This window comes from Bubalus bubalis, chromosome 3 (assembly GCF_019923935.1).
Source record: "Bubalus bubalis isolate 160015118507 breed Murrah chromosome 3, NDDB_SH_1, whole genome shotgun sequence".
Taxonomy (NCBI): Eukaryota; Metazoa; Chordata; class Mammalia; order Artiodactyla; family Bovidae; genus Bubalus; species Bubalus bubalis.
The window spans coordinates 154370567-154514745 of NC_059159.1; positions in this window are offsets into that span (position 1 = coordinate 154370567).

The following is a 144179-nucleotide window of genomic DNA, read 5'->3' on the forward strand; positions in this document are numbered from 1 at the left end:
TCCAATGAGTCAGCTGTTCACATCAGATGACAAAAATACTGGATCTTCAGCTTCAGCATCAGTCCTTCTTGCTAGTTCCAGAACAGGATTTCCTTTTTTGTAAACACTTTCTTTTTTTTTTTTTTTTGTAAACACTTTTACATTCTATTTTTACCTAAAACATTCCTTAAATGTTTGTAATTTTTTGAATCCTTTGTTCTTTTTCACCTGAACCAACAGCCATTTCTTCTCTTATCTGTAATTTGTAAGGCCTTCATTATCACGGCTATGTGTAGAATACTATTTGTATGAACTGAATCAGAAAGTGTAGGAGCTAAATAAATCTATTTGTAAAAATCGAAAGAGAAGGTGAAGAGAGACTAATACAAATATAAGCATAATTGCATTTTAAGAAAAGAATACGGTCTATATAATACTTTTATTTATACTGATTATGTCACTCACTAGCTTAAAAATTTTTAATATTTCCCTTTTGCCACATTTGTTAGAATGTTAAGCAGGTCTTCTATAGTCTGTCTTCTTAAGTTTCCAGCCTCACATCTCATCAGGTCTTCTTGCACTCTATGCTTAGGCCATTCCAAACTTTATGCAGTTCTCCTAATGCCCCAGATAATGTCAAAGCTCTAAGTTCTCGTATTCAAACCCTTTATAAATATTGTTTTCTTCTTATACCTGAAGTGCTTTCTCTATCCACTTACTGGTTATTTTTTTTTTAATTTTATTTTATTTTTAAACTTTACATAACTGTATTAGATTTGCCAAATATCAAAATGAATCCGCCACAGGTTTACATGTGTTCCCCATCCTGAACCCTCCTCCCTCCTCCCTCCCCATTCCATCCCTCTGGGTCCTCCCAGTGCACCAGCCCCAAGCATCCAGTATCGTGCATCGAACCTGGACTGGCAACTCATTTCATACATGATATTTTACATGTTTCAATGCCATTCTCCCAAATCTTCCCACCCTCTCCTCTCCCACAGAGTCCATAAGACTGTTCTATACATCAGTGTCTCTTTCACCCTAATACCAAAACCTGACAAAGATCCCACAAAAAAAGAAAACTACAGGCCAATATCACTGATGAACATAGATGCAAAAATCCTTAACAAAATTCTAGCAATCAGAATCCAACAACACATTAAAAAGATCATACACCATGACCAAGTGGGCTTTATCCCAGGGATGCAAGGATTCTTCAATATCCGCAAATCAATCAATGTAATACACCACATTAACAAATGGAAAAATAAAAACCATATGATTATCTCAATAGATGCAGAGAAAGCCTTTGACAAAATTCAACATCCATTTATGATAAAAACTCTCCAGAAAGCAGAAATAGGAGGAACATACCTCAACATAATCAAAGCTATATATGACAAACCCACAGCAAACATTATCCTCAATGGTGAAAAATTGAAAGCATTTCCTCTAAAGTCAGGAACAAGACAAGGGTGCCCACTTTCACCATTACTATTCAACATAGTTTTGGAAGTTTTGGCCACAGCAATCAGAGCAGAAAAAGAAATAAAAGGAATCCAAATTGGAAAAGAAGAAGTAAAGCTCTCACTGTTTGCAGATGACATGATCCTCTACATAGAAAACCCTAAAGACTCCACCAGAAAATTACTAGAACTAATCAATGACTATAGTAAAGTTGCAGGATATAAAATCAACACACAGAAATCCCTTGCATTCCTATACACTAATAATGAGAAAACAGAAAGAGAAATTAAGGAAACAATTCCATTCACCATTGCAACGGAAAGAATAAAATACTTAGGAATATATCTACCTAAAGAATCTAAAGACCTATATATAGAAAACTATAAAACACTGGTGAAAGAAATCAAAGAGGACACTAACAGATGGAGAAATATACCATGTTCACTTACTGGTTATTTTTTTAGCAGGTTCAACAGTGCCCTTCCTGATAGTTCCCTCTTTACACAGAACTGTCTCCTTCCTCCATTTTGCCCCAAAATATAGTGATACAAATTTCAAATGCAGAATCTTTTATATTCTGTCATGTCTTCTTAACTTCCTTTCCCCTATAACACTTTGAGTACTTTGAAGAAAAAAAATTATGACTGGCTCACCTCAATATCCTGTGCATCTTATATAATTCTGACACCATTAAAAGTATTTATGAAATTAGTGAATAGTGAAGTCGCTCAGTCGTGTCCGACTCTTTGCAACTCCATGGACAGTAGCCAACCAATCTCCTCCATCCATGGGATTTTCCAGGCAAGAATACTGGAGTGAGTTGCCATTTCCTTCTCCAGAGGATCTTCCCGACCAGGGATCGAACACGGGTCTCCCGCATTGTAGGCAGACGCTTTACCGTCTGAGCCACCAGGGTAGGCTTATACTATCTACCAATATGTTCAAGTGAGCTTTGACAAATATACAAAAGCAATTGAATGAAGGGAGTATAGTTGGCACAACTGATATTGGGGCAATTGGATATATATTAGAGAAAAAAAGAACCTTGACCTAACTCTCATAAATTTACATAAAATTTAACTCAAAATGGATTATAGACTTAAGTGAAAAATAAATACCATTAAGGAAATACAAATTAAAACTACAAGATTATTACAACATACTTATCAGAATGTCTATATATATATATATATTTTTTTTTTTTTTAATGTGAGAACATCACATACTTGCAGGAATGCAGATAAACTGAATCACTCATACATTGCTGATGGAGATGTAATATTGTATAGCCACTCAGGAAGATAGTTGGGCAGTTTTTCATAAAAATAAATACGAACCCATCATGATTCAGCGGTCATACTCTTAGGCATTTTCCACAAGGAAGTAAAACTTAGGTACGCAAATGTTCATAGAAACTTTAGCTTTAATAACTCGGCACTGGAAAGAACCAGATGACCTTCAATACATATATACATAACATAGAATATTACCGAGGAGTAAAAAGGAATGTGCTATTGCACATATAACTACTTTAATAAATCTTCAGGGAATTATGTTGAGGGGGAAAATGCCAATATGAAAGATTACTACTGTAGTATTCCATTTATATGATATTAAAAAATGATAACATTTTAGAAATAGATAAGAGATTAGTGATTGCCAGGTGTTAGAATCTGGGTAGGGGAAGAAAGATGATTGCAATTATAAAAGGGTAACATGAGGGATCCTTGTGACAACTGAACTGCTCAGTATCTTTATTTTGATGCAGACATGTGATTAACATTATATAATTATATAAAACTAAACAATACATACCCACATGAGTACAAATAAAACTCAGAAAATCTGAAAAAGATCAGTGGATGTTATCAATGTTAGCATCTTGGTTACATTATAGTTTTATAAAATGTTGCCATTGAGGGAAACTGCTAAAGGGTACATGGCATCTCTATGTATTATTATTATGTAAATCTAAAATTATCCCAATATAATTTTCAATAAAATATGTTAGTTGAACAAATTCATTGTTTTGTTGACACTAAATACTTTGTTTAATAAGACCTATGGAAACAGACAAGTAAAATGAGACATTAACTTTTTCCAGTCAAATATTTAAATGAGCCTAATTAATTTTTTTACCTTAAACATTTTATAGAATTTTTGAGATAACTGTAGGTTTCTGCTGGGACTTTTTTTTTTTTTTTTTTTTGGAAAGAGGGATACTGTCACTCAATGGCATTTCCAGTTTCCAGCTTCTTAAGCTTCAAGGTGGGCTCTAGTCAACAGGGTCACAAACAGTTGGACATGACTGAAGTGACTTAGCATACACTGCAGTACAAGAGACCAAAATGAAGCTCAAAGAACTTGTCATCATGCTATTCCTCATGTCCTCAAGTCCTTAGCCAGTCTGTCTTCTCTCTACCTTTCAGGGTCTACTTACACTTGCTTTGCATATAATGTCCAGGGCATTTCTGGATATACTTAAGAGAAAAAGAAAAAAGTATATCTACTACATTCTTCTATGCAAATGGAAGAATTGAAATCAACTTTTAGTCCTTCTAAATAAAAAAGAATGCTGCTACCAATAAATATCAGGGGATAATACAATTAAACCCTGAAAGATTAAGGTATTATAACACAGCTTAAGCTTGTGTGTAGGTGTGTACAATGTAAGGGAAAAGTCAGATATGAACTGACTTTTAAACAGACTTTTAAACAGTTTTAAACTTTTGAACTGCTTTAAACAGTGTTTAAAGCAAACAATGTGGTTATCTCATTAGATACGACATATACTAAAAAGCAGAGACATCACTTTGCTGTCAAAGGTCAAGATAGTCAAATCTATGGTTTTTCCAGTAGTAATATACAGATATGAGAGTTGGACCATAAAGAAGGCTGACTGCCAAAGAATTGATGCTTTCAAACTGTGGTGGCAGAGAAGACTCTTGAGAGTCCCTTAGACTGCAAGGAGATCGAACCAGTCAAAGCTACAGAACATCAACCCTGCATATTCATTCATCCTGAATATTCAGCAGCAGAAGGACTGATGCTGAAGCCGACGCTCCAATACTTTGGCGGCTTGATGCGAACAACCGGCTTACTGGAAAAGACCTTGATGCTGGGAAAGATTGAAGGCAAATATAGAACGGTGCAGCAGAGGATGAGATGGCATCACTGACTCAAAGGACACACCTTTGAGGAAACTCCAGAAAACAGTGAAGGGCAGGGGAGTCTGGCATGCTGTAGAGCCTCGGAATGCAGAGTTGGACATGACTCAGAGACTGAACAACGACGACAACATCAGATTTAGTCAATGGCTTTCTAAAAAAAAAAAAATGTTAGGGAAAAAAAGCTAGATTTATTTTTTAAGTACAATTAGAATATTAATTACAAAAACTTTGTACATAATTTAATTCTGTTTGTTTTTGTGTAGTAATCAGAATGATTTGGAGTGACTGAATAAAAATATATTAACACATTTCTAAAAAAAAACTAATAAGCATATCAAATTTCCTCCTATGCATTAAAATTAAATTGCATATTAACTTAGTCCAGAAATGTTACATTTGGCTTAACACATAACTTGATACACTGATGTAAAATGAAAATATATTGTTTTAAATATTCTAAGAGCACAAATGAATGTTTTTTAAATCAGTAAATATATTAATGTCACAGATATTGGAAAATGGATAATTTAGGAAAATGGTGAAAAAAAGCTGCTTATCTAGGTTAGTATTTCAGTAGAGAAATGGAATATATAGGTTTCTCCATTCTTAAATTGCATACCTTTTAAAATAATTTAAATATTGATAAATACTGTATTCATTTTCCATGCATATGATTGTAAAAACAATTTCATGAGCCCTATGGATAAGAGTATCACTCCGGAAAAAAAGATACAGTAAATGATAACTACATTTTACAGATGTATAAGCATAAGACACACAGCATTAGTTTGTTTTGTTTTCCTAAGAGGATCCAGACAATTGCAGCCAATAGTACTCCTTCTATTCAATATAATAATTTAAATGATCTACATGATAGGGACTTAATTCAACATTAAATAATAAATATTTTTAATATGTATTTAAATATTTTTACCTTCTTTCAGTTTATTTATAAAGTATCACAATATCTCTCTAGTAAATCTCAATATAATGTATCCTCCAGCAAATCTGTATATTATAAAATATACATCTGACACCTGAAAGACCTAAAGTTTTCTGATAGGTTTTGCTCTGGTTTTCTCTTCCATTTTTGACCCTCAACATTATTATTTTAAACATGTTTTCAAATATTACAATAAAATATCAAGTGTATATTTTAGGGGAGAAATTCATATTTATTTATCCTCACCTAAATACAATAGAAATCTTAGGGCCTTGAGACTAGGAAGATATTCCCCTACAGAATATGGAGAAGCCTATATATTCAAGGTTTGAATAATTATGTTCAAAATGATCAAATATAAAGGCAGGGATGATACTCATAAAGTAGACATACTAGATCATAAAACAGGAAAAAAATATGTGGAGAAGTCCTTTTAGTCGTGCAGTATGAAAATAATTTGAAATCATAGAAATAAAATGCTTTTCTATGTGCAGATGGTGGAGTAGAAGGGAGAATTTCAGTTAATAGAGATTAAAGAAAATACCCTTCTTGGTTCCTAATCCAATATATTTTTTTCCTTTAGAAAAATGACCCATGATTGTCAATAGACTTTAATTTTCTACATCACTTATTTCTTACTTTATCCAGTCAATATTGTCATTTACTTATGCCAAAGTGTATAAATCACATATTCTCTAATACCATGTGTAGAAAATAAACAACTTAAAGTATAAGTATCAAGTCTTTACTTTTAATGTTTTATTTTGAAATAATTATAGACTAAAGGAAGTTGTAAAAATAGTACATAAGGGTTCTTATGTACTTCTTATGACCCCTTCACTAAGTTTCTTCACAACAGTTACATGCTATATACAACTGTAAGACAATATCAGAAACATAAAACTGACATTGATACAATGCTGCTAATTATACTACATCGCTGCAGATACTACATCACTGCAGATGGTGACTGTGGCCATTAAATTAAAAGACACTTACTCCTTGGAAGGAAAGTTATGACCAAGCTAGACAGCATATTAAAAAGCAGAGACATTACTTTGCCAACAAAGGTCCGTCTAGTCAAAGCTATGTTTTTTCCAGTAGTCGTGTAAGGATGTGAGAGTTGGAGGATAAAGAAAGCTGAGTGTTGAAGAATTGATACTTTTGAACTGTGGTGTTAGAAAAGACACCTGAGAGTCCCTTGGACTCCAAGGAGATCCAACCGGTCACTCTTATTTAACTTTTATGCAGAGTACACCATGTGAAATGCCAGGATGGATGAACCACAAGCTAAACTCAAGATTGCCGGAAGAAATATCAATAACCTCAGATATGAAGATGACACTAACCTTATGGCAAAAAGTGAAGAAGAACTAAACTCAACCTTCAGAAAGCTAAGATCATGGCATCTGGTCTCATCTCTTCATGGCTAATAAATGTGGAAATAATGGAAACAGTGTGAAACTTAATTTTCTCAGGCTCCAAAATCACTGCAGATGGTGACTGTAGCCATTAAATTAAAAGACACTTGCTCCTTGGAAGAAAAGCTATGACCAACCTAGACAGCATATTAAAAAGCATATTCAAAATCAAAGACATTACTTTGCCAAAGGTCCATCTAGTCAAGGCTGTCGTTTTTCCAGTGGTCATGTATGGATGTGAGAGTTGGACTGTGAAGAAACCTGAGCGCCAAAGAATTCATGCTTTTGAACTGTGTTGTTAGAGAAGACTCTTGAGAGTCCCTTGGACTGAAAGTAGATCCAACCAGTACATTCTAAAGGAGATCAGTCCTGGGTGTTCATGGAAGGACTGATGCTAAAGCTGAAACTCCAATATTTTGGCCACCTCATGTGAAGAGTTGACTCATTGGAAAAGACTCTGATGCTGGGAGGGATTGGGGGCAGGAGGAGAAGGGGACCACAGAGGACGAGATGGCTGGATGGCATCACTGACTCGATGTACATGAGTTTGGGTAGACTCCGGGAGTTGGTGATGGGCAGGGAGGTCTGGCGTGCTGCGATTCATGGGGTCACAAAGAGTCAGACAGGACTGAATGACTGAACTGGAACTGGAACTGGATATTGGACTGAGTTACTAGAGAACACAATTAGAAAGTAAGGAGAAAAATACTATAAAGTAAAAAGTCAGATAGAGTGAGTGTCAAAAATCTTGTATATATGGAAAATTAAATTGTTGGAAACCACTATAGAGTGTCCTCAAAGAAATCAACAATAGAACTACCATATGAACCAACAAAGCTACATCTGGGCATTTATCCAAAAGAAACACAAATACTACCTTAAAAAAAATCTGTACACCATGTTCATTGCAGCAATAGTCACAATATCCAAGACATAGAAACAACCTAAGTGTTCACTGATAGATGAATGGATAAAGAAAATTTGTGTGTGCATGTGTACACAAACACAAACACACACACACAGCAGAATATTATTCAGCCATAAAAAGTAGGAAATTCTACCATTTGTGACAACACAAATTGACCTTGAGTGCATCATTCTAAGTGAAATAAGTCACATAGAGAAATGCAAATACTGTAAAATCTCATTATATATATATAGAATCAAAAAAGAAAAAGAATGGACTTATAGATATAGAGAACAGATTGATAGGTGCCAGAGGTAGTGGGTAGGAAGTAGGAAAAAAATGATTGAAAGTGATCAAAAAGTACAGATTTCCAGTTACAAAATAAGTAAGACTTGGGATGTAATACACAACTGTGAAACATAAAGTGGCCAAAACCAGTTGACAGTAATAGAAATGTTCTCTTGAAAGAAGAAATACACTCTAAAATGTGTTTCATGTTTTTATGGATCATAAAATGAGGGCTGACTTCAGTCAGCATCACACATGGCCCTCAACAATTACACTGAAGTATGTTGGATTGAGTTACTAGAGAACACAGATTAAGGCAGGCCCACAATTAGAGAGTAAGGAGAAAAAAATCTAGAAAGAGTGAGCATAAAAAATCCTGGATGTAAAATTCAGTGACTATATTTAATAATACTATACTGTGTATTTGTAAGTTGCTAAAGAAGTAGATATTGAAAGTTCTCATCCCAAGAAAAGAAAATGTAACCATATGTAGTAAGTAAGTGATAATCGCTTAGTCCTGCCTGACTCTTTGCAACCCCATGGACTGCAGCCCACCAGGCTCCTGTGACCTTGAGATTTTCCAGGCAGGATACTGGAGTGGGTTGCCATTTCCTTCTCCAGGGGATCTTCCCAACTCAGGGATTGAACTCATGTCTCCTGCACTGCAGGCAGATTCTTTACCAACTGAGCTACAAGGGAAGCCCATTAGCTAGACTTAGTGTGGTGATCATTTCACTTTATATATATGGGTGTTTGTGTGTGTGGGTGGGTGGGTATCAGTTCAGTTCAGTTGCTCAGTCATGTCCACTGCTTTGCAACTCCATGGTCTGCAGCACAACAGGATTCTCTGTCCATCACCAATTTCTGGAGCTTGCTCAAACTCATGTCCATCGAGCTGGTGATGCCATCCAACCATTTCATCCTCTGTAGCCCCTTCTCTTCCTGCCCTCAATCTTTCCCAGCATCAGGGTCTTTTCAAATGAGCCAGTTCTTTCCATCAGGTGACCAAAGTCTTGGAGTTTCAATTTCAGCATCAGTCCTTCCAATGAACACAAAGGACTGATCTCCTTTGGATAGACTGGTTGGATCTCCTTGCAGTCCAAGGGACTCTCAAGAGTCTTCTCCAACACCACAGTTCAAAGGCATCAATTCTTTGATGCTCAGTTTTCTTCACAGTCCAACTCTCACATCCATACATGACCACTGGAAAAACCATAGCCTTGACTAGATGGACCTTTGTTGGCAAAGTAACGTCTCTGCTTTTTAATAAGCTGACAAGGTTGGTCATAGCTTTTCTTCCAAGAAGCAAATGTCTTTTAATTTCATGGCTTCTGTCACCATCTATAGTGATTTTGGAGCCCAAGAAATTAAAGTCTTTCACTGTTTCCATTGTTTCCCCATCTATCTGCCATGAAGTGATGAGACCAGATGTCATGGTCTGAGTTTTTTGAATGTTGAGTTTTGTTTTTGTTTTTGTTTTTTCTTTCTTTCTTTTTCTTTTTGTTTTTTTTTTTTTTAGGTTTTATTATTTTTTTTAATTTTATTTTATTTTTAAACTTTACATAATTGTATTAGTTTTGCCAAATATCGAAATGAATCCACCACAGGTATACATGTGTTCCCCATCCTGAACCCTCCTCCCTCCTCCCTCCCCCCTCCCCATACCCTCCCTCTGGGTCGTCCCAGTGCACCAGCCTGAAGCATCAGTATCGCGCATCAAACCTGGACTGGCAACTCGTTTCATACATGATATTTTACATGTTTCAGTGCCATTCTCCCAAATCTTCCCACCCTCTCCCTCTCCCACAGAGTCCATAAGACTGTTCTATACATCAGTGTCTCTTTTGCTGTCTCGTACACAGGGTTATTGTTATCATCTTTCTAAATTCCATATATATGCGTTAGTATACTGTATTGGTGTTTTTCCTTCTGGCTTACTTCACTCTGTATAATAGGCTCCAGTTTCATCCCCCTCATTAGAACTGATTCAAATGTATTCTTTTTAATGGCTGAGTAATACTCCATTGTGTATATGTACCACAGCTTGATTATCCATTCACCTGCTGATGGACATCTAGGTTGCTTCCATGTCCTGGCTATTATAAACAGTGCTGCGATGAACATTGGGGTACATGTGTCTCTTTCCCTGAATGTTGAGTTTTAAACCAGCTTTTTCACTCTCCTCTTTCACTTTCCTCAAGAGGCACTTTAGCACCTCTTTACTTTCTGCCATAGGGATGGTATCATCTGAGTATATTTCTTCCAGCAATCTTGATTCCAGTTTGTGCTTCCTCCAGCCTGACATTTCGCATTATGTACTCTGAATATAAGTTAAATAAACAGGGTGACAATAAACAGCCTTGACACACTCCTTCCCAATTTGGAACTAGTCTGTTGTTCCATGTATATATATTTGAATATACATATGTATACATATATATATATATGTGTGTATATATATGTGTGTGTGTGTGTGTGTGTGTGTGTATATATAGTACTGTTCACCTGAAACTAATAAAATGGCAAGAGTGAACACTGACATTTTAGGAATCAGTAAGATAAAATGGACTGGAATGGGTAAATTTAATTCAGATGACCATTATATTTACTACTGTGGGCAAGAATCCCTTAGAAGAAATGGAGTAGCCATCACAGTCAACAAGAGTCTGAAATGCAGTATGGAAGCAATCTCAAAAATTACACAATGATCTCTGTTCATTTCCAAGGCAAACCATTCAATATCACAGTAATCCAAGTCTATGCCCCAACCAGTAATGCTGAAGAAGCTGAAGTTTAACTGTTCTATGAAGACCTACAAGACCACTTAGAACTAACCAGCTAAAAAAGATGTCCATTGTATTATAGGGGACTGGAATCCAAAAGTAGGAAATCAAGAATTACCTGGAGTAATGGGCAAATTTGGCTTTGGAATACAGAATCAAGCAGGGCAAAGGCTAATAAGAGTTTTGCCAAGAGAACACACTGGTCATAGCAGACACCCTCTTCCAACAACACAAGAAGACTCTACACATGGACATCACCAGATGGTCAATACCAAAATCAGATTGATTATATTCTTTGCAGCCAAAGATGGTGAAGCTCTATACAGTCAGCAAAATCAAGACCAGGAGCTCAGACCATGAACTCCTTATTGCCAAATTCAGACTTAAGCTGAAGAAAGTGGGAAAAAACACTAGATCATTCAGATACGACCTCAGTCAAATCCCTTACAATTATGCAGTGAAAGTGAGAAGTAGATTCAAGGGATTAGATCTGATAGACATGAGTGCCTGAAGAACTATGGACAGAGGTTCACAACATTGTACAGGAGGCAGGGATCAAGACCGTTCCTCAAAAGAAATGCAAAAAGGCAAAATGGTTGTCTGAGTAGGCCTTACAAATAGCTGTGAAAAGAAGAGAAGGGAAAGGCAAAGGAGAAAAGGAAAGATATACCTATTTGAATGCAGAGTTGCACCGAATAGCAAGGCAAGATAAGAGCCTTCCTCAATGATCAGCACAAAGTAATAGAGGAAAACAATAGAATGGGAAGGAATAGAGATCTCTTCAAGAAAATTAGAGATATCAAGGGAACATTTCATTCAAAGATGGTCACAATAAAGGACAGAAATGGTATGGACCTAATAGAAGTAGAAGATATTAAAAGATGGAAAGAATACACAGAAGAACTGTGCAAAAAAAGATATTCATGACTCAGATAATTACGATGGTGTAATCACTCACCTGGAGCCAGACATCCTGGAATGCGAAACCAAGTTGGCCTTAGGAAGTATCACTATGAACAAAGCTAGTCAAGGTGATGGAATTCCAGTTGAGCTATTTCAAATCCTAAAAGATGATGCTGTAAAAGTGCTGCACTCAATATACCAGAAATTTGGAAAATTCAGCAGTGGCCACAGGACTGGAAAAGGTCAGTTTTCATTCCAATCACAAAGAAAGGCAATGACCAAGAATGCTCAATCTACCTCACAATTGCACTCATCTCACACGCTAGTAAAGTAATGCTCACAATTCCCCAAGCCAGTCTTCTACAGTACATGAATCATGAACTTCCAGATGTTCAAGCTGGATTTAGAAAAGGCAGAGGAACCAGAGATCAAATTGCCAACATCCATTGGATCATCAAAAAAGCCAGAGAGGTCCAGAAATGCATCTTTATTGCTTTATTGGATCTATCCCATCTTTATTACTTCTGCTTTATTTAGTATGCCTGGCCTGCTACAGTCCATCAGGTCGCAAAGAGTCAAACACAACTGAGCAGCTGAACTGAACTGAACTGAAGTCAGTTTCTGCTAAAACAACCTTTGCAACTCTTTGCAACCCCATGGACTGCTGCATACCAGGCTTCCCTGTCCTTCACTATTTCCTGGAGTTTGCTCAAACTCATGTCCATTGAGTCAGTGATGTCATCCAACTGTCACATCCTCTGTTGCCCCCTTATCTTCCTGCCTTCAAACTTTCCTAGTATCAAGGTCTTTTCCAATGAGTCAGCTCTTCACATCAAGTCACCAAAGTATTGGAACTTCAGCTTCAGCATCATTCATTCTTTCCAATGAATGAATGTTCAGGGTTTATTTCCTTTAGGATTGACTGACTGGTTTGATTTTCCTAGCTGCCCAAGGGTCTCAAGAGTCTTCTCCAGTACCACAGTTCAAAAGCATCAATTCTTTGGCACTCAGCATTTTGTATGCTCCAATTCTCTCATCCGTACCTGAATTTTGGTAAAATCAGAGTTTTGACTATACAGACTTTTGTTGGTAAAATGATTTCTCTGCTTTTTAATATGCTCTCTAGGTTTGTCATAATTTGAGAGTTATGCTATATTATAATGGTAACAAGAGAGAAAAAATGATGTGTGCATGAGAGAGAGACAGAGAAAAGGAGAGGGGAAGAGAAGGGAGGGATGGAGAGACAGAATACTAAATTACACTGAAAGTGAAGACTTGAGGAGACCCTGGTAGAGAAAAGAGGAAGATTATAAGAGGACATTATTTATTTTATCCATAACCATGATACAAAACTAGGTATCCATATTTGGGCAGGGATCTGTGATTTGGCAGTGTGGCACACATGGCCCTGGCTCCTACCTCCTTCTCTTCTCATAGCAGGCACTGGTTAATAACTGATCTAATGAGCCAAGCCTCTACAGAAGGAAACTGTAGCAATCAGCGTAGAAACTCGTTTAATCTAACCCAGGAAAATGGCTCAAGGAAGGTACCTAGGAGAGATTCCTGGCCATATTGATAACGCAAAGCATATGCCTGGCTTAGCAACTGAATTCATTGAAATTTAATTACTCAAAATGATTATATACTGACAGCAAACCTGTTATTGGAAGAATTGATTATTTTTAGGCAAACACTTTCATTATTCATTTATTAAAATCTTGGGCTTACATCCCATGCTAGAATTGAATCCTCCACTTATTTTCACTTCATTACTGTTTTAGTTGAAGATGTTTAACATTCTGAGGTGGTTATTTTGAGTCATGTCTTTTTTTTAGCACGATTGCACCATTGAAATTCATTCAGAATTTTAATGGGACTTTTCTGCAGATAAAAAACCAAAAAAAAAAAAAAAAGCAGCACTATGATGATTAAATGCAGGATAGTTTTGTTGGTTTTGTTCTGACAGCTCAGCTCATAGTCTCTTACTTGTTTGCTTATAAACCTTTATATGACCCCCAAACCAATAATTTCATATAATAGATTGGTTGTTAAAATGTTAGTCATTAGGCTTTGCTGTAAACATCTGTTGAGTGAATGGATGGGCAAGGAAAAGTGGATGGGTAAGCTGTCCTCTTTATCTACTGTTTTAAACTTGAGATTATGACACTTACCTTATTACTCATTTTCTAGAGAGAAGAGTGTTTGTCTTCAAGCAAATACAAGTAAATACCTTATTCAAACAAAATTCTATTCAACTTTTTTTTATGAAGATTTCATACTATTCTATGTCCTTCAGATCAGATCAGATCAGTCGCTCAGTCGTGTCCGACTCTTTGCAACCCCATGAATCACAGCACACCAGGCCTCCCTGTCCATCACCAACTCCTGGAGTTCACTCAGACTCACGTCCATCGAGTCAGTGATGCCATCCAGCCATCTCATCCTCTGTCGTCCCCTTCTCCTCCTGCCCCCGATCCCTCCCAGCATCAGAGTCTTTTCCAATGAGTCAACTCTTCACATGAGGTGGCCAAAGTACTGGAGTTTGAGCTTTAGCATCATTCCTTCCAAAGAAATCCCAGGGCTGATCTCCTTCAGAATGGACTGGTTGGATCCCCTTGCAGTCCAAGGGACTCTCAAGAGTCTTCTCCAACACCACAGTTCAAAAGCATCAATTCTTCAGCGCTCAGCCTTCTTCACAGTCCAACTCTCACATCCATACATGACCACAGGAAAAACCATAGCCTTGACTAGACGGACCTTTGTTGGCAAAGTCATGTCTCTGCTTTTGAATATGCTACCTAGGTTGGCCATAACTTTCCTTCCAAGGAGTAAGCATCTTTTAATTTCATGGTTGCAGTCACCATCTGCAGTGATTTTGGAGCCCCCAAAAATAAAGTCTGACACTGTTTCCACTGTTTCCCCATCTATTTCCCATGAAGTGGTGGGACCGGATGCCATGATCTTCGTTTTCTGAATGTTGAGCTTTAAGCCAACTTTTTCACTCTCCACTTTCACTTTTATCAAGAGGCTTTTTAGTTCCTCTTCACTTTCTGCCATAAGGGTGGTGTCATCCGCATATCTGAGGTTATTGATATTTCTCCTGGCAGTCTTGATTCCAGCTTGTGCTTCTTCCAGTCCAGCATTTCTCATGATGTATTCTGCATATAAGTTAAATAAACAGGGTGACAATATACAGCCTTGACATACTCCTTTTGGTATATAAAGAAAGAAAAACCTAATTATAATAAACTTTCCATCTCAGCAGTCTTCATTTTAAATGGCAAATTTACAGTGAAAGTTTCAGGTACTATAGTTCACTAGCAAATTTTTCAAAATAATATTTTAAAAGTTACTTTTTAATTGTTGCCCATATTAGGGTCTGTTGGGTCCATATCTATGGATTCAGGATGATACTTTTTAAGTTTTAAAAAAGTTTTTTTTAACCTTGGCAGTAATCTGTATCATCATTTTTGAAAAATCATCACTTCCTGGATAAGCTTAAATGACTTCTGAATCCATTACAAGAATTAATTCAGATTTCAAAGGCAATGGAAGTCATTATGATAAAGTATTTCATGCCTTTCTACATGTTTATTTTTTTTATGGAAAGTCACAAGAACTTCTTATTTCCTAATCAAGATTCAAAAATAAATAAATAAATGATGAAAATATATACTTTGGAGATAAGAGCTTAATATGCTCTAGATTCATTAGAGATCCCTCTGTGGTCATTTCAGAGTAGGTTGAAAACTGTGAAAGTTATTCAAATAAATCCATAAAAAATGGTTTGGACTGTGAGCTACACAAAATGTACAGTTTCACAGAATTTCCCTTGCTTTTCCAACTACTGCTCCTAATCCAGACAGAATATTAGATATAGGACACATCTCAAGACTGAAACTTAAAATGTAAATATAGTTACAGGATCTATACAAATGTACTATGGGAACTCAATGTACAAAATGAGTGGGACTTCCCTTGTTGTCCAGTGGCTAACACTCTGGGCTTCCAATGCAAGGGGCCTAGGTTCAGTCCCTGGTTGGGAAGCTATATCCTACATGGCACAAATAAAGATTCCGCATGCCCCCACCTAAAAGATTCCACATGCCACAATTAGATCTTATGCTGCCAAGTAAATAAATAAATATATATATATATACATTTTTTTTTTCAATGAGCTCTATGAAGGTATACACACATAGTGGCAAAGCAGATGTAGTTTAAAAGAGAGAGTGAGCAAGTGGGGCAGACATAATAATTGAAGATAGTTTTTGTAACATGAGAAGGGATAGGCTACCCACCTCAATATTCTTTGGCTTCCTTTGTAGCTCAGCCGGTAAAGAATCCGCCTGCAATGTGGGAGATCTGGGCTTGATCCCTGGGTTGGGAAGATCTCCTGGAGAAGGGAAAGGCTACCCACTCCAGTATTCTGGCCTGGAGAATTGCATGAAGTGTATAGTCCAAGGGGTTGCAAAGAGTCAGACACGACGAGTGACTTTCACTTTCACTTTTGTAACATGACAAAATGTAAAGCTATAAATTACAAAATTTTATGAATCCAAGTTTGGAAGGGTGTCAAAACAAGGAAATCCACATTTAATCTCATAAAGTTAAAACCGCTGAAGAGTAAAAGATAAAATCTTTATTTATTTTTTTTGTTCTTTTTTTTTAATTTAATTTAATTTTATTTATTTTTTATTTGTTTTGTTTTGTTTTGTTTTTAATTTTATTTTATTTTTAAACTTTACAATATTGTATTAGTTTTGAGACAATGAAAGGAAAGGCAGATTTATAGACACACATAATAGATAAGTGACTGCCTAGACAGGAGGTGTTAGCGTGTGGGGGGAATGGGAAACAACTGCAAGAAGGCAGAGGATTTCCATTTTCAGGGGACAAAACTACTCTGAAGTTAGATTGTGATAATAGCCATACAACCCTGTAAATATATTATGAACACTGTATAATATACATTCAAATGTTGAATTATATGTTATGTGAACTGCATGTCAATAAAGCTGTTAAACATAGTCTATAACAGGAACTGTTGTTCAGTCGCAAAGTCATGTCCAACTCTTTGCAATCCTATGAACTGTAGTACACCAGGCTTCCCTGTCCTTCACCATCTCCTGGAGTTTGCTCAAACTCATGTCCATTGAGTCAGTGATGCCATCCAACCATCTCATCCCTTGTCGCCTCCTTCTCCTCTTGCCCTCAGGACTAGAAGAATCTTAATTCACAATAACTATGGATGCTATCATAAACTCATTGATATATACACACATAGCTATTTCTTTTTTGATGTTTAATTTGGTAAAAATAGACTTAGGTCCATATCTGATGCTATATATTTGTAGACATCTCCATTTAGCATATCATCTTTAAAACCTCTATATTGCATATGAGGGTTTATATGTGTGAAAGATGATTTGTTAAAAAAGCAGAGGAGCTAGAACTTTAGTGCTAATGACATCCAGTATTGCTGACAATGGTATTGATCTCTGATATTTAAGCAAAGGTGTGAAGATGATTCACTTGGAGCAAAGAAAAACATACATATTCTTATAGCAAAAATGAGATAAGAATGTACAGAATAAGATATTAAGGTTAATAAGGTAAGGGTATTAAAAGAGAGAGAGAAAAAAGCAAGTCAGCTGTTAGTGACATGATACTGATACTCACTATACAGTTGCAATGTCAAGTATAGGTGATACATTTTAAACACCCACATTAAGTTGAGGCCTGTTTAGCAAGTTGAAATGTGAAACTAGAAGGTCCTCTGTGCCTTGTGAGGATGTTTATGGTGTATTAGCACCACATCATTTAGCACAGGTGTTCCAGTAATTGTGGAATACTGGGGAAATGCATAGTCTCCATTTATCTTCATCATATCCCAAGGTGATACACTAGTAGCAATTTAGCACCTGCTAGAGTAATTTGGCATCTGCGGTATTTACCAAAGTGTTTGGTTTTAAAGGTTAGAAGCATTATTTTGTACTTCCAAAACTGCTGGGGAATTATCAAGCTTTTGCCAATACCAAACACAGTGCAAAATCCTCTGAGTGAAAGTTGTAAAAAAGTAAACTTAAAAAAACATAGTGAATAAAAGTATAAATGTGGCAGATTGGATATTTTATACCTCTTCTCCCCCTCAAAAACAGCCTTTTCCCTGATCAACAGAGAAAAATATAATCACTGTACTTGCTTAATCAAACAATTACCAAGAAAATTTAGAAAGTCATTTAAAAAATATTTTCTGCAATGGCAACTTTAGTTGTGTTGCTGACCCTATAGGGAATCAGGTATGGTAAGACAAGTAGTTCCTCCCCATCTTTGATTCAAATTATCCTGACATCTGAAAAAATTAATACTTTACCAATAAAAGATCATTAAATATTTCTCATCTAAAAATATGTTAGATAGGTGTATATAGTCAAATTAAATCTTGTTTTATTCTAAAATTCCTGGCAAATAGGGGAGTTATGTTCTTGAGAAGGAGATCCATTGTGTAATAAGTAATAAATTGAGGTTTCCACAAAATTTTACTCTTTAAAGAATGATCCTTAATTTAATATTTTGCTTACAGATCCTTGTACTCAAAATATTTTCTAGAACAACTTGATGTAGGATGATCTAACTATAAAAAATCAAGAAAAATATTAACAAAATTATTAGGAAGGAAAAGTTAGAGAAAAGCAAAACATTAGGAAATATTGAGAAGAGGAAAATAAAATTGTGAATTAGGCACATTTTGTATCCAGAAGTGCCTGATAGTATTTTTACAAAAAGATTATATTAATGTATTACATACTTTCTTCCTCCTTAACACAATTATATTTTAGAGCATCATGTACATGACAAGTCCACAACTTGGCTGGCAATCCTCACCACCTGCAAAGGATTAAAATACACTATCAAGGGAAGAGACACTCTAGGATGTAGTTAAGATTAGAACATGGCTGTAGTCTGACAAACATAGGCAAAGTAAATCATACTTCTTTGGAAATTATATACATGATGAATGTATAAGAGGGACTTTTGAAATTCAGATGGACATGAAGCCACTCTAAAAATCTTAAAATTGAATAAATCAAACAATATACTAGGCAAATATTAAGCAAAATATGTCAAAAATATACATTAGTCTTGATTTAAAAAAATTAGGATGAAATATGTCAATTTCCCTTAATCAGAATCAATCAAATCTAGTAAATAAATATGTTTGGATAAAGGAAACAATGTATTCAATAAGCCAATCATACATCTAGCTCTGTATAAACCACTCACTTTTTCCTGTACTACAGAGTAAACTAATGATCTTTACTACAGAAAATGTATAAAAATGTTCGATGTAGACATAAGGAAAACATAAAGCAAATTTAATAAGGATAAATATATTCAAGCAACATTCCCAGGTTTTAATCTTGCTGCTGTGTGGACTTTCTCCCAAAGAGGAAATAAAAACTAAACTTTACAAACTAATGGGTTTATGATGAGAAATGTGTAACAGTAAAAGCTATAGTCAGAGGAAAATGTATAGTCATAACACTTTAGTTATTAAAAGGCATATACTGAAAATTAATAATAAATGGTCACACTTCTTCTGTGTGTTTTAGGTGATCTGATAAATACTCCCAATATCTTTAAGCTTTACAAATGTTTAGCATATAAGAAATCAAGACACAAGTAGAAATAAAATTGAACTGTAGAAAATTGGCTGAGATAATGATTCATAAAAGCAAGTGATTATCTGAAAAGATAAAGAGTGATATTGCATAGTAAGAAGAGGTCAACTTATTTTAAAAAGATGTACCATTTCTAAATATAGATGCATTCAGTGAGAGTAAGTAATAAAAGTTTCCAGTAACCTAGGAATCAGTGCTATGAAGGAGCTAGCCCAAGAGCTAACTCAAACTTTCAGCAATTCTGCATTTCAATTAATGTCATATTGGTAACATGGAAACTGGCAAATGCTACATATCATGGCCTTCACTCTACTTCCAGAAAATTGAATGCTAAATATTTTCCATCCCATCACCTCAAAAAAGGAAACTCATTCAACCTGGTAAAAGGCATTTGCAAAATATCTACAATTGTAAAAACAATAAATTATTTTTTAAGTGGTCTTTGTTTCAAGATTGGGGAGAAAGAAACATTAAGAGAGTTTCATATAATGTAAATATAGGTTTATAGATCACATGGAATAGAATATTTACTTCAGAATAGATTTTTGACAAAATATCAAGTTACTTCAACAAAGACCAAATAGTCTCTGGACAATGGTATTTAAACAAATGAATTAAAAAAATTTTTTTAAGCATTAAAAACATTTTAATTAATAAAAATATTAATAAAATAATATTTTAAATCAATACAATTTAATATTTAATAAAATTTAAATATTTTTAAATATTAAAAAAGCATTATCACAAGTTAACTTGAAATGAAATGTAAATGAAATTAAAAACAATAAATACTGCTTCAAAGTGACATAAAGCAGACCCACAATGTTTGTGTCTAGGGATGGGGAGATTTACTTTAAAGGAGCATTGTAAGTGATGAAAAATTTTTATTACTTAAATTGTGAATTGGTTACATAAGTGTTAGTATTGTTAATACACACCAGTGTGTACTCTTAAAATGAAAGAATTTTATAGTGTATGTAATTTAGACTTTAAAGCTATCAAGGAGACATTCAAAATTATTAAGGAGAACAACTTTTTCTGAATTTAAGTAACCTGTGGCAGATAAACTCCTACTCAATACCTAGAAAAATCAGACACAAAGCATATGTATTTTGTAATTCACTCTTGTGAAACTTTGGAAAAGGACAAATCTACAGAGACTGGTTACTAGTTGCTCAAGATCGGATGTGTTGATGAAGAAACTTTCTTGAAAGGAGATCACACAAATGGGAAGATAAGCATGCTAAAATAAATGGTTTACACGTTAGTGTATATTCCATCTTCAATGCAAATATACTGGGAATCATATCCAAAAGATACCAAGAAGTTCATGATATGTTTGAAAATTAAAACTATAATCATAAGTAACCTATAGAGTGACAAAACACACTGGATTTTAGAAAATATTTTAACTAAATAAATATATTACAAATTAAAAAAAAACACAGCTAAAGAAAGCAAACTGTATAGCTTAACATGAATAAATTACAAAAAAAATACTGAAAATTTTCAGGGTAAGTATTCACCACTGTTGCCATTGCTCAGTCATGTCTGACTCTTTGTGACCCCATGAACTGCAGCACACCAGGCTTCCCTGTCCTTCACAATCTCCCAGACCTTGCTCAAACTTATATCCATTGAGTCAGTGATACCATCCAACCATCTCATTCTTTGTCGTCCCCTTCTCCTGCTTTCCATCTTTTCCAGCATCAGGGTCTTTTCCAGTGAATTGGTTCCTCACATCTGGTAACCAAAGAATTGGAACTTCAGCTTCAGTTTCAGTTCTTCCAATGAATATTCAGGACTGATTTCCTTTAGGATTTACTGGTTGGATCTCCTTGTATTCCAAGGGAGTCTCAAGAGTCTTCAACACCACAGTACAAAAGCTTCAATTCTTCAATGCTCAGCCCTCGTTATGGTTCAATTCTCAAATCCATACATGGCTACTGGAAAACACCTGGAAGTTCTCAAGTCACGTACTGGTGAAGCCTAGCCTGAAGAATTTTGAGCATCACTTTGCTAGCGTGTGAAATAAGTGCAACTGTGCAGTAGTTCGAACATATTCACCTTAGGGAATTTTAAAAAACTTTTTAAAGAATAAAAAAAGTCAAATATGTTAGAAAGTATGAAATAAAAGCATAAGAGGAGAAACTCATAGAATAGAAAAAAAAAGTTCAAGCTGATAAAAAGGTGATTCTTTGAAAATTGTTATAAAATACAACAATCTCTGGTAAGACTGAAAAGGGGAGAGCTCAAATCAATAGAAATAAAAATGAAAATGGAGAAGTTACAACAAACAACACAGAAATACAAAGGATCATATGAGACTAGTACTGGCAACTATATATCAATAATATAGACAATCTAGAAGAAATAGAGAAGGCAATGGCACCCCACTACACTACTCTTGCCTGGAAAATCACATGGACAGAGAAGCCTGGTAGGCTGCAGTCCATGCGGTTGCTAAGAGTTGGACATGACTGAGCGACTTCATTTTCACTTTTCGCTTTCACGAACCGGAGAAGGAAATGGCAACCCACTCCAGTGTTCTTGCCTGGAGAATTCCAGGGACTGGGGAGCCTGGTGGGCTGCCGTCTGTGGGGTCTCACAGAGTCGGACACAACTGAAGCAACTTAGCAGCAGCAGCAGCAGAAGAAGAAATAGAGTAATTCTTCAGTTCAGTTCAGTTCAGTTGCTCAGTCATGTTCGACTCTTTGCGATCCCATGAATCGCAACACGCCAGGCCTCCGTGTCCATCACCAACTCCAGGAGTTTACTCAGACTCACATCCATCAAGTCAGTGATGCCATCCAGCCATCTCATCCTCTGTCGTCCCCTTCTCCTCCTGCTCCCAATCCCTCCCAGCATCAGAGTCTTTTCCAATGAGTCAACTCTTCACATGAGGTGGCCAAAATATTGGAGTTTCAGCTTTAGCATCATTCCTTCCAAAGAAATCCCAGGGCTGATCTCCTTCAGAGTGGATTGGTTGGATCTCCTTGCAGTCCAAGGGACTCTCAAGAGTCTTCTCCAACACCACAGTTCAAAAGCATCAATTCTTTGGTGCTCAGCCTTCTTCACAGTCCAACTCTCACATCCATAAATGACCACTGGAAAAACCATAGCCTTGACTAGATGGACCTTTGTTGGCAAAGTAATGTCTCTGCTTTTGAATATGCTATCTAGGTTGGTCATAACTTTCCTTCCAAGGAGTAAGCATCTTTTAATTTCGTGGCTTCAATCACCATCTGCAGTGATTTTGGAGCCCCCCAAAATAAAGCCTGACACTGTTTCCACTGTTTCCCCATCTATTTCCCATGAAGTGATGGGACTGGATGCCATGATCTTCGTTTTCTGAATGTTGAGCTTTAAGCCAACTTTTTCACTCTCCACTTTCACTTTCATCAAGAGGCTTTTTAGTTCCTCTTCACTTTCTGCCATAAAGGTGGTGTCATCTGCATATCTGAGGTTATTGATATAAGTACAATCTTCCAAGACTGAACCAGGAAGAAACAAAAAGTATTAACAGACCAATCACAAAACTGAAATTGAAACTGTAAAAATCTTCCTATAAACCAAAAGTCCAGGACCAGTTAGCATCACAGGAAAATTCCATCAAACATTTAGAAAATAATTACTGCCTATCCTTCTAAAACTATTGAAATAAATTGCAGAGGAAGGCACAATTCCAAACTAATTATATAAGGCCACCATGACCGTGATACCAAAACAATTGTGTCACAGAAAAAGAAAATTACAGGCCAATACACCATAAATATAGACAAAGAATCTTCAACAAAGTATAAGAAAACCAAATCTAACAATACATTAAAAGGATCATACATCCTAAACAAGTGGGATTTACCCCAGTAATGCAAGGATTTTTCAATATTCATAAGTCAATCAGTGTGACACACCACATTAAAAAATTGAAAAATAAAAACCATATGATCATTTCGATAGACACAGAAAAGTTTTTGACAAAAATACAAACTATTTATAATACAAACTCTCCAGAATTTGGGAGTAATGGGAACATAACATAATAAAGACCATTTATGACAAGCCCATAGCTAGTATCATACTCAATGGTAAAAAGCTGAAAGCATTTCCTCTAAGATAAGAAAAAATCTATGCATATCCACTGTTACCACTTTTATTCAAGATAATTTTGGGAATCCCAAGCCATGGGAATAAGAGAAGGAAAGGAAATAAAAGGAAGCCAAATTAAAAAAGAAAAAGTAAAACTGTCATTATTTGCAGATAACATGATACTATACATAGAAAATCCTAAAGATGCTCTCAGAAAACTACTAGAACTCATCAATGAATTCAGTAAAGTGTCAGGATACAAAATTAATACACAAAAACCTCTTGCATTCCTACACACTATACAACAAAAGATCAAAAAGAGAATTTAATGAAACCATCCCATTTATCATCTCATCAAAAAATAATAAAATTCCTAGGAATAAACCTATCTGCATATCAGATATGCAAATAACACTACTGTAATGGTAGAAAGCAAAGAGGAACTAAAGAGCCTCTTGATGAAGGTGAAAGAGGACCTTGAATATGTGGCTTAAAACTCATCTTTCAAAAAACTAATATCATGGCATCCAGTCGTTATCACTTCATGGTAAGTAGACAGAAAAAAAAGAAAATACAAACAGTGACAGTCTTTAATTTGTTGGGCTCCAAAATCACTGCAGATGGTAACTGCAGCCATAATATTGAAAGACACTCACTCCTTGGAAGAAAAATTATAACAAACCTAGACAGTGTATTAAAATGCAGATACACCACTTTGCCAACAAAGGTCCATACAGTCATAACTATGGTTTTTCCAGTAGTCATATATGAATATGAGAGTTGGACTATAAAGAAGGCTAAGTGCTAAAGAATTGATACTTTTGAACTGTGGTGTTGGAGAAGACTCTTGAGAGTCCCTTGGATTGCAAGGAGATCAGATCAGTCAATCCTAAAGGAAATCACTCCTGAATATTCATTGGAAGGACTGATGCTGAAGCTGAAGCCCCAGTACTTTGACTCAATGATGAGAAGAACAGACTCACTAGAAAAGACCCTGCTGCTGGGAAGATTGAAGGCAGGAGGAGAAGGGGACAACAGGATGAGATAGTTGGATGGCATCACCGACTCACTGGAAATAAGTTTGAGCGTCCTCCAAGAAACAGTGAAGGACAAGGAAGCCTGCCGTGCTGCAGTCCATGAGGTCACAAAGAGTTGGGCATGACTGAGAACTGAACAACAACAATAAAAGCTATCTAAAGAGGCAATATATCTGTACTCTGAAAGCCCTACAACACTGATGAAAGAAACTGAACATTATATAAACAGATGGAAAGACCATATTTTTAGATTGGAAGTATCTATATTGTCAAAATTACTATACCACCCAAAGCAATTTATAGCTCCAATCCCTTAAATTATCAGTGGCATTTTTTTCTGGAACTAGAGGAAAAAAATGTTTAAATTTGTATGGAAATCACTTTCCTAAGCATATACCCAGAGAAAGTCATAATTCAAAAAGATACACACACCCCAATGTTTATTGTAACACTGTATACAATAGCCAACACATGGAAGCCACCTAAATGTTCATCAACAGAGGAATGGATGAAGAACATATGGAACCTATATTCAATGGAATATTATTTAGCCATAAAAAATAATGAAAGGTGCCATTTGTAGCAACACTGATAGACCTAAATATTATCATACTAAGTGAAATAAGTCAGACAGAGAAAGACAAATACAATATGATATCTTTAATATGTGGAATATAAATAATGATACAAATGCACTTGTTTACTAACAGAAACAGACTCATAGAATTAAGAAACAAACATACAGTTACCAAAGGGGAAAGGGAGGGTGGAAATTAGGAGTTTGAAATTAACATATACATACTACTATATATAAAATGGTTTCCCTGGTGGCTCAGCGATAAAGAATCTGCCTGCCAATGAATGAGACAGGAATTTGAACCCTGGGTTGAGAAGATTCCATGTAGAAGGAAATGGCAATTCACTCCAATATTCTTCCCTGGGAAATCCCATGGACAGAGGAAGCTGGCAGACAACAGTTCCATGGGGTCACAAAAAGTTTGACATGTCTTAGCAATTGAACAATGAGAGCAAAGATTTTACTGAAAATTTTGAGTAATAGAATTGTTACTGCTGCTGCTGCTAAGTCACTTCAGTTGTGTCCAACTCTGTGCGACCCCATAGATGGCAGCCCACTAGGCTCCTCTGTCCCTGGGATTCTCCAGGCAAGAATACTGGAGTGGGTTGCCAATTCCTTCCCAAATAGAATTGTTACCAGTAAAAAAATATAAGGCATAATGTATTTGAATACATGCTTATATGTTCATATGGACACGAAAATATATATGCAACAAAATATATGCATGTGTGTTAGATTGCTTCAGTTGTGTCTGACTCTTTGCAACTCTATGAACTATAGCCTGCCAGTCTCTTCTGTCCATAGGATTCTCTAGGCAAGACTACTGGAGTGGGTTGCTCTGCTCTCCTTCAGGGGATCTTCCCAATGGATGGATTGAGCTTGTGTCTCCTGCATTGGCAGGCAGGTTCTTTACTGCTAGTGCCACTTGGGAAGCCCCCAAAATGCTAAGCCATTAAAAACTGATTACAAAAGAGACTTGAGTTTGAAAGTTATTTAGATGGAAAATAACTAGACCTATCTTTACATTAATTTATATATGTGTATTGATATATGTATAGAACACAAACATATAGCAATATATGGATACTTAGACACTTGCATAGGGCTTCCCAGGTGACATTAGTATTAGAACCCACCTGCCAATGCTGGAAATGTAAGAGGCACAGTTTCTATCCCTGAGTTGAGAAAATCCCCTGTGGCAGGAAATGGTAATCACTCCAATATTCTTGCCTGGAAATTTCATGGACAGAAGAGCCTGGTAGGCCGCAATCCACAGGGTTGCAAAGAGTCAGACACGACTGAAGTGACTTAGCATGCATGCAGACACTTGCAGATTCCTGAATATTAGTGTAGTACCACAAAAACAATGGTACAGTTAAGTGAAGAAACCTTAATAGTAAATGGAAAATTTCATAATCATTTCATGAACTTTGAAATTGTCAATGCATTAAAAACTATTTTATTGCCATTTATACATGCATAGGAAAATAAAAATAGTAAAAATAATATTTATCTTATTTAGTCATTAAGTCATGTCTGATTCTTATATGACCTTATGGACTGTAGCTCGCCAGGCTCCTCTGTCCATGGGATTTTCCAGGCAAGAATACTGGAGTGGTTTGAAATTTCCTTCTCCCAGCCCAGAGTTTGAACCCACATCTCTGGCATTGTCAGGCAGATTCTTTACTGCTGAACCACCAGTATTTGCCAGGAAAGCCCTAATGTTTATCTTATACATTGTAATTTCAAATATTAGAAACATTTTAATTAAAATTTTATCTCTTTGTAAAAACTTATTAAGAATAGTTTGAGGAGTGCTTGCCTCCTTTTCATTGTATAACTTGTGATAAACGTGAACATCTTTTCTATGTATTGGTGAATTATTATATTGTTCCTTTCGACTAGCTTCCAACATTTTATTCTTTCCTCTTTGAATGTCAAGAAATATCTCCAAGAATTATTTTAATGTGAAGTTTTCTATTGGCATCCCTTCCTCTGTGATATCTTCTCTTTTTTCACACAAGCACTTTCTCATTTATTTCCTTTTTTAAGTTCCTCTATCCTTGTATCTAGAGCCTCTCAAACTATGGTAGGGCCAATATTCTCATGGTCATCTGTTTCATTGATGAATGTCGTTTATGTTCAATTCTAACTTCAATTTCAGCTTTATCACACTTTGTTTCTTGCTGTACTTTCATCTTTGTTGGCCAATCCTTCTTTTGACTACCCACTTTTATTAAAAAAAAAATCACATGGGTTTATCACTATATGATTTGCTGTTTGTGTATGAATGACTAGGTATACAGTGAACAATAACTGACTTTGGAAGAAGAAAACTGGTCACTGGCTATAGTGAAAGTGAAAAAAGTGAAAGTCAATCAGTCATGTCCAACTCTTTGGGACCCCATGGACTATATAAATCTCCAGGCCAGAATACTGGAGTGGGTAGCCTTTCATTTCTCCAGGGGATCTTCCCAACCCAGGGATTGAAACCAGGTCTCCCACATTGCAAGCAGATACTTTACCAGCTGGGCCACAAGGAAAACCCAAGAATACTGGAGTGGGTAGCCTATCCCTACTCCAGTAGTGAGTAGTGAAATATTGTTGTTCAGTCACTCAGTTATGTCTGACTCTTTGCAACCCCATGGACTGCAACACACCAGGCTTCCCTGTCCTTCACTATCTCCCAGAGTTTGTTCAAACTCATATCCAGTCCATGAGGTCTTCCAACCATCTTTCCTCTGTCATCCTCTTCTTCTTAAACTTTATGTCTATTTATTAAAGTATAGTTTTGATGTATCTTTTCACTTGTTACAGCAATTACTGATAGTATTGATTTTTATTCTTGATTTATAAAATTTCAAAATGTGACTGTTTAATAAAAAAGATGCACAGATGTACTTGCAATCATGCACATACAGGAAATACTGAGAGTAGTATCTTTCCCAGATCATCTCATCATTCATCCTTACATAATCATGGGAATTATTAGAAAACCTGAGACTCTCCAACCGAGTGTTGAAGGAGCACACTAAACCAGAGCAGGGGAACCTGGAAGTGCAGGAATTTGAAATTTCTTTTGGAAGCATGTCTCAACATATGACAGAAGGAGAGTTGTCTGGTATAGACAGATCTCCACATGTTCTCTACTTCTGCTAACTTTAGGACATGTTCTTTACTGTTTCCCAGAATTTCAGAGCTGAATTGAGTTTTTTTCCCTAGTGGTAACTGATTTGATAATCACCCTTTATTGATGACTTTCCTGGTCTGTTTTATTTGCACATATCTCTAACAGTGTACTTGGAATCAAATATGAAACTTGCACTCTCGTCTTTCTTTCAAGGATCTCCTTCTTGATTAAACTTATTGTAGTTAATAAACAGAAATTAATTGTAACCAACTGCAGAGCAAATCATAAATATACCACCAAATCATATTGAAGACCAAAAAGGTATGTACTGATAAAAGATTTGTCTTGTAAAAGACATTTGTAAATTCAACTGTTCTTAGTTTAAAATGATACATACAGGTATTTCTTCACCTAACTGTTTATGGTGAGTTGAGCATTGTTACTCATGAAAGGTTTCATTCAACAGTATAAAATATCTTCATTTGGAACATGTTAAGTAGAGGAAGCTATTTTGTGAAAATATGTGAATAGTTAAGGTTTCACAAAGGGTGCATACAAAGAAGATTTGGAGACCACAGCAGAATAAAGCTTTTACACTTTTATCCTAAAGTATCCTCCAAGCAATATTGCATATAAGGTGTACCATAAAACAAAACAAAACATATGTTATAAGAGAAATCCTTGATATTGCTATCTGAATTAGGTCACCTACAGTTTTAACATAACGTTATAATATTTACCTCATTTCATAGCTTAAATATTTTCTGAATACTATTTCTAATGAATTATTGATGGGGAATATGCCTTCAATGTATTTTTAGCACTTGGGTGAATTATTCTGCTTCTTGTGCAAAATCTCCTGCAATTCTGTGTCACAGAACTTATAACAAGCATGGAATCAAACTGTTTCTATGAAAAACATCCTATATTTGGTGTTTTATATATATATATATACACACACACACCACACATATATATATATATGTATATAACTCAAATCAAATATAACTGTCCACAGAAATGTACAATTTGATTTCAGTGTGAGAAAAAGAACTGACCATCTGAGTAATCAGGTAGAATATATTTCCAAAGATTATTTAGGTGTAAAATGTTCTTAAGGGAGATTAGGTTGCAACTTTTAAAACATACAACCTTATATTTTTTCCAGGAAGTACAGTAATATTTTTAAATTAAATTGTGGAATGTGTTTTTATTCAATTAAAAAAAAAACACACAGTACTTGAGCGCAATCTCAAAAACCACAGAACGATCTCTGTTCATTTTGAAGGCAAACTATTCAACATCACAGTAATCCAAGTCTATGCCCCAACCAGTAATGCTGAAGAAGCTGATGTTGAACAGTTTTATAAAGACCTACAAGACCTTCTAGAACTAACACCAAAAAAAGATGTCCTTTTCATCATAGGGGTCTGGAATGCAAAAGTAGGAAGTGAAGAGATACCTGGAGAAACAGACAAGTTTGGCCTTGGTGTAAAAATGAAGCAGGGCAAAGGCTAACAGTTTTGCCAAGAGAATACACCGGTCATAGCAAACACCCTCTTTGAATGATACAAGACACAACCCTACACTTGGACATCACCAGACAGTCAATACTGAAATGAACTGATTATATTCTTTGCAGCCAAAGATGGAGAAGCTCTATATAGTCAGCAAAAACAAGACTGGGAGCTGAGTGTGGCACAGATCATAAACTCCTTATTGCTAATATCAGACTTAAATTAAAGAAAGTAGGGAAAACCACTAAGGCCATTCAGGTATCAGTTCAGTTCAATTCAGTCACTCAGTTGTGTCCGACTCTTTGTGATCCCATGAATTGCAGCATGCCAGGCCTCCCTGTCCATCACCAACTCCCAGAGTTCACTCAGACTCACGTGATGCCATTCAGCCATCTCATCCTCTGTCATCCCCTTCTTGTCCTGCCCCCAATCCCTCCCAGCATCAGAGTCTTTTCCAATGAGTCAACTCTTCTCATGAGGTGGCCAAAGTATTGGAGTTTCTGCTTTAGCATCAGTCCTTCCAAAGAACACCCAGGACTGATCTGCTTTAGAATGGACTGGTTGGATCTCCTTGCAGTCCAAGGGACTCTCAAGAGTCTTCTCCAGCACCACAGTTCAAAAGCATCAATTCTTCAGTGCTCAGCTTTCTTCACAATCCAACTCTCACATCCATACATGACCACTGGAAAAACCATAGCCTTGACTAGATGGACCTTTGTTGGCAAAGTAATGTCTGTGCTTTTCAATATGCTATCTAGGTTGGTCATAACTTTCCTTCCAAGGAGTAAGCATCTTTTAATTTCATGGCTGCAATCACCATCTGCAGTGATTTTGGAGCCCAAAAAGATAAAGTCTGACACTGTTTCCACTGTTTCCCCATCTATTTCCCATGAAGTAATGGGACTGGATGCCATGATCTGCATTTTCTGAATGTTGAGCTTTAAGCCAACTTTTTCACTCTCCTCTTTCACTTTGATCAACAGGCTTTTTAGTTCCTCTTCACTTTCTGCCATAAGGGTGGTGTCATCTGCATATCTGAGGTTATTGATATTTCTCCCAGCAATCTTGATTCCAGCTTGTGCTTCCTCCAGCCCAGCGTTTCTTATGATGTACTCTGCATATAAGTTAAATAAGCAGGGTGACAATATACAGCCTTGACATACTCCTTTTCCTGTTTGTAACCATTCTGTTTTTCCATGTCCAGTTCTAACTGTTGCTTCCTGACCTGCATATAGGTTTCACAAGAGGCAGGTCAGGTGGTCTGGTATAACCTAAATCAAACCCCTTACGAATATATATTGGAAGTGACAAATAGATTCAAGGGATTAGATCTGATAGGCAGAGTGCTGGAAGAACTACGGATGGTTGTTCAGAATATTGTACAGAAGGCAGGGATCAAGACCAACCCTAAGAAAAAGAAATGCAAAAAGGAAAACTGGTTGTCTTAGGTTGCCTTACAAATTGCTGAGAAAAAAAAGAGAAGCTAAAGGCAAAGGAGAAAAGGAGAGATATAGCCATCTGAATGTAGAGTTCCAGAGAATAGCAAGGAGGGATAAGAAAGGCTTCCTAAGTGACCAATGCAAAGAAATAGAGAAAAAAATAGAATGGGAAAGACTAGAGATCTTTTCAAGAAAATTAGAGATACCAAGGGAACATTTATGTAAAGATGGGTACAATAAAGAACAGAAACAGTATGGACCTAACAGGTTCAGAAGATATTAAGATGAGCTGCCAAGAAAACACAGAAGAACTATACAAAAAAGATCTTAATGACCCAGATAACCAAAATGGTGTGATCCCTCACCTCGAATCAGACATCCTGGAGTATGAAGTCAAGTGGGCCTTAGGAAGCATCACTACAAATAAAGCTAATGGAGGTGATGGAATTGCAGCTGAGCTATTTCAATTCCTAAAAGATGACACTGTTAAAGTGGTACACTCAGTATGCAGAAAAATTTGGAAAACTCAGCAGTGGCCACAGGACTGGAAAAGGTCAGTTTTCATTCCAATCACAAAGCAGGGCCATTCCAAAGAATGTTCAAGCTAATGCACAACTGCAGTCTTTTCATATGCTAGTAAAGTAATGCTCAAAATTCTCCAAGCAAGGCTTCAAAAATACATGAACCAAGAACTTCAGATGTTCAAGGTGGATTTAAAAAATGCAGAAGAGTGAGAGATCAAATTGCCAATATCCATTGGATCATAGGAAAAGCAAGATGATTCCAGAAAAATCATCTACTTCTGCTTCATTGACTATGCTAAAACCTTTGACAGCATGGACCACCACAAACTGTAGAAAATTCTTAAAGAGATGGGAATATCAGACCATCTCTCCTGCTTCCTGGGAAACCTGTGTGTAGGTCAAGAAGGAAGAGTTAATATTGGACATGGGCCATTGGACTGGTTCTAAACTGGAAAAGGAGTACATCAAGGCTGTATATTGTCACCCTGCTTATTTAACTTATATGCAGAGTACACAGGAAAAATGCCAGTCTGGATGAAGCACAGGTTGGAATCAAGATTGCTGGGAGAAATATCAATAACCTCAGATACATAGATGACACTGCTTTAGAGAAGAAAGGGAAGATAAACTAAAGAGCCTCTTGATGAAGGTGAAAGAAGAGACTGAAAAAGCTGGATTAAAACTTAACATTCAAAAACACAGATCATGGCATCCGGCCCCTTCACTTCATGGCAAATAGACAGGGAAACAATGGAAAGAGTGACAGGCTTTATTTTCATTGGCTCCACAATCAGAGGATGGTAACTGCAACCATGAAATTAAAATACACTTTCTCTTTGGAAGAAAAACTGAGACAGCATGTTAAAAAACAGAGATGTCACTTTGCCAACAAAGGTCATTATAGTCCAATCTATGTTTGTTTTTTTTTTTTTCCAGTAGTTATGTATGGATGTGAGATTTGGATCATAAAGAAGGCTGAGCACCAAAGAAGTGATGCTTTTATATGTGGTGTTGGAGAAGACTCTTGAGAGTCCCTTGGAATACAAGGAGATCCAACCAGTCAATCCTAAAGGAAATCAACCCTGAATATTCATCGAAAGGACTGATGCTGAAGCTGAAGCTCCAATACTTTGGCCACCTGATGCAAAGAGCTGACTCATTAGAAAAGACCCTGATCCTGAGAAAGATTGAAGGCAGGAGGAGAAGGGGATGACAAAGGATGAGATGATTGGATGGCATCACCGACTCAATGAACATGAGTTTGAGCAAGCTCTGGGAGATGGTGAAAAACAGAGAAGCCTGGCGTGCTGCAGTCCCTTAAGTCACAAAGAGTCATACACGACTGAGTGACTGAACAACAATAAGTGACATAACAATGTAGGGAATTTGGCTTTTCTCCATTACCAATGGCATTTAGAAAAGAGAAACTAGTAGGCAGAAATGAAATGAGCATATTATTGAAAGTTGTGATTTTCCCCAAGTCTAATCCCTGTTCTGCAATATAACAATTAACTGATCTGACCCACAGTTTTCCTCTTCTCTGTTTGCTATAAACTCTGCCTGTTTAATATTACCCAGTAATAAAGCTAAGTTTTTCTTTTGTTAATAGTTTTCTTTTTTTAATACATATATCTCTGGCTATAATCTCTTTTGAGTTTTAAATCAGCAATGCCAATGTCTAGTTAAACTGTTATGTCTCCATGCAACTGATCTCAAAACATTCCTACTAAAATAGTTACTTCTGTGCCACTACTATCCCTCAGTCTACCTCTTTCTGAATCTTTTTTGTGTTGATTAGAAGACAATCTATCAAACTTTTAATACAAGTAAGAAATTATTTAAAATCTAACTACCTCCTTTTCTCTTTAAGTCCAACAATTTACAAATTCTTGTTGAGTTTAGCACTCAAGATTCTCTTGTATCTTCCTTTCTTTTCTGTCTATAATACTGTTTTTCTAGCTGAGACTTTCATTCTCACCTTAGTGTGCTACATCTTTCAATTTACTCCCCACACTACTGAAAGAATAACTTAAAAATGCAAATGTGATTGCTATTCATTATGTTTACTGTCTTCATTGCTTCTGCATCACATACCTTACAAATTAAATCATATTCAAGACACTTTCTACTTATATATCTGCTCAGAAAACTGGGTATCTTAAAAAACTCTCCATGTGGAAACAATACAAAAATTAGTGAAACAATATTTAAGAAAATAGTTTTTATAAAATTATCATAGAGATGCAAAAAAAAATAACAAACCACATGATGCCCTCACATACCAAAAGTAAATATAATAGCACAGATTTTTAGATGCAAACCAATCGCTACTGATCTGATCCTTCATTTATTTTGCCTGGATAATGAACAATAAGCAAAACCTTGGAAATGTCCATGAAACTAAGTTCAATTTGAAAACTTCCCTTCCTTTAAAAAGTCAGCACTTAGAGGCAATACAGCTATTTATTATGTTGTGACAGAGAAATTTCCAAGCTGAAGTGTGGCTGCAACTGAGGATGTATGCAGAGGAAGACTGGACAGCCTTAGAGCCTAGTTGCCATTTTCATGGGGATGCACAAGGGGAGAGACAGGACCCATACTGTAGCGTTTTTTCCCTGTGCTCACACTCACAGAGGGCAGGACATTGCCTGCAGGGATTCACAATAAAGCACAGTAGGTTCCAAACAAGATAAACACAAATAGACCTACACCAAGACATGTTATAATAAAAATGGCAAACTTAAAGACAAACAGAAGATTCTAAAGGTAGCAAAAGAAAAACAAAGAGTTAGGCACAAAGGAATCCCCAGAAGTCTACCTGCTTATTTCCTTACAGAAATGTTGCAGGTCAGATGACAGTATAAAGATATATTCAAAATCATAAAATTGAAATATCTGCAACCTAGGACACTCTACCTAGCAAGATTATCATTTAGAATGGAAGGAGAGGGAAATAATTTCTCAGACAAGCAAAAACTAAAACAAAGCAGCAGCACTAAGCCTATCCTATCGTAAAGGAAATACTGAAAGATCTTCTCTAAATAGAAGAATCTACAGGAAAGAGAAAATTACAATTGGAAAGTAAATCTTTTCAATAATTCTGTACACAGATTAAAAAAAAAAACTTCTGTGAAAGTGACAATAACCACAATGGACAGCAAAAGGATGAACATGAAGATGTAAAAGAGGACATTAAAATGATAAGATGTTGGGGGGGAGAGTAAGAATATGTAGATTTTATTTTTTGCCCCTAGAATGTGTTTGAGCCTATATGACTACCAGTCAAAAATCATGTCAATAAAAGTCATACACTTTTCACAAAAAAAAAAAATTCCAAACTCAACCTCTTAAAACAGAAGGCAAACAAACCCATTTCTGCCCAAAAGCAAAACACAAAATGAAACGACATCTTCAAAGTTTAGAAGAAAATGATTATCTAAAGATAAATATAGACAAGATGGGAATTTAACAGTAATAGAAACTTATAAAAGGTATGTTAGTTTTCTCTTGATTCATGACAAATTACCACAGGTAGATGTTTAAAACAATACCTATTAATTATCTCATAAAGTAAAGTGAAGTCGCTCAGTCATGTCTGACTTTGCGACCCATGGACTGTATGTAGCCCACCAAGCTCCTCCATCCATGGGATTCCCCAAGCAAGAATACTGGAGTGGGTTGCCATTTCCTTCTCCTGGGATCTTCCTGGGATCTTCCCGACCCAGGGATCGAACCCAGGTCTCCCACATTGCAGGCAGATGCTTTAACCTCTGAACTCTATTATCTCATAGCATGGCAGGTCAGATGTACAGGCAGACTTGACTAGTTTCTCTGCCTCTGTCTATCAAACTGAAATCAAGGTGTCAACAAGGCTATGCTCTATGCAAGAATTTACTTCCATGCTTATTTCTATTATTGGCAGAATTCAATTATTTGGTATTTTAGCATTAAAGTCTCTATTTTCTCTTAATCAGGGACTGTTCTCAGCTTCTAGGTCCTTACTTTACAGAATCCTCCTGATCAAAGCCACCGATGGAGAGCCTCCTTCACATAAATCCCTCTCACATTTTGAATCTGGGTTCCCTTTCTATAACTAGCTAAAAAAATCTCTATGCTTTTAAGGGGCTTAAGAGATTATGTTAGACATACTTGGACCACAGTAAGTCACAGACTTAACACATTGTTTTATTTAATATAAAATCTTCACCGTGAGTATATTTATGGTGCTAGTGATAAAAAGGAAAAGTTTAGAGAAAAGATAAATGAACTTGGTCAAGGTCACAAGGGAAAGAAATGCATTGGAGGTGTCTGAACCTAGTTAACTCCTGAACCCAGGCATACTTTCTAGATCCACATCACTTTGCCCCTCTTCAACCTACTTGCTTAAGCCTACTTATTAGAGTTTAGCTAAATTATTTCATAATATTGTTGCCTCAGTACACCCATTTAGTGTGGATAAGAGGCCTGGCAGGGGCCTTGAAGTGACACTAGTCTCCACCTCAAGCACATCCTCCAGATAACAGCCCATAGTCACAAGTAATGTAAGTTCCTAATAGGACTCACACAGTAGTCCTTGTGATAAGCAGTCTCCTCCATTTCCCAGGGTCTTCCTCTTGCATGTCTCATGGTAGCTTAGCAAAACCTGCTCTTTGGTTTGTACTGACCAATCCCGCCTTAGCCTAGGAACCCCAAAGCACTCTACTCACAGACCTTAATAAAATCCACAGGTCCTGCTGCACTCTCTCTACTTGTGACCCTTCAGACTGTGCTGCGTGTACCTCCTCCAAGGACCTGTAATAAACTTCTGTTTCAATTCCTTATGGTCTTTTGTTGAACTGCAGAGACTTTGAGGCTCTACTGAATAAATGTTAATTTAACAACCTCACAATACTACAAAAATTGCATTTTCACTCTGTGTACTGAATTTTTTTTTTCAACAAAATATCTTCCTATCTTTCTCCCAAAATTTTGTGATGCTTCTTTTCTGTCATTATCATTTTCAAGACTTGGTGAACACTTCATTTGAGCATTTTATGCTTCCCAAACACGTGGGACAATGCCAAGACAACAATCTGTCTCAAGTTTGGAATGATACATTTTAATCAAAATGAACTGCCATCTAAGAATCTTGACAACATTCTCAGAGCACAGGTGTAGCATTTCTTCAGGTTTATTTACCAAAAATATGTAGTCTCATAAAAATGCTGTATTCAGATGCAAAACGGTTTGCCTGCACAGCTGTCTCCACCTCTAAGTCGATTAATCAGCTGAGGATTGTATAAGCACCTTTCATGTCTACTTATTGTTCTCATTCAGGTATGGGCAATTTTCAAAATGCAGGAACAGTGCAACATTCTGAGTTTCCTTAAAACAACTACATTCAGCTGCTAATTAAAATGGAATGTTGATTTTTCTCTCATAACTCCACAGGTTTAAGACATGCACCAAGCAGGAATGAGGAAGAATGGCTCCACCATCACTGGATATTGATTGCTGAACATTTTGAAGTACATAAACAAAGCTATTTTTAACACTGTTGGCATAGAAGCCTTGTACCTATATAAGTGGTACTGTGCTGCTTTTTCAAGGATTTTCTTAAACATTAAAACATAATTGTTCTGAGTTCTATTCTTGTCCCTGAGACATTCTATGCTTTTTTTTAATATTCATATATTTATTGAAAAATAAGTGAGAAACTATTATAAGACATGCACGATTATAGATATGGGAAAACAAAGTCTTTGCACTCAAACAGTTTATGCTTTGGGTGATGGAGAAAATTTCCTTGTGCATGTGCTCATGCATGCTCAGTCAGTCATGTCTGAATCTTTGCAACCCCATGGATTGTAGCCAGCCAGGCTCCTCTGTCCATGGAATTTTCCAGGCAAGAAAAATTCCATACTCTTCAGATTTACCATAGAGTAGAAAAGGAATACTAACTGCCAATCTTTTGTTATATTTAACTTACATTTAATAGACTTCTTTTTGGTTTTCCTATCCAATTCCTTGACAGTCCCTTGCCATATTTTGGGAATTCATACTCACATTCATATTTCTGGACAACCTATCTAATCTAGATTCTCTTCATCTAGCATTTACATTATTTCAAGAGCTTCCTTGATGTCTTCCTCCCACTGATTTCCCCCTACAATTCCACCCTCATAAAATTCTCACAAAAATGTTACCAAACTATTTAATTGTTGTGCTTCTCTACTATATACAAATTAAAAATCATGTTCCTTCAAGCCATCACAAATTTAACAAATTATTTTGAGCATGTACATTTGCAAAGTATATGCTATATATTACAATCCCAGAGATGAATAAGATGTTCAAACATATCTCTCTATAGTTAACTTACATATTATATAGCCTGATTACTTTGAAAAATAAGTTGGAACAATATGCAAATACATAAAACTATATTTCTCTTTTAAAAGTTGAAATATGTCCAGAAGACTCATGCATAACAATCAAAGATAATTGTTTATCATCCAATCCCTGTTTGAAACTGGTAAGTTTCTCATAGAAAAAAGTGTGTCATAACTTTAGTATGACTTATAAAAGTTGCATTTATGAAACTTATACAATGTAGTTCCAAAGTATATATAATAAATGTCTGCCTAGAAAAGCCTTCAAAAAGTTTGATTCACATTTTTCCTACCACTTCAATAATAATTCTGACAACAAGAATAACTTGTCAAACATGAAAGATTTATTATACATCAGTGTAAATTCAGATACTGTTCCATAATATTAGGAATTTAAATCACAGAGGAATAGAACATACTAATTCCACATACTCGTAATAACTTGCAATAATGTATCATGCTACTTAATTTGTTCAAGAAAGAGAAAGTTTGAAAATTTACATAAAGTTTAAAAAAAATCAAGTTAACTTGATAAACACCAGAATCATTATTATAGATGTGAGCATATAATCATACACTCTGTTTTACATTAGCTCAAGGACATTTCGCTGGAGTTGGTCAATGGAAGAAAAACAAGTTAGTTACACTAAAGTAAGTGTTATGTCAAGGCTAGAGAATATAATTTTAAGGCAAGTGTGGAGAAAGAGTGAGCCGGGCAGTCAGGCGAGAAAAGGAAATTTATTAGAGGGAAAACGAGAGGGTGACTAGCCCTTGAAAAGAACCAGCGACCTCCCTTTCTGACAGTGTCTTTCTTATATTCTGCCAATGAAAAATTAAATGAAGAGATGGTGAATTTTTAGCCTGTAGCTGAGTCCTGCAGTCATGTAGCAGGAGGTCTGAAATCTGCTGGTCTTGTAGCCTTGAGAACGTAGGCACCAGCAGGAAAACAGAATGTCGTTTGGGCAATTTGGAAAGTCTCAAGGGTCACTGTGATTTTATCCTTTGTTTGTAAGGTTAACATAATGAGCCATTTTAACAATGAGCCCCATGTAGGCCCTATCAATAGTTAAACAATAATTCCCAGATTCTACGGTAGATACCAAGCCTATGATTTGAAGAACAATGGAAGAATCAGGCCTGCCATATTAGCACCAATTCTTGTAGATTAAATGTAATCTCTTATTTTTTAGCACTTTCAGAATCTGCTGTTAGTTTCTGAAAAGCAAAGTGTGGCACTCAAACTTACAAGTGATAGCTAAAGCCAGCCTTGAGGCAGTTTGAGGATATCAATAAATTTTCTGTCTCCTCTGTGTTCCCTACTTCATGTTTTTTCAGATTGTTTATTTTTACTCAAGTTCCTTGTCTACTGAGAAAATAAGATTGATGATATTTTTGGATAGGTATAAATTCCTTGAAGAAAATCATAAGTATTATTAAATAAACTACAATCATGTGGTTACAAAAATTTTAAATATACTTAGTGTTTCTTAATAACTTTTTTATTTAAGTATCAAAATATATAACCTGAAAGTTAATCATTACAACATGACCATTATCCAGCCCTTAACTATTTGCTTTGACATCCATCAAGAAAATAATTGTCTGAAAAGGGGGTTGATTAGGAAGAAACTAAAAATTGCTAAGTGCCTTCTTATTGGCACTTTGCAAAGTGGTTTTTAATTATTTCCCTATTTATATGGCCATGGACTCTGACAGTTGTGAAAATGTTTTCTCATCTCCTTTGGGTATGCAGTGTTACAGAGATGAGACAGTGTGCTAACGCTATACGTAGCTGGGCAGCCTACTGCCAATTTCACTCTGATAGCACTTAGCTTCCCTGTCTGAATGTTTACAGGTTTACCAAATATGTTCTAGTTGTAAGTTTTCTATCACAGATAAAAATATTTTTAACCAAGAGAGAAGGATGTTTGATTTTGGTTTTTATCTTGGATGACTAAGAAGCTAGGAATTACATATATACTATATATACTCCAACACATCTCCAAACATACCTTCCAATATATGATATCTGACTGCTTTGTGACTTTTGAAGAATTTTTTTTAATTTAAAATTGGAGTGTGTAAAATACAGTTAGAGCTGGTATTGCAAGTTCACTTAGAAAAATCAACAGAGAAGAGAAAAACTGAAGAATTTCAAGTTTTTTTATCCCCCAACAAGACCCAGAAGTATCAAAAACCTAAGCAATTAGTTGGTTTTTTATATGTTTTTCCAACTCCAAAATCAATAAATTATCTTTTCATGAAATTTTACAAGAAAATTTCTATTATTTCTGTATATAAACTATTTCTATTAATATTTCAGTTCATATAAAAGGAAACAATTCAATACAACTGTGTAATATCATTCACTTATTTCTTAACTTTCAATAATTATCTTTTGGTCATTGTAGACATATTTGTCTCACCACCTCAAATCAGACTAGGCAACCCACTGAATCTAAGCATGTTAGTTAGCAGGGGAAAATATACTAATGATTCCCTCAGTAATGTGGAGTGAACAAAGAGTCAGAACTAAATTCCTGCCTGGCGATGCAGGTCCGGAAATGTAGCATAGGGACCATCTACTGCCTGGAACTAGTGCTGATAGGAAACCCAACTTCTTCTGATGGAAGGTCTGAAGCCAATAGAGACCCCTGGCTTTCATCATCTTGGGAGCCCTGCTGCTTGGAAATGCAGCCCACCTGAAGAGCAGATGGTAAACTCCATCAGTGGACTAGAGAAAGAGAATTATTCACTCTTTGGAGCTGTTTATTAAGTATTTGGTATGTCAAAGATATCAGTGATTTCTGGCAAAGTAAAATATTAACAATAATATGTAGTCCTTCAATTTTCCCATTGTGAATGAAAAACAGAAGTGCTAAGTTTTAAATTCAAGGATATTATAAGTACTGAGTGAGTGAGTGAAAGTCGCTCAGTTGTGTCTGACTAATTGCGACCCCATGGAGCATACAGTTTGGGGAATTCTCCAGGCCAGAATACTGGAGTGGGTAGCTTTTCCTTTCTCCAGGGGATCTTCCCAATCCAGGGCTCAAACCCATGTCTCTGGTATTGCAGGCAGATTCTTTACAAGCTGAGCCACAGGGAAGCCCAAGAATAGTGGAGTGGATAGCCTATTCCTTCTCCAGCAGATCTTCCTGACTCAGGAATCAAACCGGGGTGTCCTGCATTGCAGGTGGATTTTTTACCAACTGAGCTATCAGGGAAGAGCCCATTATAAGTACTAGACTTAGAAATATGTACCTAATGCCACTATGTCTAAGCAGGAGGGGGTGCTTGACTCATGACAAAAAAGACGATCTTATAGCTAGGTTGATTAGAATGAGAAAGATGAAAATGAGAAAGAATGTAGACAAATAAGAACTGAAATCAATTTCAGATATAGGGATCAGCAAGAGCAAAATCACAGCAGCATCAGAAAGAGGCATGCTTGACAAATCACAAGAAACTTAATAGGTCTAGAGTTCAGTAAGTATGGGTAAGTATTAAGAAAGGAGCAGGAAACATTTTGATGTTATCAGATTATTTATATCTTCCATGTAGAGAAGAGATTTAACTTTAATCCTGTAGATTTTGTGGAGCCTTTTACACTTTATCAGCAGAAGAGTAGCATGATCAGATTTTAATTCAGATTTACTAATTTTGTAACAAGGTGCAAAAATATATAAGTAGGAATCTTTGGAATTAGACCAGAAAGAATGACTCTGAATTAGTCAAGTCATGATATATGAATGAAGCCTTTCTCACTGCTTAAGAAGTGTTTCAGAAGTGCTGAAATACCAGTAGGTCTATAAGGATAGTGACCATATAATTTATTGTCTAAACTGAGACACTTTGGAAAATAAAAAGTGGTGCTATTAATAATTACATCAGGTTGACAAGCATATATCAGAATCTTACTAGGCAAGTTAAGACATATGGTTACTTCATCTTTAATAACTTTGATATATCATTCAAGATAGAGCTAAACATGTATCTACTTTCTGTTCATAAATAAAATATCTACATAGTAAGGCACTGAAGATATCTAAGTGGGAAGGGGTTAAGTGAGTAGCCTTTGAATAGATTAATTCATATAATGCACTGGGCTGACTTCTAGGCATAAAAAAGAATCTGAAAGTAGTAGCATTAGAGGGATTGCTTCAGCTACTGTAATCAGATGGCTGTAGAGCCTGCACATTCTGATGAATCCCCATGTGAGAATCCTTCTCATTCTTGATAGAACTATCTAAGGTAGAAGCTATTCAATTTATTTATTTATTTATTACCTGGGAAGTGGGAATAAATAATGTAATCCTTCTAATCCCACTTCCCTTAAAGAACTGTCAAAAGATATACAAAATGTCACTTAAGGGAAATGTCTATGCCTGATTTTCTTTTGATTCACAGATAAACTTGTGTTCCAATAAATAGAAAAGAAAGATAGAAATAATGTACTTTGTTTTTCTTTATTGTTTTCTACATTTATGTTTTTCCCTAAGTAGTAGTAGAAATTTTAAGACACATTTTGTTCAACTTTGAAAATATCACAACACCAACACAGTGTGATATGTGTGTGTGTTTGTGTGTGTGTGTGTATATATATATATATGGAGATCAATTAAGTTTTACAGAATTGAGCTGGGTTGACTAAAACAGCACTCAGATTGTATTATTTCATGCTGTTAAAAACTGTGAATTTCATAGTCTTTATTTTTGTAAAAGTTTTCTTCCCAATACTTGTTATTCACATACTTATAAAAGGCTCATCTTTAATGTAATTTTTTTCTGCATCAGATTTCTTCCCCAAATGGGGAGTCATTTAACATAGGTGATTCATTTTTCTGAACATTTCTTCTTTTGTCACTCTAAACACATTATTTTTTGCAAACTTTTTTTTTGAGCAAACATTTATTGAATAATCAGCTATGTTGTAGGCGTTAAGTTGAACACTGGAAATAAAAAGACTGACATTAAGAAGTCACAGTAGTGCAGTGGAGATCTTTTAACAATTTAATATTGGGAAAGTACCATAGTAGAGAACACAAAAGATGATTGTCATTATTAAGACCTGCTATTGGCTAGACACTGCACATATTTCATTGCAGTCAAAGAACTTAAGTATAAAGCTTTTTGGAAATAGAAAGGAGAAAATGATTAATTCAACAATGAAGTTTGGAAAAGCTTGAAAGAAGATTTTATTTGAGCAGAGTCTTAAAGTAAATCTTGAAATTCATCACAAATAAAGTGAATAGAGAAAACTCAAGAAGAAAGTAAATATGTAAAGATTCTGACACCTTGTGTGAGAGCTTACAAAGTAATATATTTGATTTCATAAACAGTATTAAGAACCTAGGTGAAAAGATGTTCTGTATAAAAGAATGTCATATTGCATCACTAAACATATTTATGTGTTAAGTACTGGTGATTATGTATATTCTCTTCTATAATCTGATGTTATTATAGAATTATTTTTTTCCCTCCCAATTCAAAGTTATGCAGATAACCACCTAAAACTACAGAATTAAAGATACGGACTATTTTAAAATAAGTCTTCCCAATGCCCTTGCACAAATTATTATTTTCATAGCTAATTTAAATAAATATGTACATATATATGTATGTTTATATGTGTGTATATATGTATATTATTTTTAAGAATGAGAAAAAGTTCAGTAAATAAAAATAAATAAGCTAAGATTCTCTTCATTCTCATATACAGATAGAAATATAGACTTTTTAAAAAATAATGGCCATAGTGTTCATGTCAACTTTTATGAATAGAAGTGCTATTAAATATAATTGAATTTTATACATAAAAGTAACATTTAACTGAAATAGAGAAATTTGTTCCATTTTATATAAATGGTTACATTACAATTAGGGGTATTAGAATAGAAAAGATCTTCTAAAGTTAAGAAATTTGACTACAATGAATTTACAGATATTATAGTCTGTTTTGAATTTCCTTTATTCAATCTTTCATTTTTAGACAGTTTGATATCCTGTTACTTTAGTTGCACAAATTAGCAGTAAAACCTTATTACATCTCACCTTCTGTAATTGTTCAGTTATATCATATTTTTAGATAATATTTAAATAAAAACATGAACAAATAAAACAAGTACCTTTTGTTTAGCCAGTTCAAGGTGCTATAACATCAACAACAAAAATACAGGCTGAGTGGTATAAATGAACATTTATTTCTTACAGTTTTGGAGACTGAAAGTCTGGATTCAGGGTTCCAACACAGTAGGTTTCTTAGTGAAGGCCCTCTTCCTTGTTTACAGGAATAAACTTAGGGATAAACTTAACCAAGAAAGCAAGACACATACAATGAAAATTACCAAACAGTGCTGAACTAAACTAGAAGACAAAAATAAATGGAAAGACATTTGTGTTCATGGATGAGAAGACTTAATATTGTTAAAATGTCCATAGTACCAAAGTCATCTATAGATTCAATGCTATCCTCATCAAAATCCCAATGAGATTTTTTTTTCTTTTTGCAGAAATAGAAAAAAAAAATCCTAAAATTCAAATGGAACCACCAAAGGCCCAGAATAACCAAAATAATCGAGAACAAAGCTGAAGACATCACACTAGAGAAAAGCCTGTGCAACAATGAAGACACAGCACAGTCAAATAAATAAAAATACATTTTAAAAGACAACCTATTTATGGGAGAAAATATTTGCAAATCATATATCTGGTAAGGGATTACTTTACGAAATAAACTAGGAACTCATACCACTCAATTAAAAAAAGCAAATAAACTAATTTTTTTTTAAATGGGCAAATACTGAATAGGCATTTATTCAAAAAGACATACAAATGTCCAATAGGTATGTTTAATACCACTAACCATTAAAGAAAAACAATTTTAAAAAAATGAAATTATGTATCATCACATATCTCTTAGAATGTTCATTATTTAAAATATAATGTTAAAAGGAGTGTCTGAAAACAACCCTTGTTGTGTATTGTTTGTAGAAATGTAAAATGGTATAGCTGCTATGTAAAACTGTATTGGGATTATTCAAAAAAATTAAAAATAGAACTACCATGTGATCTAGAAATCCCACTTTGGACTATTTATCCAGAAGAATTGAAAACAGAATTTCAGAGATATTGGCACTCCCATGTTCATTTCAGCATTATTCACAATAGTCAAGAGGTTGAAAAAAACTTTTGTGTACACCCATTTACAGGAGATCAGTCCTGGGTGTTCACTGGAAGGACTGATGTTGAAGCTGAAACTCCAATACTTTGGCCACCTGATGTGAAGAGTTGACTCATTTGAAAAGACCCTGATGCTGGGAAAGATTAAGAGCAGGAGGAGAAGGGGACGACAGAGGATGAGATGGTTGGATGGCATCACCGACTCAATGGACATGGGTTTTGGTGGGCTCCCACAGTTGCTGACGGATAAGGAGTTCTGGCCTGCTGCGATTCATGGGGTCGCAAAGAGTCAGACATGACTGAGTGACTGAACTGAACTGAATAAAGAAAATGTGGCATGTACACACAACAGAATATTATTCACCCTTTAAAAGGAAGATCCTGTAACATACTACAAAATGCATAAATCTTGAGGCTACATGCTAATTTAAATAAGCTGATTACAGAGTGCAAATGTTACATGATTCCACTTATATAAGATATGAAAAGTAGTCAAATTTCATGTAAGTAGAAAGTAGAATGACGGTTGCCAATGCCTGTGGAGAAGAGAAACTGGGAGTTGCCTTGCAATGGGCACAGAGTTTCAGTCATGCAAGATGGAAAAGTTCTAGAGAACTGCTATACAATATTGTGCAACAATACTGTACACTTGGAATTTATGAATAGGGTAGATTTCATTCTCTGTGTTTTATACCATAATGGAATTAAAAAAAAGACTTCCTTTATTATCCTTGCTAATACTTGGTATTCATCCTTTAAGTCATTCTCATAGATGTGTACTGCTATATCTATTTTAGGTAAAATTTTTGAACAACTTTGCTTCATCTCTTCACTAATTGGATAATAAATAAATAATTGTGTAGTTTTTAAAAAGTGCTCAATTTTTATCTTTAATTCCATCTTAATTATTGCATATATATATATATATTACAGTTCATATCATTATGGGTGGTATGTAGTTCATACATATAATACGATTTTAATAGTAGTAGTAGTAGTAATAATAATACAATTTCATAACAAACAGCCTTAAGAAATGGAGCTCAAACATAACTTTAAAATCACTGTTTCCTCTGAGCCCATCTTCCTTTCATTCCTCACATCAGTTACTATCATGATAAATATAGGCTTATAATTCTTTTGTATTTATGATTTGATTACATACACATACCTCCTGAATATTGTATTTTAGTTGTTTTATGCATTTATTTACTTCATACATTTTTTTTTGTTTTAGATTGCTTAATTTTTTTTAACTTTACAATATTGTATTGGTTTTATCATATATCAACATGAATTTATTTAGTTAGTTTAGTTTAGTTTAGTTTGGCTGGGCCATGTGAAATCTTAGTTCCCTGACCAGGAATTGAACCTGTACCTTCCTGCAGTGGAAGCATTAAGTCTTAACCACTGGAAGGTCACAGAATTCTCTTCCATTTTCTTTAATGTCTGCTTTATTTAAATAGACACCTTTTTAAATGTATACAAATTCTATTAGAAAATGTATATTTTTCACATACCCAATACAAAAAATGAACATATGAACCATATGAACATTTCCATCCTCATACAAAGTTCCATCTAGTTCTTTTGAGGTTGATTCTCTCTTCTTTCTTGCAGTCTCTAGCTGATTTCCATCCCAATATTATATTAACCTTTTGTTAGTTTGATGGATTGCAAATATGCACTTTCAATTTATGTCATTTCATTTACTTTATGGCTTCTTTTAATAAATGGAAGTTAATTTTGAAGTAGTCAAATTTTATCAATATTTTTACTTTAAAGTTTACTATTACATATGTTACAGGAATAAGTATATGTGTATCTTTGCTTGAAAACATTTTCCTACTCCAGTTTCATAGACACTACTAATAGCTAACATTGCTTTAAAGTTTTTTTCTTTTATACTAAAGCCCCTTATTTATATGGAATTGATACCAGCTTGTTATTATACAGACATCCACTTTCACTTTTCCCTGTGGAAAAAAGAATATTTTTCTACACCATTACACCATTTTCTGGAGAAGGCAATGGCACCCCACTCCAGGACTCCTGCCTGGAAAATCCCATGGACTAAGGAGCCTGGTAGGCTGCAGTCCATGGGGTCTCTAAGAGTCGGATACGATTGAGCGTCTTCACTTTCACTTTTCACTTTCCTGCATTTGGAGAAGGAAATGGCAACCCACTCCAGTGTTCTTGCCTGGAGAATCCCAGGGATGGGGGAGCCTGGTGGGCTGCCGTCTATGGGGTCCCACAGAGTCGGACACAACTGAAGCGACTAAGCAGCAGACCATTTTCAGTTCAGTTCAGTCTCTCAGTTGTGTCCAACTCTTTGTGACCCCATGAACCGCAGCACGCCAAGCCTCCCTGTCCATCACCAAGTCCCGGAATCCACCCAAACCCACTTCCATCGAGCCGGTGATGCCATCCAACCATCTCATCCTCTGTCGTCCCCTTCTCCTCCTGCCCTTAATCTTTCCCAGCATCAGGGTCTTTTCAAATGAGTCAGCTCTTCGCATTAGGTGGGCAAAATATTGGAGTTTCAGCTTCAACATCAGTCCCTCCAATGAACACCCAAGACTGATCTCCTTTAGGATGGACTGGTTGGATCTCCTTGAAGTCCAAGGGGCTCTCAAGAGTATTCTCCAACATCTCAGTTCAAAAGTATCAATTCTTCAGCGCTCAGCTTTCTTTATAGTCCAACTCTCACATCCATACATGACCACTGGAAAAACCATAGTCTTGACCATGCAGACCTTTGTTGGCAAAGTAATGTCTCTGCTTTTTAATATGCTATCTAGGTTTGTCATAACTTTCCTTCCAAGGAGTAAGCATGGATTACTCCTTGACAGCCTTTAATGTCATGGTTGCAATCACCATCTGTAGTGATTTTGTATCCCAGAAAAATAAAGTCAGCCACTGTTTCCTCATCTATTTGCCATGAAGTGATGGGATCAGATGCCATGATCTTAGTTTTCCGAAAGTTGAGCTTTAAGCCAACTTTCTCACTCTCCTCTTTCACTTTCAGCCTAAATTCAGCTTTTTCTCCTTCTTCTGTGCAGTGACACCTCTCACATTTACAAAGTTCCCTCTAAATGTGGAATATACAGCTGAGTAGTCTAATTTCTCTTTTCCCTAATACCACACTCTCTTAATTTACTGTTGCTTTATAATAAGCTTCACAATTTAAAGGAAAAAAATCTCACTTACTTAGTTTTATGAATATTATGACTATCCTTACTCCTTTACTTTCAAATAAAAATTTCATATGTAAACAAATTAGCTTGCTATTCATGTTGTGCATATGTTTAGAATTGTTGTCAATCTAGAAGAAAAATAGATTTTCTCTTTGCTTAGTAACAGCTTAGCCAATGAGAGACTGTCACAATTCAGCCAATAAAAAGGCCCATACCTTGAATTCTCAGTTTCCTCCAATGGACATTTTGTTTATAACAGTCCATCCCAACTTTCCCTTCTCTATGAAAGAGTTTCCTCTACTTTGCTTTACCAGACATGCTGTGCTTCACCAATGGTTGCAGAGGATGAACTGCAGTTCTCTGATCCTCCCAAATAAATCCATTTTGCTAGAAAAAATATTTGGCCGTTTTATTGTTTTAGGCTAACAAAACACATCCTTGGGCCCTTTCTGATAATAATTTAAATATGCTATTCACATAACTGCATGTGACCTGCAACATCAATGGTATGCATTAGAGACATTATTTATACATCTTACAGATTTTAAATATATAGTTGTTTTGTAGCTGGTATTCCACAGATGATGCAATAGCTATATATATATATATATATATATATATATATATAGTGCTTAGTAGTTCAGCTTTGTCCTATTTTTTGCGACCCCATGGACTGTAGAACCACTAGGCTCCTCTGTTCATGGAATTCTCCAGCAAAAACAGTGGCGTCAGTAGCCATTTCCTTCTCCTGGGGAAAACCATTTCCTTCTTCTTCCTTCTTCCTGACCCAGGGGTTGAGCTCAGTCTCCTATATGAAAGCAGGTTCTGTACCGTCTTAAACACCAGGGAAGCCCAAATGATATATGTATGTATGTATACACACATGTTTCAGTGTGTTTGCCCTCTGATGCCCTCTTGCAACACCTACTGTCTTACTCGGGTTTCTTAACTTGGGCGTGGGGTATCTCTTCGCGGCTGCTCCAGCAAAGACCAGCCATTGCTCCTTACCTTGGATGAGGGGTCCTGTGGTCAGGTATGGATCTGAGAGTTGGACTGTGAAGAAGGCTGAGCTCCGAAGAATTGATGCTTTTGAACTGTGGTATTGGAGAAGACTCTTGAGAGTCCCTTGGGCTGCAAGGAGATCCAACCAGTCCATTCTGAAGGAGATCAGCCCTGGGATTTCTTTGGAAGGAATGATGCTGAAGCTGAAACTCCAGTACTTTGGCCACCTCATGTGAAGAGTTGACTCATTGGAAAAGACTCTGATGCTGGGAGGGATTGGGGGCAAGAGGAGAAGGGGACGACAGAGGATGAGATGGCTGGATGGCATCACTGACTCGATGGACATGAGTCTGAGTGAACTCCGAGAGTTGGTGATGGACAGGGAGGCCTGGTGTGCTGCGGTTCATGGGGTTGCAAAGAGTTGGACACAACTGAGTGACTGATCTGATCTGATACATACAAGTATGTGTATGTGTGTATGTACCACATACATAATTTTAATTTTTCAGGAAGCCACATTTAAAGAAGTAAATAAAAATAGGCAAAACATTTTAATATAATGTTTTATTTACCAAAATATTATGGAATCAACAGAGAATCATTTGAGCTATTTTTAACCATTTTTTAAAAATAAAGATCTTTGAAATCCAGTGTGCTATTTTTAAACTAATATCACATCTCAATTTGTATCTAGATGTTTAGTCTTCAATGGTCAGATATAGCTAGTGGTAAGTGTATTTTACAGCACAATTAAACTTAGAAAAAGCATGCATTTTATATTACCATAAAGCAATAATTTCCTTCCTTGCTACTATCCCACTTTAGGGTAGAATCTTAATAGATTTGATAAAACATACCACGTAGGAAAACACAGACACACAAAACAAAAACAATACAGGAAAAATATACTTGATCTTCCAATAGAACTATTAGTCTTTTCATTTCACCTGCTGGGCTTCTCTGGTGGCTCAGATGGTAAAGAATCAGCCTGCAATGCAGGAGACCAAGGTACATCCCTAGGATGGGAAGATGCCCTGGAAAAAGGAATGGCTGCCCAATCCAATATTTTTGCCTGGAGAATTCCATGGACAGAGAAGCCTGGGGGGCTACACTCCAAGGGGTAACAAAGAGTTGTGCAAGACTGAACAACTAACACTTTCACTTTTCACTACTTTGAAAAATACATCCTTATTTGGATCAGTTCACTTCAGTCCCTCAGTCATGTCTGACTCTGCCACCACATGGACTGCAGCACAATAGGCCTCTCTGTCCTTCGCCAACTCCAGGAGTTTACTCAAATTCATATCCATTGAGTCGGTGATGCCATCCAACCATCTGATTCTCTGTCATCCCCTTCTCCTTCTGCCTTCAATCTTTCCCAGCATCAGGGTCTTTTCCAATGAGTCAGTTCTTCACATCAGGTGGGCAAAATATTGAAGTTTCAGCTTCAACAGTCCTTCCAATGAATATTCAGGACTGATTTCCTTTAGGATGGACTGGTTGGATCTCGCAGCAGTTCAAGTGACTCTCAAGAGTTTTCTCCAACACCACACTTCAAAACCATCAATTCTTCAGTGCTCAGCTTTCTTTATACTCCAACTCTCACATCCATACACGATTTCTGGAAAACCCATAATTTGACTAGATGGACTTTTGTTGGCAAAGTAATGTCCCTGCTTTTTAATATGCTGTATAGGTTGGCCATAACTTTTCTTCCAAGGAGCAAGTGTCTTTTAATTTCATGGCTATAGTCGCCTTCTGCAGTGATTTTGGAGCACGAAAGTCTGACACTGCTTCCCCATCTTTCAGTGTTTCCCCATCTATTTCCCATGAAGTGATGGGACCAGATGCCATGATCATAGTTTTCTGAATGTTGAATTTTAAGTCAACATTTTCATTCTCCTCTTTCACTGTCCTCAAGAAGCTCTTTAGTTCTTGTTCACTTTCTGCTATAAATGTGGTGTCATCTGCATATCTGAGGTTATTGATATTTCTCCTGGCAATTTTGAACCCAGCTTGTGCTTCATCCAACCCAGCACTTCACATGATGCTCTAGGCGTATAAGTTAAATAAGCAGAGTGACAATATACAACCTTGACGTACTCCTTCCCCTATTTGGAACCAGTCTGTTGTTCCATGTCCAGTTCTAACTGTTGCTTCCTGACCTGCATACATTTTTCTCAAGAGGCAGGTCAGATGGTCTGGTATTCCCATCTCTTGAAGAATTTTCCAGAGTTTATTGTGATCCGCACAGTCAAAGGCTTTGGCATAGTCAATAAAGCAGAAGTAGATGTTTTTCTGGAATTCTCTTGCTTATTCAATGATCAAAAGGATGTTGGCAGTTTGATCTGTGGTTCTTCTGCCTTTTCTAAATATAGCTTGAACATCTGGGAGTTCACAGTTCACATACTGTTGAAGCCAGGCTTGGAGAATTTTAAACATTACTTTACTAGAGTGTGAGATGAGTGCAGTTTGTGCAGTAGTTTGAACATTCTTTGGCACTGCCTTTCTTTGGGATTGGAATGAAAACTGACCTTTTCCAGTCCCATGGCCACTGCTGAGTTTTCCAAATTTGCTCACATATTGAGTGCAGCACTTTCACAGCATCATCTTTCAGGATTTGAAATAACTTAACTGGATTTCCATCACCTCCACTAGCTTTGTTCATAGTGATGCTTCCTAAGGCCCACTTGACTTCACATTCCAGGATGTCTGGCTCTAGGTGAGTGATCACCTAGAGTGGTCACCTAGAGTGAACACCATCATGATTATCTGGGTCGTGATGATCTTTTTTTGTACAGTTCTGTGTATTCTTGCCACTCCTCTTAATATCTTCTGCTTCCGTTAGGTCCATACCATTTCTGTCCCTTATTGTGCCCATTTTTCTATAAATGTTCCCTTTGTAGCTCTAATTTTCTTGAAGAGATCTCTAGACTTTCCCATTCTATTGTTTTCCACTATTTCTTTTTCACTGATTGCTGAGGAATGCTTTCTTATCTCTCCTTGCTATTCTTTGGAACTCTGCATTCAAGTGGGTATATCTTTCCTTTTTTCCTTGCCTTTCATTTCTCTTCTATTCAGAGTTGTTTGTAAGTCCTCCTCAGACAACCATTTTGCCTTTTTGCATTTCTTTTCCTTGGGGGTGGTCTTGATCCCTGCCTCCTGTACAGTGTCAGGAACCTCTGTCCATAGTTCTTCAGGACCTTTGTCTATCAAATCTAATCCCTTGAATCTATTTCTCACTTCCACTGTATAATTGTAAGGGATTTGATTTAGGTCATACCTAACTGATCTAGTGGTTTTCCTACTTTCTTCAATTTAAGCCTGAATTTGGCAATAAGGAGTTAATGGTCTGTGCCATAATCAGCTCCTGGTCTTGTTTTTGCTGACTCTATAGAACTTCTCCATTTTTTTGCTGCAAATAATATAATCAGTCTCACTTCGGTATTGACCATTTGGTGATGTCCATGTGTAGAATCTTTCTTGTGTTGTTGGAAGAGGGTTTTTGCTATGACCAGTGAATTTGCTTGGTAAAACTTAATTAACCTTTGCCCTGCTTCATTCTGTACTCCAAGGCCAAATTTGCCTGTTACTCCAGGTATTTCTTGACTTCCTATTTTTGCATTCCAGTCCCCTGTAATGAAAAGGACATCTTTTTTAGGTGTTAGTTCTCGATAGTCTTGTAGGTTTTCATAGAACTGTTCAAATGCAACTTCTTTAGCATTACTGGTTGGGACATATACTTGGATTACTGTGATATTGATTGGTTTGCCTGGAAACGAACAGAGATCATTCTGTCAGTTTTGAGATTGCATCCAAGTACTGCATTTCAGACTCATTTGTTGACTACGATGGCTACTTCATTTCCTCTAAGGGATTCTTGCCCACAGGAGTAGATATAGTGGTCATCTGAAATAACTTCACCCATTCCCGTCCATTTTAGTTCACTGATTCCTAAAATGTTGATGCTCACTCTTGCCATCTCCTTTTTGACCACTTCCAACTTGCCCTGATTCATGGACCTGTCATTGGTTCCTATGCAACACTGCTCTTTACAGCATCAGACTTTAATTCCATCACCAGTCACATCCACAACTGGATGTTATTTTTGCTTAGGCTCTGTCTCTTCATTCTTTCTGGAGTTATTTCTCCACTGATTTCCAGTAGCATATTGGGCACTTACTGACCTCGAGAGTTCATCTTTCAGTGTCCTATCTTTTTGCCTTTTGATAATGTCCTTATTAGGCTAGGGCCAGAGTGGGGATGGTGATAATCTGTATTCTGCCTCAGAAGTTAGAGTGGGTAGCTTTCACATGGCTACACACATATAACTTCATGCTCCAGCCAGAGAAAAATTGTATACTGGAACTATGAATGCAGACCTAAAGCTATACAATATCATCACAACAAATTTGATAAAAATCCTTATTAATTTCTGATTATTTTATCTGAAGACTATAGTAACCATGTTCCTAATATAAGTTCACATTTTTTTTTTTACTTTTTATGAGGATTACACTTTATACTATTATTTCAAAGGGCTTCCTGATTATCAAATAAACTTAGAACACTTCATAAAACTGCCTTCATCATCCTGAATAATCCAGCATAGAGTTAGATGTACTTTGTTTTTCATTCAAAGGAAAGGATTTGGTTACTGATTTAGAAACATTTTAAACCATGCTCTTATCTAAAGCAGTTCTACATATGGATCATTGAAAATACCAATGAAGTAAAGATGTCACTGTAAACATTTTAGATGCAGTAGTAGAGTTGAAATCACATGTATTCTTATTGTCTGCTGAGTAAAATAGAAGTTTTATTATAAAAGCAAAGGTCTCTCTCTGTGGAACACTTTGATTTCCTTAGCCATGAACAGATAACATTGCTGCTGCTGCTGCTGCTGCTGCTGCTGCTGCTATTAACCTGTCAATGCTTTCAGGGGAAAAAATGTGAATTTGAGGAAATAGTTATGCTTTACACAGAATAAATAACATTGTACTATTGCAGACTGGGCAATTTTATCCCCTAATAAGTTAATAAAATAAGACTAAAACATGCAGTTGTCTAAAATGGAATCACTTGTTTGACTAAATTCCTGGATATATTATGAAGGATGAGAGACAAAAGTAGGAAAAAATAGCATCTGTGATTATTACAGTTCAAAACTCTTCCAGACACATTAAGTGTATTTTCACTAAACTTTGCTAAAATATATAAAGAAATTATCCATCTTCAATGCATATATAGGGAAATATTCTGTAATTAATTAATTCTCCAAGGTCACATAGCAAAATGTGGGAGAGCTACATTTCCAAGCAGGTAACTTTGCCCCTGATTCCCAGGCCCTTCTATTACCACTTAATATTTGTTCTTCTACAATTAACAGTATACTTCAGCAAAACACTAGAAAAAAATTTGCAAATGGAAAGCACAGTTGGTATTTTGGAACTGATAGCAATTTGCAGGCTAATAAATCTAAGGATCCAACTGTTTGCTCTTATTGACAGTAATGGAACATCCACTCTAGGTTCTGCATTTTTGGTTAATTAGAACACCTCTCAGGTGGTAAAATTGATAGCCTTCAGCTTGGTATGTTTTAATGCCACCTGAGGCATGCTGTTATCATTCAAAAATTCAATGCCTGCCAAGTACTACTGCTTAATCCACATAATTAGCTTAGCACATAATCACTGGACTCTTTTCCAAATATGATATGGAAGAAAAAATGTATACAAGTATATATACATTATATATGTGCACATCTTAAGTTATTTTTACATCTAATATTAGAGATCCACATATCTTTTTACCTCTTTGGAGACACAGAATTCACACACTTTAAACTGAGAGTTAATAAATGCAGATATAACAATAAAAATCAGGTAGAAATGACTGACCGCTTAAGTTCTAGTCACTCTGATTATATCTTGACAGCAGTTATCTGGTTTACTCCTTTTATTTAAATATTTATTTGTTTATTTGGCTGCATTGGGTCTTAGTTGTGGCACCTGGCATCTTTTACTGTGGCACACAGACTCTCTAATTATGGTGTAAGGGCTCCAGAATGCATGAGCTTCAATAGTTGTGGTGCATTGGCTTAGTTGCTCCATGGCATGTGGGATCTTAGTTCCCAACCAGGGATTGAACCAGCATCCCTTGCATCGCAAGGTGAATTCTTAACCACTGGATCACCAGGGAAGTCTTTGATTTATCACTTGAATTATGCTATTTTGTGGTTGCCATGGCTATTCTAGTTTTCTAGATGAGTAATCTGAACTTAAAGGTGAAAAACAACTTGCCCCAAATTATACAAATACTACATGTTTGGCTGAGATTCCAAACCAGACAATCTTACTCTAGAACTTGCACTCTTAATAACTGTATATCTTTAAGATGTTAAAGGTTTTAAATATCATAATTTATCTACATATCTACCAATATATTCATTACTGATTCAAGATAAAGTAAATCTTTAAAATATTATATGTATATATATATATGTGTATATATATATATATATATATATATATATATATATATATATATAATGAATGTTAAGAGCTTCTTGTGGCTCAGAGGTAAAGAATCTGCCTGCAGTAAATGAGACCTGGGTTCGATCCCTGGGTTGGGAAGATCTCTTGGAGAAAGGAATGGCTACCCACTACAGTATTCTTGCCTGTAGAAATCCATGGACAAAAGAGCCTGGCAGACTACAGTCCATGGAGTCACAAAGAGTCCGACATGATTGAGCAAATAAGCTCAATATTCTAAGTCGCTTCAGTTGTGTCTAACCCTTTGCAATCCCATGGACTGTAGTCTACCAAGCTCCTCTGTCCATGGGATTTTCCAGGCAAGAATACTAGAGTATGTTGCCATGCCTTCCTCCAAGGGATCTTCCTGACCCAGGAATCGCACCCACATCTTCTGTGTCTCCTGCGTTGTCAGGCAGGATCTTTATCACAGCGCCACCAGTGAAGCAAAATCAAGCATGGTGTATAAGTGTTAAAATGAACACATAATAACTTGCAAAAAGATGTAACATTTTAGATCATCTTAGTAACATATTTTAATCCATTTTTGATGGCATCTCATATTACATGAGGTATTTTATTTTGAAAAGCATCTTCTGTGATGTGTCCCAATGTGCATATTTGATCCACCTTGGGAATGATAACAAAATTGAGAGATTTTTATGTGAAGTAATGCATTAAATATCTAAAACATACTTTACGGAATTTATAAGACTTTGAATACAGTTACTCAGTTCAGTTCAGTTCAGTCGCTCATTTGCATCCGACTCTTTGTGACCCCATGAACCGCAGCATGCCAGGACTCCCTGTCCATCACCAACTCCCAGAGTCCACCCAAACCCATGTCCATCGTGTCAGTGATGCCATCTATCCATCCCATCCTCCATCATCCCCTTCTCCTCCTGCCCTCAACCTTTCCCAGCATCAGGGTCTTTTCAAATGAATCAGCTCTTTGCATCAGGTGGCCAAAGTATTAGAGTTTCAGCTTCAACATCAGTCCCTCCAATGAACACCCAGGACTGATCTTCTTTAGGATGGACTGATTGGATCTCTGTGCAGTCCAAGGGACTTTCAAGAGTCTTCTCCAACACTACAGTTCAAAAGCATCAATTCTTCAGTGCTCAGCTTACTTTATAGTCCAACTCTCACATCCAAACATGACCACTGGAAAAACCATAGTCTTGACTAGATGGACATTACTACTTTTACTTATTTGTGTTCTGGGATTAATAAAAACTGTAATCCTACTGGAGTTCCTTTGGCCTGAGAAGTATAGATATGATTTCAACACTTGTTCGCTAAAGTGGTGGCAGAAGGGTAAATTTTCAGGGCATACAGAAAGTCTTAAGAAGATGGATAAAGATACAGGTGTGAATGTTAAAAGTTATTTTTATTGATCAAAACTAAAATGCTACAATGGTTTGCAAGACTAAGAGTGAATCCTAACGTACACTATGGACTTTGGGTGATAATGATGTATCAATATAGGTTTATTGATTATAACAAATGTACCAGTACTATGTAGGATGCTAATCCTGTGTGTGTGTGTTGGGGGAGGGGGGGTTCATAGTGTATATAAGGCAACTCTTTGTACTTTTCACTTAATTCTGCAGTCAACCTAAAACTCCTATAAAGTTTATTAGTTTAAGAAAAAAACTAAAATAGAATCACAATAAAAATCACATATATTTTGTTATGCTTCCTTTAATTCATACATAAAGATTAACTTCAATTGTAAATTAGTATTATTGTATGTCAGAACTTAACCAGGTTTAAATATAATATATCCTTTAATGAATATTGTTAAATATGATAATTAATTTTGTTTTGTATTGCACACTAGAAATTTCTCAAAATATTTCAGTACAGTTCAGTTCAGTTGCTCAGTCATGTCTGACTCTTCGCGACCCCATGAATCGCAGCACGCCAGGCCTCCCTGTCCATCACCAACTCCCGGAGTTCACTCAAACTCACGTCCATCGAGTCGGTGATGCCATCCAACCATCTCATCCTCTGTCATCCCCTTCTCCTCCTGCCCCCAATCCCTCCCAGCATCAGAGTCTTTTCCAATGAGTCAACTCTTCGCATGAGGTGGCCAAAGTACTGGAGTTTCAGCTTCAGCATCATTCCCTCCAAAGAAATCCCAGGGCTGATCTCCTTCAGAATGGACTGGTTGGATCTCCTTGCAGTCCAAGGGACTCTCAAGAGTCTTCTCCAACACCACAGTTCAAAAGCATGAGTTCTTCGGCACTCAGCCTTCTTCACAGTCCAACTCTCACATCCATAAATGACCACTGGAAAAACCATAGCCTTGACTAGACAGACCTTTGTTGGCAAAATAATGTCTCTGGTTTTGAATATGCTATCTAGGTTGGTCATAACTTTCCTTCCAAGGATTAAGTGTCTTTTAATTTCATGGCTGCAGTCACCATCTGCAGTGATTTTGGAGCCCCCAAAAATAAAGTCTGACACTGTTTCCACTGTTTCCCCATCTATTTCCCATGAAGTGATGAGACCAGATGCCATGATCTTTGTTTTCTGAATGTTGAGCTTTAAGCCAACTTTTTCACTCTCCACTTTCACTTTCATCAAGAGGCTTTTTAGTTCCTCTTCACTTTCTGCCATAAGGGTGGTGTCATCTGCATATCTGAGGTTATTGATATTTCTCCCAGCAATCTTGATTCTGGCTTGTGTTTCTTCCAGCCCAGCGTTTCTCATGATGTACTCTGCATATAAGTTAAATAAGCAGGGTGACAATATACAGCCTTGACATACTCCTTTTCCTATTTGGAACCAGTCTGTTGTTCCATGTCCAATTCTAACTGCTGCTTATACCTGAATACACAAAGATAACCTGAGGGAAACATTTCATTAGTGAACAGCTCTATATATGTCAATGAACTACAGCTGTGAAAAGAAAACTGTAAATTATAAAATCACTTGAAAAAATAGTTAATTAGTTCAGTACTTATTTTGATTGATAATATTTAGAAGAGGTGAGAAAGGAGAAGGATATACAGGGAATGTGTGCATGTACATGTGCAAATGCACTGGCATATACATGTCAGAGAGAACAAGACTGTGTTAAGTGTAATAGTTTGTGCTTAATTGTATCTGTAGCCAGTGCTGTTAATTTTAAATTGCCCACCCGGAGTTCTACAGCTCTGAAAATACTAAAAAGACTCTATCTTCACAGTCAGAGAATTTTAGTTAAGGTAAATTATTAAGCATGATCTAAATTTTGTTTTGTATTGCTTTCCACATGAAATGATCCCTTCACTATTTGCAAATGGTAAAGTGAAAGTGAAAGTCACTCAATCCTATCTGACTCTTTACAATCCCAAGGACTATATAGTCCATGGAATTCTCCAGGCCAGAATACTGGAGTGGGTAGCCTTTCCCTTCCCCAGGGGATCTTCCCAACCCAGGGACTGAATCAGAGTCTCCCACATTGCAGGCAGATTCTTTACCAGCTGAGCCACAGGGGAAACACAAGAATACTGGAGAGGGTAGCCTATCCCTTCTCTAGCAAATCTTGCCAACCCTGGAATCAAACCTGGGTCTCCTGCATTGCAGGTGGATTCTTTACCAACTGAACTATCAGGGAAGCCCAAAAGGTAAAGGTGGGATATAAAACTTCAAAGCATTGTATGATATTTATTAATATGACAGCAGCAATTGTAAGGTATAAATTTTTAAATAAAATTTAAGGAAAATCTTAGTAAGCCATGGAGTTTAATCAGCATTCACTTTTACGGCTTCTTAAATTTTTTTATAGGACATTGACATAACTGTGAAAAATATTTAGTTTAACTTCATGAGTATTTTTTTCCTTTTGATTGCCAAAATGACAACGATATCAAACATTTGTTGTATGCATATTATGTGCCAAGCACTCTTCTAATCAATTTACAATAATATTCCATTTAATCCTCATAACAACCATTTGAAGCAGATACACAACTTTACAGATTAGAAAACAGAGTCATAGAGAGAAGAAATAATTCAATTAGGGTCATGCAACTACTCAGTATTGGAGTTGGAATTTAAACAAAGTAAATTTAATACCAGAACTTAAAGCTTTAAATGTAGGGGCAGAAAGAAAAATTATCACTTGACAAGCTGGAAACACATATTATATATGTTTTACCTCTAATGATTCAATTAAAAAAACACAGATATTTTGACGAGCATTAACAAATAACTTTTGTCACAAATGACAGAAAATTTAACACAACCCCTGCTAGGCTTGTCTCTAAAAGGCACTTCCTACTCTAGAAATATTCATCAGTTGAAAATATAATATAAAACCATATGTAAATATAATTTAATAAAATAAGCAATGATAGTTATGTCAATGTGGAATCCATGAATTCAAAGAAATCAAGAGGGAATTTTAAAAAGCAGATAGACAAACTTAAAGAGCCTCTATCTTCATGTTAAAAGAATCAGATATATGTCCCTTGGGAATTGCATGTTGTTTAGTTGCTAAATAACATCATGCCTGACTCTTTTGTGACCCCATAGATTGTAGCCCACCAAGCTTCTCTATCCATGGGATTTTCCCAGTAAGAATACTGGAATGGGTTGCCATTTCTTTCTCCAGGGGATCTTCACAAGCCTGAGATGGAACCCACTTCTCCTGCATTGGCAGGCAAATTTTTTACCACTGAGCCACCTGGTAAGTCCCTGAATGTTGCATATAAGGAATCAAATTTTAACCTCAGGAATGCATTTTTATTTCTAAGATTGCTACAGTACAAATCATGCTGGAAACTGTAGTATGGACACATGAATCTACTTTTTCTCATGAAAGAATTTCTATGTTGTGATGCATGCATGTGCGAGCTAAGCAGCTTCAGTCATATCCAGCTCTGTGTGACCCTATGGATGGTATCCCACCAGGCTCCTCTATCCGTGGGATTCTCCAGGCAAGAATATGGAGTGCGTTGCTATTCCCTTCTCCAGGGGATCTTCCCCACCCAAGAATCTAACCTGCGTCTCCCGCATTGCAGGAAATTCTTTACTACCGAGCCACCAGGGAAGATATGTCTTTCCAAATTTGTACTTCTAAACTTATCTGGCTTCTGTTTTCACCCTCATCTTAGCTACTGTCCTATTACATTGCCACCTTTAGACTCTCCAGTACTATATAATACCTGGACTTATTGATACTTTACCTTTTTTAAAAAATTATTTCTATGCTAGCTATTTCCAAGCTTGAAGCCTTGGAATTTTCCACCTAAGTAAAAACAAAACTTTAACTATTGCTTACACTAATACTTTTGTGGGATTTAAGTTGTTCCTACTGGCTCTGGTTGACACGGAATCATTCTTTCTATAGAATGTAATAATTTGACACAATCATAGAAAATATTATTCTCTCACTCTCACTCACACAGTCAAATACACACCATATCCTGATTCATCACATCATTTTCTCTCAACCAAGTAACCTAACATCTTGCTCTGCAGTCTAATATATTTCATGCTCAAACGTATGTTTGCATTCTATCTCAGGCCCATAATTATACAAGATTCTTCCCAAAGAATAAACCATACTTAATCTGAGTTCAAAATAGTCCTCTGTATCCATTTTTTTTTTTAAATCCTAGCCTCTTGGATGCTAAAAGCCTTAGTCTTCAATGACCTTTAGCAAATCTCTTCAAGATATTTTCTCTTACTGTGGAATACAGTTCTTGACTTCATAAGGACACTACAGATGACAATATGATTCATAAGAGATTGAGAGTTTCAAGATGAAGATTAACAGCAGTGTTTCATTTTTATAGCTCCCTGTATACATTACATCATATCCTCTCTGATGTAATTTGTTGTTCAGTTGCTAAGTCATGTCCTGCTCTTTTCTGATCCCATGGACTGTAGCCTGCAGGCTCCTCTGTCCATGGGATTTCTCAGGCAAGAATACTGGAGTGGGTTGTCATTTTCTTCTTCAAAGGGATCTTCCAGACCCAGGGATTGGACCTGCGTCTCCTATGTTGGTAGGCAGATTCTTTACCACTGAGCCACCAAGGAAGCGCTCTGATGTCATTACAGAACTAATTAAAGACTGTGGCTTGAAACCAGGTGTATACTAGAACATATCAACATATTAAAAAATAAAAACCATTTTCAAGTTTATTTACATATAATATTTTAATTCTTTAGTGAAAGAAATAAGAAAGCTACAACATAATGACAAAACAACTTATACTCTTATTCTGCAGTTGTACAGAGAAATTAAGTAACATGTCCTAGGCCACACAGGTATCTAGATGGCCAAGCTAAGATTTATACCAGAGCTATCTAGAACAAACACACAGAGACACAGCTTGAAAGTGCATTCTTCAAAGATCCCTGAATGACCAAGTCAACTTTTATCTTTTTCCAGTAACAATTGCTTACCTTGGTCTCTTTCTATACTTATTACAATTAAAATCTGTAGCAATTTATTTAACATAGGTAGCACCCTCATTGTTCTGTATGCCCTATCTTCCTCTTCTATACAGTGACAGGAACAGTGTGATACTATTTAAGCAAAATCATTATTTTCTTTAATCCACATGCCTGTATTCTCTAAAGGCACAGCTCACAACTAAATCAGGTGTGCCCACATTTAGAGCCTAAATGTTAATCTCTATATATTGCTGTGTAAACCCTGATTTGCTGGCTACTAAACCTGATCACAATTCAACTATAGATATTAATCCATATATTACTCTAAGATTTTGTTTTTCATTCTTTGAATCTTCACTACTAATAATAGATTTCCAGGTATCCAAATCCATCTAAAAATGACCACTTACAAAAACTGTCTTCTTGAACCTTCTATGTTATTATTACATTGCTTTATGTTGTCTCTTAAGATTGTAATTTTGATTCTTTATCCTGGGTCTCTGATTCTCAGTTTATTCTGCTCTTTCTGTCCCTGTCCTTGAGGGTTTATTATTACATCAAATAAGCTTTAATTTCATTATGTTGGAAACAATTATTTTATTTTGTGATCATTTGAGTCCTAATAATATTCTCACTGAGCATATAAAAATAGATTTACTAACATATATTGGCTAGTTTATTTTAGCTTATATCCAAGTACAGGACTGATCAAAAAGTAAGATGTTGCAGAAAAATCCAAATGAACTTTATGACCAACCCAATATATTGGAAGTTCTCAGCTACTTCTCCAATCCTTGCCTTTCTTATTTCATGCCTAAATATTTTAAAAGTTCTTTCTATTGATTTATATACACACTTGAATTTATATTTTACAAAAACTGATTCTTCCTTTTGACAAACTAAAATGATATAATAACATGAAACTTCAAGATAATATTTTGGAATACTCTCCTAGAGTGTAGGAGAAAGTATATTATGCCTGAAACATCTATAGGTTTATAACTTGAATTCATGTAGAATAAATGGCATTCTAAGTTTATAAATTTTGCAAAGTATGGAAGACTGAGTTTAATAAAACATTTTTAAACTTCTAAAAATTAGTTAAAACAACCTATCCCTGTAGAGCCACTTGGGAGATAACTCCAGGTGCATGCAAAAGTTTTCTGCAACACTACCTTTAATATGAAAAGTTTGATGTATGTAAATTAATTCATTTAATGAAACTAACTGCAAATTTACTGACTAAGGTACACTGACAGAATTAAATGGGCTTTGGAAATGCATTTCTTATTATCTAGCTACTTTTGAGATTCCCCAGATTCTAATCAGATTTTCTGAAGGTATTTTCAATTACCATTTAATTCATTTTACAGTGTATTTTCTATGTGCCTCTCATTTAACCAGCAGTCATTGATTTTTGTCTATTCAAACACTTCAGATGAGATTTCTTCAGCTTAATTCTTTCAACTCTTTAGAACTCTGACATCCTCAGAATATACTTTGGATATGAAGAGGAAAACAGTCTCTCCCTTGCCTATCTAATTCTTGTATCTCTTTTTCAAAAGAGACACAAAAACATTAATGCTTGATAAGAGTACTGTGCTTACAATGATGAAGGGTCTGGATAAATGAATCCAAGGGAAGATATTTGAAAAATGTGTGTGTGGTTAGCCTGCAGAAGAGATAAAGTATTGGGTACTTGAGCTTGGAATATCATAACAGAGAGCTTCAAATACTGAAGGGCTGCTTTTATATAAGAACATAAGTTCCTTGTATAAAGTTTTAGAGGGCAGAATGAAGATTAATTTGCAGAAGATTCAGAGAGGTAGGCTTAACATAATTACATTGATGAATAAATAATGAAATAATCCACATGACAAGAAGCTTTTATTCACTATATTCAACTTAATTCAACAAATATTTATCCAGTTCCAACCACTGACACAGTGTAGAGTCAAATCAGATCTTGTCTGCGCCACTACCTGTGAATCGCAAGAGCTAATTTATCTATAGGCTACTAACCATGCAGCCTCTCAGTATCTTCTGCAGTTTGGAGTACTTAACACTTAAAGTGTTAAAGTTCGTGTTTCTTATCACAGTGACCTCTCAGGGCACTTATTTCTATTTTGTCACTCTGCCCCAAAGCAGATTCACATGCATGACTTAATTTGCTTCTGTAAACAGACTAGATTGAAATAGTTCAATAGCTCTTTACTAAAGATTCAAGGATAATAAATGGATAGTATTAAATAGATTATACAAATAATTAAAATTAGCAAACAGATATGACAGAAATTAAAATATGTAGCTCTGACACATCTTGTTCAATTCATTAACCACAAGGCTTCTTAAACTGGAATGTTCATTATAAATCATCTGGGAAACTTATCTAGATAGAGACTGTGTAGTAAGTCTGAGGTAGGCCACATGTTCCTGGTGATGCTGCGGATCTCCTTACCATGCTTTGAGCAAGAAGACTTTCCTAGATGCCTTTCTAACAAGTCAAAAAGTTTCCTTTCTTCCTGCCACTCTTTCTGTGTCAAAATTCAGATTCACCTCAGGGTGCTCTTGAGCATATATTATATGCTCAGAATCCAGTTCAGAGAATGAAGCATTAGAAGGGAAAAGACTTACTTCTCAACTCAAAAGACTGACCAACTTCCCAGATCATATATCCTATCTCAAAAATATTTGAAAGAATGATTTTTTTTTCTGTAACGATCTAGTTTCTAAATTAGCAAGAAGATCCAAGGGGATAAACTACATATAATTATGTTGTGTTTTTTTTTTTTTTTTGAAGGACAAGATAATAGTATCTATCTAAAACTCTTTCCAAATTATTGACTGGAAACCCCAGGTACATGTCCCATTCTTTAAAAACCCATGTAAAATAAAATTCAGAAAACTATCTGTTAAATCCAAGACAGAACTTATTAAGTTCCGTCCAGATACTTCAATAAATCTTTCCAACTTGATTCTCTCAGAAATAAGACCTGCTGCACTATTCTGCAGTCTTTTGAACGTGTTCATAAACAAAATGACACAAAGCAAATACTTCTCCAGAAAAATAAATATGACTTCACAGGCACATCAGATCAGATCTGAAAGAGATGGGAATACCAGACCACCTGATCTGCCTCTTGAGAAATTTGTATGCAGGTCAGGAAGCAACAGTTAGAACTGGACATGGAACAACAGACTGGTTCCAAATAGGAAAAGGAGTACGTCAAGGCTGTATATTGTCACAGGCAGAGAACAACCTAAAGTCTATGCTATTGAAGAAGTATTTTTTCTGAGGAAATGTATATAGTATGTAAAGAACACCAACACACCATATTCAAGCAATTTCATTATTACACAAAACATTTAAATCCTTACAAGCATACTCCTTCATCCCCTTTTAATAATAGTTTCTGTTTTATTTGCTTAACAGACCTTCACTTATCCCTCAAGTATCAAGAACCAGTCCCCTCCACAGGAGTTCTAAAGCTTTATCTCATGTTATATAGAAAATGCTAGAAAGGTAATGCTCAAAATTCTTCAAGCTAGGTGTCTTCATGAACAGAGAACTTCCAGATGCACAAGGTGGATTTAGAAAAAGGAGAGGAATAAGAGATCAAATTGCCAACATCTGTTGGATCATAGAAAAAGCAAGGGGATTCAAGAAATCGATCTAATTCTGCTTCATTGACCATGTCAAAGCCTTTAAGTGTGTGAATCGCAACAAACTATGGAAAATACTTCACAAGATGGGAATACAGACCACCTTATCTACCTACTGAGAAACCTGTATGTAAGTCAAGAAGCAACAATTAGAACTGGACATGGAACAATGGACTGGTTCCAAATTGGGAAAGGAGTACATCAAATCTGTATATTGTCACCCTGCTTATTTAACTTATATGCAGAGTATATCATGAAAAATACTGGGCTGGATGAATCACAAGTTGGAATCAAGGAGAGATATTCACAATCTCAGATATGCAGATGATACCACTCTAATGGCAGAAGTAGAAGAGGAACTAGAAAGCTTCTTGATGAAGGTGAAAAAGGAGAGTGAAAAAGCTGGCTTAAGATTCAACATTCAAAAAACTAAGATCATGGCATCTGGTCCCATCACTTCATGGCAAGTAGGTGGTGAAAAAGTAGAAACAGTTACAGATTTTCATTTCCTTGTGCTCCAAAATCATTGCAGATAGTGATTGCAGCCATGAAGTTAAAAGATGCTTACTCTTTGAAAGAAAAGCTTTGACAAATCTAGACAATGTATTAAAAGCAGAGATATCACTTAGCCAACAAAGGTCCATATAACCAAAGCTATGGTTTTCCCAGTAGTCATGTACAGATGGGAGAATTGTACCATAAAAAGGCTGAGTACTGAAGAAGTGATGCTTTGGAATTGTGGTGCTGGAGATGACTCTTGAGAGTCATTTGGACAGCAAGGAGATTAAACCAGACAATTCTAAAGGAAGTCAACCCTGAATATTTATTGGAAGGACTGATGCTGAAGCTGAAGCTCCAAAACTTTTGCCACCTGAATTGAAGATTCGACTCATTGGAAGAGACTCTGAAGCTGGGAAGGATTCATGGCAGGCGGAGAAGGGGGTGATAGAAGATGAGATGGTTGAATGGCATCACCAACTCAATGGACATAAATCTGAGAAAATTCCAGGAGATAGTGAAGGAGAGGGAGGCCTGGCGTGCTTCAATCCAGGATGGCACAAACAGTGGGGCACAACTGTGCAACTGAATAACAACAACATTACAGAAAATGGCTTACAGTTTCTTCTAACTCCATGACCTATCAAGATGTTATAGACATCCTTCCCCTTTTCTCCTACTATCCTCACTGTAAACACACACACACACACACACACACATTTAAATCACAAATTAAAGGTAAAACATTTAACTCACAATTAGATTTGGAGGAGAAAAAAAGGAAAGGACATCTCAAGTTACCATAAATGAAGAGAGCTGAAAGTCAGTGTTAACTTATTTGACTCTATGGTGTCCCAGGAAGCTCAAACAATGACACTAGAAGATAGACCATAATTCCCATTAGAACATAGAAATGATGGAATTAAACTCAAGTAAAGCATATTGATGGAACTAAAGATCCTTAGCTGGCACCTTTTAAAAAGGCTGACTTGACTTTGTAAAGAAATAATTTTAAATAAATAAACAAAAAATAAAAATCTCTACCAGCTTAGAAAGTGTCTGGGAAACCTGTCATAGCTCAGAAATCCTTTGTGTCTTCAGAGTGGAATGTAAACCTGAGATTCACACGTCATGGGATCTAAATTTATATTTCTGAAGAAGCAAGAGACTCAGACAAAGGAAACTGAATTATTCTGAGGTCAACTAAAACTGGAACCATGAGAAAATCACTGCAATAGAAAAAACATTATGTGGCTACATCTTCCTCCCCTCATGTTAAAGGTAGGGAGATGAACACAACTCTGCAATTCTGAATAAACTGAAGATGGATTAAGGACCTAAATGTAGGACTGGAAACCATAAAACTCTTAGAAGAACTGACAGAACCCTCTTTGACAAAATCCATAGCATTATTTTCTTTGATTTGTCTCCCAAAGCAAAAGAATAAAAGCAAAAACAAACAAACAGGTCCTAATTAAACTTAAAAGCTTTTGCACAGTAAAGGAAATCATCAACAAAATGAAAGACAGTCTGCTTAGTAAGAGAAAATATTTGCAAATGATATGAAGTGATATGACCAATAATGTGTTAACATCCATATATAAACATCTCATGCAACCCAACATCAAAAAAACAAACAACCTAATAAAAATGAGAAGACCTGAATAGACAGTTCTCAAAATAGGACATACAGACTGCCAACAAGCAAGTGAAACAAACAAACAAAAATGCTCAACATCGTTAATAACCAGAGAAATGCAAATTAAAACCGCAATTCCACTATTGGGTGTATGTCTGAAGAAATGAAAACACTAATTTGAAAAGATATATTCACCCCGATGCTCACAGAAGCATTATTCACAAGTGCCAATATATAGGAGCAACCTAAGTGTTCATTAAGAGATGAATGCTTAAAGAGATACATAAATACACTCAATGAAATGCCACACAGCCATAAAAAGAGAATGAAATTTTGCCATTTGCAACAACACTGATGCATTTGGAGGGTATTATGCTTAGTGAAACAACTCAGACAGAGGAGGACAAATACTGTGTGATATTTCATACATGTGGAATGTAAAAACTAAAAGTAGTGACTATAAGAAAAAAGAGGCTCACAGATAAAGAGAACAAACTAGTGGCTATCAGTGGGGAGAGGGAAGCAGGGAAGGGCAAGTTAGGAGTAGGAGGTTAAAAGGTACAAGCTACTATACATAAAATAAATGAGCTACAGGATAAATTATACAACACAGGGGAATATTGCCAATATTTTATAGTTATAAAATATATTATACTCCATAGCCAATATAATCTCTAAAAATTTGAATTACTATGTTATACATTTGAAACTTACATTGCACATCAACTATACCTCAATAATTTTTTTAAAGAAACAAGCATGGAATGTCACCTTTTATATTTGTGCATGACAGGCTTGTGAATTTGAGTCTGAGACCATGGTGAGTCTTCACATGGGCTTCCCTTGTGTCTCAGCTGGTAAAGCATCCACCCGCAATGTGGGAGACCTGGGTTCGATCCCTGGATTGGGAAGATCCCCTGGAGAAAGGAAAGGTTACCCACTCCAGAATACTGGAGAATCCCTGTATAGTCCACGAGGTTTTAAAGAGACAGACACAACTGAGCAACTTTCACTTTCACCTTTCACTTTCTCATAATCATATTCAATACATAAAAGAGCTTCTCTGTTCCCTGGAAATTCTGAGACATAAAACATAGTAAGAATCTGAAAGGACTTTCTGGAACAAAGTCTGCTACTGCTACTAACTAAAATATTTCATCAATATAAAAGTGTTCTGCAGGAAGGAAGTCTGTCACTAACTGAGAGAACTGCCGATCACCAGAAAAAAAAAAAAAAAAAAGGCAGACAAAATAACATCAGGCTTTATGTTTCTCATGTGAAGTCAGCACCTCAGGAAGACTAGACTGTGTTTCCTACTAACGTCTTAAAATCTAAGTTTCCTAGAGTAATTAATATTGGTGAAAGAAAAAAAGTGATAGTCGCTCAGTCATGTCCAACTCTTTGCGACCTCATGGACATGGGTTTTTCCAGGAAAGAATACTGGATTTCACTGCCATTCCCTTCTCCAGGGGATCTTTCTGACCCAGGGTTTGAACCCAGATCTCCTGTATTGCAGACAGATTTTTTACTGTCTGAGTCACCAGGGAAGCCCAACATTCAGTTCAGTTCATTTGCTCAGTCATGTCTGACTGAGACCGACTGGGACCAGATGCCATGATCTTAGTTTTTTGAATGTTGAGTTTTAAACCAGCTTTTTCACAGTCCTTCATTTTCATCAAGAGGTGCTTTAATTCCTCTTCACTTTCTGCCTTAAGGGTGGTGTCATCTGCGTATCTGAGGTCATTGATATTTCTCTCAGCAATGTTGATTCCAGCTTGTATTTCCTACAGCCTGGAATTTCTCATGATGTACTCAGCATGTAAGTTAAATAAGCAGGGTGACCAGTCCCATCACTTCATGGCAAACAAATGGAAACAGTGACAGACTTTCTTTTCTTGGGCTCCGAAATCACTACAGATGGTGACTGTAGCCATGAAGTTAAAAGATGCTTGCTCCTTGAAAGAAAAGCTATGACCAACCTAGACAGCATATTAAAAGCAAAGACATTATTGTACGAACAAAGGTCTGTCTAGTCAAAGCTATAGCTTTTCCAGTAGTTATGTATGGATGTGAGTGTTGGACTATAAAGAAAGCTGAGCACCAAAGAACTGATGCTTTTGAACTACAGTGTTGGACAAGACTCTTGAGAGTCCCTTGGACTGCAAGGAGATCTGACCAGTCCATCCTAAAGGAAATCAGTCCTGAATTTTCACTGGAACAACTGATGCTGAAGCTGAAACTCCAATTATTTGTCCACCCAATGCAAAGAACTGAGTCAATGGAAAAGACCCTGATGCTGGGAAAAATTGAAGGTGGGAGGAGAAGGGAACGACGGAGGATGAGATGGTTGGATAGCATCACCAACTCGACATGAGTTTGAGTAAACTCTGGGAGTTGGTGATGGACAGGGAAGCCTGGCTTGCTGCAGTCTGTGGGGTCATGAAGAGTTGGACACGACTGAGCAACTGAACTGAACTGAACTGAACTGATAATTCTGATAGTTGCTTTTCTTTACTGTGGACCTACTGGATATTTAGATGGCTCAGATTTAGCCAGGGAAAGGTAGAAACAACAATGGAGATAGCTTCAAAATTGTAATGTTACTATTTTACATTAATGCAGGAAGGATATTTTAAGGGCAAATACAACTTAAATATAAGACAATTCCCTTGAAAACAAGGGAAGAGACTCACCCTCCATCCCTATTTATCCCATTTGCCTTAGAGTATTTATTTCAGAAAAGTTAAATTCTTCCTATTTTTGAAATCTTATAAACCTTTTAAGAAGCCGAATTAGTCTCTTGACAGCTATGAAACCCAGGATTATTTTCTTTAAGCATCTAGCAACCATCTTGAAATGCAAATATTAAGGATAGTGTCCCATCTCCAGTTTGTGCAGGAGTGTATGTACCAGCCTAACTTCAGTGGGCCTCAGTTCAAGTTGTGAAAAGCTTTCTTTCTTGGATAAAGAAAATTAGCTAATACAGATGATCACCTCAACTACCAAATACATTTAGGATGAATTATATGTGACACATGGTGCTATTAAAGTCCTCAAAGGAAATGGCATCCCACTCCAATATTCTTGCCTGGAGAAACCCATAGGCAGAGGAACCTGGCAGGCCACAGTCCATGGGGTTGCAAGACTTGGACACAACTTAGCGACTTAACCACCACTACCATTCGTACTTGTGAGCTAGTTATTGTTGATCTTGAGAACATGTGTGCAAGGAGTTATATCTACTTGACTGTATAAATGGGTGACATTTCTGTCTGCACTCCTTTAGTAGGTTGCCTGTGATGCATACTACTTTCTGATTCAGTATTTAACAATAAAATCGTATTCTTTTACTTTCCTGAAGAGGCTTTATGGGTTGGGAGGATTTTTGGTTTAATTGTATTTCTGCAACAGACTTATGCACAAAATATTAAGATAAAAAATATGAATCAAAATATATCAGTGACCAAAGAAAATATCAGAGTGAATTTACTTGGGGTTTGATGTAATTGCAATAAAATTATGCATAATTTGGAGGAAAATTTTTTTTACAATATTTATTCTTCCAATTCATGTACATTGCTTTATTCATGTCTAAATTATAATTATGTCCATGTTCACTCTTGCTGTCTCCTATTTGACCACTACCAATTTACCTTGATTCATGGACCCAACATTCCAGGTTCCTATGCAATATTGTTCCTTACAGAATTGGACTTTACATCCACCACGAAACACATCCACAACTGGGTGTCATTTCCACTTTGACTCAGCCTCTTCATTCCTTCTGTCCTATTGGGAGTACCTTACTTTTGCTTGTGTGTGTTTCAGTGCTGTATCTTTCAAGGAAGTGGTATATTTCAACTAAGATACCAAGTTGTGGGCATAGAGATGGTCATAGTATTCTTTTCTTACCTTTTAATATCTATCAGATCAGTAGTGATGACACCCCTTTCATTTCTGATATTACTAACTTATATATTTCCTCCCTACCCCCGGCCCCCCATGCCTTGGTTAGTTTGGTTGGAGGTTTATTACTTTTACTGTTCTTTTCAAAGAACCACTGTTTAGTTTCATTGATTTTCTCTAGTGATTTCCTGTTATCAATTTTCTTGATTTCATCTTTTTCATTTTTCTTTTCTTCTGCTTATGTTTGTTTCATTTGCTCTTCTTTTATAAGGTGGAAGCACATATTATTTTAGTTTTTTTTCTAATAAAGTAATTGACTATTGCACTGATTGTTTACTCCTACATATCTTGATAAATTAACTTTTCATTTTTATTTAGTTAAATATGTTTTAAATTTCTCTTATATCTTCTTCCCCATCCTATGTATTATTTAAATGGGTTTTACTTATTTTTTAATTATATTTTATATCTTTCTATTCTTGATTTTTACTTTAATCCCATTGTAGCCTGAGTGTGTACTTTGCAATACTTTGTATTCCTTTAAATAGGCATTTTGTGTTTTGTGTTCTAGACTGTGGTTTATATTGGCAAATGTTTTTCTGTGAGTTTAAGAAAGGTGTATTCTGCTTCTCTTGGATAACATATTCTGTAAATGTCAATAATATCCAATTATTTCATGGTGTCGTTTAGCTCATGTATTTTCTGTATTATTTCTGCCTGATGGACCTGTACATTGCTGATTGTTGAAGTCACAAACAATAATAGTGAATTCTTCTGTTTCTCCTTACTTCTTTTCTCAGATTTTGCCTTATGTATTTTGACACTTCCTTGTTAGACACATTCACATTAGGGATTGCTATGTTTTCAAGTAAAGTATCCTTTATCACTATTTAATGCCATCTTCATCCCTGACAATTTGTCATGTTCTGAAATCAGTTTTATCTGAAATTAATAGTTAGTCCAGATTATTTTTATTTTTCATGGTATATCTGTCTCTATCATTTTCTCTATCCCTTTCCTGTTAACCTTTGCATCTTTATATTTTAAATGAGCTTTGTGAGACATATTTGCATTTGTTTTTATCTATCCTATTAGACAGTAACTTGAAATTTTTATATTTAGACCTTTCACATTTAAAGTGCTTAGTTGAACTAATCCTGGTTATATTTGTAACTGTTTTCTATTAACTATCCTTGTTCTTTGTTTCCTTTTGTTTTGGATCTTTATATGCCTTCTCTGATTTTGACTGATCATTTTACATAATTCCATATTTTGTCCTCTGTTCAGTTCACTTCAGTCACTCAATAATGTCCAACTCTTTGTTACCCCATGGACTGCAGCACATCAGGCTTCCCTGTCAATCACCAACTCCTGGAGCCTACTCCAACTCATGTCAATCATGTCAGTGATGCCATCCAACCATCTCATCCTCTGCTGTCCCCTTCTCCTCCCACCTTCACTATTTCCCAGCATCAGGGTCTTTTCCATGGAGTCAGTTCTTTGTATTAGGTGGACAAAGAAATGGACTTTCAGCTTCAGCATCAGCCCTTCCAATGAGTATTCAGGACTAATTTCCTCTAGGATGAACTGGTTGGATCTCTTTGCAGTTTCCATGGCTACAGTCACCATCCGCAGTGATTTTTAAGCCCCCAAAAATAAGGTCTCTCATTATTTCCATTGTTTCCCCATCTATTTTCCATGAAGTGATGGGACCAAATGCCATGATCTTAGTCTTCTGAATGTTGAGTTTTAAGCCAACTTTTTGACTCTCCTCTTTCACTTTCATCAAAAGGCTCTTTAATTCTTCACTTTCTGCCATAAAAGTGGTGTCATCTGTGTATCTGAAGTTATTAGTATTTCTCCTGGCAATCTTGATTCCAACTTGTGCTTCATTCTGCCCAGCATTTCACATGATGTACTCTGCATATAAGTTAAATAAGCAGGGTGACAATATACAGTCTTGATGGACTCCCTTCCTGATTTGGAACCAGTCTATTGTTCCATGTCCAGTTCTAACTATTGCTTCTTGATCTGCATACAGATTTCTCAGGAGGCAAGTCAGGTGGTCTGGTATTCCCATCTCTTTAGGAATTTTGCACAGTTTGTTGTGATCCACACAGTCAAAGGCTTTGGCGTAGTCAATAAAGCAAAAGTAGATGTTTTTTCTGACACTCTCTTGCTTTTTCAATGAACAGATTCTCCTCTGTTAGCACATATTTTTTCTCTTTTTCTCTTAGTGGTGCCATAGAATTTGTAATATACACTTAAAATAAATCTGAGTCTATTTCAAATAATAGTATATCACTTCACATTAATGCAGGCACCTTAGAGAAAAGCATTTTTGATTTGTTTCTCTTGATACTTTATAACAGTATTGTCACACATTTCACTTTTTATAGGTTATAAAAACCCAAATACATCATTGCTATTATTAACTTGAACAAATTTAATTGCATATCAATTAAGAATAAGAAAATATTTTATTTTACCTTTATATATTCCTTCTCTAACACTTTTCTTCATGTAGCTTTGAGTTTCTGACCTATGTAATTTTCTTTTTCAGTAAGCTTTTAGTATTTCCTGCAAGGCAAGTCTAATGAAAACTAATTCTCTTAATTTTTATTTTTCTGATGTAGTCTTTATTTCTTCTTCACTTTTGAACTAGAATTTCATTGAGAATTCTAGGTTAATTTTTCATTCAATATTTAAATATTTCACTCCACTCATTTCTTGCTTGTATGGTTTGTCATGAGAAATTTGGCCTAATTCTTTTCTCTGTTTCTCTATAGGGTAAGGTGTTTCTTTTTACTGCTTTTTTTTTTTCAACTTTTCTATCTTTGATTACCTACAGTTAGAATATGATATGCCTTCTTTTAGGTTTTTGTTTTTGTTTTACATTTACCTTAGTCTGTGATCTGTCAGCTTCTTGCATCTGGGGCTTGTTGTCTGTCATATATTTGGAAGAAAATTAAAAATTATGTCAGCTACTACAAGTTCAAATATTTCTTCTGTTTCTTCTTGTGTTTTCTCTATGCACATGGAACATTTTGTAACTATCTCACAGCTCCTGAATATTCTATTGCTTTTCTTGTACTTTTTCACTTCTCTTTTCAGTATGGAAGTTTCTGTTGACCTGTCTTCAAGCTCTCTGAGTCTCAGTTGTGTCCAGTCTACTGATAAAACCATCAAAGGCATTTTTCATTTATGTCACAGGTTTTTTCATTTCTAGAATTACAATTTGATTCTTTCCTTAGAGTTTTCTTCTCTCTGCTTACATTGCCTATGTGTTCTTGTAAATCTACATTTTCCATGATAGTTCTTTACATTTTAATCATTTGCTTACTCACTAAGTCATGTCAAATTATGTGACCCCATGGACTGCAGCATGCCAGGCTTTCCTGTCCTTCACTGTCTCCTGGAGTTTGCTTAAACTCATGTCCATTACAGAGAAGGCAATGGCAACCCACTCCAGCACTCTTGCCTTGCAAATCCCATAGACGGAGGAGCCTGGTAGGCTGCAGTCCATGGGGTCCTGAACAGTCGGACACGACTGAGCGACTTCACTTTCACTTTTCACTTTCATGCAATGAAGAAGGAAATGGCAACCCACTCCAGTGTTCTTGCCTGGAGAATTCCAGGGACGGCAGAGCCTGGTGGGCTGCCGTCTATGGGGTCGCACAGAGTTGGACACGACTGAAGCGACTTAGCAGCAGCAGCAGCATGTCCATTGAGTCAGTGATGCCATCCAACCACCTCATCCTCTGTATCACAGTTGCTTTAAATCCTTTTGTGATAATTCCAAAATCTCTGTATATATATATATATATATATATATATATATATATTCAGTGCTGTATCTTGTTTTTTCAGATTGTGTTTTTGTCTTTCATTATGTCTTGTGATTTTCCACTGTAAATTCAACATGATACACTGGTTTAAAAAAAAAAAAAAAAACTGAAGTAAGCAGGTCTTTATGGGCTTCCCAGTTGGCCCAATGGAAAGGAATCTGCCTGCCACTGCAGGAGAAGTAAGAGATGCTGCTTTGAGCCCTGGGTTGGGAAGATCCCCTGGAGTAGGAAACGGCAACCCACTCTAGTATTCTTGCCTGGAAAATTCCATGAACAGAGGAGACTGGTGGGCTACAGTCCATGGAGTCACAAAAATTCAGACACAACTGAGCATGCACTCAATGCATATACACAGGTCTTCAGTGTGATATTTTATGCTTGTTAGCCTAGAAGTTAGACTGTGGCTCATGTTTGTTTTAGATATAGTATCAAATTCTAAAATTTTCTAGTTTTTGTCTTCCCTATGGTCTTTGGTTTCTCAAGAGACTCTTTGTTAAATAAGGTCTGAGCTTTGCAGTTATTTCCTTTCTAACCCCTGACATTATAAAGAAACAGTATTAATGTGATGGTAAGGAATGGAATAGGTGAAGCATTCTAAAATTCTATAATTAAATCTTAGTATCTAGTAAGTCTGTGCCACCAGGCTATGGACCTTCACAAATGCTTTTCAGTTTTGTTTTGTTTTTTCCCTCCCTTTAGTTGAAATAGGAAAGCTTGGTAAAATTGGAGCTGGGTTTTCTCCTTCTCTATATTTAAAGTGAGAGGAGGCTGTAGTCAGATATTTCCTTTCTCCCAAGATAGCTGGGCCCTGGTAACACAATTTCTTCTAATGGCAGCCTTTGGGTGTTTAGGAGACAGAAGTATCTGAGCATATTTCAAAAAGTTACTTTTCCCAGTGCACCAGCCCCAAGCTTCCTGTATCCTGCTGGGGAGGGAGGTGGGAGGTGGGGTTCAGGATTGGGAACACATGTACACCCATGGTGGATTCATGTTGATGTATGACAAAACCAATACACTGTTGTAAAGTAATTAGCCTCTAATTACAATAAATAAATTTAATTTTAAAAAAAGTTACTTTTCTCCTCCTTTTCTTGGAGGGTAGAGAGGATTTTTCTCCAACCTTCACTCTGAGAACATGGTGGGGCTTCCAGAATTAAAACTCATGAATAATATTGACTTCCTCCTAAAGTTGGGCTTTCAGGTGTTTCCTCTCTCAAACTTGACAGGCCTCACTTTCCAGCAATTAGAAATTATCTTTAAGTGCTCCTATAAGTTTTTGGCTCCAGCAGCTGCTCAACTTAAGACATGATTCTCTGTATTCATCTATCTTTTTAGTTTAGGGGATAGTGATTTTCTTTGTGACTTTAATTATGTGATGGATCAAAAAAGAGTTTTTGATTTTCAGTTTGTTCAGGTTTTTCTTGTGAGGAAGGGAGTAATGAAGTCTATGTTATTTATGTGTCAGGCTGAAACTGGAAGTCTTGCTACATTTTAAATGCAAACTACTCAAATTATTTATCAAGTCTATTGCTAATAATAGGTGTTCTCAGGTTATAAACATGATTTTAAGACTAAAACCTGGATGTACACTACACCTTTGACTGTCTAATAACCTTCTTTGCACCTCTCTTTCCTCTCACTGGAGTGCAAAGAGGTGTTTTGATCCCCTAAACACCAAAAAGCAACACTGATAATCCAGCTTTCCTCCTCTGCTGTTGCTCTTTTATGACTCTTCACTAGTATTATGTAGACAAGAGACTTCCTTGTGCAGTGATTTTCTTCTTAGGGTTCCAAACAGGAACAGATGAAAATCTGTTCTACTTTCAGTTTTCTCCTCATGATTCTAATATATTTCTCATGTATGACTTTGGCTTAAAGAGGTGGGTATATTGGTAGCTTGATAGGGATTGCATTGAATCTATAGATTGCTTTGGGTAGTATACTCATTTTCACTATATTGATTCTTCCAATCCATGAACATGGTATATTTCTCCATCTGTTAGTGTCCTCTTTGATTTCTTTCACCAGTGTTTTATAGTTTCCTATATATAGGTCTTTAGATTCTTTAGGTAGATATATTCCTAAGTATTTTATTCTTTCCATTGCAATGGTGAATGGAATTGTTTCCTTAATTTCTCTTTCTGTTTTCTCATTATTAGTGTATAGGAATGCAAGGGATTTCTGTGTGTTGATTTTATATCCTGCAACTTTACTATAGTCATTGAGTAGTTCTAGTAATTTTCGGGTGGAGTCTTTAGGGTTTTCTATGTAGAGGATCATGTCATCTGCAAACAGTGAGAGCTTTACTTCTTCTTTTCCAATTTGGATTCCTTTTATTTCTTTTTCTGTTCTGATTGCTGTGGCCAAAACTTCCAAAACTATGTTGAATAGTAATGGTGAAAGTGGGCACCCTTGTCTTGTTCCTGACTTTAGAGGAAATGCTTTCAGTTTTTCACCATTGAGGATAATGTTTGCTGTGGGTTTGTCATATATAGCTTTGATTATGTTGAGGTATGTTCCTTCTATTCCTGCTTTCTGGAGAGTTTTGATCATAAATGGATGTTGAATTTTGTCAAAGGCTTTCTCTGCATCTATTGAGATAATCATATGGTTTTTATTTTTCAATTTGTTAATGTGGTGTATTACATTGATTGATTTGCGGATATTGAAGAATCCTTGCATCCCTGGGATAAAGCCCACTTGGTCATGGTGTATGATCTTTTTAATGTGTTGTTGGATTCTGATTGCTACAATTTTGTTAAGGATTTTTGCATCTATGTTCATCAGTGATATTGGCCTGTAGTTTTCTTTTTTTGTGGGATATTTGTCAGGTTTTGGTATTAGGGTGATGGTGGCCTCATAGAATGAGTTTGGAAGTTTACCATCCTCTGCAATTTTCTGGAAGAGTTTGAGCAGGATAGGTGTTAGCTCTTCTCTAAATTTTTGGTAGAATTCAGCTGTGAAGCCGTCTGGACCTGGGCTTTTGTTTGCTGGAAGATTTTTGATTACAGTTTCAATTTCCGTGCTTGTGATGGGTCTGTTAAGATTTTCTATTTCTTCCTGGTCGAGTTTTGGAAAGTTGTACTTTTCTAAGAATTTGTCCATTTCTTCCTCGTTGTCCATTTTATTGGCATATAATTGTTGATAGTAGTCTCTTATGATCCTTTGTATTTCTGTGTTGTCTGTTGTGATCTCTCCATTTTCATTTCTAATTTTATTGATTTGATTTTTCTCCCTTTGTTTCTTGATGAGTCTGGCTAATGGTTTGTCAATTTTATTTATCCTTTCAAAGAACCAGCTTTTGGTTTTGTTGATTTTTGCTATGGTCTCTTTTGTTTCTTTTGCATTTATTTCTGCTCTAATTTTTAAGATTTCTTTCCTTCTACTAACCCTGGGGTTCTTCATTTCTTCCTTTTCTATTTGCTTTAGGTGTAGAGTTAGGTTATTTATTTGACTTTTTTCTTGTTTCTTGAGGTGTGCCTGTATTGCTATGAACTTTCCCCTTAGGATTGCTTTTACCGTGTCCCACAGGTTTTGGGTTGTTGTGTTTTCATTTTCATTCGTTTCTATGCAAATTTTGATTTCTTTAGAAAGAAGAATGGAACTGGAGGAATCAACCTACCTGACTTCAGGCTCTACTACAAAGCCACAGTTATCAAGACAGTATGGTACTGGCACAAAGACAGAAATATAGATCAATGGAACAAAATAGAAAGCCCAGAGATAAATCCACGCACATATGGACACCTTATCTTTGACAAAGGAGGCAAGAATATACAATGGATTAAAGACAATCTCTTTAACAAGTGGTGCTGGGAACTCTGGTCAACCACTTGTAAAAGAATGAAACTAGAACACTTTCTAACACCATACACAAAAATAAACTCAAAATGGATTAAAGATCTAAATGTAAGACCAGAAACTCTAAAACTCCTAGAGGAGAACATAGGCAAAACACTCTCTGACATACATCACAGCAGGATCCTCTATGACCCACCTCCCAGAATATTGGAAATAAAAGTAAAAATAAACAAATGGGACCTAATTAACCTTAAAAGCTTCTGCACATCAAAGGAAACTATTAGCAAGGTGAAAAGACAGCCTTCAGAATGGGAGAAGATAATAGCAAATGAAGCAACTGACAAACAACTAATCTCGAGAATATACAGGCAACTCCTACAGCTCAACTCCAGAAAAATAAATGACCCAATCAAAAAATGGGCCAAAGAACTAAATAGACATTTCTCCAAAGAAGACATACAGATGGCTAACAAACACATGAAAAGATGCTCAACATCACTCATTATCAGAGAAATGCAAATCAAAACCACTATGAGGTACCATTTCACGCCAGTCAGAATGGCTGCGATCCAAAAGTCTACAAGTAATAAATGCTGGAGAGGGTGTGGAGAAAAGGGAACCCTCTTACACTGTTGGTGGGAATGCAAACTAGTACAGCCACTATGGAGAACAGTGTGGACATTCCTTAAAAAACTGGAAATAGACCTGCCTTATGATCCAGCAATCCCACTGCTGGGCATACACACTGAGGAAACCAGAAGGGAAAGAGACACGAGTACCCCAATGTTCATCGCAGCACTGTTTATAATAGCCAGGACATGGAAGCAACCTAGATGCCCATCAGCAGATGAATGGATAAGCAAGCTGTGGTACATATACACAATGGAGTATTATTCAGCCATTAAAAGGAATACATTTGAATCAGTTCTAATGAGGTGGATGAAACTGGAGCCTATTATACAGAGTAAAGTAAGCCAGAAAGAAAAACACCAATACAGTATACTAACGCATATACATGGAATTTAGAAAGATGGTAACAATAACCCTGTGTATGAGACAGCAAAAGAGACACTGATGTATAGAACAGTCTTATGGACTCTGTGGGAGAGGGAGAGGGTGGGAAGATTTGGGAGAATGGCATTGAAACATGTAAAAATCATGTATGAAATGAGTTGCCAGTCCAGGTTCAATGCACGATACTGGATGCTTGGGGCTGGTGCACTGGGACGACCCAGAGGGATGGAATGGGGAGGGAGGAGGGAGGAGGGTTCAGGATGGGGAACACATGTATACCTGTGGCAGATTCATTTTGATATTTGGCAAAACTAATACAGTTATGTAAAGTTTAAAAATAAAATAAAATTTAAAATAAAATAAAATAAAGAGGTGGGTATATCCATGCTCTATTTCTTTGCCCCTGTTCTATTTCCTTTCATTCTGGCCCATTCTTTCTGGATCAGAAAAAAATGGAATTTCTCCTTCCTCTTCTGGTTTTAATGGGACATTTTACACCATGTATGATTTTCCCTATCCTATAGTTTATAACAACAGTGATTTTTCAAGTTTGCAAGAATGAGGAGATGGACTCTTATGCTCAAGTGAGCTAAAGTAATTTTGAACCTCTTATCTGAAAAAAATGGACATTAATTTTTGCTGGGAACTAAAAAATAATTTTAAATGGCAGTCAAAGCTAAATGGCTTATAGTAACCCTTCTCCAGAAGGTTTAACCATTTTTTGAACAAGTGAAAAGACAAAAAATAAATTACAGGGCATCTACTTAAAAATTTGAATAGATTTCATTATATATATATATATATATATATATATATATATATATATATCTCCTTAGTGAATATTCACATTTAATAGCATGTTCTTCACAAATTTTCTTAATTTCTTTTTAATTTGTTTTCTCTTATGAATGAAATTATAACAAGGCTCAAAAATGTCAGAAATAATAAAGTTAAAAAGTCCTCATTTTAGAAGTTAAAGCTTATTTAGAGACAAGTACAGAAATAGAATAAACCAGGCTTTAACTTCATTTTAGCATTCACTCTGAGCCATATTTTAAGAGATTAAAAAAAAATCTTTTTAAAAATGAGTAACAGTAATCTAACACAATCAATGGCAACAATAAAATATAATTGACTGATTTGCAAAGTGAAAAAACTTTGATTGCATATATGCAAGATCAGATGCAGCAACTATATATGTCTACAAACCAAGCAACAATTTCAACAAAGATGTCTCAGTTCAAAATAAGTGAGATGTGGCTAAGTGAGACATCAATGAAAAAGCTATTAGCAGTAAGTTTTGGTATGACTCCTTCTGGAGGCAATGTTTGAAACAAAATCTTATTCGTATTCAATGAGGAAATTTATACACCAGGCATTGTCCTATTGGCCAGGCATTGTCCATAAATCATGCTCTCAATAATTTACATTTTCAGATAAAATAGAAATAAAAATAAGATACATAAATATACATTTTCAAGTGTTGCTGCTGCTAAGTCGTTTCAGTCGTGCCCACACTGTGCGACCCCATAGACGGCAGCCCACCAGGCTCCCTCGTCCCTGGCATTCTCCAGGCAAGAATACTGGAGTGGGTTGCCATTTCCTTCTCCAATGCATGAAAGTGAAAAGTGAAAGTGAAGTCGCTCAGTCGTGTTAGCGACCTCATGGACTGCAGGCTACCAGGCTCCTCTGTCCATGGGATTTTCCAGGCAAGAGTACTGGAGTGGGGTGCCATTGCCTTCTCCGTTTCAAGTGTTAAAGGCACTATAAAATGTAACGAGAGGGTATGATATAGTTTGATCTGGTCAGGAAATACACGGATTATTTTTTTGAAAAAAAGGATAATTTACTTGAAATCTGAACAGAAGCAAAGAGTTAACTAGAAAAATAGTAACTGGATAAATATGCCAGTCAGAAGAAAAAACATGGTACAATTCCAATGCCAGTAAAATGTGAGTATAAAGGAACAAAACAAAGTCAGTTTGAAGTAAAGGGGTGGGGCATCCTGGGAGAAAATGTAACCAACAAGCCCGATTATAAAAGGCTTTCAAAAATTTTGTCTCTTTTATTAAAAGGAAGAAAAACACCATTATACGTGTGTAAGTATAAAGGAGTGTTGGAAGAAAATGAAGGTATTTTGATCAAATTCATATCTCCAAAGGATAGCACTGGGAACAATGTTATGAAAGTACTTGATGAGACAGTTAACACAGGTAGAGTCATTAGGAAATCATTTTAGTATTTAAGAGATAATAGTAATTGATTAGAGGAAAGAAATGCAGAAATTAAATCAGTTCAAGAGATATTGAAGAGGTACAATTAAGACTGATAATTGCCAGGGTCCAGCCCTGGCTGATCCAGGGTATTCGAAAGAGAGACGTCATAGGCGATCTATTTATTTAAATATTTTATCAAAGATATAAAGAGTAATAGGATGAGGATAGCTCAGTAGGAAAATTCAGTGGAGAAAAGAGGCTGAGTAGCTTGGTTTACATGGGAGACCAATAAAACTTCAAGACAAGAAGTTTGCACCACTTACGTAGGCCGCAGGCATCCTTCCATTCTCCCGAAGGAGAGGAGACACTGAGGCCTCCCCGGTCGGATCTTAGAAGCCCAGGCATAATTAGCAAGCATGGCGGGTGCCGCACTCCAGATGGAGACTCAGCCACAATTTGAGAGAGAGAGCGACATGGGGAGACCAAGTTTCAGTGAACAAGGCCCGCACTTTATTTTCCAAAGTAGTTCTTATACCTTAAATTATGCATAGAGGATAATGGGGGAAGGGGTGGAGTCATGCAAGGACAGCAGTTCCTGATTCTAATAGAAGCCAGGCTTTCAAACTTATCATATGCTAAAGTTCAGGTGATTTACATCATCTTCTGGCCAGGAGGCCTGTTAACATTTTAAGAAACTTATTTTTCTCTAAAGGTGATTATTCCAAAGTCAGGCACCAGCCTCCAAAAAAGCACTGGACAAAGCTGCATTCCTATAGGGCAAAGGTGAGGTGGGCTCAATCAAGAAAAGAATTAACTCAAGGGTCCAAGGTTACAAACATTGAGGCTACTACTTACATTTCTGTACACCCATTATATCAATCAATACACTGCCAAGGACACAGTAGGTAAGGGGTATGGAGACTTAGCAGCAAACATTGGCCCAATAAGTGAAAAACCCTTCACCAATACAATTTCTAATCAATCTTTTAACTACTCAAAGGAATCTGTGTTTAGACAGTTTAGAATATCTCCTGCCTCTCACAGTTGGGAGGCTCTGAGCAATCACATGTGGCCATAAAAACCTATTCAGGCAGGCTAGAGGATTTCCAAAGGAGTTTGTAGGTTGAAACACTATCACACCCAGGAATTATTAACTGGAGCTGTAAGCTAACTCTTTTTTCAGAGAGAGGTAGTGGGGGACAGCCCCTGGTAAAGTCAGAGGTGTAGGTGAAAGCACAAAGCAGAAAGTAGGCAGACTCTGGTTTTGGGGGTAGATGTTCGAGAATTTTCAGGGGGACTCCTGAGGCTCGATCCCGCCTTTGCGTATGCCGAGCCTCCCTCCTCATGACCTTTGTCATGGGCGGAGTTCCTCACGCTGGCTCCCGGCAGTGATAGAATTCCAGTTGAACTATTCCAGATCCTGAAAGATGATGCTGTGGAAAGTGCTGCACTCAATATGCAATATGCTGGCTCCCGGCAGATAATCATCAGGTTCTATGGAATATTATTTTTAAAAAAAGCTTGACAATCTTTCTGGCTTACAACAAACATTTTCATGCTCATAGATTATAGATTTGCAGGCTAGCAAATTAACCAGCATTTATTTTATCTCAACTGGATTTGTCTGAGACAAGGGACTGCAGGTCTACTGGCTGGGTTCATATCTGTTTTATGTGCCTTTCCTCCGAGGCTAGAGATAAAGAGGTACAGCTGCCTGGAACATGCTATTTTAATTGTGTTCACAAAAGTACAAGAGGGAAAAATTAATCATATCTGTAGAGTGGGGAAATTGGAGGCAAATGTTAGAAATAAAATGAGAAATAGCATGACCAAATTACCCTATTCTACTGGACTGAAGAATTGGAACTATAATCCAATCTACCAAAGTTTTATATATAATACACTGGTTATGGGAGAGGTAGGTAGGTGGATAGAATAATGCCTGTATTTGCATAACTTATATGCATTATAGTTGGATGACAGTGCCATTAGTTAACTTTAAGAACAATACAAATAACTCTATTAATTGGATGGGAAACTCAAAAATTCAATTTTAGACATGTTGAATTTTACCTGCTTTTTAAGGATCCAAAAGGAGAATTCAAGTAAACAATTAAATATAAGACTCAAGCTCAGAGAAGTGATAGATCGAGGGCATGGAAGTTATGATGGCTTCTTTTTATAAGTGGCAATTTCATCTTGGATATGAATAAGGTTTCCAAGGGATATCACGTAAGGAAAGAGGGATAGAACAGAAGACTAGTATTGAGGAACTCAAGTATTTCACATCTGAATAAAGAATTACACACTTCTAGAAAGACAAGAGGAAAAGTAGGAGATTGGTTTCTTATTTAAGTCATGGAAGAAAAAGTTTCAAGTATCAAGGCTGTATAAGGATAAATAATAAAGCATGTCTACTGTATTTAGTTACATAAGAGCTTATTGCTGACTTGAGATGAACAATTTGTGTAGATGATACATTTTTGAATTAGAATTATAGTAGTTTTAAGACGGACTAAATAACAAATAAGTGGAGGTAATATTTCAAATACTTGTTAAAATTTTGCTAGAATGGAAAAGATATTAAAAAAAAAAGGATATCATCTTGAGATGGTAGTACAATAGAAGAAATAAAATTTTATTATTTTAAAATTTTCTTTTCAAAGGGCAGAGTGCTAAGGGTACTGAAAACCCAAAGGGAAATATTCATTTCAGAAACAATAGTTGAATATTCAGAAGACTGAGGAGGTAATCTCTATGCAAGAAGCAATATGTTCCAAGCATATGATATGATTCAGTTCAGTTCAGTCACTCAGTTGTGTCTGACTCTTTGTCACCCCCATGAACCGCAGCATGCCAGGCCTCCCTGTCCATCACCAACTCCAGGAGTCTACCCAAACTCATGTCCATTGAGTCAGTGATGCCATCCAACCATCTCATCCTCTGTTGTCCCCTTCTCTTTCTGCCTTCAATCTTTCCCAAAATCAGGGTCTTTTCCAATGAGTCAGCTCTTTGCATCAGGTAGCCAAAATATTGGAGTTTCAGCTTTAGCATCAGTCCTTCCAATGAACACCCAGGACTGATCTCCTTTAGGATGGACTGGTTGGATCTCCTTGCAGTCCAAGGGACTCTCAAGAGTCTTCTCTAACACCACAGTTCAAAAGCATCAAATCTTTAGTGCTCAGCTTTGTTTATAGTCCAACTCTCATATCCATACATGACCACTGGAAAAACCATAGCCTTGACTAGACGGACCTTTGTTGACAAAGTAATGTCTCTGTTTTGAATATGCTATCTAGGTTTGTCATAACTTTCATTCCAATGAGTAAGCATCTTTTAGTTTCTTGGCTGCAATCACCATCTGCAGTGATTTTGGATCCCAGAAAAAATAAAGTCAGCCACAGTTTCCACTGTTTTCTCATCTATCTGCCATGAAGTGATGAAACCAGATGGCATGATTTTAGTTTTCTGAATATTGAGCTTTAAGCCAACTTTTTCACTCTCCTCTTTCACTCTCATCAAGAGACTCATTTTCTGCCATAAGGGTGGTATTATTTGCATATCTGAGGTTATTGATATTTCTCCTGGCAATCTTGATTCCAGCTTGTGCTTCTTCTAGCCCAGCGTTTCTCCCGATGTACTCTGCATAGAAGTTAAATAAGCAGGGTGACAATATACAGCCTTGACGTACTCCTTTTCCTATTTGGAACCAATCTATTGTTCCATGTCCAGTTCTAACTGTTGCTTCCTGACCTGCATATAGGTTTCTCAAGAGGCAGGTGAGGTGGGCTGGTATTCCCATCTCTTTCAGAATTTTCCACAGTTTATTGGGATCCACACAGTCAAAGGCTTTGGCATAATCAAGAAAGCAGAAATAGATGTTTTTCTGGAATTCTCTTGCTTTTTTGATGATCCAGCGGATGTTGGCAATTTGATCTATGGTTCCTCTGCCTTTTCTAATATGATATAATTAGCCTTAGATAATGATCCCCTGCAGAAGAAAATGGCAACTCATTCCAGTATTCTTGCCTGGAAAATCCCATGGACAGAGCCTGGCGGGCTACAGATCATGGGAGTTGCAAAGAGTAGGATATGACTTAGCAACTAAACAACAACAAACAGAAACAAAGAGAAGTTAAGTTAGAAATATAAGATAGGAGTTAGATGAGACAGAAGAATTAGGACATTAGGAATCCCAATTCAAACAACATGAAGAAGATGAATAATTTAGAGTGACAGTAAAGAGAATTTAGTCTTGACAAGCTCATGATAAATTTGATGGGTCATGAAATATAATTTGGATATCAATTAACAATAATAGCAGTTATTATCATTATTTACATAAAATGTGGAGGTAGAAAATCCAAGTTAATCTATAAAATAACCTGGCAAAACTAATAATTGAATTATGTTACAGGGCCATTTTTCTCATTCTTTTAAAAGCCACCTTAGTAGCACGTTTATATAATTTCCTAGGGTTCTGTTAGTATATTAAATCTTGTATTCCAGAAGATACCCATAGGCTAATAAGCTTTAATTCAACTTTAGTTTCAACATCCCTTGATCAAACACACTCAGAAATATATCCTCTGCACATTCTCCCAGCTTCTGCTAGTATGCACTAGCTAAGTCTAACTTTTTGAAGTTATAGTTCCTTTCATTTTTAATGACACCCTGCTTATCCTTAAATAAACCAGTTGTAATTCAACTCTTTTTACTGGTATTTAGTCAAGGTGCAAAACCGAGTACATATCTTGAAAGATGCATATTTTCTTAGGGAGAAGTTTCTTTGACCTCTTCAACCAAGTCTCAGTGATAGAATTTAACAGGAAATACTGGGACATTTGGGGCTTCCCTTGTGACTCAGTGGTAAAGAATCTGCCTGCCAATACAGGAGATGTGGATTCAATCCCTAGGATGAGAAGATCCCCTGAATAAGGGAATGGCAACCCACTCCAGTATTCTTGCCTAGGAAATCCCATGAACAGTGGAGCCTGGCAGGCCACAGTCCCCGGGGTCACAGACTCAGACACAACTTACTGAGAGCATGCATGCACTGGGCCATTTATACAAGGTCAGAGGGTCTGAAGAACATGGACTTCTCAGACTTTTCAGTGCACCAATTCAAATTTCCTATCTCATGGATCGAGGTCCCTCTCTACCCCAAACAGGACCCTGGCCTTGGCATATCAGACCTATCTCATTGGAAGCTCAGCTAATCTGGTGGTTTATCCCTGACCCAAGTCTTCAGTTTTCTCTGCTCTCCCTTGAAAGGGATGATGGACATACAAAATTAAACTACAGAGACTCTGACTTTTACATGTAAATTTTATTTGCCTAAAAATTTCTCTCATCATTTGATCACTTGCAACATTAACAGTGCTTAGTAATAACTACCTAATACCACTGACCTTACAGTTACTATTTTTCTTATATTTTCAAATGCTGCATACTTCATAATAACTAGCACATTTCTTCTCAGCAGAATACCATTGCAGTTTGCCAAAAATGAAAACTTTAACAGCTGCACTTTTTATCTTGTGCCAGGATCTGTGTCCACTAATAGGAATCATCAGTGAAAGGTCCTTATTGCCGGTCTGGAAGCAAGCAATCCAGCCATAACACATCACCCTATCACCTAGTTTTTTTGATCCACTTCTGATATCAATTATCTTAGGTTGAGTTTCCTGGGAAGAAGACACTGATAGGAAAGTTAACTTTTATGAGGATTATTATTGTTGTTGTTGTTGTTCAGTCCTTCCATCTTTGCAACCCCATGGACTGCAGCATGCCAGGCTTCCAAGTCCTTCACCATCTCCCAGAGTTTGCTCAAACTGATATCCATTGAGTTGGTGATGCCATCCAACCATCTCATCCTCTGTTGTCCCCTTCTCCTCCTGCCTTCAATCTTTCCCAGCATCAAGGTTTTTTCTAATGAGTTGGCTCTTCGCATCAGGTGGCTAAAGTATTGGCGCTTCAGCATCAATTCTTCCAATGAATATTTAGAGTTGATTTCTTTCAGGATTGACTCTCTTTGCAGTCCAAGGGAACTTCCAGTCTTCTCCAACATCACATGGCAGGTGACTAACTCCTATTCTTCCTTGTTAAAGAAAAACTAAATGAAGTAACATTAAAGAAAATTCTCAGGACCAAATTGGTCAATACTGTCAATGTAAATCAACTCTGTGCTCTGTGCTCAGATAGTTGTGCCTGACTTTTTGTGGACCCATGGACTGTAGCCCACCAGGCTTCTCTGCTTATCAAATTTCCCAGGCAAGAATACTGGAAAAAGTGAAAGTGGCTCAGTCATGTCCGACTCTTTGCAACCCCAGGGACTATAAAATCCTTGGAATTTTACAGGCCAGAAAACTGGAGTGGGAAGCCATTATCTTCCCCAGGGGACCTTCCCAATCCAGGGATCAAACCCAGGTCTCCTGCATTGTAGGCAGATTCTTTACCAGCTGAGCCACCAAGGAAGCCCAAGAAATACTGGTGTGGGGAGTGTATCCCTTCTCCAGTGGATCTTCCTGACCCAGGAATTGAACCAGGGTCTCCTGCATTGCAGGCGGCTGAGCTACCTGCTCAATCACTGGTAACTCAGTAACTGAGCTACCAGGAAAGAATACTGGAGTGGGGTGCCAGTTCCTATTCCAGGAGATCTTCTGAACTTATGAGTTGAACCTGTGTCTCTTGTGTTTCCTGCATTCCTTTATTTACCACTGCACCACTTGGGAATCATCACTACCATCATGCTAAAATTAGTAGGGTGACAATGTGTATACCAACTTTGAAACTCTGCGTATATAAAAGGCTTGAGTGATCTGCTCATATCTTTACAGGAAAATAAATTGCTTTTTAAGTGTCATGAATAAAAGAATTGTTCTTTGAGGAGTGTTTCATACTCTTAAAGCTGATTGTAACTATGATTTTAAATCTATTAAGTATTTTTGCTGGCAAAGTTTTGCAAGTTGAGGGTTATAATGTCTACATAGCAAAACTGAGATTCCTGATATACTTTTAAGATCTTTAGCACCATTCCTTTCAGCACTATAGTTTACTCTTTAAACCTGGAAAATTCATAGAAGTGAATTTTTTGTTTTGAATGCATTTTCTCAGTAGTTTTATTGATTTATATTAGTAATATCGTTTTTCATCTTTTGTTTTATCAAGAGTATTTTATTTCTAGTTTTTTTTTCAAGAATCTTTTTATTTCTAAAGTAAGGGCAAATATTGATAACTTCAGATTCAAGAGAAAGCCAAAAAAAGAAATCTCTGCTATTTAATCATTGGGTTTGCCAAAAAATTTGTTTGGATTTTTCTGTAAGATGGTATGTAACAACTCTAACGACTTTTTCTCCAGGCAATCATGATTCCAGCTTATAATTCATCCAGCTTGGCATTTTGCATGATGTACTCTGCATATAAGTTAAATAAGCAGAGTGACAATATACAGCCTTGACGTACTCCTTTCCCAGTTTTGATCCAGTCCATTGAGTCATGTCTGGTTCTAACTGTTGCTTCTTGACCTGATACAGGTTTCTCAGGAAACAAGTAAGGTGGCCTAGTATTCCCATCTCTTGAAGAATTTTCCAGTTTGTGTGATCCATACAGACAAAGGCTTTAGCATAGTCAATGAAGCAATGAAGTCAATTTCTTTGCTTTCTCCATGATCCAACAAATGTTGACAATTTGATTTGTGGTTCCTCTGCCTTTTCTAAACCCAGCTTGTACATTTGGAAGTTCTTGGTTCATGTATTGTTGAAGTCTAGCTTGAAGGATTTCAAGCCTAACCTTGCTAGCCTGTGAAATGAGCGCAATTGTATGGTAGTTTGAACATTCTTTGAGATTGCTCTTCTGGAATGAAAACTGACCTTTTCCAGTCCTGTGGCTACTGCTGTTTTCCAAATTTGCTGACATACTGAGCACAGCATTTTAATAGCTTCACCTTTTAGGATTTTAAATAGCTCAGCTGGAATTTTGTAACCTCCACTAGTTTTGTTTCATAAGAAGCTTCTTTACCTGAGCCATTTGGCAAACACCTTCCTAAAGCCTGTTTTGAGGCCTCTTTATTAGGGAAAGAAAGGAAATGTTAAAGACACTGCTCTGACTCAGTATTTATCCACTTCTAGCCCTTTTCTCTATCCCTCTTCTAGGATTCAGGTTCATCAAATTGCAAGCACTATTTGTTCAGGGTCCCTACCCTATAGTGAGATGGCCAAAATATCTTTGCTGACTCAACTTTCAGCAGCTGAGCCATTCCATATGAGGACATGGAACAGGGAACTGCTTTCTCCAGTTTAACTTCTTTCTACACTATTGCAGTAAGAGATTAAGGACTTCAATGTTACTTTCATTCCAGCTTGTTATCTGTATTGCCCACTCTGACTCTTGGCAGCTCAGCTCTAACAGGTTCAGCTAAGTTCTTGACAGTTCAGATTTGCTAAGATGGTGATAGCAAACATGTAAAAAAAAAAATATATATATATATATGAATATATATGAAGTGAAGTGAAGTCGTTCAATCATGTCCAACTTTTTGTGACCCCATGGACTGTATTGCCCACCATACTCCTCGGTCCATGGGATTTTCCAGGCATGAATACTGGAGTGGGTTGCCATTTCCTTCTCCATATATCTATCTATACCTATATATCTATATATCTCCCTGGGTCTAAGAAGTTGAGATTTTCATAGTTTCTAACCTTTCCCCAGTGGTAGGAGATGTCTAATGATATGAACACAGCTGGTTTCCTTCCCTTCTCTATTGACTATAGAGGTTATTTTTAATTCTCTCTCTAGGGACAATTTGTCTTCATCTTTGTACTGTGTTTTACAGGACTTACTGCCCTTTCCCCAATGGTTTCATTAAAAGAAAAAATATATAGCATAATTATTCTTTGCAACAGAGATTCTTATGTATCAAAACCCTCATTAATTGGTACATTCCTATTTCAGTAAATTCTGGACTTCATCTTTTTGTTGGTCATAACCATATTCCAAATCTATCATATAGGTTTTACAAGTACTGGCTTCCAAATGCAATATTGTAATAGGGAAAAAGTGCCATTGTTTGATCTACCTAATTCCAATCAACTCATCATAGAGAAGAAAATTTCAGTGCTATTTTGTGAACAATGGCATCAGAGAATAGTATTTGCCACAATTTCCACTGACAACATGCCTTAATTTAGACTTGCAACATATCCCACTAATACAACTTCCTGTTCCCCTCTAGCACTCTCAACCATTGACTTTTAAAAATACTATATTCTAATAAATATTAGAATATCCACATGTCCTTTCTATATGAAAGTACAAGATTTCTTCCAACATTGCTATTGATTTTCCATGAGAATTATTATTCAATTTATCCATTTGCTTATATCTTTATTAAATCTTCCAGTCATGGTCATTCTCCTGAAATAGAGATCCCTCTAGTTCTCACTAGTGTTCTTATTTGTTTTAGCAAGTCTTTGGCACCTAATGACAAATCTTAGTAGTGTCATTTTGGCCACACTTAGTATTACAAGATTAACTCCTTAAATGTTTCACAGATTATCTTAGGCTGGATGGTCAGGTCTATCAATCTAAAATATATATTACTGCTATCTATATTTTATTGTTTTTGTTCACTACATTTTGTTTATTGTTTTTGGTAACTACATTCCCTAAAACATTGTGCCTTGTGAAACTCTTAGATATATTGACCCCCTAGTGTATCCCCAACTTCTGTGATATAAGGTATCATGTAAATATCCCTTATATAACTCCAGAGGGTATTGTTGGTATAATTAGGAGACCAAAGCACATGCAAACTCTCTTGAGGCTCTTCAGGTTCCATTTATACCTTCTTTAAATGCATTCCACTGACATTGACATTCCATATATTCAAAGTAGCAAACAAACTTCTGACATGTTGAGAAGGCAGAGCAATCTGCTTTCTGTCACACCCAGGCAGCTGTCTCAGCAATGTATCACTTTGATTAACAGCCACACAAAATGACAGAAGCTCTGCTGTTCAGTATTCTCCACCCTCTTTGATTCATTGGTAGTATTTTCCCTGGGTAATCAGAAAAATAACCAGAATGGCAAATATAGACTATAAACCATGAATCAAATGGTAGTAGGTGGCTAGTGATAAGCTGAGTTATCAAGGGTACTATGTCACTTCTTTTCACCAAATTATCTAGGTGGAGTTTTGGGGCAAAGTCAATAAATCATCAAGAGCCTGATTCTTCTTTTCTGGGGAAAACGGATCCAGAGGTTTCTTCCAGTATCTGCCACTAGTGAGTGCCAGATTGGACAGAGATAGTTAGCAATCTTCTCTTGCTCTGAGGTACTCCTGTGTAAATAATTTGATTGTATTCTTATTTAAGTTCATGATTCACTAATGAACATCCTTTGTTTTCCACAATTTATCCCTTCTCTGGATCCACATACTTCCCACCATGGTAGGGCTTTTCTAGCTCAGATATATGGGTCACCCACAGGGTGACCAATAACAGCATACTTGCTAATGCTTCTTCCTTTTCATAACTCAGAAGGGTTTCAAAGTTTGACAGGTAAGATACATGCAGACAGGTACATACTGCTAAAAGCATTTCATAGAAAAGCTCATTCCTTCTACTAAGCCCTAATGGTATACTTATCAGAACTTCTGTAATCAGAATGATTAAGTTGGATTTTAGAACTCATTTCTCTCTCTTTCCTGGGTCTTCCAAATAGAGAATAAAGAGATTGTAGGCCTAGTGCTAATTCCTTCCTTTCCAATAATGAACGGTCATGAGCATAAACAAAGAATACACAGTGAATAAAGAATTATTTTAATGGAATTTTTACTATTAATGTGATTGGGTTCATATCTTTGTATGTGCTACTAATGAAGAGAAATATGAGCCACATATATGAAATATATATGCTATTTCAAGACCAATATAATGTCCAATGACCAATTTAAAGGAAGAGTTATAACTGGTTTTGAATGCTGCTGTTTAGTCAGATTTATGAAACACCTATATAATAAACAATACATTATTTACTCTGTTGAATTATGTGTAAAATATATACATGCATAATATATATGACAAATATATGATCATGTGTGTGTGTGTGAGCATTGATTGCTAAAACATGCTTTGTGTATTTTCCCTGTCTGATTATTTCTGGGAAATTGAAGCAATACTTGTTGATATATTTGAAAATCCATTTATTTGGAGAGGTGGCAAACTTCTTAAATAAATTGATCAACTGGAAATATATGGAAAACTGGAACTAAAAACAGTAGAAGTACTGCAGGAAAGTTTTCAATCTCACTCATGTCTAAAAAAATATAAATCACTAAAATGTTTGCAAAGCCCTGAGCAGATAGAGAACAAGAACCAAAACATTTTTTACCTATGAGTACATATCCAGGGAAATAATGTGTAATAAAGGCAAATACTATTGAAAAATATTTTCTTGACTATAAAAATTGTACTTTCTTAGACTATCTTAATATCCTCCTTTTAAAACATATTTCAGGCCACCTTTATTACAGTTGGAATATTCTACCTGGCCATGAATTAAAGAAATAACTACCCAAATCTTTTTAAAGGGAAAATACAGAACTTTTTATTTTTGTTCATTCTGATCAATATTATGTTCTCAGTATCACCAAAAGTTTTCTTAAAGATTTGCAAACCTCTTACTACAATGTCAATGTCAGAGATCAGACTACAATAAGACAGTTTTCACTTTATTAAAAGCATTAAACGTTGGAAAAAGAATACTAAGAACTAGATATAAACTTAGAAAATCTGATTATCCTTATCCACAGATTACTGGAATGCTGTTATCTGCCTTACTTAGGTCTCACTTTAATTCATAAGAGGAACATAAAAATTAAGCAGAGTTCTATATGTCATAGTTAAAACTTTGCCAAAATTCTGAATAACATCACTAAAATATTTGATCTGGTTACTAGAAAAGGAATCAAAATTGGGAAGATCATAGATCAAAAGCTATGAATACAAGATGTTTTCTTGAACTCAAGAGAAGGTACATGTGCAACTCTCAGAGAATATCAATTGTACCTATCTCCCTAAAGATCTATCTGTAATATTTAGAGAAAATAATCTGAAAAATAAATTAACTGTTAAGACAGCCCATAGTTAGAATTAAGATTTTTTTTTTTCTTTTCTGGAAAGTCAGGGTTAAGAACTCTTCATGCACATTTTGTTTTTTGTATTATTTAAGATTTCCTACTGAATTCTGCTCAACTTCACTGTAATTATTTTCTTTACTGTACCTCTTCACTCACTTAGGATCTTCTACACTGCTCCTTAAGCTGGGAATTTCTTGAACAGTTGCAGACCATATCTCTGAATTCCTTTCCACAAAACTACTGAAGTTGCAAAGGTTTATACCTAATCCAACTATTGCCACAGGACTTAATTTACTGGGAATTTTTATTATCATTGTCATGTGCCCAAGAAGATAAACTTTCAAGGCCACTTTGTAGCTACAGCTGAAAAAGAGGCCACAGCTGATTATGACTACATTCTAACTGAACACTGAAGTCTATAATCCTCTTTATTCATTTTCAAAGACAACAGAGGATGAGATGGTTGGATGGCATGACTGACTCAATGGACATGGGTTTGAGTGAGCTCCAGGAGTTGGTGATGGACAGGGAAGCCCGGTGTGCTACAGTCCATAGGGTCGCAAAGAGTCGGACATGACTGAGTGACTAAACTGAACTGTGCTAATCTTTTAATTATTTTATAGATTTAAGATCAACTATACCACTTTCTCGGAGAAGGCAATGGCACCCCACTCCAGTACTCTTGCCTGGAAAATCCATGGACGGAGGAGCCCAGTAGGCTGCAGTCCGTGGGGTCGCTAAGAGTCGGACACGACTAAGCGACTTCACTTTCACTTTTCACTTTCATGCATTGGAGAAGGAAATGGCAACCCACTCCAGTGTTCTTGCCTGGAGAATCCCAGGGACAGCGGAGCCTGGTGGGCTGCCATCTTTGGGGTCGCACAGAGTCGGACACGACTGAAATGACTTAGCTTAGCATACCACTTTCTGCATCTCTAGCTACAACACTATATCACAGTAAGAATGAGGATCAGTGTTTGAAGCACGATACTGAGTTACCATTTTCCTATTAATATCCTGATTAATAACTGTTCATCTCAGGTGACATTTGAAGGCAACCAATATTAACATACATAGGAAAATCTCCAATAATTACTGTGTAATAGTCCTCACATAGCTTCTTTAATAGCTATATTTTAAATCTAGACTTTGTTGTATTATTCAGTTATCAATAAACATACAATTTATGTTTCCTACTTTTGATTTACTGACAGAAAGTTGAGACCTAGATTTACTCCTTAATTATAATTTTTCTTATTCTTTTCCTAGAACCAATTTTGTTCACTACTTACATAACTTTGACATTTATTCTTTGTCTTAAAAGATCATGTAAACACACTGGCAAATTTTATTCCTCATCCAACTATTGATGCCATATTTTAAAAAGGATTAATGATGATGATGCTATTAATAAGTAACATTTATATAGCATTTACAGTGTGCCAGGGCCTATGCTAAGTACTTTAAATATATTGGCTCATATAATCTACCAAGAAACTATCTGCGGTTAGTAAAATTATTATTTCCATTTTCGGGGGGATGAGAAAACAGACTCTGAGCTGTTAAGCAATGTTTAAGGTCACATGGCAAGTAAATAGCAAAATAAAAAATGGTGAACATTTTAAAAAATAATTTCACATTATAAAAGTGACCATTTGATGTATTTCCAACTGGTTTGCAGAATGTGTACAAATACAACCATAAACTGATTTCTTAAACAGAGTGCTGAAAAATGTATCTTCTAAAATGAAAACAAATCCCTGCTAATAGACAAAGTATGTTTTGCTAGGAAAGACATACGTATTATTTTGTGTTACAAGACCTATGTTTTATGTATAGCCTACCAACTGAAGCTGAAACTCCAATACTTTGGCCACCTCATGCGAAGAGTTGACTCATTGGAAAAGACTCTGATGCTGGGAGGGACTGGGGGCAGGAGGAGAAGGGGATGACAGGATGAGATGGCTGGATGGCATCACCAACTCGATGGACATGAGTTTGAGTGAACTCTGCGAGTTGGTGATGGACAGGGAGGCCTGGCGTGCTGTGATTCATGGTTTCACAAAGAGTTGGACATGTTTGAGTGACTGAACTGAACTGAATATTTTAGATTTATGCTAGTGGGCTACTAAGATATTATTTGCTCACATTAAAAGTAGAAATAATATTACTAGCCTATCTTGAACATAGGGTGCCTATGAGTATGAAATAGAGAACAGATAAAATGTTATAATCATTCAATTCATATACAGTGAGTCTTGCCAATAAAATAGGTTAAATGACAAAGCAGCAATTAAAGCTTCATCTTTGAAAATAATATTGACCTTATTTCAGAGGATTTTTAAGGAATTGTTTCTCAGTACATAGTTAGAAATTAATTTCTATTCTAAGATAATATTAACAATGAAATTGTTTCCCCTAAGCAGTAGATATCCTAAAGCTACACTCTTATTAAATTATGGAGAATTTATATGGGATGAATGAACCCAAGAATTTACTAGCCAAAATGTAGAAATAAACTCAGTTTCAGGATAATATCTTACTGTTAGTTAAGTATTTACTGATTCTTAATTACTCATTTAAATTATTTGGGAGTAAAATAAAACAGAAATGTTTTCTTTAATCACAATATTAGTTTAAAAAAATATAAAGCTAGTGCTCATTGCTTACCTGAATTCTGGATATTCTTCAAATAATTATGGAACCAACTGTGGCACTGATGAACAGTAATGGCAAATATTTAACCACTGGAGAAAACATAAATCAGTTGAAAGACTATAAATAGAGGCCTCTTTTCACCATTGCCTTTTTCCTGATTTATGTATCCTAGGGTTTCTACCAAACATGGATTTGAGCAGAATTTCTTTCCTTATGTGTTTGCTATTGTTCAGTCACTAAGTCTTCGTGACCCCATGGACTGCAGCACACCAGCCTTTCCTGTCCTTCACCATCTCCCAGAGTTTGCTCAAATTCACATTCATTGAGTCAGTGATTTAATCTAGCCATCTCATCTTCTGCTGTCCTCTTCTACTTTTGCCTTCAATCTTTCCCAGCTTCAGAGTCTTTTCAAATAAGTTGGCTCTTCACATCAGGTGGCCAAACTATTGGAGCTTCAGTTTCAGCAACAATCCTCCCAATGAATATTCAGGGTTGATTTCCTTTAGGATTGACTAGTGTGAATTCCTTACTGTCCAAGAGACTCTTAAGAGTCTGCTCCAGTATCATCAGTTCTTCAGTGCTCAGCCTTCTTTACTGTCCAACTGTCATATCTGTATATGACTACTGGAAAAGCTATAGCTTTGACTATAGGGACCTTTGCCAGCAAAGTGATGTCTCTGCTTTGTAATATGCTATCTCCTTATGTGTCTGTGATGTGCTGTGCTTAGTTGCTCAGTTGTGTCTGACTCTTTGTGACCCCATGGACTGCAGCCTGCCAGACTCCTCTGTTCATGGGGAGTCTCCAGGCAAGAATACTGGAGTGGGTTGCCATGCCCTCCTCCAGGGTATCTTCCCAACGCAGGGATCGAACCTAGTCTTCCACATTGCAGGCAGATTCTTTACCATCTGAGCCACTAGGGAAGCCCAAGAATACTGGAGTGGGTAACCTATCCCTTCTCTCCAGGGGAACTTTTCACCACAGGAAACATACCGGGGTCTCCTGAATTGCAGGAGGATTCTTTACCAGCCGAGTTACCAGGGAAGCACCCTTATCTGTTTACTGCAATCCAAATCATTCACCTCACGACATTCCTCTCATTCTGTTTCCATGCAAAGCTGCCATTTCAAGAAGACAAAAGGAATAATACTGAAGTATCAACTGAAAAGAAATGTAATCCTAATAGGAGAAATGCAATAAGAAGAAAATATAAGAAGACACGTAACAGTGTATGCTGGGGAAAAAAAAAAAAGATGAATTAAAACAACTAGGGAAAAAAGAAGGGAAAAGTATATCATAGACTATTATATTTTGCTACCAGTGAACTTGGAATGCTGTCCTGCACTTCAGATTGGAGAAGGAAATGGCAACCCACTCCAGTGTTCTTGCCTGGAGAATCCCAGGGACAGAGGAGTCTGGTGCACTGTTGTCTATGGGGTCGCACAGGGTCGGACACAACTGAAGCGACTTAGCAGCAGCAGCAGCCTGCACTTCAGAACACCATCCCATTTTCCCCTTCTATTTCACTTACTAAACATTTTAGGCATTTCTATCACTGAATTCAAATAATTTTGAAATTTAATGAGATTATTAGTCTTATTAATTAGTTAACAACTTACATACACAAGGTTTCTTTAAATAATGAAAATATTTTTGTCAAGAAAACTTCAAGCAGGCTTTCACTTTGTACTCTGCAACTGCAAGCGATAAATCGTGGGAAATTTATATAATAGCAGTCCTGCTTACCATGCATATGTCACAATATAATTCTCAACAAGACAAATACATGTGATTACATTCACTAAGTAACACTGAAGAGTTTCAAATCATTCACTGTGAAAGCTGTAACTGCTTAAGTAAAATTAGTTTGGCTTTTCATTTAGTTTCCATTTTCTTTCATTCCGAGATTTAGCTTTCAATACTTGGAAAGAAAAGAAAGAAATTTTTGCCTTATTCAAATTTAGAGAGCAGAGGGATCAGGGAAGGCTTGGATGCTGAGCTAAAAAAACAAACAAACAAAAAAAACCTGATCTCTGATGTTTTTTATCTGAAATTAGGAACAATAATATAGGGAAGGTAAAAGAGAAATGACTAACTTAACAAAATTAGAGTAATGTCAAACTGAAGGAAGTAAAATCATTGCAACATTGAGTTTATTTATTCATTTATGTCTTAACTAGTTCTTGAATATAGGGTTTCTTACATAAAAACAAATATAAGAATATAAATTAATAAGTTGCTAAAATATACATAATTATCACTGTTGTTGTTCACTTGCCCAGTCAAGTCCAACTCTGAGACCACATGGACTGCAGCATGCCAGGCTCCCCTGTCCCTCACCATCTCCAGGAGTTTGCCCAAGTTCATGTTCATTACATCAGTGATGCCATAATTATTATGGCACCATTTGCCAAGTTGTGTGTGACTCATGGACTGTACAGTTCATGGAATTCTTCAGGCTAGAATATTGGAGTGGGTAGCCTTTCCCTTCTCTAGGGGATCTTCCAAGCCCAGGGATTGAACCCAGGTTTCCTGCATTGTAGGCAGAGCCTTTACCAACTGAGCTACCAGGGAAGCTCCAGTGTTGAAGTCTGATTATCATTGTTGTTGTTCAGTCCCTCAGTCATGTCTGACTCTTTGCAACTCCGTGAACTGCAGTACGCCAGGCTTCCCTGTTATTCACCATCTCTGGGAGATTGCTCAAACTCATTTCCATTGAGTTGGTGAAGCCATACAACCATCTCATCCTCTGTTGTCCCCTTCTCCTCCTGCCTTTAATCTTTCCCAACATCAGGGTCTTTTCCAAGGAGTCGGCTCTATCCATCAGGTGACCAAAGTATTGGAGCTTCAGCTTCAGCATCAACCCTTCCAATGAATATTCAGGATTGATTTAATTTAGGATTGACTGGTTGGATCTCCCTGCAGTCCAAGGGACTCTCAAGAGTCTTCCCCAGCACGATGGTTCAAAAGCATCAGTTCTTTAGCCCTCAGCTTTCTTTATGGTCCAACTCTCACATCTATACATGACTACTGGAAAAACCATAGCTTTGACTAGATGGACCTTTGTCTACAAAACAATGTCTCTGCTTTTAAAAATGCTGTCTAGGTTTGTTTCAGCTTTTCTTCCAAGGGGCATTTTTAAATTTCATGTCTGTAGTCACAATCTGCAGTGATTTTGGAGTACAAGAAAATAAAGTCTGCCATTGTTTCCATTGTTTACCCATCTATTTGCCATGAAGTGATGGGGCAGGATGCCGTTATCTTCATTTTTTGAATGATGAGTTTTAAGCCAGCTTTTTCACTCTCATCTTTCACTTTCATCAAGAGGCTCCTCAGTTCCTCTTCGCTTTCTGCCATAAGGGTGATGTTGTCTGCATATCTGATGTTATTGGCAATCTTGATTCCAGCTTGTGCTTTATCCAGCCCAGCATTTCACATAATGTACTCTGCATAAGAGTTAAATAAGCAGGGTGATAATATCCAGTCTTGATATACTCCTTTCTCAATTTTGAACCACTCCATTGTTACATGTCCGGTTCTACCTGTTGCTTCTCGACCTCCATACAGATTTCTCAGGAGGCAGGTAAGGTGGTCTGGTATTCCAGTCTCAAAGAATTTTCCACATTATGTTGTGATCCTCATAGTCAAAGGCTTTGATGTAGTCGATAAAGCAGAAGTAGATGTTTTTCTGGAATTATCTTGCATTTTTTTATGATCCAATTGATGTTGGCAATTTGATCTCTGGTTTCTCTCCCTTTTCTATATCCAGCTTGAACATCTGGAAGTTTTTGGTTCACATACTTTTGAAGACAAGCTTGGAGAATTTTGAGCATTACTTTGCTAGTATGTGAAATGAGTGCAATTGTGTGGCAGTTTGAACGTTCTTTGGTATTGCCTTTCTATGGTATTGGAATGAAAACTGATCTTTTCCATTCCTGTGGCCACTGCTGAGTTTTCCAAATTTGCTGACATACTGAGTGCAGCACTTTCACAGCATCATCTTTTAGGACTTGAAATAGCTCAGTTGGAATTCCATCACCCCCACTAGTTTTGTTCATAGTGATGCTTCCTAAGGCCCACTTGACTTCAGATTCCAGGATGTCTGGCTCTGGGTGAGTGATCACACCATCATCGTTGTCTGGGTTATTAAGATCTTTTTTGTATAATTCTTCTGTGTATTCTTGCCACCTCTTCTTAATATCTTCTGCTTCTGTTAGGTCCATACCGTTTCTGTCCTTTATTGTGCCCATCTTTGCATGAAATGTTCCCTTGGTATCTAATTTTCTTGAAGAGATCGCTTTTCTTTCCCATTCTATTGTTTTCCTCTATTTCTTTGCATTAATCGCTGAGGAAGGCTTTCTTATCTCTCCTTGCTATTCTTTGTAACTTTGCATTCAGACGGGTATATCTTTCCTTTTCTGCGTTGCCTTTAGCTTCTCTTATTTTCTCAGCTATTTGTAAGGCCTCCTCATACAACCATTTTACCTTTTTTTCATTTCTTTTTCTTGGGGATGGTTTTGATCACCACCTCCTATACTGTGTTAGAAACCTGCTTCCATAGTTCTTCAGGTGCTCTATCAGATCTAATCCCTTGAATTTATTTTTCACTTCCACTGTATAATGGTATTGTCATATCTTACTATAAATGGCTAAGTTCCCAAGCTCTCCAATGGAAGCTTGCCCTGCCAGTGCTATTACGTCTCCACTCTCTTGCCCTAATTCATTTAATTTTGACCAAAAGCCAGAGCAAGGAGACAGATATTAGCTCTGCCCTCTCCATGTCTTTGTCAGTTGACCTCAAAATAAAGCTTTTTAATATCTTAAAAGCTGGTACCATAGCATTGGCTTCTATTCCAGTTGAGTAGTGAGCCTTTGCTTGTCTGCAATAGTGATTATCTAATTTTAGCATAATTTTGGCACTTTAGCATGTACTCTGTATACATCATATATTTTGATCCTCACACACCTCTTCAAGTAGATACCTTTAACTCTATTCTACCACATAGAAAATCAGACCTAGGGATTTAAGGTAACTTAAGTTCATGCAGCTTAAGCTAACTGGAGCAGAGTTTAAGTGGCTTAAATATCTCACCACCATGACAGAGGATTAGCAGATGAAGCCAGGATTAAAGCATCAAGCATAAACAAAAACCTAATATCCTTCATATCTACCATAAGTGGATGACAGATTGGCTCATATTTTCCATAAAAGAAGCATGGAAAATCAGTTGCACCATTTACAGTAGATTTTTCTTTTGTTGATAGAGTTCCAGCTAAACAAATACAAGTTAAATGACTCCACAAAAACTTTTAAAATGTTCCTGAAGGTAACAAATAATTAGTATCAATAATCTATGAATACTTTCTTTTTTTAAAGTCTAAAAGAACTTCCATTTTTCACAGTGGATTTGGCCTTGCTCTATAATTGAAGCATTCAGAATACTACTAATTCATTCTCCTAATCACTCTATTTTTAATAGTTTTAATCAATACAACAGCATATTCAGGAAGCTAGTCTTCAGAAGTAAGAAAGCTGAAGGTCACAGAAGTAAATTATGACCTTAAAATCATAGTTTGTCTGGCTCCTAACACATGCTTTTACTACTACACATCTGTAGCCAGAATGCTGAAATAGTACTGTAATATTCTGATTTGTAGTAAAAAATTATATATATATATAATTTAATATATATATATATGTATATATATTTGACCTTCAGTTCCATTTTGGGCACAGAGCTCCCAAAACTCCTATAACTTTCCAAGTGACAAGACCAGAAAAGTATCTTTAGTATTTCATGAGGTGGGGCTGGTTACTTGGACAGCAGACCATGTTATCATGACAAGAGGGTTTGGACTTTCAGTCTCCCCATCATCACCTCCATCTCCTGGGAGTGGAGAAGGGCTGGAGGTTGAATCAATCACCAAAGGCCTGTGATTTAATCCGAAATATCAATGTAATACAACTCTCCATCAGATCAGATCAGATCAGTCGCTCAGTCATGTCCAACTCTCTGTGACCCCATGAATCGCAGCATGCCAGGCCTCCCTGTCCATCACCAACTCCCAGAGTTCACTGAGACTCACGTCCATCGAGTCAGTGATGCCATCCAGCCATCTCATCCTCTGTCGTCCCCTTCTCCTCTTGCCCTCAATCCCTCCCAGCATCAGGGTCTTTTCCAATGAGTCAACTCTTTGCAAGAGCTGGCCAAAGTATTGGAGTTTCAGCTTTAGCATCATTCCTTCCAAAGATAGCCCAGGGCTGATCTCCTTCAGAATGGACTGGTTGGATCTCCTTGCAGTCCAAGGGACTCTCAAGAGTCTTCCCCAACACCACAGTTCAAAAGCATCAATTCTTCGGCACTCAGCCTTCTTCACAGTCCAACTCTCACATCCATACATGACCACAGGAAAAACCATAGCCTTGACTAGACGAACCTTTGTTGGCAAAGTAATGTCTCTGCTTTTGAATATGCTATCTAGGTTGGTCATAACCTTCCTTCCAAGGAGTAAGCGTCTTTTAATTTCATGGCTGCAGTCACCAGCTGCAGTGATTTTGGAGCCCAGAAAAATAAAGTCTGACACTGTTTCCACTGGTTCCCCATCTATCTGCCATGAAGTGATGAGACCAGATGCCATGATCTTCGTTTTTTGAATGTTGAGCTTTAAGTCAACTTTTTCACTCTCCACTTTCACTTTCATCAAGAGGCTTTTTAGTTCCTCTTCACTTTCTGCCATATGGGTGGTGTCATCCGCATATCTGAGGTTATTGATATTTCTCCTGGCAATCTTGATTCCAGCTTGTGTTTCTTCCAACTTAAAAGGACTAGGTTCTGCATATATTAGGGTTGGTGAATATGTGCAGATTTAGGGAGAAAGATGCTGAGAGGCATTGAAGCTTTGAGTTCTTTCCCACATACTTTTCCCTATACATCTCTTTCATCTACCTGTTTCTGAATTGTATTATTTTATAATACACTTAAGACCTAGTAAGTAAAATACTTCTGAGTTCTGTGTGCTACTTTAATCGATCCAAAGAAGAAGTTATAGGAACTTCTGATTTATAGTCCATTGGTTAAGACAGGTTGCAACCTAAGGGGCAGTCTTTAACCTGTGGGATCTTATGCTATCTCTGGGATGCAATGCCAGAATTGAGCTGCACTGTAGGACACCACGGGCGCTTCTCACATGGCTTAGTGGTAAAGAATCTGCCTGTCAATTCAGCAGATGTAGCAGATGTGGGTTTGATCCCTGGGTCTGGAGACTTCCTGGAGGAGGAAATAGCAACCAACTCCAGTTCTGGTCTGGGAAATCTCATGGACAGAGAAGCTTGGCAGGGTACAGTCCATGAGGTCTCATAAAGTCAGACATGGTGAATGAATTCACAGGACACCCAGATGCTATCAGAGCTTAGCTTATTGTGGGAAAACATTCCCTGGAAACTGGGGTACAGAATATACATTCGGTACTATATACCACTTTTCTATACTTTGTTTTTCATTGAACTACAATGAGGATAAACATTTTATCTTAACCATTTGGCTTCATGTATTCAGTTCAGTTCAGCTGCTCAGTTATGTCCGAATCTTTGTGACCCCATGAACTGCAGCATGCCAGGCCTCCCTGTCCATCACCAACTCCTGGAGTTCACCCAAACTCATGTCCATTGAGTCCGTGATGCCATCCAGCCATCTCATCCTCAGTCGTCCCCTTCTCCTCCTGCCTTCAATCTTTCCCAGCATCAGGGTCTTTTCCAATGAGTCAGCTCTTCGCATCAGGTGGTCAAAGTATTGGAGTTTCAGCTTTAGCATCAGTCCTTCCAACGAACACCCCGGACTGATCTCCTTTAGGATGTACTGATTGGATCTCCGGGCAGTCCAAGGGACTCTCAAGAGTCTTCTCCAACACCGCAGTTCAAAAGCATCAAGTCTTCAACACTCAGCTTTCTTTATAGTCCAACTCTCACATCCATACATGACTACTGGAAAAACCATTGCGTTGACTAGATGGACCTTTGTTGACCAAGTAATGTCTCTGCTTTTTAATATGCTGTCTAGGTTGGTCATAACTTTCCTTCCAAGCAGTAGGCATCTTTTAATTTCATGGCTGCAATCACCATCTGCAGTGATTTTGGAGCCCCCAAAAATAAAGTCTGACACTGTATCCACTGTTTGCCCATCTATTTGCCATGAAGTGATGGGACCGGATACCATGATCTTTGTTTTCTGTATGTTGAGCTTTAAGTCAACTTTTTCACTCTCTTCTTTCACTTTCATCAAGAGGCTCTTTAGTTCTTCACTTTCTGCCATAAGGGGGATGTCATCTGCATATCTGAGGTTATTGATATTTCTCCCAGCAATCTTGATTTCAGCTTGTTCTTCTTTCTGCCCAGTGTTTCTCATGATGTACTCTGTGTATAAGTTAAATAAGCAGGGTGACAATATATAGCCCTGTATATTAGAAGCAAAATATACTCCTTTTCCTATTTGGAACCAGACTTAATGTATTAGGGACAAAGAAAACATCTAGATTTATATTCATCATATACTTTAATGTAATTTCTTAATAAATTGATGATAATAATTAAAGAACTGAGGAAAATTTTTAAAGTAATAAATATATGAATTCATATTAAATTCTGAGTTAGTTCTACCAATAAGATGATACTTGTGCCTACATATAAGCAATAGCGTCTTGTGAGACCAGGCTAGTATGACTAGATTGAGGACCTAAACTAAGAAGAAAAGAAGAAAATATTTCCTCCTTTCCTTCTCTTTTCTCTATAGGAGGATTTATTTTGAAGGAGGAAACTTTAATATACATCCCTTCTCTATGGCATTATTTAAAATTTCCATTTAAAAAAGTTAAAATAACACATATATAATCTTTATTTTCAACCAAAAATACAGATCATTCAAATTATAGTAATTAACCTAAATCTTTAATTGACATACAAATAAAAATTATTAGTTCTAGAATAGTAATATGTAAGTTTTATAATAGGTAAATGGATTATATGGATTTCCTATGAAGGACCTTTTGTTTTGGGAATATTAAAACAGTTATGGAAGACATGCAACTAATTACTCATTTTAAGTAAATAGCAATCTCTCCTTTGGGCATCCATAATTCTTTATTTGTACCTTTGTTAATAACTTACTGTTAAACCTATGCCCGCTTTATATTCCTCTCTCACTTTGAATCACAAAAGAGTCAGCTAATCTCTTTCAATAGCACAACTCCTGAAGTATTTAAGAATATTTTTACATTTTCAATTATTTTAAATTAGATTATGTATGCATACATAGATACACAAATACATTAATTAAGAACAATGCTCTTGAGATATTTTAAATGGTTTGGTATAATTCCTGATTATCAACAACTTTTTATTTGGGACAAAGTGTAAGGAATCTATGTGTTAACTGCAAACAATTTAATTTCAGAGAGGTTTGTTTTACTTAATTAATTAATTTATTTATTTTGTATGTAATGTATTCACTTACACTTGAGTACCAACTGAAACTTGTCCTGAAATTTATGAAGGTTTAATGCAAGCACTATAATCTTAAGGAGAAATGAGGGCAAAATCAGAAAAATAAAAACAAGACAAAAAGAAAAGGAACAAAGCAAGGTAAACAACCAATCAACTAACAATATCACTAAATATGTCCTAAAAACAAGTCACATGCAAAAAAGCAACAGCTGTTAAACTGGCTTCAGACTTTGCCTCTACAACATTAAAGTCAAAAATAAAATGAAATACATGTTAATATACCTTGATATGAATATATTACAAACCAGTAATATAAATCCAACTATATTTTTCCAGCATGAAATAAAAATTCTCTCAAATACTCAAAAGATTAGCAATAACAGTACCTGCTTTTTGCAGATGACGAAATTATAAATACTGAAGCCCTCTGATAAGATATATATATAAAAAATTAAGAATTCAAGCCTGGAAGGGACATATACTTTATCTCCTAATCAAGGACCACCCAACCTAACACTGCAAATACATTATAAAGAAGTGAAAAGCAGACAAAGTCAGAAGCATTCAATATGAATTCTAGATAAGTGTGTAACCTGGGAGAAATCAATCTCTCTTACAGTGAATAAATATACACACCTGCATAAATATAAAATATGAAAAAATATTATTTTTCATGGATGAATTTTAAATTATCTAGCAGCAGTAATAGAAGTTTGTACTTATTCAAACAGGAAACATTGAAACATATAAGTAAGCTTCTTCCTTCTACATGAATAAAATTTTTGTATATGCTATAGTATATTTAACTAATTGGAAAATTTTTATTCCTTATGACAAAAAAAAATCCTAAATTTACCCAGAAAGAGAAACAATCATTCATTGCTAAAGGAAACAAGTTTCTAACCTGAATGCAATACCCAGAATCTCACCCTTTTTTCCAGCCAAGCTCCTTTCCTCTATCTTCCATCATGAGCCAGTTTAGGCTTACTGCCTTGCATTTCAAAATCTCTTTCTTGGGCTAACAGCTCAGCATATGTCCAGTTTTATGTTTTATTCTTGTTATTTTCATTGCTCCAACACCGTGACATTTTCTGTCCTCCATTAATTTCAATTTGCCTATTCTGTATAGTACTGCTGATGACTTTGGCTATTATTGCAGTTCCATAACTCACCATTTAACTTATTCTGTGAGAGGCAAATTATACTTTATTATAGTCATGTTTTTTGAAATGCATACTATGCTTATTAGTAATATACATATTTTAAGCTTTATATACCTTTTAATATATTTTTACATAAGAATTAATGTCACTGAATTAAAGAGCAAGAGGTAGAATGATGAATTTAAACAGCAACAATAAATATTATCTCAACTACTTTGGACATGTTCACTATTATAAAAGTTATTTGAAAGTTCAGGCTTGCTGTTCAATGCCCAGAAAAAAATCTGTCCCTTATGTGCCTAACCTAACAAATATAAACTAATATATGTATATAATATCAGAGTAGGCAACATAAATTCAATTTATTAATTTACACAAAGCTAAGGCAACCCAATCCAGTATTCTTGCCTGGAAAATTCCATGGGCAGAGGAGCCTGGCGGGCTACTGTCCACGGGGTTGCAAAGAGTCGGACACGACTGAGCAACAACAATTGAAAAACAGTGCATTGCCATTAGCATTGAAAGATAAAGCATGTGAAGCCTGAAATATAATGAGCACTAAATACACATATCAGTTATTACCTGTTTTACTGTTTTTTCCAGCTACATAAGAATACAAATGATAATAGCTTCTTTGACTTTCTGATTTCACACTGACCATGCTCAATATGTACTGAATATTGCAATTTCAATGAAACTGAAAACAATTATTTTCAACATTTATTAGAATATTTCAATATTCAGTAAATAGACTCCTTTAAGTTGTTTTATCTTCTCTGGCTATTGATTTTCCCTCTGTGACTATTAATGTCATTTTCTATGACCTAAATTTGTCTTGCTTCTACAGAGCAATTTGGCCTTAAGCTATACTCTGACAGCTTGACTAGCAGAAATCCATAAACTTTTCCTAAATCTTTAAGAATTTACTAAATTCCCCTATTAAATGTTTGTTCACTATTTAACTATTCAGAGGTCCATGAAAATTAATTCCCTCATTTTCAAATTTTATGGAGTTGCCTCACTGTATCTAAGAGTTGAAAATGAGGATGTATCTTTGAATATTTAATAACTCAATAAGCATTTGAAGTCTGAACCAATTATTTTTGATAGCTGCGATTTTTTTTCCTAATGACATACCAATGGCTGTATATTTAGAAAAATTTATTTGGTTGACCTATTCATCTTTGATTGATTCATTGCAAGTCATTAATTAATACAGATACGAGCTTTAATTTGTGCTCGTCAATCAATCACCGTAGGAACTGACACCGAGATGCTATTTTCCCTTACAAATAAGTTTAAGGTGTCTACTTGATCTTACATTAGTAAGCATATGACATTTCTGAAGAATAAAATAGCAATATAAAGATTATATGTAGATTTTACTTCCCCTGGAATACTTATGAAAACAATTTTGAGTTTTCTGCTGATGATTCTACAGATCTAAATTAATCCAAGCTATTTTTCTGGACATAACCAGAATATGCTGCCACTGAAGATATTTCCATATTTTTAGAGCTTAGTGAAGATTTAAAATTATATTATTATAATTATTATTCCATTATATTGTTATAATGGAATAATATCATGATTAACTTAATTATTATAGTGGAATAAAATATGAGATAATAAAATAATTGATTTGAAGCCTTGTTATTTTGTGAACATTTAAATACATTCAAATTACAACACTTCTATTACTCTCACTTAGAACAGGAGATAATATTAATATATATTGAGGATAAAAAGTTATAAAGAGATGTTGTAAGATATAATTCAGAACTCCTTTCCTATATACATACATACATACACACAGATACACACACACATACACGTATAATGCAACTGTTGAAATCTGGGCAAATATATCGGCATTGCCCAAAATTGAGGACACATATCATTCACTGTAGGAAACTCATGCCAGCCCCAGTTCTTGAAACTTCTGGCTCCTCTTTTCCTGTTTCCCTGCATGGAGGTATGAAATAAGAAATAATAATAAAAAAAAGAATAAGAAATAATAAAAAAAATTAAGACAAGGACTATCACTGCCAACATCATTAAGTAGCTCCTACTGAACCCAATCCTCCTGTGTATAACAACTATAAAATCCAGACAAACTACAAAAAAAAAAAAAAAAAACAAAAACAAAATAAAGAATGTCTAGAAGGCAATGGAGAGTAATCAAATGCAGGTACATTCAGGAACTGAACTGACACTTGTCAAAAAAGAATGGTACTGTGTGAATATGTGGCTTTTTTCTCCTGGCTTTTATTATACTTTAAAGTTAGACAAACATTTTCAATGTGTGAACTGACTATAATTCTTAGAGAAATTCTGCAGACTTCCTCACCTGAAAAACCAGAAAACATATTTCAAAGCAACTGTGTTTTGAAAAACTTGAGAGGAGACCTCTGGAAAGGAGAATGTCACAGAGGAGGAAACCCAAGTTATGAGTATAAGCTCTACTCAAGACTGCCTGGCTCCTAACCCATAAATGTATGGTGCAGACTCAAAGTAGCTGTGATGATTCTAAAATAACTGAACTTGGAGTTGAGATGTAATATTTAAAATTTAAACGTAATCAAACCAATTGCCTAGTAAAACAAAACAAGTATCACCATTCTTAAGAATATAACCAAATGCAAATATATCACATGTATAATATCACATTCACAATTAGTGGGATATAGTCAAAATTACCCATGTATGAGGAATTAAAAGTGTTACTCATTCTTGGGATTTACCCTGGTGGCCCAGTGGCTAAGACTCCATGCTTTCAGTGTAGGGGCTGGGGTTCAATTCCTGGTCAGGGAACTAGATCCCACGTGACACAATTAAAGATCACACATGTCTTAACTAAAACCTGGTGCAGCCAAATAAATATTTTTTTAAGTGGTACTCATTCTTACAGGAAAAAATGATCAACATATCTGAACCCCTAGATTATCCAGATATTGGAATTATCATAGAAGGACTTTTAAAGCAGCTAGCATGTGTATGTTTGTGTGTGTGTGTGTGTGTGTTGAGGGAGGTATATGTGTGTGATATATGAAGAAGAAGTACTCATAAAAATCTAGAAAATCTAAGATTATTAAAAAAAAAATAAAAATTCCAGAAAAATATATATCTACATAAAACAATCTTTGGGTATGCAGAATACAGATGATAGAGTAGAGAATCAATAATCTTAAAGGTCGATCTGATTTGAACCTCCATCCATAGTTCTTCAAGCACACCATCAGATCTAATCCCTTCAATCTATTTCTCACTTCCACTGTATAATACAATCTTCAGAATGCCAAGACATGTTTGGAAAAAAATGAAGAGCTTCAGGAACCTGTGGGACATGTCAAAAGTATAAATTATATGTAATTTGAGCAAAAGAAGCTTTAGTTAAGTGACATCAAGACAGGGAAAAAAAAAAAGGAAAAATAATGGATAAAAACTTACCAAATGTATGGAAGACATACTTTTATACAAACCAGAGGCTGAGTAAATCCACAGTAGAATAATATAAATAAAACTAAATATTAGTAAAGACAAATCAACTTGCTAAAAATCAAACAGAAAGATAAAATTTTGAAATTAACTCAAAAATGTCATATTATACACAGGGAAAGAATAATTCATATCACCACAGACTCCATATCAGAAGTTACGGAGGCAAGAAGGCAGAAAACAGATAAGTACAGAATTTTCTATGAAGTATAAATATCAATCAGCATGATTAGTAAATATAATAGCCAAGACATGTAAGCAACTTATACATTAATCAACAGAGGAATAAATTTAAAAAATGCAGTACATATATAAACTGGAATGCTACTCAGCCATTTCTGTCCTTTATTGTGCCATGTTTGAATGAAAATTTCCCATGGTATCTCTAAATTTCTTGAAGAGATCTCTTCTTTCCCATTTTCTTGTTTTCCTCTATTTCTTTGCATTTATCATGAGGAAGACCTTCTTATCTCTCCTTGATATTCTTTGGAACTCTGCATTTAAATGGGTATATCTTTTGTTTTCTCCTTTGCCTTTCACTTCTCTTCTCTTCTCAGCTATTTGTAAGGCCTCCTAAAACAACAATTTTGCCTTTTGCATTTCTTTTTCTTGGGGATGGTCTTGATTCCTGTCTCCTGTACAATGTCATGAACCCCCATCCATAGTTCTTCAAGCACTCTATCAGATCCAGTACCTTTAATCTATTTCTCACTTCCACTGTATAATTGTAAAGGATTTGATTTAGGTCATACATGAGTGGTCTAGTGTTTTTCCCTATTTTCCTCAATTTAAGTCTGAATTTGGTAATAAGGAGTTCATAATCTGAGCCACAGTCAACTCCCAGTCTTGTTTTTTCTGACTGTATAGAGCTTCTCCATCTTTGGCAGCAAAAAATATAATCAATCTGATTTTGGTATTGACCATCTGGTGATGCCCATGAGTAGAGTCTTCTCTTTTATTATAGGAAGAGGGTGTTTGCTATGTACAGTGTGTTCTCTTGGCAAAACTGTTATAGCCTTTGCCCTGCTTCATTCTGTACCCCAAGGCAAAATTTGTCTGTTACTCCAGATATTTCTTGACTTCCTACTTCTGCATTCCAATCCCCTATAATGAAAAGGACATCTTTTTTGAGTATTGTTCTAGAAGGTCTTGTAGGTCTTTATAGAACCATTCAACTTCAGCTTCTTCAGCATTACTGGTCTGGGGCATAGACTTGGATTACTGTGATATTGAATGGGTTGCCTTGGAAACAAACAGAGATCATTCTGTCGTTTTTGCAATTGCATCCAAGAACTGCATTTCGGACTCTTTTGTTGACTATGATAGCTACCCCATTTCTTCAAAGGGATTCTTGCCCACAGAAGTAGATACAATGGTCATCTGGGTTAAATTCAGCCATTCCAGTCCACTTTAGTTCTCTGATTCCTAAAATGTCGATGTTCACTCTGGCCGTCTTCTGTTTTCCTAAAGAAAATTAGAGATACCAAGGGAATTTTTCATGCAAAAATGGCATAATAAAGGACTGAAATGATATGGACCTAACAGAAGCAGAAGATACTAAGAAGAGGTGGCAAGAATACACAGACGTACTATACAAAAAAAGATCTGCATGACCCAGATAATCACAGTGGTGTGATCACTCACCTAAAGCCAGACATCCTGGAATGTGAAGATAAGTAGGCCTTAAGAAGCATCACTAAAAACAAAGCTAGTGGAGGTGATGGAAGTCCACTGAGCTATTTCAAATGCTAACAGATGATGCTGTGAAATTGCTGCACTCAATATGTGAGCAAATTGGGAAAACTCAGCAGTGGCCACGGGACTGGAAAAGGTCAATTTTCATTCCAATCCCCAAAGAAAGGAAATGCTAAAGAATGTTCAAACTACTGCACAATTGCAGTCATCTCAAAGGCTACCAAAGTAATGCTGAAAATTCTCCAAGCCAGACTTCAACAGTATGTCAACTGTGAACTTCCAGATGTTGAAGCTGGTTTAGAAAAGGCAGAGGAAACAGAGATCAAATTGCCAATATCTGTTGGATTATAGAAAATGCAAGAGAGTTCCAGAAAAACATCTATTTCTGCTTTATTGACTGTGCCAAAGCCTTTGACTGTGTGGATCACAACAAACTGTGGACAATTCTTCAAGAGATGGGAATACCAGACCATCTGATTCGCCTCCTGAGAAATCTGTATGCAGGTCAAGAAGCAACAGTTAGAACTGGACATGGAAAAACAGACTGGTTCCAAATTGTGAAAGGAGTATGTCAAGGTTGTATACTGTCATCCTGCTTATTCAACTTTTATGCAGAGTACATCATGAGAAATGCTGGACTGAATGAATCACAAGCTGGAATCAAGATTTATGGGAGAAATTTCCATAACCTCAGATATGCAGATGACACCACCCTTATGGCAGAATGCAAAGAAGAACTAAAGAGCCTGTTGATGAAAGTGAAAGAAGAGAGTGAAAAAGTTGGCTTAAAACTCAACATTCAGAAAACTAAGATCCTGGCATCCAGTCCCATCACTTCAGGGCAAATAGATGGGGAAACAGTGACAGACTTTATTTTTGGGGGCTCCAAAATCACTGCAGATGGTGACTGCAGCCATGAAATTAAAAGATGCTTGCTCCTTACAAGAAAAGTTATGACCAACCTAGACAGAATATTAATAAGCAGAGACATTTCTTTGCTAATAAAGGTCCATCTACTCAAAGCTATGGCTTTTCCAGTCGTCATGTATGGATGTGAGAGTTGGACTACAAAGCAAGCTGAATGCCAAAGAATTGATGCTTTTGAACTGTGGTGTTGGAGAAGACTCTTGAGAGTCCCTTGGACAGCATGGAGATCCAACCAGTACATACTAAAGGAAATCAGTCCTGAATATTCATTGGAAGGACTGTTGTTGATGTTGAAACTCCAATATTTTGGCCACCTGATGCAAAGAACTAACTCCTTTGAAAAGACCCTGATGCTGGGAAAGATTGAAGGTGGGAGGAAAAGGGGATGACAGAGGATGAGATGGTTGGATAGCATCACCGACTCAACGGACATGAGTTTGAGTAAATTCCAGGAGTTGGTGTTACATAGGGAGGCCTGGAGTGCTGTAGTCCATGGGGTTGCAAAGAGTTGGACATGACTGAACGACTGAACTGACTGAATGAATGACTCAGCCATTAAAAAGAATGAATTAATGCCATTTTCAGCAATATGAAAGCACCTAGATATTTTCATATTGAGAGAAGAAAGTAGGACAAAGAAAGAGAAATATTGTATGCTATCCTTTATATGAAGAATCTAAATAGAAATGAACTTATTAACAAAACAGATTCACAGACTTAGGGAACAAACTTGTGGTTATCTGGGAGAAAGGGATAATTAGCAAGTTTAGAATGACAAGTACACACTTCAATATTTAAAATGGGTAACCAACAAGGACCTACACTATAGTACAGGAAACTATTCAGTGTTATGTGTCAGGTTGAATGGGAGGGGAGTTTGGAGAAGAATGGATACATGTATATGTATGACTGAGTCCATTTGCTATCCGCCTGAAACTACCACAACACTGTTAACTAGCTGTACACCAATGTAATTAAAAAGTTTAAAACATACAAATTGTGAAATTATTTGTTCTAGCTCTGTGAAAAATTCCATTGGTAGCTTGATAAGGATTGCATTGAATCTATAGATTCCTTTGGGTAGTATACTCATTTTCACTATATTGAGTCTTCCAATCCATGAATGACCCAATCATAAAATGGGCCAAAGAACTAAATAGACATTTCTCCAAAGAAGATATACAGATGGCTAACAAACACATGAAAAATGCTCAACATCACTCATTATCAGAGAAATGCAAATCAAAACCACAATGAGGTACCATTTCACGCCAGTCAGAATGACTGCTATCCAAAAGTCTACAAGCAACAAATGCTGGAGAGGGTGTGGAGAAAAGGGAACCCTCTTACACTGTTGGTGGGAATGCAAACTAGTACCGCCATTATGGAGAACAGTGTGCAGATTCCTTAAAAAAAAACAAACAAACTGGAAATAGAACTGCCTTATGACCCAGCAATCCCACTGCTGGGCATACACACCAAGGAAACCAGAAGGGAAAGAGACACGTGTACCCCAATGTTCATCGCAGCACTGTTTATAATAGCCAGGACATGGAAGCAACCTAGATGTCCATCAGCAGATGAAGATAAGAAAGCTGTGGTACATATACACAATGGAGTATTACTCAGTCATTCAAAAGAATACATTTGAATCAGTTCTAATGAGGTGGATGAAACTGGAGCCTATTATACAGAGTGAAGTAAGCCAGAAAGAAAAACACCAATACAGTATACTAACGCATATATATGGAATTTAGAAAGATGGTAACAATAACCCTGTATGCGAGACAGCAAAAGAGACACAGAAGTATAGAACAGTCTTTTGGACTCTGTGCGCGAGGGTGGGATGATTTGGGAGAATGGCATTGAAACTTGTATAATATTATATATGAAACGAATCGCCAGTCCTAGTTTGATGCATGATACTGGCTGCTTGGGGCTGGCGCACTGGGATGACCCAGAGGGATGGTATGGGGAGGGAGGTGGGAGGGGAGTTCGGGATAGGAAACACGTGTATACCTGTGGCAGATTCGTGTTGATGCATGGCAAAACCAATACAATATTTTAAAATAATTAACCTCCAATTAAAATAAATAAATATATATTTTTTAAAAATAAAAAGTTTAAAACAAAGAATGGATGGTAAATAAAGACATTTTCAAATAAAATAATAAGAAACTTTTACACCAATACTGCACCTAAAAGAAATACTTAAATAATTTCTTGCAGTTGAAAAAAAAAATCCTAGAGGGAAAATAAACTAGGGACTCTCTGGGAAGAACAACATAAGTAATAAATATATTGATAAAATGTGATTTTCTCTTAGTTTAGCTAACACACACATGACTATTTAAAGCAAAAAATATTACAGTGTCTTTTCTGTGTATAACATTTTTTAGCATTAATTATAATTAACATACATAGAATGATGAATTTATGCTAAATGGATCCACATGGTTGTAGGTTTTCTATGTATCATTTGAGGTAGTAAAATATTAAATCTATATACACTGTAAAGACTTAATCCTAGATCAATTACTAATAAAAAATCCAAATTGATAATTTCTAGCATCTGCTGGATCATCAAAAAAGCAAGAGAGTTCCAGAAAAATACCTATTTCTGCTTTATTGACTATGCCAAAGACTTTGACTGTGTGGATCACAATAAACTGTGGAAAATTCTGAAAGAGATGGGAATACCAGACCACCTGACCTGCCTCTTGAGAAACCTATATGCAGGTCAGGAAGCAACAGTTAGACTGGACATGGAACAACAGACTGGTTCCAAATAGGAAAAGGAGTACATCAAGGCTGTATATTGTCACCCTGCTTATTTAACTTTTATGCAGAGTACATCATGAGAAATGCTGGACTAGAAGAAACACAAGCTGGAATCAAGATTGCCGGGAGAAATATCAATAACCTCAGATATGCAGATGACACCACCCTTATGGCAGAAAGTGAAGAGGAACTAAAAAGCCTCTTGATGAAAGTGAAAGTGGAGAGTGAAAAAGTTGGCTTAAAGCTCAATATTCAGAAAACTAAGATCATGGCATCTGGTCCCATCACTTCATGGGAAATAGATGGGGAAACAGTGGAAACAGTGTCAGACTTAATTTTGGGGGGCTCCAAAACCACTGCAGCTGGTGACTGCAGCCCTGAAATTAAAAGACGCTTACTCCTTGGAAGAAAAGTTATGACCAACCTAGACAGCATATTAAAAAGCAGAGAAATTACTTTGTCAACAAAGGTCCATCTAGTCAAGGCTACGGTTTTTCCTGTGGTCATGTATGGATGTGAGAGTTGGACTGTGAAGAAAGCTGAGCACTGAAGAATTGATGCTTTTGAACTGTGGTGTTCTAGAAGACTCTTGAGAGTTCCTTGGACTGCAAGGAGATCCAACCAGTCCATTCTGAAGGAGATCAGCCCTGGGATTTCTTTGAAAGGAATGATGCTAAAGCTGAAACTCCAGTACTTTGGCCACCTCATGTGAAGAGTTGACTCATTGGAAAAGACTCTGATGCTGGGAGGTATTGGGGGCAAGAGGAGAAGGGGATGACAGAGGATGAGATGGCTGGATGGCATCACTGACTGGATGGACGTGAGTCTGAGTGAACTCCGGGAATTGGTGATGGACAGGGAGGCCTGGCGTGCTGTGATTCATGGGGTTGCAAAGAGTCGGACACGACGGAACGACTGAGCTGAACTGAAGTGGAATTCTAAAATTCACTTAAAGAAACAGAAAATCACAAAAGAGTAATAAAATAGAAAATATATTCAGAAATTACCTAATAAAATGGTGAACCTAACCAAATGACTTCAGTAATGACACACAATGTTTATTGATGAACCCCTAATTAAAAGGCACAGATTTACAGGTTAGTTACTAAAAGCAAAACTTATGTTAAATATGAGATGAAATTTAAATATGAAGCTCAGATAGAGTGAGTGTAAATGTGTAGAAATTATGTATAGTACAAACCATAAGCATAAGAAGACTGGATTACATATTTTAATATGAGATAAGATAATGTTCATGGTGCAAAACCTACAGTATTAAAGAAAAAACTAGATAAAATCTGCTACTATAACTTTGGAATTAACAGTCCCCTTGAACAGCTGACTGAACTTGGCCAAAAAACAAACAAACAAACAAACTTTAATGTAATCAACATCCACAACCTTGTTTCTAAAAGTTATTATACAATATTACATATGACAATGTCAGAATACACATTCTTTAAGCCCTCATATTCACCAAGATGGTCCATAAACTGGGCCCTAAGTCTAAATCAACTTAATAGAATTGAAATCACATGGGAAAAAAACTCTTATCACAATATAATTAAATTAGATATTATTAACCATATGTGGGAAAACTAAATATTTACAATTAAATCCATTTTAAAAAACCCATCAGATAAACCAACAATAACCAGAGGAGATATTATAGAATAATTTCATCTTAATGGTATATAAAATACAGCATACAAAACTTAAGGAGACAAGGGAATTAATTTCTTGGTGGTCCAGTGGTCGGGCCTCTGCACTGCCATTGCTTAGAGTGCAGGCTTGATCCTTGTAGGGGATCTAAGATCCCCCAGGCCAAGCGTTGCAGGCAAAAAATAAACAGTGGTTTTATAACACAAAATTCTGCATTTAAAAAAATAAGAAAATAAAAACTAAAAGTAAACTAAAAGTAGAAATGAAAAATAAAATGAAGATAAAAGTACATATGAATGGTACCTTATAGTGGTTTTGATTTGCATCCAGTCAGAATGGCTGTGATCCAAAAGTCTACAAGTAATAAATGCTGGAGAAGGTGTGGAGAAAAGGGAACCCTCTTACACTGTTGGTGGGAATGCAAACTAGTACAGCCACTATGGAGAACAGTGTGGACATTCCTTAAAAAACTGGAAATAGAACTGCCTTATGATCCAGCAATCCCACTGCTGGGCATACACACTGAGGAAACCAGAAGGGAAAGAGACACGTGTACCCCAGTGTTCATTGCAGCACTGTTTATAATAGCCAGGACATGGAAGCAACCTAGATGCCCATCAGCAGATGAATGGATAAGAAAGCTGTGGTACATATACACAATGGAGTATTACTCAGCCATTAAGAAGAATACATTTGAATCAGTTCTAATGAGGTGGATGAAACTGAAGCCTATTATACAGAGTGAAGTAAGCCAGAAAGAAAAACACCAATACAGTATACTAACACATATATATGGAATTTAGAAAGATGGTAACAATAACCCTGTGTACAAGACAGCAAAAGAGACACTGATGTATAGAACAGTCTTATGGACTCTGTGGGAGAGGGAGAAGGTGGGAAGATTTGGGAGAATGGCATTGAAACGTAAAATATCATGTATGAAACTAGTTGCCAGTCCAGGTTTGATGCACGATACTGGATGCTTGGGGCTGGTGCACTGGGACGACCCAGAGGGATGGAATGGGGAGGGAGGAGGGAGGAGGGTTCAGGATGGGGAACACATGTATACCTGTGGCAGATTCATTTTGATATTTGGCAAAACTAATACAATTATGTAAAGTTTAAAAATAAAATAAAATTTAAAAAAAAGTACATATGAATAAAACAGAAAGGGAAGATTCTATACAAAATTAAAAAAGGAGAAAAGCTGTCTTTTTTACTCAGAAAATCTGAGGTAGGAGGACAGAGCTACCGAAGACACTACGTGCCCTCCCCAACCCCACCCGAGCAGTTGACAGCTGCTGACTGGAGTGCAAAGACCTGAGGGCACAGAGCTGCTATGAGCTGGCTGCACTGGATCTCGGCTCCAGGCCTCCTCCAGTACCTCCACAGGGCTTGCTTCAGGATGTGAGGCCTGTCAGTCGGGGACCCCCCATTTCCAGTTGAAGCTGCGCTTGAATCATGTGGAAGTTCACCCATGTTTTGTTTGAGACCGTGAGGCAGAGCTGAGCCTTTGAATCTGCTGAGGTTCATGCCACAGCCGGTGGGCACAGATGGCAGGTACCGAACGTCTGACTGGCCTCTCCAGGGAACATGGGCCAGCCTCCAAGAGGCTCGCACCCCGGACAGAGGTGGGCTCCCTACAGAACAGGGGAGGGATGTGTCTTCCCAGAGCCTGGGCCCCCTCGGGCCTCTTGGTCACTATGTGGCCTGGGGATGAGGCTTGCAGCCTCACAGAAGCCTCAAGGCAGCTATCCTGCCAAGGCTGGCTGCCAGAGTTGCAATTGCTTCCTTAGCTTGGCCTCCATGAAGGTAATGTTGTGCCGGGAGCCACCACGGGAGATCCCACCCATGACAAACGTCATGCAGAAAGAACATGACAGGCAAAGGCGGATTGGGCCTCGAGGGATTCCCTGGATCTGCTTGAGCATCTACCCCAAAACCAGAATCTGTCTGTCTTACTATTTTGTGCCTTTCACCAACTCTTCTGACATTAACAGGGGGCTATCCCCGACCAACTTTTTCTGGTAAAAATCAACTTAGGGCTTTAATTAATAAGTCTCCTGGGCATGATAGGAGTGCTTCAATTAAAACCCCTCTGATGGCTTTCTAGACTCTGATGGGTTTATCTAGATTCTTGCAGCTACATATGTGATTGTTCACAGCCTCCCAACCATGAGAGACATGGGAAGCCTAAAACATTCTAAAGATATAGAGCCTTTCGAAGAGTTAAAAACTATTAGAGTAGTGCTGGTGTAGGATTTCACTGTTGAGCCAATGCTTGCTGCCAAGTGCCCATATCCCTTATCCATTGTGCACCTGGGACTGCAGTAGTTAACATAGTTGGAATGTAAGAAAAACAAGTAGTAGCCTTGGAATTAACCACATCAGACCTTTGAGCTAATTGGTTCTTTCTTTCTTGTAACTCACTGCACCTTTGCTCTGTGAGAATGTAACTCTGTTTAGTACTTTCTGAGGCTGACATAGATTAGAAATATAAAGAAAAAACACTTCAAAGGAAAATAAGTTTTCTGGTTGAGCAGCCTTTATCAAAAAAGGGTCATAAAATGTCCACAGGCCTCCAAGGCCAGAAGATAATGTACACAACATCGTTTGTGGGAAAGTATGCAGAAAAAATCCTGGTTTCGATAAAGACAAAACAGATGTAATGTTTGGGCTGACTCTGTATGACTTTGCATCTTTCATTTCCCTCTATGTACAAGTCAAAGTATAAAAGTTCCTTTTGAAAATAAAGTTATGGGCCTCGCTCACCGAAGCTTGGTCTCCCCGTGTCATTCTCTCTCTCTCTCTCTCTCTCTCTTTTTCTCTCTTATGTCCGACGCCGTCATCCTGAGGGTATCCTTGGATCCTACTGGGGCTGGACCCCAGCAATATTGAGGGCTCGAGGCAAAGGATGAAGACTGGCACCTTTCAGGAACCTAAGTGGGTAGATGGCAGAGCTGTTGCTGCAGCAGGCATGGAGGCCTGGCGACCGGTGGTGATCCTTGAGGTTCTTCAGAGGCAGGCTGGCTGGGGTTGGCTACAGTATTTTCATGGTCTCTCCAACTGAGCAATATCTTATAGTGGTTTTCTTCCTGCACACCTCATTAGCCACTGTTGGTTGCTGAGGTTTGGGGGCCTGATTTGTTTTGTGGCCCTTCTGAAACTACTGGGAGACTGGTTTTTATGATGGTGGGCTCGGGAAACTTTCAGAATTCATTTTTCTCATCCCAGCAAGACTTGTGGCTAATGAGTCTCCAGGTTGCTGTACTTAACAATCCCAGAGAATCAGTGGTTGCACATGCTCCAGGAGCTGCTGAAAGAGCCAAGTCATGTTCTTGCCAACAGATGGTTAACAAGCAATCAATCTTCGCTAGCTCAAATTCTGACTTTTGCAGATCTTTGACCTCCTCTCCAGAGAAGGCAATGGCACCCCACTCCAGTACTCTTGCCTGGAAAATCCCATGGACAGGGGAGCCTGGAAGGCTGCAGTCCACGGGGTCACTGAGGTTTGGACATGACTGAACGACTTCACTTCTACTTTTCACTTTCATGCATTGGAGAAGGCAATGGCAACCCACTCCAGTGTTCTTGCCTGGAGAATCCCAGGAACGGGGGAGCCTGGTAGGTTGCCGTCTTTGGGGTCACACAGAGTTGGACACGACTGAAGTGACTTAGAAGCAGCAGACCTCCTCTCTCTCCTTCCCTCCCTCTCTCTTTCCCCCATATATATGTATGTAAAAAAAAGGGAATTATAAAAAAAAAAATTCTCACAAAGAAAACTTGATAGATGTTTTCACTGAGAGTTCCAACAAACATTCAATCCTGATTTTTTTCTTTTCTTTTTTCTGATAAAGCAGAAGAGAATGGAACCCTCCCTCTCTGGAACAATAGACTGGTTCCAAATAGGAAAAGGAGTACGTCAAGGCTGTATATTGTCACCCTGCTTATTTAACTCATATGCAGAATACATCATGAGAAACACTGGGCTGGAAGACGCACAAGCTGGAATCAAGATTGCCGGGAGAAATATCAATAACCTCAGACATGCAGATGACACCACCCTTATGGCAGAAAGTGAAGAGGAACTAAAAAGCCTCTTGATGAAGGTGAAAGAGGAGAGTGAAAAAGTTGGCTTAAAACTCAACATTCAGAAAACAAAGATCATGGCATCCGGTCCCATCACTTCATGGGAAATAGATGGGGAAACAGTGGAAACAGTGTCAGACTTTATTTTTCTGGGCTCCAAAATCACTGCAGCTGTTGACTGCAGCCATGAAATTAAAAGACGCTTACTCCTTGGAAGAAAAGTTATGACCAACCTAGACAGCATATTGAAAAGCAGAGACATTACTTTGCCAACAAAGGTCCCTCTAGTCAAGGCTACAGTTTTTCCAGTGGTCATGTATAGATGTGAGAGTTCGACTGTGAAGAAGGCTGAGTGCCGAAGAATTGATGCTTTTGAACTGTGGTGTTGGAGAAGACTCTTGAGAGTCCCTTGGACTGCAAGGAGATCCAAACCAGTCCATTCTAAAGAAAATCCTGGGTGTTATTTGGAAGCACTGATGCTAAAGCTGAAACTCCAATACTTTGGCCACCTCATACAAAGAGTTGACTCATTGAAAAGACCTTGATGCTGGGAGGGATTGGGGGCAGAAGTAGAAGGGGACGACAGAGGATGAGCTGGCTGGATGGCATCACTGACTCAATGGACGTGAGTCTGAGTGAACTCCTGAGTTGGTGATGGACAGGGAGGCCTGGTGTGCTGCGATTCATAGGGTCGCGACTGAGCGACTGAACTGAACTGAACTCTGGCTTCCCAGGTGGCACTAGTGGTAAAGAACCCGCCTGTCAATGCAGGAGACTGAGAGTCCAGGATTAGATCCCTGGGTGGGGAAGATCCCCTGGAGAAGGGATGGCAAACCACTCCAGTAATCTTGCTTGGAGGGAAGAAGAATGGGACACGACTGAAGCGACTTACCATGTTCACAACTCTGAATATACATCCTGATAATAAAATTATACCAAAAATAAATAAATAAATAAATAAATCAGACAAATATCCACCATGAATATAAACAAAAAAATCGTTAATAGTATTGTCAAATTGAATCCAACAATAATTAAAAGGATAGTACTTTTTGAGCAAATAGGAATAGAAGGACATTTGAATGTACTTAATCCATATAATTCATCATTAGCAAAGGAGATAACACCTATTTCAATAAATGCAGAAAAAATAATTTGGCAGAATTCAACACTGCTTATTAATTCTTAAAAAAAAAGCACTCAGCAAACAAAAAGAAACTCTCAATTTGGTAAAAGTCACTCTGGAGAAGGAAATGGCTACCCATTCCAGTACTCTTGCCTGGAAAATCCCATGGACGGAGGAACCTGGTAGGCTGCAGTCCATGGGGTCACTGAGAGTCGGACACGACTGAGCGACTTCACTTTCACTTTTCACTCTCACGCATTAGAGAAGGAAATGGCAACCTACTCCAGTATTCTTGCCTGAAGAATCCCAGGGACAGAGAGCCTGGTGAACTGCGGTCTATGGGGTCGCACAGGGTCGGAAACGACTGAAGCGACTTAGCAGCAGCAGCAGCACTTAAGAGAAATATAAAGCTCATAATTACTTGATGTTGAAATATTTAATGTTTTTTCCTGTAAGATTAAAAACAAGACAATGATGCCTGTTCTACCACTTATTTAACACTATACTCAAGTATTTAAGCTTGATATATGTGCATAAAAATATGCAAATTTACTACCCTTGTGGATTCTTTTAATTACCAGTATAATCAAGATATAAAGTCATCTCACATTTGTCTTTTTTTTAATTAATTTTAATTTGATTTGATTATGGTTAGAGAACACTTTTGTATGTTTTCAATGTATTGAAGTTTTTTTTTTTTTTTTTTTTTAATGGACTGGGATAGGGCTAAGGTTGTTGAATGTTCCAAGAGCACTTGAAAAAAATGTGCAGTCTTATGCAGTTAAGGGTGATATGCTATATATGTATAATATATTAATTTGGTTGCTGGCATTGTTAAGGTCCTTTATGTGTTTGCTGATTTTCTAAGAGTTCCTTTAGTTTTTGAAGATGGGGGTAGGTGGATTAAAGTCCCCAAGTATAATTTCAGATTTGTCTGTTTCTTTTTTCAACTCTATCAGCTTTTCTTCATGCCATTTGAGTTTCCATTGTTTGGTGTGTATACATTTAGAATCATTATACCATGCTTTTCTTTGGAGTCTTAAAATTATGTATTTGAGTAGAGGAGGCTGTGTTTTCAGTGGGAGCTTAATTTTGAAAGCCTTTGAAATCTTATTTTGGTCTGTTCCGTTCATCTGGTACTGCTTATGTACCAGATAAACTGGTCTCTGCTGATGTTGCATGAGTAGGCAAAACAGGTTTTCCAGAATCACCAGGAGTATCTCTTGGTGGAGAAGGCATGTATGGAGATAAGTGCTTCTTGGCTGCCCTCATATCCCCAGCTGGGAGAAAAAGTTTTAACCTGTGGAAATAAATGGGCCTCCCAGACTAAGGCACAGTTTCTTTTTCTGCCTATGTCCCCGGGCAGGGGAGGAGAATACCAAGATTGTGAATTGCTGCAAAGTCTGGTGTGGCTGATTCTCTTGCCAAGTCCAGGCTCCCACCTTTTTATCTCTTGACAATAAAGAGTGTTTAAGGCTCAGTGGGATCAAGAATGCTTCCCCTGGGCACTTCTATTTGGATCTCTCAATTGGCACCCCTTGACAGTTATGTGAAGCTTGCCTGATGTTGCCATAGGGAATTGTCTTTGGTGGTGGAAAGGATGAGCTTACCTGGGCTGCCTCTGTTGCTAAGTTGGGTGTGGGAGACACCTGTTAATATACTGCTTCCCTCTGTTGGGAAACACCAGACACACTGAAATAATGCTATTCTTCCATTCCTGTGGTCAGCCAACTCCTTACCTTTCTGTTACTATCTTCAGAATTCTCGTATGTTTATTTCTTGTGTCATTTCTAGGATTTTATAGTTATATTTGATAAGCAGAGGGGGTGAAAAATGGTTCTACATGAACTTGTCCAGACTAGAAGTCTCTCAAAGGTATTTTTAGAAAAAGAAAAAGTTGTAGAGCTTATATTACCTGACTTCAATTCTTATTCTAAAACTTCATTGTTTAAGAGAAGGTGGTTTGGCAAGATGATAGATGCTAAATCAAAAGAAAAATAGAGTGTATAGAAATAGAATTGGGATGGATCTTTCATTGATTTTCCCTAAAGATTTCAATGTGATTAAATGGAGAATGGAAAGATTTGGAAATAATTGGTGCCTGAAGAACTGAAAAGCCATATGAATAAAAAAGAACCTTAAGCTTTACCTCATTACTCTACACAAAAATAGAGAATGGAGAATGGAGAATCCCAGGGACGGGGGAGACTGGTGGGCTGCCGTCTCTGGGGTCACACAGAGTCGGACACGACTGAAGTGACGCAGCAGCAGCAGCTACACAAAAATAAACATAGAATGAGCCATGGTTCTAAATATAAAGGCTAAAATTACAAACTTTCTATAAAAATGTTTATGACTTTGATTATTTAGTCACTAAATCACATCTGATTTTTGCAACCCCATGAACTGTAGCCTGCCAGGCTCCTCTGTGGGATTTTCCAGGCAAGAATACTGGAGTGGGTTGCTATTTCCTTCTCCAGGGGTCTTTCCGACCCAGGAATCGAACCCGGGTCTCCTGCATTGCAGGCAGATTATTTATCAACTGAGCTATGAGGGAAGCCCTTATGACTAACATTGTCAAATATTTATTAGGTAGTAGTATAAAGGAAGAAGCATAAAATTAAAACAATAAGTTATAAATCAGAATTTATCATAGTTGAAACCTTTGACTGTGAAAGAATTTCATGAAGAAAATAAATAGCATGACACAGTTTTGAAGAAAATATTATTAATAAATCTTACAAAAGACTGGACATGTATCCTTAATATTCAGGAACTTTTATATAATAAGAATCAGTCCAGTAGAAACATTGACAAATGATATGAACAGATATTTAATAAAAGAGTGTATACAAATGTCTGATAAGCACACATTCTCAGCATCATTAGTCATGAGGGAGTTACAATCTAAGAACACAATGTGATACTAATGTACAACTCTTAGAATGGCTGAAATTAAAAGAATTAAGTACCAAAATTGGTGAAGATAGAGAACAACTTGCTGGAGAATACCCTGCTGGTAGGAATATGAAATAGTACAACCACTTTGGAAATCTGGTTCAGTGGTTTCTTTAAAAGTTAAATATTCACCTGTCACAAATTCAGCCATTCAACTTATAGATATACTCCAGAGAAATGAAAACATTTTTTAACAAAGAACTGCATAAGAATATTCATAGCAACTATTATCCATGGTAGTGAAAAACTGAAAACAGCACATGTTCATCAACTGGTGTATGGCTAAGCAAAACGTGAAATGTCTATGCAAAAGAATGCTACTTAGCACTAAGGATGAACATGTTACTGATGCAAAAACCCAACATGATGAATCTTAAAATCATTATGCTGGGTGAAGAAAGCCAGAAATAAAAGTCAATGATCACTGATTTATATATATATATATATATATATATATATATATATATATATATAAACTTATATAAAATCAACTTATAATGACAACTTAAAATCAACTTTAAGAAAATCAACTTATAATGACAGTAAACAGCATGCAAAGATTGCAAAATCGTACAAAGAAACACTTGGTGATGAAAATATTCTGTACCTTCATGTCAGCAGTGATTTTACAAATGTATATACATGTCAAAATGCATCAAATTGCATGCTTTGGCTAGGAGTTTCTTTTCCTTTCAACCTTTCTTTTGGGACCTAGATGAATACGAAGAAACTGATTATATAACAAATATGTAAAGATAGTACTAAATTGTTTCTCCACCTCTCAGGATATAGATTATTTGCTATTCTTTCCCCCACAACTATTTTATGTGAGAGGATGAAACTGTTTTTTAAAAAAAAGTGTATTTAAATTGAAAGAAGCATTACATTAGGATTGAGTATAGAAATGCAAGTGTTATGGTAAATATTTTCAATTTCTACTCTATGTACCCTGTGTTGTTTAAATTGTTTATATAGAGTATATATTCAACTTATAATTTTAAATTGCTATAATAAAAATAGAAAACAACACCATTTTCTCATCAATCAAGGATATTCACTGTCAATATTTTAGTACATATTTTCTCACAATTCCCTTTCTATTTTTCACAAGGGAACTGCTTTAATTATAAAGTAATATATGGTTTATCATAAATAATTTGAACTTTACTATCATTTAGAAGAAAATAAAAATCATCTAAAATTTCATTGTACTGATAACTGTTAGCAACAGTTTGTTGATAATTCATTCAGCATCTCTTTTATTCATGTGCATGCATATACATTCCCTTCTATGTTTTTATAATTGAACTATAGTAAGTTTAATAGCTGCCTCTTTTATTAATAAAAATGCAGTTTATAGTTTATACAGTGAAAATCACTAAAACACTTTACAGTAAAACTGTCTATGCTATTACAGTGTTCAGTGAACATTATTAGCCTTACACAGATTGAAAGTAGCTGTCAATAAAATTCATATAAAATAAAAAAATTTCTCAATTTTGCAATAGAGAAAAGTAGAAAATAGAACTAGCATTACATCAGATCAAATCAGATCAGATCAGTCGCTCAATCATGTCCGACTCTTTGTGACCCCATGAATCGCAGCACACCAGGCCTCCCTGTCCATCACCAACTCCCGGAGTTCACTCAGACTCACGTCCATCCAGTCAGTGATGCCATCCAGCCATCTCATCCTCTGTCGTCCCCTTTTCCTCCTGCCCCCAATCCCTCCCAGCATCAGAGTCTTTTCCAATGAGTCAACTCTTTGCATGAGGTGGCCAAAGTACTGGAGTTTCAGCTTTAGCATCATTCCTTTCAAAGAAATCCCAGGGCTGATCTCCTTCAGAATGGACTGGTTGGATCTCCTTGCAGTCCAAGGGACTCTCAAGAGTCTTCTCCAACACCACAATTCAAAAGCATCAATTCTTCGGCACTCAGCCTTCTTCACAGTCCACCTCTCACATCCATACATGACCACAGGAAAAACCATAGCCTTGACTAGACGAACCTTTGTTGGCAAAGAAATGGCTCTGCTTTTGAATATGCTATCTAGGTTGGTCATAACTTTCCTTCCAAGGAGTAAGCATCTTTTAATTTCATGGCTGCAGTCACCATCTGCAGTGATTTTGGAGCCCAGAAAAATAAAGTCTGACACTGTTTCCACTGTTTCCCCATCTATTTCCCAGGAAGTGATGGGACCGGATGCCATGATCTTCGTTTTCTAAATGTTGAGCTTTAAGCCAACTTTTTCACTCTCCACTTTCACTTTCATCAAGAGGCTTTTGAGTTCCTCTTCACTTTCTGCCATAAGGGTGGTGTCATCTGCATAACTGAGGTTATTGATATTTCTCCCGGCAATCTTGATTCCAGCTTGTGTTTCTTCCAGTCCAGCATTTCTCATGATGTACTCTGCATATAAGTTAAATAAACAGAGTGACAATATACAGCCTTGATGAACTCCTTTTTCTATTTGGAACCAGTCTGTTGTTCCATGTCCAGTTCTAACTGTTGCTTCCCGACCTGCATACAGATTTCTCAAGAGGCAGATCAGGTGATCTGGTATTCCCATCTCTTTCAGAATTTTCCACAGTTTATTGTGATGCACACAGTCAAAGGTTTTTGCATAGTCAATAAAGCAGAAATAGATGTTTTTCTGGAACTCTTTTGCTTTTTCCATGACCCAGATAATCATGATGATGTGATCACTGACCTAGAGCCAGACATCCTGGAATGTGAAGTCAAGAGGCCTTAGAAAGCATCACTACGAACAAAGCTAATGGAGGTGATAGAATTCCAGTTGAGCTATTTCAAATCCTGAAAGATGATGCTTTGAAAGTGCTGCACTCAATATGCCAGCAAATTTGCAAAACTCGGCAGTGGCCACAGGAATGGAAAAGGTCAGTTTTCATTCCAATCCCAAAGAAAGGCAATGTCAAAGAATGCTCAAACTACCGCACAATTGCACTCATCTCATACGCTAGTAAAGTAATGCTCAAAATTCTCCAAGCCAGGCTTCAGCAATACGTGAACCGTGAACTTCCTGGTGTTCAAGCTGCTTTTAGAAAAGGCAGAGGAACCAGAGATCAAATTGCCAACATCTGCTGCATCATGGAAAAAGCATTACATAATATATAATTATGTATGTCAGATTGTTAAGTTACAAGAAGATTGTGGAAGATCAGAGATTTGAAATTATCAGGAAAGGCTTTTGAGTGGAGGAAAATTGAACAGTGGGTATAAAATGGACAGTTTTTATAAAAATAGTAGACAATCAGTACCAAAAAACAGTTGAACTTAACAGGGCTTCAAGAAAGCAACAAATATAGAATATATTGACTTTTTATTTGCTGAATATCAAATTACCACCAAGTTAGAAGCTTAAAAGAACAAAAACTTATAACCATATAATTTCTATGGCTCAGAAGTCTGGTCACAGTTTATCTGGATCCTTCATTCAGAGTCCCACAAGGCTGACATCAAAGTCTTCTCATCTGCAGGCATCACTGGGGAAACATCTGTTGGCAAGCTGATCTGGGTTGTTAGCAGAATTCATTCCCTTGCAGTTGAAAATCTAAAGTCAACATTTTCTTGCATGTTATTAGCTGGACCTCACTCTCAGAGCCTAGATACTACCCTTGGAGTCCAGTTGCCTGGTTTTCTTGAAACTTGAAAGGTTATTGATTCAAATTCAGGAGGAGAATGTCTCATTTCAGCTCTCCCTGATTCTTTCCATTGCTAACCTCTAGATTATCTTTTAAAGTACTCACCTGATTAGATCAGGCCCACTCAGGAAATGACCCTTTTGATTAACCTAAAGTCAATATATTTGTTACTTTTGGTTGCTAAGTCATGTCCAGTTCTTTGCAACCTCAGGGATGTAGCACAGCAGGCCTCCCTGTCCTTCACTCTATCCCTGAGTTTGCTCAAACTCATGTCCATTGCGTTGATGATGCCATCCCACTATCTCATCCTCTGATGCCCTCTTCTCCTCCTGCCCTCAGTTTCCCAGCATCAGGGTCTTTTACAATAAATAGGCTCTTTGCTTCAGGTGGCCAAAGTATTGGAGCTTCAGATTCAGCATCTGTCCTTCCAGTGAATATTCATTGTTGATTTCTTTAGGATTTACTGTTTAGATATCTTTGATATCCAGAAAGTCAATATATTAGTGCCTTTTATTATATGTGCAATATTGATACATCTTTGCTATAATAAGGTTACTGAATCACAAGCACAGTATCCCATAATATGTGCAGTTTCTTCCTGAACTCAAAGGGGAGAAATTATCAGAATTTGTACATCAGAAGATGTGAGTTTCCATGTTCATTTGAGAATTCTATCTATGACATAGGGGAGACATAGAAAAAAGAAGAAGCCTACATATTCTATATTACAGAGAGAAGGAAATTAGAGATGTTTTGGGATCAGATTCTGAACAGTAAAAAAAAAAAAAAAAAAAAAGATCTGAGAAAAAGATCAAAGGTTAAAATTTGAGAAAAAGACAAAGTTTAGTTTTTCATAAATATGCAATATAGTTGTTTTATTAGTTTAATCTAACAGAGTAGTTTATAGAGAAACTTATACTATGCCAACTACATTTATAAAGAAGTAAATAAGTGTATAAAATCTAGGTTAAAAAGCTGAAAAAATACCAAAGTATAAAGAATACTTTATAATTTGCAAATTTCTAAGTAAGTATTAAGAATATCTTTCTATAATGACTCAAAACACAGAATATAGGTCCAGGATGCCTAAGCCTGAAAACTGGCTCTGCCAATTAAATGCTCGCTGACTTCATATTTCTGTACCAGAGTTTTTGTTACCTGCAAAGTAGTCAGTAAAAATACTACATGCCTTACAGTGCTGTTCTAGTACTAAATAAGTTAATTATATGAATTACTTATAACAATCATTGCTACTTATTGACATTTTAAATATATTTATCTTTATAGCATTTTAACTCTCTTTCACATTGAAATAGGACTTAGAAAAAAGGTGATACAGTCATTCCTCAGTATCAGGGGTTATAAAACAGTCATTTCTCAGCATCAGGGGTTATAGGTTTCAGGACTCCTGCAGATGCCAAAATTGGTGGAGGCTAAAGTCTCATATAAAATGGAGTAGTGAAACTGACCCTCTGTTTGCACCCAGGTTCACCATCCATGAATTCAGTTCAATCCAAAATAGCTTGAACCTGTGAGTGCAGAACCTGTTGATACAGAGGCTGATTGTACTGATCTACTGCTTGCATAAATCATTGTGAAGATAAGTAATTTGTTTAAAATTATAGAGTTGAAATCAACTCCTCATCTTGTGTTATTCATGATATACTGTTCTACATGGCAGTGTTAATGATGGTTTAAGAGAATACCAGATATTTTTTATTATAACTCTCACAGACTAGATTTTCGTTTTCTTTTTTTTTTTTTTAGATGGCATCTGTGATTTTATTTATTTATTTTTTTTAAATTTTATTTTATTTTTAAACTTTACATAACTGTATTAGTTTTGCCAAATATCAAAATGAATCTGCCACAGGTATACATGTGTTCCCCATCCTGAACCCTCCTCCCTCCTCCCTCCCCATACCATCCCTCTGGGTCGTCCCAGATTTTCATTTTCAATTAATGACTCACTCTACTGAATGACAATTTAATAAGAATAAATAAGATGGTTTATATCCAAAACTATAAGCCTACTACTCTTATAGAGAAAATAGAGTTGGCTAATATAAAGTTCTAGGTTTAAAATATTTCTCCTTCATAATCCATTAGAAATTTCCCTTTTATTCAGTAATTTAAAATTATGGAAGAAAAGTCTTAGTGTAACTTTTGTTGATGGAATTTTGCAGTCTAAGTTCTTAAGGAATATTTTGTTTAAATTTCTACTTAGAGTTTTATTCATACATGTAAAGTGTGATTTTTTTATTCCATCTTTTTTTTTCTGGCCTGAGTTTACTACTTTTTCCTTTTTTTGACTTTAGTAATAATTTGAAGCATATTTAGGAAAGGCAGAATTGTGGTTACAAGCCAGTTTCACTTTTAAATTGAAAGACCTTTAGGAACTTTGCTGGTGGTTCAGTGGCTAAGTCTTTGTGCTCTCAGTGCAGAGGGCCTGGGTTCCATCCCTGGACAGGGAGTTAGATCCCGCATGCTTCAGGCAAGGGCAACAAGACCAAAGATGAATAAAAATATGGTATGCTAAAAACCTTTTGTGTGATGAAGGGAAAGCAAAATGAAGAAGATATTTGCAAATGATATATCTAATAAAGTGTAATATCTACCATGTATAAAGAACTAATACAATTCAGTGAAAAAAAAAATGTTTGATTAAAAAATGATCAGAGGATCTGAATAGACTTTTCTAAAGAAGTCTTATAGATGTTCAACAGACAAATAGAAAGATGCTCAATATCAATAATCAAATACAAATCAAAGCCACCTGTCAGAATGGCTGTTATCAAAAAGGGAAACAATGTGTTGGCAAGGATGTGAAGAAAGGGGAACACTTTTGCACTGTTGGTAGGAATGTAAATAGTGCAGCCACTATGGAAAACAGTGTAGAAATTTCTCCAAAAAAGCAAAAATCATACAGTCCCTCAATTACATTTCTGGGTATTTATCCAAAGAAAATGAAAACACTGTTCAAAAAGATGTACCCATATGGGCATTGCAGAACTGTTTATAATAGCCAAGGTATGGAATCACCTATCTATCAATAGGTGAATGAATAAAGAAGATGTGCTACACACACATATACATACATATAGACACATTTAACAAAATATGAATACATTTATAATGGAATATTAATCAACTATAAGAGAGAAGGAAATCTTGCCATTTGCAGCAACATGTATAGGTCTGAAGGGTATTATACTAAGTGAATTAGTCAGAGCAAAACACTGTATGATTTCATTTATATGTTTCACTAAAAAACAAAACAGAAATTGTCATAGAACAAACGTAGCTACCAGAGTGGAGAGAGGTGGGGGACTGAAAAAATAAGTGATGGGGATTAAGAGGTACAAATTTTCCACTATAAAATAAATAAGTCATGAGGAAGTACAGCATAGAGAATATAGTCAGTAATATTGTAACAACTTTTTATGGTGACAGATGGTATCTAGAAGTATATAGTAATCATTTCATAATGTAAAAAATATCAAATATTGTATACCTGAAACTAATATAATATTGTGTGTCAAGCCTGGTCTATTTTAAAAATAATGAAAGTTCTTTATTTATATTAATCAGTACATTTCATTACTTTGAATTCACAAATATTTAATGTAGACAACTTTAATAAATACTTAAATATTTGTCAGAAAGTAAAAATAAATATTATGATGAGTCACACCATAATTCATTTATGGTATTAAAAAAAAATCAACTGAGTACATTTGAAGATCTAATTGGCTTTATTCAAAGATTCATGAACTGACAGAATCTCAAGTAGTAAGTAGGTGCTCTGAGAAGCTGTACAAAATGGAAGACTTCATACACAGGAGGTGGATAAGACAACAAAATATTGGCAAAAGAAAAGAAAAGGTTGTTTCAAGCCAGGCCATTTTCTTTTGGTGAAAGGAGCAGGAGTCTCTATCTTGCAGAGATTTTCATCTTCAATAGTGCTGACCAAGAAATTTCACCAGAAAAACAAACAACCCAATCAAGAAGTGGGAAGAAGACCTAAACAGACGTTTCTCCAAAGAAGACATACACATGGCTAACAAATACATGAAAAGATGCTCAACATTGCTCATTATTAGAAAGACGCAAGTCAAAACCTCAATGAGATGCCACTTCACACCAGTCAGAATGGCCATCATCAAAAAGTCTACAAACAATAAAAGCCAGCAAGGGTGTGGAGAAAAGGGAACCCTCTTGCATTACTAGTGGGAATGTAAATTGATATAGCCACTATGGATGATGGTATGGAGATTCCTTAAAAAACTAGGAATAAAACCACTATGTGACCCAGAAATCCCATTACTAGGCATATACCCTGAGGAAACCAAAATTGAAAATGACACACATACCAAAATGTTCATTGCAGCACTGCTTACAATAGCTAGAACATGGAAGCAACCTAGATGCCCATCAACAGATGAATGGATAAAGAAGCTGTGCTACATATATACAATGGAATATTATTCAGCCATAAAAAGGAACACATTTGAGTCAGTTCAAACGAGGTGGACGAACCTAGAGCCTAATATAGAGTGAAATAAGTCAGATATAGAAAGATAAGGCATTGTATACTGATGCACATATATGGAATCTAGAAAGATGGCACTGATGAATTTATTTGGAGGGCAGCAATGCCATGTAGGGCCATCTAAGACAGACGGGGCATGGTGGAGAGTTCTGACAACACATCGTCCACTGGAGAAGGGAATGGCAAGCCACTTCAGTATTCTTGCCTTGAGAACCCCATGAACATTGTGAAAAGGCAAAAATTGATAACACTAAGAGATGAACTCCTCAGGGAAGTAGGTGCCCAATATGCTACTGGAAAAGAGTGGAGAAACAACTCCAGAAAGAATGAAGAGAAGGAGCCAAAGCAAAAACAATGCCCAGTGGTGGATGTATCTGGTGATGGAAGTAAAGTCTGATGCTGTAAGAATAATATTGCATAGGAATCTGGAATGTTAGGGTCCATGAATCAAGGTAAATTGGAAGTGGTCAAACAGCAGATGGCAAGAGTGAACTTCAACATTTTAAGAATCAGTGAACTAAAATGGGCTGGAATGGGCAAATTTAATTCAGATGACTATTACATCAACTCCTGTGGGCAAGAATCTCTTATAAGAAATGGAGTAGCCCACATAGTACATGAAACAGTCCAAAATGCTGAACTTGAGTGCATTCTCAAAAATGACAGAATGGTCTCTGTACATTTCCAAGGCAAACCATTCTATATCACAGTAATACAAATCTATGCCCAAAACAATAATGCTGAAGAAGCTGAAGTTGAGAATGGTTCTATGAGGACCTACAAGACCTACTAGAACTAACACCAAAAAAAGAAAAAGATGTCCTTTTCATCTTGGGGACTGGAATGCAAAAGTAGGAAGTAAAGAGATACCTGGAGTAACAGGCAATGTTGGCCTTGGAGTACAAAATAAAGGAGAGCAAAACTAACAGAGCTTTGTGAAGAGAACAGACTGGTCATAGCAAACACCTTCTTCCAGTAACATAAGCTAAGATTCTACCCATGGACATCACCAGATTGTCATTATGGAACTCAGATTGATTTTATTATTTGCAGCCGAAGATGAAGAAGCTCTATACAGTCAGCAAAAACAAAACCAGGAGCTGACTGTGGATCAGATCATGAACTCCTTATTGCCAAATTCAAACTTAAATTGAAGAAAGGAGGGAAAACCACTAGACCATTCAGGTATGACCTAAATCAAATCCCTTACGATTCCACAGTGAAAGTGAGAAATAGATTCAAGGGATTAGATCTAATAGAGTGCCTAAAGAAGTATTGATGGAGGTTTATGACATTGTACGGGAGGCAATGATCAAGACAATCCCCAAGAAAAAGAAATGCAAAAAGGTAAAATGCTTGTCTCAGGAGGCCTTACAAATAGCTGAGAAAAGTAGAGAAACTAAAATCCAAGGAGAAATGGAAAGATATACCCATCTGAATTCAGAGTTCCAAAGAATAGCAAGGAGACATAAGAAAGCCTTCCTCGATTATCAATGCAAAGAAATAGAGGAAAACAATAGAATGGGAAAGACTAGTAATCTCTTCAAGAAAATTAGAGATACCAAGGGAAAATTTCATGCAAAGATGGGCACAATAAAGGACAGAAACGGTATGGACATAACAGAAGCAGAAGACATTAAGAAGAGGTGGCAAGAATACACAGAAGAACTATATAAAAAAGATCTTAATGACCCAGACCACCACCACGGTGTGATCACTCACCTAGAGCCAAACATGCTGCAGTTCATAGTCAAGTAGGCCTTAGGGAGCATCACTATAAACAAAGCTACTGGTGGTGATGGAAAACCAGCTGAGCTATTTCAAGTCCTAAAAGAAGATGCTGTGAAATTTGCTTCACTGAATATGCCAGCAAAGTTGGAAAACTCAGCAGTGGTCACAGAACTGGAGAGGATTTTTCATTCCAACCACAAAGAATGTTCAAACTACTGCACAATTGCACTCATATCACACACTATCAAAGTAATGCTCAAAATTCTCCAGTGCTTTCAGCGTTGCGTGAACTGAGAAATTCCAAATGTTCAACCTGGATTTAGACAAGATAGTAGAACCAGAGATCAAATTGCAAATGTCCAATGGATCATAGAAAAAGCAAGAAAGTTCCACAAAACACATCTACTTCTTCTTTATTGACTACGCCAAAGCCTTTGACTGTGTGGATCACAACAAAATGTGGAAAATTCGGAAAGGGATGGGAATACCAGACCACCTTACCTGCCTCCTGGGAAATCTGTATGCAGGTCAAAAAGCAACAATTAGAACTGGACATGGAACAACAGACTTTATCCAAATTGGGAAAGGAGTGCATCTAGGCTATATATTGTCACCCTGTTAATTGAACTTTTGTGCAGGGTACATCATGTGAAATGCCAAGCTGTATAAAACACAAGCTGGAATCAAGATTTCCAGGAGAAATAACAACCTCAGATAAGCAACTGACACCACCCTTATGGCAAAAAAGTGGAGAGGAACTGAAGAGCCTCTTGATGAAAGTGAAAGAAGAGAGTGAAAAAGCAGGCTTTAAACTCAACATTCAAAAAACTAAGATCATGGCATCTGGTCCCATCACTTCATGGCAAATAGATGGGGAAACAGTGGAAACAGTGATAGATTTTACTTTCTTGGTCTCCAAAAGCACTGCAGATGTTGACTGCAGCCATGAAATTAAAAGATGCTTGCTCCCTGGAAGAAAACTGTGACCAACCTAGACAGCATATTGAAAAGCAGAGACATTAATTTGCTAACAAATATCTGTCTAGTCAAAACTGTGGTTTTTCCAGTAGTCATGTATGGATGTGAGAGTTGAACTATAAAGAAAGCTGAATGCCAAAGAATTGATGCTTTTGGACTGAGGTGTTGGAGAATACTCTTGAGAGTCCCCTGGACTGCAAAGAGATCCAACCAGTCCATCCTAAAGGACATCAGTCCTGAATATTCTTTGGAAGGACTGATGCTGAAGCTGAGACTCCAGTACTTTGGCCACTGGATGTGAAGAACTGACTCATTAGAAAAGCCTCTGATGCTGGGAAAGATTGAAGGCAGGAGGAGAAGAGGATGACCGAGGACTAAATGGTTGCAGTTCACCAACTCGATGGACATGAGTTTTCACTAGCTCTGGGAGTTGGTGATGGACAGAGAAGCCTGGTGTGCTGCAGTCCATGGGGTCACAAAGTATTGGACATGACTAAGTGACTGAACTGAATGGAGAAACAGATATAGAGAAAAGACTTATGGGCACAAGGGGAAGGGAGGAGAAGAGGGTGAGATGTATAAAGAGAGTAACATGGAAATTCACAACACCATATGTAAATTAGATAGTCAATGGGAATTTGCTGTATGACTCAGGGAACTCAAACAGGGGCTCTGTAACAATTTAGATGGTGGTATGGGAAAGGGGATGGAGGAAGTTTCAAGGCGGAGGGGACATATGTATACCTATGGCTGATTCTTATTGATGTCTGACAGAAAACAAAATTCTGTAAAGCACTTAGTCTTCAATTAAAAATATAAATAAATTAAAAAAATTTTAAAAAGAAGTTTCAGTTGATTGTTTAAAGTCATCTTCTGGTTGTGCTCTTAGGTTTGCTGTCCTGGGGGCCAAATGACTCTATTTTGTTTTTTCTTTTAACACTAGTAAGTAATGAAAGCAACATTTATTTAGCCAAATGTTAACATATCAAGCAGTAAATAGAATGTGATTTTGCTCCTTCCTCATTGGGAAATAGTGAAACTGTCTTTCACTTATGACTAAAACTAACTCTTTGATCCAGCTTGGAACCAGTTCTTATTTTGTGTGCTTCACATTGTCAAGGAGGAATAAATTTTCTGCTGTTCTCCCAGGTTCTTCTGGCTGACCTAAGAACTAAATTAACATGAAACAGATTAACAGGAGAAAGTCAAACAAAAGTTTAGTAACATGTAAACCTGGGAGAGACCCAGGAAAACTGAGTACCTCACTAAAATGACTGAAAACTTCATATTAAATAACCTATATATCTAAAGACAAAAGTGGGCGTTGAGGTAGTGTTTTGGGGACTTGAGAAGAAACCAATTCACATGGAGATGGTAAAAAAAAAATGTTTGCTGGGCCAAGCAAAGACTGTGAGACACAGAGTAGACATTGATGTCTAGGGTCTGCTGAGTTTCCCTCACTACACCTAGTTACTAGTTACTATATTCATAGACATTTTTGGTAGTAGCTCTGTTCCAGAAATGGACCCTTTATTTAAGTTCTTTAAAGAGCTAACAGAGAGTTAAAAAGAAATAATTTCTGGGTACCCTAGTTTTAAAAAATGATCAACTTAAACTCCCATACCAAACAGACAAAAATTGGGGTGGCAAATTTTGCTTCTCTACACTATATTTTTGTAGGTCCTATTGTGGAAACCATCTCGTTTATGGGTTCACAGATATAAATTGGAAAAGCTGTTTCCTTGTAAACAGGGTTTGACATCAAGTTCTCTGGTTGAAATTGCTCAAATATAAGACTAAATATAGCACCTACATTGATTGTATTTCTTTGTGCTATATGTTCCTTCCATTGCTAGCCTTTAATCTAGTCTTACTCATTCACTTCTCTTATCCTTGACATATTCCAAAATTATACAATTAAATAAAAATGGTATTCCTGATATAATCACTATTTTGGCCCCTCCATAATCAATTACCTTTTTAAATACTGGTATTAATTTTGAACTACCAGTGGTACTTGAATAAATGTTAAAAAATTATATTGAGGCTCCTAATGAATGAATGATTGCTTTATTCCTTGCCAATACTCAATAAATATTTCTTGACTAAAATATAAAGCTATTTTTTCCCATCAGGATTTGCTTCATTTGAAACCCAGTAACAAAAGTCAGTAATATATATTTCCAAGCTTTTCTTTGAATTGATGTCTCATTAAAACTATCAGTCACAAAGAATTGTTTAATAGAGTAGTAGAGCCATACTTAAAGTATCCAATTACATTTTATTCAATTAACTTTTACAAGCTGATGTTTACAAGTAATTTAGTGAAATCAGGTGAAGGTTAAATTACTGTAGCAATCAGAGGTATACTTAAGTGGTAAAATATAGAGAAGGAAGTTCTTGTTCTTATAAATATGCATATTAACACCACTGCCCTTAGGATATAACATCTACCATTCCCACTTAATGTTAGTAATAAATCTCTTCATGCCACTGCTTCAGAATGTAAAACTCTGTGATATATATTCAGCCATTTAAATAAATTATCTTTTCATAAACAGATTTTTAAACCATGCCCTTTAAAGCTATACTCTATTTATCTGTTCATTTTCCCAAGCTATATTTCTACCTCTAACATTTTTGAAATTTGTACCTAAACTTCCAGCTTTCAGTTAATTATTACTAACTTCTCAGTCCAAAGCTTCCCTAACTGTTTTCTAAATTGAGCTTATCAGTTTCCAGTACATATTTCCTTTCGCATAAGTTCTTGAGTATATGTACTGTTGACATCTTCTAAAACACGAATTTTCCTCATTCCCATTACCACCCCCCCTACCCTGCCTGCGTGCAATTTCCTTAATTGATACTTAAAACTTTTAACCACAGATTTAAAAAAGAAAGGAAATCTGTTTCTCCATTTTATCTCTCAAACATTTATTAAAAATTTTTTCAGGAAAAAAATCAGTAATATTCATTTTAGAAAATGTAAAAAAAAAAAGAGAAAAGCACCAGGAAAATAAAAAATGGTTCTCTAATCTCATAACTTGGAATTACTTGTCTTTAAAATTTTTTCGTGTATAAACTCTGGTTTCTTAATGCAGTCGTAATGTATTTAGCAAAATATCATTAAGCATGCTGGTTTTGTTCCAGATTTAAGGTTTTGTTCTAGTTTTCTATTCCTGGACAATTATTTTAATTTAGCTCACTGTTATATTTGAAGTCAGTTTTTTGTAAATATCACATACATGACTCAATTTTTTCCATTCTGACAATCTCTGTCTCTTAATTAGTATGTTTAAACTATTTACATTTAGTATAATTATTGATATGTGTAGATTTAGATCTACTATATTATTTTTGTTCTTTTCCATTTTGGGGGAGGAAAATGTTATTTGACCTTTTCTTGTATTCTGTTTTAATTTATCTATTATGATTTTTACCTTATCTTTATTTTTTTTCTTTCAATTGCTTTCAATTATAATCTAGGGATTATACGTACTTAACCTTTCATAGTCTATTAAGCATTATCATCTTTTAGCACTTAAATTTTAATGTAGAAATATTACCACCATATGGAGCTATTCACTCTATACTTGCTTCATATATTATATTCTACATGTTGAAAACTCCAGAAGAAATTATGTTTTTTTTGCTCTGAATCTTCAGAAAAATTCTAAAGAACTAAAAAATATAAGAAAAATCTGTTATATTTACCAGATATTTACTATTTCCATTGTTTTTGCATCTTTCCTGGTCATTGTTCTTTAGTTTGAAGAATTTCCTTCAGAAAACATTTATCGAGACAATCTGTTTAATATGACTTGTTTTAGCTGTCTTTCATCTGAAAATGTCATTATTTTACTTTTATCCCTGAGGAATATTATTACTAAATGTAGAATTACAGATTTATGGGTTTCTTTCTTCAGGCCTTTAAAATGTTATGTCACATCCTTGTGGACTCCACAATATCTGATGAGAAATATGCAGTCATTTTACTCATTGTTCTCCTATAGGATATAGATTATTTTTTCTCTAGATGCTTCAAGATTCTATCTTTCTACAACATTGTAAAGCAATTATCCTCCAATTAAAAAAATTTTTTTTAAGATTTTATCTTTGTCTTTAGATTTCTCAGCTTTGATCATATTATATCTAACCCTCCATTTCTATGGAATTATAAGTTTGAGGTTCATTCAGCCTCTTGACTGTCAAAGTTTGTGCATTTTCTAACCTTAGGAATTTCCGGGGGCATTATTTCTTCAAATAATTTTTCAGAATGACACTTTCCCCCTCTACTTCTGAGATTCCAATTACAAAAATGCTGCTGCTGCTAAGTCGCTTCAGTCGTATCCGACTCTGTGCGACCCCAGAGACGGCAGCCCACCAGGCTTCCCGTCCCTGGGATTCTCCAGGCAAAAACACTGGAGTGGGTTGCCATTTCCTTCTCCAATGCATGAAAGCGGAAAGTGAAAGGGAAGTCGCTCAGTCGTGCCCGACTCCTAGTGACCCCATGGACTGCAACGTACCAGGCCCCTCCGTCCATGGGGTTTTCCAGGCAAGAGTACTGGAGTAGGTTGCCATTGCCTTCTCCAACAAAAATGCTAGAGGTTTGTTATGGGCTTCCCAGGAGGCTCAGATGGTTAAAAAATCTGCCTGCAGTGCAGGAGACCTGGGTTTGATCCCTGCATTGGGAGGATGCCCTGCAGAAGAGCATGGCAACCCATTCCAGTATTCTTGCCTGGAGAATCCCATGGACAGAGGGGCCTGAGAGGCCACAGTCCATGGAGTAGCAAAGAGTCAGACATGACTGAGTGACTAACACTTTCAGTTTCACAAATAAATAAGACTTTTTCCCCTTATTTGTTTTATTCTTTTTACTGTTGAGATAGGATAATTTCCACTCATCTAGATTTAAGTTAGTTGACTCTTATGCCGTGTCTATTCTGTTATTAAATCCACCCAGCAAGTTTATCATTTTAGGTATTGTATTTTTTCAGTTCTAAATCTCTACTTGGTTCTTCTTTATATCCTTTATTTATTTATTTATTTATTGTTAAAAGATTCTATCATTGCTTGGTATTAAGAGTGTTCCTGGTTACTCATTTGAGCTTGTTTATAATAGCTGCTTTGTTTGTCAGAATGTATTCATGTCCATTGCTTATCTTTAACCATGTGAGCAGAAGTGCAGATGGTGTTTCATTTGCCAAATAACTTTGGATTGTTTTCTAGATTATTTAAGTATTACACTATGAAACCCTGGATCATTTAAATCTTAATGGAAAATGTCTTTTTTGTGTTTGTGTGTGTGCAGGCAACGTTACCTGTTTAGCTATAGAACAAAAATACATGGTATATTTCTCCATCTATTAATGTCCTCTTTGATTTCTTTCACCAGTGTTTTATAGTTTTCTATATATAGGTCTTTAGTTTCTTTAGGTAGATATATTCCTAAGTATTTTATTCTTTCCCTTGCAATGGTGAATGGAATTGTTTCCTTAATTTCTCTTTCTGTTTTCTCATTATTAGTGTATAGGAATGCAAGGGATTTCTGTGTGTTGATTTTATATCCTGCAACTTTACTATAGTCATTGATTAGTTCTAGTAATTTTCTGGTGGAGTCTTTAGGGTTTTCTATGTAGAGGATCATGTCATCTGCAAACAGTGAGAGCTTTACTTCTTCTTTTCCAATTTGGATTCCTTTTATTTCTTTTTCTGTTCTGATTGCTGTGGCCAAAACTCCCAAAACTATGTTGAATAGTAATGGTAAAAGTGGGCATCCTTGTCTTGTTCCTGACTTTAGAGGAAATGCTTTCAATTTTTCACCATTGAGGATAATGTTTGCTGTGGGTTTGTCATATATAGCTTTGATTATGTTGAGGTATGTTCCTTCTATTCCTGCTTTCTGGAGAGTTTTTATCATAAATGGATGTTGAATTTTGTC